The sequence below is a fragment of the Neltuma alba genome, unplaced genomic scaffold (assembly GCF_004799145.2).
Source record: "Neltuma alba isolate B1F8T4 unplaced genomic scaffold, ASM479914v2 tig00012126_pilon, whole genome shotgun sequence".
Taxonomy (NCBI): domain Eukaryota; kingdom Viridiplantae; phylum Streptophyta; class Magnoliopsida; order Fabales; family Fabaceae; genus Neltuma; species Neltuma alba.
This window is the reverse complement of record NW_021636678.1, coordinates 163365-307543: the sequence shown is the minus strand read 5'-3', so window position 1 is coordinate 307543 and position 144179 is coordinate 163365. Positions and strand designations below refer to the sequence as shown.

The window sequence follows — 144179 nt, the reverse complement described above, 5'->3', positions numbered from 1 at the left end:
CCTAAAACCAATATTCTTGTTTGTTGTTGCTTGAGAAGGGACGCAACTTGCATCATAAAAGTGAAAAAGCCCAGTTCATCACGCTTTCACCCTGGGTAAAAACGGAACAGGGAAATAGAATAACAGCTGAAGGCTTCTTAACCTCTTTTCCCCTCAATTCCACGTGGCATGTTCTTAGTGTGGGATGACGTCATCGTCCGTAACGCTGTTCCGTTTCCGTCCCCACCTAACATCACTCACGCTACCAGCGTGATGGGTTATCCACGTACCACTACTCGTCTGGTCCCCTCAAATGTCCAAACTGATTCTACCGCCACGTGGCGGTTCGCTTTGTGCTTTACCCCGCCAACCAACAAGAATCATAGTGGTTCCGTTTTTCCAATTTATTATAATTAAATGAAAATAAACCATAATTAAATCCCGTTTCAAATCCGCAACCGACGTTTTCGTGCTGTTGGCGGGCAGGTGCGTGCAACGGAGCAGAGACAAGTGCAAGAAAAGTAGGGGATGACGTGGAAAGATATATTAAAATAGTGCACATTTGTAAAAAAAAAAAAAAAAAAACATAAAAGAAGGCATCGTGGGAACTGCCGAAGCGACGAGGGGCAGAATGAAGATGGGCCCACAAGTCCCATTAACAGGGGACATCTTATAGGGACCCACTGAAGCCTTCACCCCAGGACCTGTTAATTTAATCCCCTTTTCCTCTTCTACCTTTTGTTTTTTCTTTTTTCCTTGCCTCGCTTTTAATTTTTAATTTAACTAGTCTCGTATATTTGGACAAAAATTCAATTCCTTTTAATAATATGGTGGGATCCAAAAATTTGTGTGCATTTTAAAATCGTGGCAAAAAAAAGTATGTAATTTAAAATAAATCACTTTAGTTACGAAATTGAATTAGTCGTTTTACATACAGTATTTAAAAAATTACTTTCCTCTCTATTTAATTTTAAATTAAATGTTTTTAATTTACTTTTCAGAAATTTTATTGTCCTTTTCATTTTCTGCGAAACAACATATTTCATTTTAAATTTTTACTTGATTAAAAACAAAATGATCTTTTAATGCAGTTTCAGTGGATAATTTGTGAATATTATTAAGTTATGTGACCTTTAGATGTCTTCTCATAATTAACATAAGTGACATGGACTCAAATTATTTGAGCAAATATTTAGGATTCAAATTTTAATTTATAAAAAATAATTTTCTGTTTGTAGTAATTAATTGAAAGTGGCCTATCTTTTAATTTCTTCTTAAAAAATATACTTTTTTGTGACTAAAAAGAATGAAAAAAAAAAAACACTTGTCCCAACATCCTTTTCATACAAAAACAGACAAAATTTAATCCCTAAAAAAGCTACGTGTATCCTTTAAAAAAATAATTGATGATTAGGAAAACTGTTTGAAAATCGAATTGATAGAGTTTCTCGATTTATATTTTCTAAAACTTAAAGGTGAGCTTTATTTAAAAGCAATAAACTAACAACTTTTGAAATATCAAACTAAATTAATTATCCTTATTATTAATTAGTACGATAGAGGCTCCTATTTTATAGAGTTAGAAATAAGTCACATTACCTGTAATTTATAAAATATAATTTTCTTATAAAATTTATACACCAATATAAATATAAAGGTCTTATATTTAGAATTGGAAGAATATATATAGATTTAATGAACTATAATGATGATTTTTCAACCAACGAATTATACTCATGGCTTCGGTTTTCTTCAAAATATTTTTAGGTAAATTGAAATAAAATTCTTTTTATAATTTATTTTATATACTATAAAATTATTTTAAAAATTTAGGATTTATAAATTTTGTTTTTTCTTTTTGGGTGGAAAATCTTATCGCGTACGACCTGAAGACGGACTTGACTGAGGCTATTATTGGTGGTACCCCTTGCCGCCCCATGCTTATCACTTTGTATGGCTCCCACCCACCAACTTCTCCCCATTTTGTGCGTTCGAGTTTGAAACTCGCACTCACAATTACATTTTTTTTAATCCGAAAAAAAAAACACGAGTGTAGATTTTAAAATACACAATTTTTTTAACTAAATACATGTATTTTTTATTAGAGATCATCATATTTAAAGTATTATCAGATATTAGATATTAAGTGTGAGAATCTCTCCCAACCAATATTCAAATTTTAGTTCGTCATGCTGTAAACAACTAGTCTTTTCTATTAGACTTTTGTATACCATTCACACATTGCATGAATGCATTCACGAGGGGGCCTAAAAGTAAACTCACTGTTTCATTACATTATACTGTGATTTATTAGTCTTTGAACATTTACAGGTTTTATCATCAGTGATTGGGTTACGTATATACTACCTCCGGTCCTAATTATAAGACCCAGTTGACTAATTTGAGAAAATTAAAGAAGTAAGTTAAGTTAGTTATTTGTAATAAATAAGTATTGTCATTCCTAAAATATCCTTGTTAATTAAGTATATTAACTAGAACTATCATTATTAGAATGACTATATTGGAAAAAAATACATAAATATGAGAGAAAAATGGATTGGGGTCTTATAATTAGGACCAAACTAAAAGTCAAACGGAGTCTTATATTAAGGACCGGAGGTAGTATAAGAGAAGACCTTGTTTTCCTTAAATAAAGTTGATCGTTTTGAAAGGTTCAGAGGCACCAAATCACATCAAATTCAGCTGGTAGGTGCTTCCACTGGATCGTTTAAAAGGCTAAGAGGTGTTACATAAAATTAGCTCGGCTAATAAGAGGGAGGTAGGACGATATAGATGTAAGTCAATATATTATTATCCAAAGTTTCAAACCTTCGTAATGTATCAAAATTGGTTAACAAGTTTTTAACCAAACATAAAAGCAGTGAATGAAACTGTAAAAGAATTCAGGCCAACCAGAAATTAATTAAAAAATAGTTTTTTTTTCCAGTACAATTTAAATGGACATGCTCAGATACGTTAACATTGGAGTTGAGCTTAAAGCTCCATTCAAATATGATGGAAGGCACCGTTACAGGGACACAGCTTGCTGTTGAACTGACCATAAAAATAGTTTTAAAAAAACAAGAAGTGATAATATGATGTGATGATATATATTTTTATTATTTTATTAAATATAATTCTATTTAAAGTATTATCAAATATTAAATACGAGTATTTTTTAATAAAAATTTAAATCATAATTCATCACATTGGACGTGTTACTTACTGATTAGCCCTTGTACTAAATTTAAGGGTGATATGACTATATTTATTAGTAGGCATGCGCGACAGGCGAGAGAAGAGAAGGGTGTTGAGAATAAGGCACTTGATAATTGATATGCTGTTGGCCCTAAAATGGGTTAAATTGCGGGTCCTCGGATTCAAATCGCTTCTCGCTTCCAGTCATCCTCACGTCCCTTCAACGCATGTGCTCCTTCATGTCCTGTCCCCTGACCCTTCTTTTTTTTTTTTTTTTCCCCTTTCTTTTAGCAAAATTAAATATTAACGTTACTCCCATTTAATATTATTTTCAATATTTAATATAATAATTTATTTAATTTTTATTTTGATCATAAATACTATCTCTGTCTTTAATATAAAATCTAATTTTAGTTCTAATTATAAGATTTTAATCAATTTTATCTCTTATATTTATTCATTTTTTCCCACGTAGTCCCTCTAATAATAGTAATTCTAGTCAATAAATTTAATTAGCAAAGATATTTTAGGAAAGATAATATTTATTTATTGCAAATAATTAACTTAACTTATTTTCTTAATCTCCTCAAATTAGTCAACTAGCTCTTATAATTAGGACCAGAGGTAGTATATTACTTCAATTCATTTTGTCTCTCACATTTATCTATTTTTTTCTAAGGTAATCTTTTTATAACAGTAGTTCTAACCAACATAGAGTATTTAATTAGTAAAGATATTTTAAAAAAGACAACACATATTCATTACAAACAACTAACTTAATTAGTTTCTTTAATTAATCAACAAATTCTTATATTGAGAACTAAAAATAGTATTCCATATGATATTTTGTCGAATCGTTAAAAAAAATGAGCAAATAAATAAATAGCTCAATAAAAACCATCAAAATTTCATTTTAACGAGTAGCTCCCTCCCAGTGAGAAGGCAAACACTGACTTGCCGAGCTGAAACATATTCAAAACCGAAGACTGGACATGGGAAGAAAAAAAAGCTTGATTAGAAATTGTTTTCAACTGAGGCTTCTGAAATTTTCAACTTCCATAATGTGACTTGGGGCATTTTTTTAAATCGACGTTTTTGAGATCATAAAGTATTACTATCTCCTCCTGTACTTAATATAACATCTTATTTGATTTTTATGTTGATTTTAAATATAAAATCCTGATCTATTTTGTCTTTTATATTTACTCAAAATGTCATTTCCCCTTCTATGAATTTTATATGTAATTTATTCATGTGATCCATGACATTGAAAAGAAAAATATAGAGTGAGGCTATGGTATTTTGGAAGCGAAGGGGCCGAAGATTCCTGCAATTGATGTTTCATGAGACAATACACGTGGGTCCCATTTTCATACGCTCCAAATTTCTCCTCGTCTCATCTCGTTTTGCTCATTTTCTCTTTTATCATCTCCTCCTTTCATCATCCCACGCGCGGACACAAATCCCCCCCCCCACTTTTTAAATATGGTTTAATTTAATTATCCCCGTATCTTAAAAAGAAAATTACTTAATAATCTCCTGTTTGCGTAAAAAATACCTAAAATTTGTTTAAAAATTCACTTGCAACCTATTTTTCACGAGTGTAACTTTTCTTCAGTCATGTACTATTTATCTTAAACCATGTATAAAAACAGAAAAGATTTACGTATCAGTTAAAAAATTGGTGCATCCGCCGAAAATAAGTTGTGCTTGCTCAAAGATCTGAGTTTTTGAATACTTTTAGATAATAAATTTTGTAATGAATTTTTTTCCAGTGATTTTTCCTTACTTAAATCCTTGGTAAAAATGAAAAACAAAATTGAGGAAAAGTCAATTGTTGAAGATTTTATTGACTTAAATCATAGCACGGTATTCTGCGTATATAAAATTTACAGAGGATTACACGGATAAAACTTTATCAGGTTTTTTTATTAATTAATAAAATTTTAGTGGGGATTTTCCCCCAATTTTCTCAAAAAACAACCCAGAGAAATTCACATTATAAGCCTTTCTCTTTGAATCCTCACTAACCAACACGCAGAGGCAGAGGAAGTATTAATAATTTAATAGTATAACTAATAACATACAGTTCAATTTGACCGCATTTAGCTTCCATATATTCCGCAATTCCACCAAATTTACATAATTATTAATTACCTTTTATATATAAAATATTCTAATGGGGTAATTTCGAAAAGGAGTTACGTGCACGGCTATCTCTGCTTGAATGGATGAAATTAGAAGTTTTCAAGATTTGTCAAGTGTCATTTTAGCTATCTCCATGCTTTATTAAACCATGTTAATTAAATACAATTCCTTCGTTATTAATTATGATTAATTTATAATAAACAATAATGTGACCTGGCAACTGTTAGCTGGGTTAATTGCGCGTGGTTCAACCATAGCCTTTTATACTGACCTTCTCATTTCCAAAATAATGATCAAATTAAATGGTTTTAGAATAATTAACAACTCGTTGTATTAAATTTTTATTGTCAACTTTTTCTTGCCGGCTTATTGTCAAATTTTTATTTTTCATAGTTTTTATAGAAACGCACTTAAACAAATGAGATAAATGTGTAATATATGTATTTTTGATCTATGGTTCACTTAAGTTGCTCATGAAATACTCCTCCGGTCCTTAATATAAGATCCAATTGTTGAGTTAGTTTGGTCCTAAATAAGACCCATTTCTTATATTTATCAATTTTCTCTAAATTACCCCTATGGATACTCCCTCAACCATAATCAAATAGAAGAGGGAGATTGAGTATTAAGACAGATGATTATGGTGTTTTAGGAAAAATATGTCACTTTTCTTATGATTAACCAACTTACCTAACTTCCTTAATTTAATCAAATTAGTTAAATGGGTCTTATATTAAGGACCGGAGGAGTATATCTTTAGATGAAAATTAATTATTACGTAGGCTAATTAATTTTATTACAACAACAACAACAACAAGCCTTATCCCATTAGGTGAGGTTGGCTACATGAATCACACGATGCCATCGTACTCTGTGTCAACAACCTAGTCCTTAGATATGTTGTTGACTAAGAGGTCTCGTTCAATGATCTCATTAAGCGTTCTTCTCAGTCTTTCTCTGTCCTTTTTTATGGGACTTCCTCTTGTCTAATTAATTTTACTACATTTAACATTAAAATGCAAACCAAAATAATGTATTAATTAAAATATAAATTAAATGACCATCATATAGAACTATTCAATGCGCTCCTCTGACGTTTTTGTTTAAACCAGACATTGCACTGCGAGTAATTCTGCGTAATGAGCCTCGAATTAAGGTCTGACGTACTAAAAATGTCCTAGCTTGTTTTATTATAGATTTCTTCTAAATCAAAAGCCCTTACGGAAAAGTTAAAAGAAATTTAAAACACTGATAAGACATTACTTGAGATTATTTGAACATGCATGAAAAAATCGTTAATTAGAAGCAATGCGAATTATATAATATAGAGTTATTTAATTAAAACTGGATAGAGACAAACCCTTCAATACTCTCAAGCCTTGGCCAGATCACGAACAGAAAATTTGACCAAATAAACACATCATTTAGATATTGTATCAGATGTATATAAGTGGTTTTTAAAAAAATTGGATAGAGGAAAATCAAGAAAAATATATTTAAATATTTAGCTGTGTTTTTTTTATCAAATAAATATTTAGTGTTGTATAATTCATATTGTTGATTCCACCTAATAAAATATGAGAGTTGTTATTGTTGAATAAAACACGTTTTCTTGTGCATGACATAATAAGGGGTAATATTAAATGAGAAGACCAAAATATTCATATGGTTTGGATTCTCTTTTAAGCAAAAATGACTCTGCATGGAGAGGAATTCATCCAAGACTTGACAAGTCTTTGTTCACACAGAATTATATATGAGAAAATATATAATCTAACCCTATCAATATAGTGTCAATTAAGAGTTTGTTTAATTTAATTAGTATGATGCAATATTGCAAAAGTATTAATACCACTTCAACATTAATTATTTCTTATTTTATTTATTCAACTGATTGATCATCTTGAAAGTGGGTTACGTACATATTTAAAATTGAAATTACTTATGACAGAAGCCCTCTCAATATGTGCAAATAATTCGTGTATTTTGAGGAAACAATTAAAATGAACTGATGTATTGTATTTATAATTAAAATAAATTACTTATTTAATCCGCATAATCAGAACTAAAGAGAGTATTAATTTTTTCAGTGCTCTGCCCTTGTGATCCATTGGATTGAATATTCTCAATATTTTCGTAAGACTATAAATATACTGCACTCTTTTTATGCCATTAATTTTCTGACCCATTTGCAATTGATTGCGCAATGAATCTGTTTGGTGCAAATCTTTTATTTTGTCTTAACATCTTCCTACTTCATTTATCATTATTTTCTTCATCATTTACAATAATTAATGTTACAGTTTGGTGAATTGACTGTGTTATTTCCAACCTACGAACATTATTGACTGGGGCCAATTTATATTAAATTATGTTGCGATAATTATTAGTAACATATTAATTGTGATACTATATATTGCTCTGATGATCAAGGAAATGAAGCCTTAATCTTCATGCATTAATTAATTAATTACGAATTAGCTATATCATTTACAGACTTTTTTTTGTTGTTGGTGAAATTACAGACTGTGGTTTTTATTAGACATGTAATTAAGGGGTTTCGTATTAATAAAGCAACTAATGTATTTTAAGGCCTCAAGCTTTTGCTGACTATAATGAACAGCACACACACACCCCTTTCATAACAACTTCCTTGACTAGGTTATATGCATATTAGCCGGGTAGTTTCTTCATTTTTTTTAATAAAAATATCAATTATATTAAAACGATAAGGCTTGTACAACTAAAGATGAAGTAATGAGATCCACATAGAGAGAGAGAGAGAGTAATTTCTTCATTCAAACAAGGCAGGTTTATTAACAAGTTTTTGGTTGAAATGGTCAGTGGTCTTATTATTATAAGGAGAAGAATACAAGTTCGAATCACAATAAGCGTACTTGTTAGGAGGACGTTACTCGACAAAAATTAATTTCAAATCTAAAATAATTTTGGGAGACTCTGGGTTTGTACTAAAAAAAAACACGACAGGTTTTGTGAAGGAGGGTTTTGGTACACCTTGGTTTTTTTTTTTTTTTTTGCCAGTAATATTTACACACCTTGTTGAGAATAGCTTAGAGCAAAATTCAAAATTTAATATGAGAGTAACTTTTTCTCAAAAATTTTAAGAACGCATATCCATCTGGGAATCAAATACACATTAGTGTAGTCACCGATGGTTGGATGAGTAGAAATGATTTATAATGTCTTTTAAATTAGATCGTTGGCTTAAACGTTATAATAAATGAACAAAATCATGACTCTCGATTTACCCTAACAATACTCAACTTTAATTTATACGGTGACCACACACACACACACACACACTGATTCCAGACCAACTCGCGTTTAACTAATTTCATGGAGAAGCAAATATGGTTGGCATTAAATATAACCATAGTATCAAGTAATTTTAAATCATATGAACTCATGGAACGTGGATAAATATTTATTTACGTGACATCAACTAGCACCAATTTTAATGTTCTACCATGTGTTTTAAATTCTGATTGACCAGACATCTATCGAAACTAAATATTTATTTAACTATGTAGGCATAAGCTTATTTATCACATTACATAAATTATTTTATTTTTTATGTCTTATTTATAGTTCTGTGTTATAGAACATTATTCAGTTTATCGAAACAGTAACAATTTCAAAATAAAATGTATTATATAAATTATACTCCTTCGGTCTTTAATATAGGACCCAGTTCTTGAGTCGGTCTTTGTCCTAAATATAAGACCCATTTATCATATTTATCAATTTTTTTTAAATTACCCCTATAGATATTCTCTCACCCATAATCAAGTAGAAGAGGGAGAGGGGGTATTAAGAAAGATGATTATGGTATTTTGGGAAAAATGTGTCACTTTTCTTATAATTAACTAACTTACCTAACTTCTTTAATCTAATTAAATTAGTTAAATGGATCTTATATTAAGAACCGGAGGAGTAACATTTTTCTTTCCATGGGACACACGCACACGCACAGAGAATATAACTAGACTGGGCTAAGCGGTAAAAAACTTCCTAATTAAAAAATTAATTATACACGGATACTCAAGGGCTCAAGTCTGTGAGCGGGTGCACATTTATGGTCTAATTATTGAGTTTTGTGCAGATGTCTTTTATTTTACAAATAAATGAAAATAACTGAAGAAAACTTACACGGTTGACACCCATTGAATATATGTTCCGCTTGACTTCTTAAACAAATTTTAAGGATCTCTAAGGAATTAATTTCTTGATTAGAGATTTGACCAATTTTTTAAACCTGCAATGAGTGTACAACATACTGCCCTGGTTTTTAATATATAACTGATTTTAGTTCTATATGTAAGATTTATTTCTTATATTTATTATTTTTTAAAATTATTTTTATTAGTACTCCTCAACCATAATCAAATAAGAGAGGGAGTTAGAATATTAAGAAAAATACTTATAATATTTTAAAAAAATGTGTCAGATTTTTATAATTAACTAATTTATTTAGTTTTTAAAAATTTAATTAAATTAATTAAACGAGTCTATAGGAGCAGAAGACAAAAAATACAAAGGACAGAGCGATACAGCGGAGGGGGAAAATATCGTGATGGCGATACGATAGGAGGAAGAGAGAGAAGAAAAGGCAAATGGGGGTATGTATGGAGGGGACAAGTGCTGCTCACGCTTTGAGAGTGTGTGGTACTCTTGCGCCCAGGTGCACCAAAGTTCTTATCGTAACTCCATAAAAAGTAAAGCATTGCCAAAGTTTTATTTAACTCTCCATGTTCTGAAAAAAAAAAAAAAAAAAACTCTCCATGCGCCCTTTATTATCAAGAAAAGAAACCCTTTGCTAATTTGCGCCGCGGGGGTGTTCCCTACGCCCCCTCCCCTCGCCCCCCCATCAACCCTGCCCGTCAGTACCACGACAAGCCCACTTCCCAATAAAAACACAGCAACTTTCCACCACCGTCAAGACCCACGCCGTCACTTGCTCCCCCGGTCCAATGCCTCCTCGACAACACTCCCCGGGCTTTAACGCCGTTTGTACCTTCTCCGTTAGAGCCGCCTTTATTTGTGATCTCATTCCTCATCGTCTGCTTTTTTTTCTTTTCAAAAAATATTTTCTCACTGAAAGAGAGGTTTTCTGTGCTATTACCGGCTGTGGCCGGTCATTCTTACTGGTTAATGCCGGTGGCTGAGCACGGTTAAGGATTGACCACGGTTGAATTGTTTGTACACAGTTTTGACCACTCTGGTTAAGTCTCCCTTCGGCCTACACAGGGACAGATACTGTAAGTTGTTTCTGGTGCAGATAGCGTTTATCTTCTGAGAGAGGAAGAGCGACAGAGTCCGTAAAATATTGTGTTCCTGTAATCGCGTGTGGTCAATTTAGTGGTCGATTGGAGCAATAGGTTGAGAATTGTGAAGCGGCGTTCGGAATTGTGTGGTGTTTCTGCTGAAGAAGCCCTCTTCTGAGCGTCGAGGCTCGGTTTTTGATTGAAGGTGGTGTATCTGCGTGTAGCTTGCGGAGAAGGACGGGAGACGAGGAAGCAAGAAAACTAAGGCCTTGCCGATTTTGAGAGTTTTGGTATTTTGGTTTGGTCATCTGGTCACTGGTCCCCGTATTTCTTGCCGGCTTGTTTAGCTGTGGGTTTTGGACGGGGGGGAATTCGTGAAGGTATCGGTCTTGGTCTTGGGATGTGATATCACCTCGGAATTGTCTAGAAAGTGTCTCAGATGACAGATCTGTGCTGAGATATCAGAAAAATGGCATCACCAGAGGTATCGATAAAGGGAAATGGCGTGAACGGGATGGGGGAAGGCTTTTCTTCTGGTTATAGCAACCATGACGATGCTAGGAACGGTACAGAGGGTCAAAATGCTCATTCATTAACCGGGAAAGGTAATTCTAGCGAATTAGTATTATTTCCCCTCAGAAATTTGAGGTTCTTCAAATATTTGGAATGGATGACTGCCTGTTAACATTTTCCCTCTGCCTCACAGAAGCAGAAGCTGCGCTTTACAGAGAGCTATGGCATGCATGTGCTGGTCCTCTTGTTACAGTCCCCCGGGAAGGAGAGAGAGTCTTTTACTTTCCCCAAGGACATATCGAGCAGGTGATTCCCTAACGATTTCCGAGCCTCGGATTTTTCGTCTCCTGTTAGTCGTTCTTATTATCCAAATTTCTAGTTGCCTTGATATGATTTTCGCAATGTTTATTATTATCAGAGTTCAGACGGGTCACGACTTCTAGAGTCTGACTTCTGGCCCTGATTTTTTTATCATCCCCTTGCTACTTAGCGATGTATTTGCGCCGACATATAGCTTCAAGGCCTTTTTTTTAAATCAGCTAATTTACAAGAATTTTATTGAGGTTGCTGAGCATCTGTGTTTGTTTTCCTGCCACATTAGGTTGAGGCGTCCACTAATCAGGTGGCGGACCAGCATATGCCCTTGTACGATCTCCCTTCCCAAATCCCGTGTCGGGTGATCAACGTGCTGCTGAAGGTAACGATACTTGATCTATGCCGAATTATCTATTCCGAAGCTTTTAAAGCAAGTGACCTTTATAAAGTTGTGACTGTTGAATGTTCCACATGGCGACTAATTTTATTTTAATTTCTTTCGTGGAAATTTCAGGCCGAGCCAGACACTGACGAGGTGTTCGCCCAGATCACCTTGGTTCCTGAGACCAGTGTAAGTTCTAGACTTGTCCAAGCCCCTAGGATCTGGAGAAATTATCACAAATATGGTTCTCATATATTTTTACTTTTTAAATTTGATTTAAATGCCAGGAAGGTGAAAAGACCGTGCAGGAGGAACTTTCACCGCCGCGATTTCACGTGCATTCTTTCTGTAAAACCCTGACTGCCTCTGATACCAGTACTCATGGCGGCTTTTCGGTACTGAGACGACATGCTGACGAATGCCTACCTCCTTTGGTGCGTATCACTTTTCCCGCGCTCTACAGTAAAATATATCTGGTCAAAACTGATTGGGATTCTCTGCTTCTCTGTTGACAGGATATGTCTAAGCAGCCACCTACCCAGGAGTTAGTGGCAAAGGATCTGCATGGCAATGAGTGGCGATTCAGACATATCTTTCGTGGTAATTACTCGTAATTGACAATTCATCTGGTAATTGTGGGATATGCTTGGTGGTGAATATTGAGTCAATGCCTACTCTGGAATACATGCTGCTGAGAATTAACTTGGTGTCCAGAGGATTGAGACCCAATCTGCACTTCAATTAATATTTTTTGCTGTTTAATTTGCTAGATAGCTCGGCATCGTATTTGCTGTTATCTTTTCTGATGATTGTGACTGGTGACAAAATCTTCAGGTCAACCACGTAGGCACTTACTGCAGAGTGGTTGGAGTGTTTTTGTCAGCTCCAAGAGGCTCGTTGCAGGGGACGCCTTCATATCCTTAGGTTTGTATGCTTGGAATGGGGTTTTAGACTGCGCTAGTTTACTTTGCTTTTCTTTTTTGAGATGGGACTAATTAGGAACGTCCAGGGGCGAGAATGGGGAGCTTCGTGTTGGTGTCAGGCGGGCAATGAGGCAGCAGGGTAATGTTCCATCCTCAGTGATCTCCTGTCATAGCATGCATCTCGGTGTCCTTGCGACTGCTTGGCATGCTATCTCAACTGGCACCATGTTCACTGTTTATTACAAGCCTAGGTTTGTAGCTCACTGTTGAAACTATGATTATATTAAATCTTTTTAGCAGTTTCAGCTTGAATGCATCATTTTCTGGTGTTATGAATGTTACTGTTCATGATTATGTGATTGGTATTAGGGCGTATATTTCAATTTTCCATAGTAACATTCATTGTACTTCATATAATTTGCTGTAGGACAAGTCCAGCTGAGTTTATTGTTCCATACGATCAATATATGGAGTCTCTAAAAAATAACTACACAATAGGGATGCGATTCAAAATGAGGTTTGAAGGTGAGGAGGCTCCAGAGCAAAGGTATGAACATTTAACGTTGTCTTTTTACTTTTGTAGTGCCTGATTCTAAGTGAAGAAAATTCCTCTCTTGTAGCATCTTCTCTTCTGCTTAAAATGTAATCGGTGAGAGTTCAATTACTAGAATACGAGTTAAAAGTGGAAGAACTTTTTTGACATAACCTCTTCAATTGTAGGTTTACTGGTACCATTGTTGGAATTGAAGATGCTGATCCCAACAGGTGGCCGAATTCCAAATGGAGATGCCTCAAGGTTGTACTTGCAGTTTTTATCTTGCAATTATGTATGACTTTCAAAATGTCACAAGGCATAATAGAGTTCCATTGTATCTTCCAGGTGAGATGGTATCTTCCTGAAAGTGAGATGGGATGAAACTGAGAATATCCCCCTTTGACTCGAGAAGGTATGAATGACTTACTATTAGTGTACAGTCTTTTAAAAAATATTATGCATTTGCAGTCTCATGAAGTCTGACGTTTTTGTTTGGTGGTGGTTGGGATGGGGGGTTTAAACATGCAGCCTCATCTAAAGTAAGTAAAGACCCTTCACTGGCAAGTGGGTTTCCAAGGGTCTTGCAAGGTCAAGAATACCCGACCTTGGGAGGCAGTTTTGCAGAAAGCAACGAGTCTGTTACTGCAGATGATGAAAAGATTGATATGGTTTCCACCTCAAGAAGATACGAGTCAGAGAGCTGGATGTCAATGGGGAGGCATGAGCCAACGTACTCAGATCTATTGTCACAATTTGGAGCCAGTGGAGATTCTTTTCGGCCACCCGTGGCTGGTCAGACTGGGCCTCTGGCTAGTCCTGCTAAAAAGCATTTGAGGGAACAGGATGGGAGGTTTAAGGCAATGACCAATCCATGGCCTCTAGGGCCCTCTGGTCTATCACTAAACCTCCTCGACTCAAATATCAAGGGTTCTGTGAATGGTGGTGATGTAACATATCATACCCCAGGGAATGTGAGGTATGGTGCGTTTAGTGACTACCCTGTTCTCCATAGTCATAAAATCCAGCAGTTACATGGGAATTCGTTGATGCCGCCACCAACTTCAACACCATATGAGAGTTCTCGTCCAAGAGAGTTGATGTCAAAACCAGTCTCAACACGTACAAGTGAGTCTGTCAAGCCAAAAGATGGGGATTATAAGCTCTTTGGCTTCTCACTTATCAGTGGCCCTGTTACACAAGAGCCATCTGTATCCCAAAGAAATGTGACTCGCGAGTCACCAGGTCACATGCATCCTGCATCTTCCAAACTTCATGAAAGTGATGATAAATCAGATCAATCAATCGAGGGGCTCAAAACCAGCTGATGTGGCTGCTGACGAAGACCCAGAGAAGTCATTGCAAGCTTCTCGTGCACATCTGAAAGAAGTTCAAGCCAAACTGCCTAGTGGTTCTGCTAGGAGTTGCACTAAAGTAAAATATTCTCTCTTTTTTCTGTATTTGATAATTTTTCCCCCCCATAAAAACAGAAGGTGGGATTTAGAAAACTAATCATCAATTCTCAATTCTAGGTACACAAGAAGGGAATTGCACTTGGTAGGTCAGTGGACCTCACAAAGTTCAACAACTATGAAGAATTAGTTGTTGAGCTAGACCAGCTGTTTGAATTTGCTGGTGAATTGATGTCTCCTAAAAAGGATTGGCTTATTGTCTATACTGATGATGAGGATGACATGATGCTTGTTGGGGATGATCCATGGCAGTAAGTACCATTAAATTATACATCCACTGAACGTTTAACTGAATTTTATGGTTTATCTATACGGGGCCTCATTTGCATGAATTTACTAAATGCAGGGAATTCTGTGCCATGGTTCGCAAAATTTATATCTATCCCAAGGAGGAGATTCAAAAAATGAACCCAGGTACACTAAGTTTAAGGAATGAAGAGAATCAGTTGGCTAGCGAAGGTGCAGAGGCCAAATTGGAAGTCAGTTGCATCATTTAGCTTTGGTGCCTGATAATTCGTAGGTTTGTTTTCTGTAGTTTCCAGGTAACTCTGCTCCTCTGTTTCGTTTGGATTTGATGTCGTGGTCTCTCTAGATGACCTTCATTTTTCATTTGCAACTAGTCCATTTTATTTTGTTGACAATTGGAGATTTCGAATGTATCCTAATTTGTGATTTAATTTATTTTGATTCTCCTATTTAGGGCTGGAAAGTGGGATCTACTGAAAAGCCATCCAGTCGGAGATAGGATCTGAAGACGGAAGCCGTGCTGTGAACTGACGAGGGACTAGTTGAATCAGAATATGGATAGCATGAATTTATATATCCATCCGATTTTTGGACCCATCTTGGAATTAGTTTAGTACATCTTGTGCGTCGAGCGACGTGAAATATGGCCTTGAATTTTTCAACCCCCCTGCCTTGTAAATAGCTGTTCCGCTACCCCCTCCCCTCCCCGACCCCACCCCAGCCCGCCCCATATGTAAGTAAGTTCATTTATGTGGTAGGTGCCTCATTGGTAACATCCAGTTTATCTGATTTTGATGTCTTTGATTGAGGATTGAGATAGAGTAGTAGTATTTATGGATTACCGTTTACAAGGTGTATATTTTTATGCTGCCTATACAATTTTGAAAGGCTTAATGACATTTCTTGTTTTATGACCTTGCTCTGTTGGATGGAGGATTGGACTATTGTGTGGGGAAGGTGCAATGAAGGAAAGACATGTCCGTGCCAGATGCGGAGAATACTTGGCCATTGCGTCTCTGCCTTCATTTGCCATGATTTGGGTCTTCAACTTCACTGGCCCAAATGAAACGTATTTTCTTGACTAAAAACAAAGCTCCTTTATTGAAAAGAGAGGTTTCCGTTGAATTTGACGGGGACATTTGTGTTGATGGTTAGTAGTTGAAGATTCATGGTTTTTTTAACGCCTTTGACGAAGAAAATGTATTTTTTCAAGAACTTAATTTAGTGGCAGCAACGAAACAGTTTGAATACTTTATTCAAAGTCGTACATATTCCTTGGTGCGATGTCCCCGCGGTTTTGCCCGATTCTTCAAATTATGAATGTCTTATTTTGTTGTGAATTATAATTTTAAAAAGGTAAATATGGTGTAGAAGTGTTTTTTATTTGGTTGGTTTTTTTTTTTAAAAAAAAGAAGTGATATCTAATTTGGTATTTTGTAAATTAAGTCAATAATAACAATGTTGTATGGTATTTTTTTTTAAAAAAAAAGCCGTTAAACTTGTTTAATACATTTTTGTTATTGGTTGCTCAATATTATTATTGTCAGTTTATAATTTATTAATAAAAACTTATTATTAGTATATTTCTTGTTTTGCTGCTCAATTCTTGTTATTTTCGATCCACAACTTGTTAATAAATTTTGGTTTTTTTGTCATTTAACTATATTTGTAAAATACTACCTCCGGTCTTAATTATAAGAGTCAGTTGACTAATTTGAGGAGATTAAGAAAGTAAGTTGAGTTAGTTATTTGTCCTAAATTGGTGTTGTCTTTCCTAAAATATCTTTGCTAATCAAGTGTATTGACTAGAACTATCATTGTTAAAAGGGTTATTTTAGAAAAAAAAATATATAAATATGAGAAATAAAGTGGATTGGGGTATTATATTTAGGACCGAACTAAAAGTCAAATAGAGTCTTATATTAAGGACCGGAGGTAGTACTAGATTAAATATCACTTCCTCTCTTCTCAATTGAAATTTACATTTCTAGCTTTTTTTAAAATGTGATTTTTTTTCTTTTTATTGTAAATTTTGAGTCTTATTTTATTGTGAATTATAAATATGATAATTGGATTAAGAAAATAAACATTTTGAATTATATGCATCAAATCTAAATGTTTTTAATTATTTAAAGAAAAATATCAAAAAAATAATTTTTTCAAATAAAAAATTATTATAAAATATATTGTCATTTTTTTTACGATATAGTAATCAATACTGATTTAAAATTTTAAAATTTAATAGTCATTTTTTTTAGATTTTCTTATTATTTAACTACATGAGAATCCTTATCTTACAAAGAATTTTAAAAAAAATTGTTACATTATCCATAACAATGCAACTAGCTAAAAATTTTAAAATTGATTTTTACAGTGATACTAGTGATGAGATTTCGAATTGAGATGATTCGGGCTCCTTATACGCTCCTTACATGGGCAAGCTTGGGTCCATTAAAGAGGGAACCCACTAAGGATTGAGTTGGCCCAATAATTCAACAACAAGTTGGCCCAAAAAATTAACAACACAAACTACTTTTAAAAGCAATCAAAATCAATCAAAGTTGATGTAATGGAAGGAATTAGTCCCTCAAAGCATCTCCATTCTCTTGCACTAATGGAAGATCATCTTCACATGTAGCGTGGGGGAAGGGGCAAGGTCTGCAACTGCTTTGTGCTCAATTGGTTCCATAACATGAAAATCTTTCTTCAATTAAAACACATGCGACTACATACCATTCATAGTTTATTTGTATTCGAAGAAAAGAAACAAAAACTAGTCGAAATTGCAACTTGATGCCCAGGGAAAAAAAACCTAACTCGGGGAGGGGGTGTTAATCTAAAAAAAAAAAGAAAGAAAAGGAGAAAGGAGAAAAGGAAAGGAAATTTTCAACTAAAAGTTTGTATCTTTGCCCAGATGACCTAGATCCCGCCATGGTAGCCAGCTGACTCCAACAGTACTGCTTTGATTTGCTCCGGATGAAGAAGGTCTTCAGCTTCCTTCCATTGCTGAAACAAAGTGAAGGTTAGTTTTTATGGCCATCACAGCAAGCTTAAACACAACCACGTTTTCTGGTTCAAGATTGTCTTTAGAAGCTACATAAAATGGCATCTTACGCGTCGCTAGAAATATCAGGGACAAGTTACATGATGATGAGGATACCAGGTTGATACGTACGCAAACAATTATGATAGTATCTCTTCTCGTACAAGGTATATGAAGCTCCAGATAGACAGGATACAAAATTCACTAGTGATCAAACAGGTTGAAACTGATTTGTAGGTATTGGTAATAATAGGAGTCATACCTCAGCTCGAAAGATATCCATGGCAAATCCATTAAAACAGCTAATAACAGCTTGATGGATGTCTAACCCAATGCTGTCCAAAGCCTTCATGGTTGAAAGCAAGAGGCCAGGCTTGCGACCACAAAACATGTGAATATTTACAGCTTTTCCTTCGCGCATCCGAACCTCAATCTATGTACGACGTGAAAAAATATAAGTTACATGACAACATTAAGAAACAGTTATACTAGTCTGTGCTGGTTAAAATAAAGTCGTGAGATGTGACCCTGCTAGTCAACAAATTAAAAATTCTAAATTTGGTGGCAGGATAGCAAGATCTTCTCATGAACACACACAAAGAAGGCCTTTGGGAAACCACATATCGCATGTCCCTTAAAATATATCATTATGGGAAATGTAAGATGGGTAAAAAACCTATTTATGACATTCATCAGTTATTACTTCATTTTTCAGATATAACCTGATGCTAAAGATGCTCACTGTAGCACATAAGAGAATGAGACAAGGTGTTATTCATAAGTAGTGCCTCTTGAAATGAGAGGCGTAGCATTCAATGAAATTAGATGAGGGTTTTTCGATGCGTCTTAGGTGCCTTTGTTTTTGAAAACAATAAGAAAAGCTTATTAACCCAACCCAAAAATGTAAAAATACTACAAGCATAAAATAGGAAACTATAAAACCCAATCTCAAAAGCCCAACCCAATCTTTTAGATTTAAGGAATCGAGTATAATAGTAATTCTTATCTAAGACACTACCTAGATTATTAGGCTTTCAGGATTTTGTAAGCGAACACGAAAACGCATAGCCATAGTGGACTTCAGCCACACTAAAACACATGGTCAACAAAACAGAGAATGAAGCAAGATTCTAATATATTATGGTTGCAGTCCACTGTAATCATCAATATTTTCTGTTTTCTGGAACTTCTTGCCTAAGTTGTTTAAAGAGTCAGAAGGTTAAGGGTTAAAGGTGCCTTTGGACTTTGACTGCTTTAAAGGGAAGGGCAAAAATGGTCATTTGTAGCAAAGGTTTATATCACCTTTAGGTGTTGAATATCGACTTTTATTCAGATATTATACCATGGTGGCATCTAGGTATCGCCATATAGTCACGTAACAACTGACCCAACATAGGCATCAAATTAGGGTATCCAAGACAAGAGAAGCAAGATGTCAAGACCAAGAACCATTTCATTCAACATCCAAAATTACATCTATAATCTATTATCTCATTGTAAAATCTACGATATTAGTCCCCACCATTTACTTGAATTTTCATAATAACCCAATGCAAAAGGTGCATGTCCTAGCACTTAGACAAGGCGTTATTCCTGGCTAGCATCACTCACATTATGATTGGTGGTGCATTCAACCTAGTGTCATAAAATTTTTCTATTGTTATTGGGCTGTGTCTTCGCTGCGTAAGTATTTGAAAACAATAAAAAGAGTAAGTTTATTAGCCCAACCAAAAATATAAAAATAGTATTAAAATAACATAGAAACTCAAACCCATCCTCAAGTAAGTCATATAGGTTTAAGAATTTTTTATTTGAAAAAATTATTTTAAAAGATTATTTAGGTTATTAGATTTTTTTTAAGGTTTTGTAAATAAACACAAAACAATGAAGACATCATGGACTTCAGCCCCACAATAATGCAAATGATCCACAAAACAAAGAAGATAATTGATGATTATAGTGGACCATAACCACACCATATTCATCATTAGCTTTAGCGCGCTGCTTTACTTGCATGTGCGCCTTTCTAGCACATCTTGCCTAAGCTGCATTTGAGATTCAATGCATTAAGGATGCCTTTTGCCCTTGACTACCTTTAAGGCAAGGGTAAAGTCGGTAATTTGTAGCAAAGGATTATATATCACCTTTTAGATATCATCAAATATCAACTTTTGTTCGGATATGATGCCAAGATGGTATCTAAAAATCACCGTATAATCATATGACAAATCTAGGCATCGAAGACGACAAGGAAGCAAGATGTCGCGATCGATACATCCAACACATCCATGATTACACCTAAAATAATCTATTATCTGAAAGTAATGGACAGGGAAAAAAAAACATGCATGCCATTGATACGTCCACGATAATATCAGAATAGACAATACTTTACCCTTGCAGGTTGGCCATTAGGGCTTGGCAATGAGCTAGGGCAAAGTTCATCCTTTATACGGCTGGGTAATGCAGGCGGAGTAGGTGTCAGAGGATGAAAGCTGGGGGCAGGAGTACTTAGCGAAGAGCCAGAGGGAGTTGACTCCAATTCGTTATTGATGGCACTGATCTTTTGTATAAGTTCTTTCAGGTACTCAATCGCATCCCCAAGGATTGAAGCCCTGTCCATCTATTCAAACAAAAGCATGTCAAAATATTCAAAATTTTGAAGGCATGTTACAGAGGATAGATCGTAGGATGTCATGTTAATATATATTGGGCAAAAGATATTTCACAAAAGAAACAACAAAGAGGAAAAACTTAGATCAGATCCAGTGTGAACAAGGTGAAGTTAGATAAATAGAACTACAAAATATAACATCGCTCAACCCTCTCCAGCTACTATGTTACAATTATCTTGGACTAAATCAGCAGCTTCATTAGCAGTCCTGCAAACCAAGATCAAAGAGAAGTACAAAATATATTGACAGATAGCTATGCCGATCTGCAATAGAACAAGGACAATTAAATAAATTGCACCCAGATCAAGTTGGGCGGTATCATATTCAACTCATTTGAAAATAACCTGTATGTGTAAGTGAGAACTTGAGGAAAAAGGAGTCAAGTAAGCAGATTATCGACTTCAAATTGTCTTGATGAATTAAAAATTAAAAACAACCAAAAATATGAAAGGCAGATCAAAGAGCACACAGTAAAAATAGATACTCTCTAACAGCATCGGATGGGATCACAGTTGGCTCATCAATTAAGAGGAAGAAGTGGGGTAAAATTCTTACTTTGCTAATCTTTGGAACCACGGACCTCAACATATACAGCCTGTCATTGAGCTTCTTCCGACGACGTCGTTCAGCCATCAAATTCTTCGCAGGCATTCCCTTCTTCTTCCCCTTCTTATCGCCACCATCACCACCAGTCACCGCACTGTTCACATTCGAACTGCTTCCTCCGTTCTTGCCGTTCTCCTCCGTCCTCGTATTCTCAGTCAACTCATCGGAGTCGTAATTCAACCCAGACCCATCAAGGCTAGCGTCTTCCATTTCTTCCCAACTACCCATCTTCCTCTTCTTCTCATTCCCCTCTCCAATTTCACTCTTTCCTCCGTCTCTCTCTGAATCGTTATTCGCTAGCTTCTTTCGAAAAGCCACTCTCTTCTGAAACAGAGTGGGTTGTGCTCCGGAAGGAGGTAATGATTCAAGGGGTCTCAAAATCTTGGGTCTATTTAGGAAGAGCGGTTTTCCATGACCTTCCTCGAAACCCCGAAAACCCGAAAAACCGATTTCGGTTATCTGCGATATATCTGACATTGGGACTTGTGGATCTGAGCATAAATTAGGAAGGCTTATCTGGTTGTTATTTGAGCCGAAATCGGTGAAGCCTCGCAGAAGGCTAGAGCTGGAAGCTTGAGGCTCAAGAAACCCGACATCGCAACCCGCATCAAAACCATGGTCTAAAGGGTTGTTACTAGGGATGACATTGAGAAGAGATGATAAGGTGGGTTTCGGAGGAAGAAAGTACGGAACCTGAGATGGGTCGAGATTGTTGAAGACGGTAGTAGATGGGGAACACGAAGATGAGGAATCTACTGGGTTCAGCAATAAACTATCTTGGTCAGCGAAGTTGGGAGAGAAAGTGATGTCTCTGATAATTTCTGGTTGATTTTGGATACCATTGTTCGCGATGTACCAATCGTCATCGATTTCAAGCATGGGTTGAGAGCACATAGAGAACCCATCTCGTCCTTGTTCTGGACAAAACCAGAATGGCTCTGGTTTTGGTTCTTGTCGATGCTGATGTTGGCGTTCACGTTAGCCCATGAAGATGGAGCAGTAGAGTCGCCTCCTTCTCTGTTTTCGTCCATCCAAGCGACGCCGCTTACTCCAGAAATCATTGTGAAATTCTCCAGTGACTGAAGCTTCTGGCTTTTCGTTCGGGCAGAAGATGAAGAAGAAGAAAAATTGGCTGAGTAGCTGAAGAGGGGATGGAGAAAGAGAGAGCTTTTTTTTTTTTGGGTGACAGAGAAAGAGAGTTTAATGGAAGCGGACGTTGCAGAAGGAAAAGGGCATTGGCTTTTTGTAACTTAATTATCAAAGGATTGCGACAAGCAAAGCATTGTCTGCGAACGTTGCCAGAGCACACAGCTTCTCACATCCAGCGAGAAATTTCCGTGCAAAAAGTGTTTTCTTTTGCCGATAGAATTCTTGTGAAAAAACACACACTTGATATTTAATCCGATACTTTGGTTAAAAATATAAGATACTCTTCTGGTTATTAATATAAGACCTATTTAATTAATTTAATTAGATTAAAAAAATTAGATAATTTAGTTAATTATAAGAAATATGATACGTTTTTTCTTAAAACACTCTAATCATCTTTTTTAATACCCCTCTCCCTCATCTACTTGATTATGGTTAAGGGAGTATCCATAGGGATAATTTAGAAAAAATTGATAAATATGAGAAATGGATCTTATATTTAAGGTCAAAACTAACTCAACAATTAGATCCTATATTAAAGACCAGAAGAGTATTAATTTATTTTATTCTTAAATAATTGTATATATTAGAAAAATCACTTTGAATGATAGTTCAAATGTATATGATTAATAAGAGTGTTTTAGACAAAACATTATCTATTTATTACAAATAATTAACTTAACTAATTCTTTTAATATTTGACAAATTAGTTGTGCAGTTCTTATACCAAGCATACCATGTATTATTATATTTATAAAATTTTAATTAATCACATTGTTTATAGCTTAGAATAATATGCTAATTTTTAAACTCTGGGTAATACACAGACATTATCTTCTGTTGGAAAGTAATATCAGCGAAGCCATTTAGAATTATAATATTTAGTACTTGATAGTAGTAATAATCTATAAAAAAAAGCAATAATATTTTTTAATGTTAACTGTAATTTTCGAGATCTCTTAATATATGCTTTTTTTTAATCAATATTAATATACTTCTTTTTTAATCAAGAACCTATTTAGAATCATCATAGTTTGTTTATTAAATTATATTAAGTGATTTTAAGAACTTAAAGTTTTTTAATATTTTCACTTAGCAATTCCACAAAATTTGTGAGCCTATTAAGTTTTAAATATTTTATGTTTATTTAATTTATTTATCTATTTCTTCCAAATTTAAGTACCAAGATAAAAAGCAAATTTTCTGGAAAATCTACTTATATTTATTCTATTTAGAAGAAAATGCAGAGTAAAAGAAAATAGGGAATGGATATGATGGATGGGGTTGTTAACTGTAGTTTGCTCCACAATTCAAAAGGCAGGGGCGAAGGGTGATGAAATTGGGTACTTCGTTGTAATTTTTCCGAAAATGAAAATGGAGACAGTTAACGATGGCCTGAACGAGTTTCATTTTTTCACTTAAAAAAAATAGCTGTAAGGGTGAAAGTTCAACGGGGTGTGAATGAGTTTTAAAAAGATGCAGTGTATAGGTAAATAGTTTCTATAGTATAGCATTTGAGTAATTATTTTTACTGTTTATAGCATTTTGATAAAATTACCAATCTTTAGATGTCATTCTTCTTGGTCAATAATATACTACCTCCAATCATAACTATAAAAAAGAGGTTTTATAATTAAGATCGGAAGCAATACTTACCATGAAGTTATGTACAACTCAAGATTGGTTTGCCCATTGCTTATTATAAGATAATACTTATATCAAATTTCTTATATTTATTATGTCAAGTTCTTCAATTATATATGATCATGTGTCCTATTTTTTAAAATATTAGTATTTAATAACATTTAATCATAAAGTCACATAAAAAGGAAAAAAAAAGATGTATAGCAGTATATAATTGGAGAACTTGACAAAATGAATATACTCTCTCAGGTCCTATATATAAGTTTCGAATAATCGAATTACGTTTAATGAACTAGCAGTTAAAATTAGTTAAAAATAATAAATAGGTCAGAAATATATTTCCCTTCAAATTTGCCCTTATTTATTAAGAAAGTAAATGAGGCAGACAATAAATAAAAAAATAATGAAAGAGAATAAATGAGGATAATATTAATAAAAGACAGGGAATACTAAATACAATCAACTAAGGGCAAAATAGAAAAAAATTAAAGTGGTAAATGCTCAAACAAACTAAATAATAAAGCTTATATTTTAAACTAGACCTTTCTCTAAAAGTGAGGCTTATATATAATACTGAAAGGAGTAATAAATTACTTTGTTATAGTTTTATCGAATGTAACAATAAACTGTAACAAAGTATTCTTCTGGTTCTATTTATAAAGTACTTTCAACATATTTCATACAGCAAAAAAAAACTTAAAATGTATTAACTCTCAATTAAAATATAATAACTTTCTAATTTTACTCCTATTTAGTATACATGCCTTTTAAAAAAGATAATAGTCTACACTATAATAAATAAAGGATAAAATAGTATATTTATGTTAAAAATTTAATAAAGTGACTTATAAATAGAATTAAAAAAAAAGATATTTTTTCTATCTTATAAATAGGACTAAATGAGTAATTCATTAGCAACAAAATGGGGACTTGAACCGAGAGAAACATCGCATAAGGTAAACTTTGATTTATTTAAGTGCATGAGAAAAAGTTCTCTGAGGAAAAAAAAAGAAGAAGGGAAAATCAAGCTCGCATGTTTGCGTTTAATAATTTTACTAAAGTAGCAATCTTAAGCTATTAAAAAAAAAGGAGCAATTTTGATTGGAGAATTAACATTACATACGTAAAGAGATGTTTTTTTGGTTGTTGTTGTAATTCTTGCGCGACTCTCAAATGATTGAACTCATGACTTTTGGGTTAAAATAAAACAAACTCTGAGTCTAAAAAAAAAAAAAAACAAACTCTTACCAACTGATTTAAGAGTTAAATGTTATAAAGAAATGGCTTTTATTAAAATGCTTCTTTAAAAAAGGCGGCGCCTTAAAAATAGCACAAGATATAATTATAATACAAAGTAATATTACTTTTTCCCCCCTAAAACGTAAACTCAAACCATTTCAACGTGATTTCAAATATCATGTTAGTTATAGATAACGCTAGGTCATAAAATTATAATATTATAAAGTGAAGATGGGAAGATAAACATGAAGAAATGGAAATGAAGCCAGCAATGGCGGCTTGTAATGATGAATTGGACACGTTGATGAAATAGAAACTGATGTGACGAGATCATAGAAAGAGGTTACCATTTGTGTTTTTGGCTTCAAACTGAATTTGCAGTTTCTCTGCAAAAAGCTAAAGAAACTTCCGTGAAACGAACGCTCACCTTTGAAACAGCAATTTTGTTGTTTTAGGGCATACATAAATTAAAAGGCTTGTTTTCAGGGAGCTCTTTTTGGCTTTATTTCAGTTTTGGGAAAACCATTGGTCTTTTCTTTCCTTCGCTCCACTCTGCTTCTAACATTGGACATATTTGGACTCCCATTTTACATTATTGACACTTCCATTTCATGTCTCTCTCAGTGGCTAAGGAAATGGGCGCAATGGCTAACCAAAGTCAATTTGATCCCATCTTAGGAAAATTGATTGGAACTATGGCATTTAATTCTTCAGTATACACAAAAAAAAATATTTTTTTTACATAACGTTACAAATTAATTAAAATTTAAATCATTTATGCAGAATGATTACTGTTAGGTCTTTTTCTTCCAATCCACAAGACGAGCATTTATGGTGTATTAAAAAAAAATAGAGGCATTTATTGTGCTGCACAGTATACCCATCTCGTGGTCCAGCATGGTGGATCCATTTGTCTTCTTTTGACAAATACTATACCCTTTCCTGTGTTAACATTAATTAAACAACAAGGATTAAGGTAAAAATGCACATAAAATTGTTTTCATATGGATGCCCAGCATCATAAAGATTCATGAAGTTTATTGAAGGGGGAAATATACATGAAATTTCAAAGGGAGGTAAAAATACCCAAACTTTTTTTCTTTTGATGTCAATTTTATTCAAACCTAAATTAAAAAAATTATATAAAGAGACCGACCAATCATATTTAATTAATTTGAGCAAAGGAACCAAAAGAAAAGGCCAATAAAACACGCTAAAGATAACAAAAAACTATACCCAAACTTTAACGGATACCTAACATTCGATGAGGGCAGAATGTGAGTCCTACTCCTACATAATGCGTCGCACGTAAATGGGTTACGAGCTAAAATACCCATAATTTATTATGTGCAATTTTGCCCATCACCTCAAAAAAAGGGGGCAAAAATCCTTAATCTGTAATACATGTGTTTAGATTTGTACCAATTAGAAGAAATCTTAGGAACAACATTTTACTTTAAGGAATTGAACACATTATATGAGTCGATGTCGAAAGAGGGGCCAAAAGAGTTGGGAGTCAGATGGCTTTTGAATATATGGCAATGAATTGTGAAGTGTGAAAAAATAAAATGTTGTATCTAAGGTTTCTTCTAATTGGACAAATCTAAACACATATTTTCATGTTTATACTTTAGAGTTTAGATAAATAAATAATCAATATTTTTGTATATTCACACTCAGTTCTTACTAATCTGTGCTTATATTTTGGACTGAGGATTTTTGTGCCTGTTTTAAAATTAATGAGCAAAATTGCATCATAATATAATATTTCATGAGTATTTTGGCTCGTAAGCCATTTACATGTGGAATAATTCACATCACATACTTAACGAGCATGAAGCCCACTTAATGGTATGAGGGATTTCTCCCCACTTTTTGGGATTTTATGTATATTCTTGCCTCTCGAGAAACTCTATGATGCTAGATGCGAGTGGGAGAAAACTTAAGCGGGCAATTTTACCTCCAACCCTGGAAATAAACCATATTACTTTCTCCGATTCTAAATATAAAAACTAGTTATTGGTTCTAAATATAAAACTTTAATAAATTTTGTTTTTTAAATTTATAATGTGTTATCAAAACCATCCTTATTAATGGTAAGGTATTTTTACCTAAATGTAGTTCCAATATACATGATTGAATAAATGTGATTTATAAAAGTCAATACATATTTGTTATAAATAATTAACTTAATTAGTTTTCTTAATATCCTTTAATTAATAATCTAGCTCTCATATAACTTGTTATTTTGACTTTACAGGAGTATATTCTAATTTAGATTTTAAAGAATTTGACAAGTTTCTATCCTAGTGTTTTGTGGACAACGAAATATATATATATATTAAATCATAAAAGAGATAAATTGAATTTCAATTTTAATTACATAATGTAGAGGTAACGTTGATGCTCGTTGCTCAGGCATGATTGTTAAATTCTTAACCATACTTATATCTTTTTGGCAAAAAAAAAAGGATACTCATACCTTACCATGTTTTTACAATGCAAGTTAGCCTTAAGTGGTGCCCTATATCATATTTAGAATAATATTTGGACTCATCAAGATTATTATTAGCACCTCAAAATGTGATTTCAATTTTCAAACACATTTTTAGCAAAATATATATATTTGGGTATAATGAAAGGGAATAGTTTCTTACAATATGATGAACTAAAATTTAAGTTACTGTTGGAAGAGATACTCACATTTAGTGTCCGACAATACTTCAAGCATAATTACTTCTAATAAGAAAATATTTGCCCTTGAAAAAGAAAAAAAACGATGGAATTTTCCTCCAGTATGTCCCGGTAAACACTTTTGAATCCAAATTTACAGTATTGACAATTCCATTCCATCTGTCTCTTTCAATGGCTATGCGAACATGATCTTATCATTTTGTAAACCGTTGTTTTATTAGTTCTTTCTGTAATGAGTGCCTATTATTTTTCTTTACAAAAAAATTAAAGTTTAAAAATAAAACATTTTTTTAAAAAGAAAGTTGAATGTAAATGTAATAGTAATAGAATCAGAAGGATCTCGTGAATGCTTGTGCTTTTGGGTCACCGCAGTTACTGCACCACGTATCCCTGAGTTGTTTTCCAATGTGTTATCGGATCCTCCATTTCTATCCATATATTAACTCCTTCATTTAGGAGAAGAGATAAAATATAAGCTTACTACCAACAAGAATTAAGTCTAGTAAAAGGAGTTAGTCTTTCATAACATAGTAAACTAATATTCAAATTCCCACTGAGAGAAATGTTTACATTAAGCGTCCAACAATGTCTCAAATATGATTATTTCTAATAAAAGGATACCTATGTCAAAAAAAAAAGAAGAAAGATATAAGCTCACTAAACTGCTATTAGTTGTAGTTGTATCATTGTGTTATAGGACAACCAACCGTCAACCTCAAAAGTAACTTTTAAATTACTAGTTGCAAATATCACTGCTACTTCAACTAAGGGAAAAATATAATGTACTACTATATTCTTAAAACAAACAACGTTATTGTATTTTACACAGTTAGAATAGAATTTCAAGTCAAGTATTAGAAGCTTATTCCTTCCGTCCACAATCTAATTTCTTCTCTTTCTACTTGGCTTCATCTGAAATATAAGTTGAGTTTAATAATATTTATTATAACATTTATTTTTCTATATTGTTCTTCCATAGAATTAAAACTGTATAAAGAATTAACTTATTATACTCATTTTAGAGTTTTTAACTGAATTTTTTTTTCTTATGAGAAAAAAGAAAGAAGGGGCCCCACTAAATCAGGTTTATGCAGGGCATCGTTCCGGGCCCCAATTGGATGCAATAAATGGATATATAGAAATGAATGGGTGGGCAACATGCCAACATATATTGTAGTAGGAGGGGCATTATTAGTTGGTCATAGGCAAAGCACAGTGAGGCTCAGTGGCCATTGGGAAGGACAGAAAGGAAGACGCTCCCTTTATTGCTTCTTCACTAACCTCGTGACCTTTGCTGCCTCCGCCTTAATTTTGTAGGACATACCCTCCACCCTCTTTAATTTCCCCATCAATCTTTCAAATGATTATTCATTACTCTCAAAGTTCCTAGGCATGCCCCACTTGTTCCCTTAAATTATTCAACTGCATTTAAGTTTCTCCGAAATTGCCCTATTATATATATATGCTTTAATTTCATGTCTACTTATTCATACTCATCTAGTCCTATTAGTAAATCAAGTCTAACAAGTTTTATTGAAATCAAGAAAAACCTTAAATTTAATGACTTTACCTTAAGATTTAATACTATCTCGTATTCTTATTATAAACTTTGAACAACTAATTGGTATATAATGAAAAATCAGTTAAAATTAATTAAAAATAACGAATAGGTAAGAAATATATTTGATTTTTGAATATGTCCTTGTAATGAATGAGAAAATAGATGAAAGGAAATGTATGACCATATATAATGAAGGAGAGTGTGGCAAAAGAAAGAGAATAAATTATTAAGAAAAAATTAAAAAATACATTAAATACTGAGACAAACACAATTTTTCTTTGCCTACAAAATCAAGCCTAAATTAAAATTTATAAAAGGAACCATATCCTATTTCAAATTTAAAGTTTATAAATGGTACCGGGGAGAGTAAATTTTTGGTTTTACACTTACTTAACATATATGCTATAAATACAAAATTTACACAATAATAAATAAAAGCTAACATGGTATATTTATATTAAAAAATATAATGATGTAACATATAAATAAGACTACGGAAAATCTTCAAAATTTGCCTCATAAATAAAACCAAAAGATACAAATTTATGTTTCATTATTGATCCCTTCATTTCGTTCGATACTGAGTTCTAAAGTTCTAGTATACCACTTCGATGCTTGTTATATAAGTCACTTAAATATAAATTATTTGTAAGATATTTGATGATTGTTTTTCAATTTTACCCAAATTTAATCCATTTCTTAATGATTAATGTGTAAGAATATGTTATAAGTGACTTATAATAAGAGCGAGAGTGATATAGATTAAGAAACATAATGAATAACACAAGGAATATGTAAAAATATAAGGCACGCTTCATTAAATACGTCTTTCGTTTAGTCACGTTTGGAATATAGGAATACAAGTGCTCAACTATATTAAGTTATAAGTTAGTTAAAATGTCAGATTAAAAGAGGGTAAAGAAAAAGTATTAAATATTACAATTTGAAATTCTAAAAGAACCGAAGGACGAGGAATCCTTAAATAACTCATACTCCAACATAAATGTTACCAAAAATATCAATGTAATGAAACGGAGAGGGTACGATATGTTTTAATTTAATGTTAAATTTTTTTGAGTGAAAGAATTTAATGTTAAATTTAGTGGAACAAATATAGTGTGTGTTTTCACACGCATAAATCAAGTGAACATGCTTGTGTACGTTTGCATGCATTTAGACGTGCACAAACTTGTAGTGGCATCTAATTAAGATATTACTTACGATTGTTAATATTAAAAACTAATTTAAATTAATTATTTGTAACAAATATATATTGATTTCTATAAACTACTCTATTTAATCATGTGCTTTACCTTTTAGTAAATTTTTTTTACAATTAACAAGGATATTTTAAGAAAAATTATAAATTTGAATGGTAAAATGTTTTTACCCTTATTTAAAATATAAGCCTTTGAACTCAATACTCAAGGCATTGAAGGTTTGATATAATTATAATGTTTATAACAAGGACCAGGTCCTATAGGTTTTTTGCTTTAATTTTCCCTTTATAAATGTTGTTACCTAATGGTAATCGCATTTAGTTTAGGGAAAATTTTTTATATAAGTAATTTTTGAAAAATAATCTGTTGACAAGATATTACAATATATATCTGACGAGAAGATATGTTTCTTTTATGTATATAGTTTTTTCTATTTTCGTTTTACTTCTGTGTGTATATTTATATTAATTCTTTCACTTTTTTTTAACGAGGGATTAATTCTTGGGAAAATCTTAAAAAAAAGACCTTTGAAATTTTAAAATCCCAAATCATAAATGACTACAAAAATGTGTTATCATTTACTTTTTAAATACTGTCAATTGTTATTAAAATGTAGTAAGTAAGATTAATTTAAAATTTTAAAATTCAAAGGTATTTTTTAAAAAATTTTCTCTTAATTCTTTCACTTGAATATTTGTCCATTATTATGATTTATGAGTCCGGAAACGTTTTTATGTAATACTCCGGCAGGAGCAAGTTTCTAACAAGTACGGGAGAAAGTATTTTATTTGTCTGAATTAGTCTCTTATTATAACATTGTAATTTCATTTAACACCTGAGCTTTAAGAGTAAAATTACTTTTTTGTTCAAACAAAAAACTGCAATTACTTATTCGGCTAACTCACGCAAATTAGAAAAAAAAGGAAGAAATCAAAAGGATGCCAACACCATTTAACAACTAATGAAAAGATTGTATTTTAAGCTTAAGAATTGGAGAGAATAATCTAAAATTCTAGAACTAAATGTAAATGAAAATTAATGAAAAAATAACAATCAAATAAAAATTTAAAACCAAATATTTCGAAATCTTCTTAAATATATGAAATATTCAAAAGTGCTAATGAATCATCATTTCATATCGATCCCATCATTCAACTATTTTCTCCTCTATCATCTCTCGTTCCCCTCCCCGTCCTCCATCACTAACACTTTACTCAATCCAGCTTATTCATCAGAAATCATGTCGAGGCTTTTGGCTCATCAGTCCATTAACGTCACTCCTTTAGTGGCCGGGCAAAGGAATGTTCGTCAGCATAAGGAATCTGAAAAATCACCAAGATCAGTGAAAACCATGTATCGTACTTTACGAGTGCCTGGTTTAAGAATGTCAGGTTTCTCATCAGGACTACTCCGAACTGTCAATCCTCTGGACACAAACACAATGCTGAGACCTGTACAAGTTTTTGGTCCTAATGTTCCAACCAGTTTCGGAGGAGCAAGAAGGCCTCGCAGATTTGTTCCTAAGGCCATGTACGAGCGTTTCACAGAGCAAGCAATCACAGCCATTTTGCTTTCACAGGAGGAAGCAAGACGTCTTTGTCATAATTTTGTTGGAACGGAGCAGATTCTATTGGGTGTCATTTGTGAGGGCACTGGGATTGCTGTTAAGGTTCTGAAATCTGTGGGGATCAAACTTCAAGATGCGCGTTTGGAAGTGGAGGAGATTATTGGAAAGGGTGATGGATTTGTTGCTGTTCAAATTCCATTCACAGCTCGAGCAAAGCGTGTATTGGAACTCTCACTTGAAGAAGCTCGCCGGCTTGGTAATTTCTTAATAATAATATATATATACCTTCATCTATTTTTTATGTGATCATATTACTCAGCTATCTTCTCCTGCTTGTCTTCCTATTGATCTGTACCTGTTTTTTAATGAAAGATCACTCAAATATTTTATGTTTACTTATTATTTTGCACAACTTTAGGAGGCCGCCAACTAATTAGTGCCTATTGGACTATATGAGATAATCTTGTTAGCGCATGCAAAACTGAAATGGAGAGAAATTAAACAATGGACTAAAGAACTATGATTAGCCAGCATAGGAAAGCTTCCAAACTAGCGAGAATTACAATGAGGTCTAAAAAAAAAATAGTTACTAAAAAATCCTGATAACAACATATGTAGTTTGTAATTACAAGTTATAGAGCAAAAAATGACAATTTTAAGTACTTGTTTTGTAATTTTTTTTTTTTGGACTTTACTGTAATTCTTCCTTCTAACTTCAAAGGTCAACCTTATGCAGACATACATTAGGGTCTTTATCCACTGGGCCCTAGTGAATGATTAACCTTTGGGGAAAAAATTTATTTTGGAGGCACCTATATTTAATTTGGTATCTAGTTATGTGTTTTCTAGTTCTGTGATCAAATCCTAGTACTATTATTTCCCGTAACTTTTATTTGGTTAGGATTGTTATCTCCTATATGTGTTAACAACGCTGATAGAGCACAGATAAGAGTTTAATTAAAAGGAAAAAAAACACAGATATAGCTAATTACCTCTGAAATGGTTCTTCCTTGACCTCTGCATACCCTTTTCATTCCAAAATCCTAAGTGATAACCATTCAAGTGAGTTGGATCTTTTGTGTTCCTATTTGAGAAACCATTTTAATATTTACTTGACGAGAATTTCATCAGGACACAACTATATTGGATCTGAGCATTTGCTTTTGGGTCTCCTTCGTGAGGGCGAAGGTGTCGCAGCGCGTGTTCTTCAAAACATGGGTGTTGATCCAGTTAATATTCGCGTAAAGGCTAGTTTCCTTCCCTCCTTTGTGTTTTCTGTTGATAATCTTAAGTTCTGAACTTCCATATGATAGTTATTAAATTTTAGCTTATGGTCACAAGTTATTTCATAATTGTTTGGGGAAAAATTATAAATTTATGAAAGAAAGTTGATCAAGATCTTATATTTAAAATCCAAATTAACAAAACCTTAACTAAGAGGGAGTTATAATTAAGGCTCTTCTATCATACATCTAATCTGCGTTACTCTTATCATCAATTTAATTGTTGGTGATAAATTGAATAAAAATCTTGCTAGAAAAGATTTAGGGAGGCCTTTTGTTTTATTGAGGTGTACGTATCATTGAAATTCACAAATTTTTTATTTATTTATGTGTAGGTGTATGAAGAATTACTTCAGAAGTGAGCGTTAAGATACCTTACACTGTTTTTGTTAAGATAAACTAATTAATTTTCTTCTTATTCCTTGTATAATTTTCATAATGATTAATACAGATGACCTTTTTTTGGCCATGCAATTAATATTGGTTTTTCATTTGATTTTTCTTTTTGGAGTAATATAGGTGCAAAGCAAAGGCACAAAGATTTGTGTACCAACAGTTATTTCTTTGGTCTAACTCTAAATATTATTGCTTTTATAGTTGTTGATCAACTTGTGACCTTTGATGACTATGGATTCAATGTTTTGTTGCAAAATTTAGGGAACAATTAATATTTTTCCAGTGCTTTTATAATCATATTATCGAGTAATTATAGTAAATAGAAGCATTTTGAGAACTGAATAAAATTCGGTTAGAATTTATCATATTTAATTAAGGGCATTTTTAATAAGATTAAAGAATTTTAAAATCATGAACTAATTTTAACTTTTTTTTTTTTGAATTGTATGAAATCATGAAAAGCGACTTATAAATAAAAAGGGGTGAAGCTTCTAAAAACTTGTTTACTATAACCCATATAGATCAAGTGAACATGCTTGTGTAGGATTGCATGCATTTAAACGCGTACAAAGTAAACTTATAATCGCAAACATATAAGTTGTGTTTCGCAACAATAGTCATCTCCCACTTTCTATCGACAAAATAAAAAAAAAATCTCCCACTTTTTTTTAGATTAAACAAGAAATTATGTTTTAAAACAGTTTTGGGAAGCATTTTTTTGTTGTGATGATTATTTCAAAAAATTACATTTGAAAAAAACATAAAATTGTTTGAAAGAATTACTTTTAAAATCAACTTAGAGAATAGAGAGAAGAGGAGAAATAGAGTGGGGGGTGTGGTGACAATAGATAGAGAGTTGGAGGACTAACAGGCAGGATAAATAAAGGACGCAACTAAAAAGATAAGTGTTAATAAACTTGAGTAGATGTGATCTGAGAAGTTTTAAGTTTAAGATTATGAGATATGATATAGAGGGTGTTTGGATTCCTGTAGAAGTATTTGTTAAAAATATTTTTTCATAAATCGAGATAAATTCTTTCACATATTTACTTCATATACCATAAAATTATTTTTAATATCATGGTTTGGTTTTCATCTATATATCCCTATAATAGAAATATCTAAAAATTTGAGCGATAAGATTTTGAGTCAAGGCGTCATATCATTGATTATTTTTAAGTTTTAACCCATTTGTGTGGTTTTTAAAAAACGAAGAAGTTTCTTGGCTAAAAAGCAAACTATAATCAATTTGGATTATGTTGAATTTAGGAAAAAGAGATTAATCACTCATAATATGATAAATCAAGTTAGAATATTAAAAGTTAGTTTGACATTCAATTTAGTTCTAAATATAAGACTTTAATTTATTTTGTCTTTTATATTTATTTATTTTTTTAAAATAATTCTTATAATAATTGTACATATTAAAAGTTCTATTAAATAGTAGTTCTAGCTAATACATAATTAATAAGGGTATTTTAGAAAAGATGATACCTATTTATTATAAATAACTAACTCAATAGATTTTTTTAATCTACTAGAATTAGTCAACTAGCTCATGTTCATTTTTTTTAGAACAAAAAATTAAAATCATCCACGTTAGATTTATAGACGTTTAAGTTACACTACTAACATAGAAAAAGAATAAATGTGTTTTCTCTTAATAAAAAGTTAAAAAAGTAATTTTTTTGCATGTCAGGTTTTAACCCAACTGACACCAAATGACATCAGATATCTCCTTTAGTATGAAGATTGTAAAACTCAAGAAGCACTAATTTGAGTCAATAAGTCCTTTAAAATGTTCAAATAAATTATAGAGGCATGATCGCTCACATTGTACTAAATATCAAGACTTAAAAATGCTTATATGAAGTGGAGCTTGACGTGAGAGGACGCCCACAAAGCCAACATGACATGTGAGTTATTAGTGTATTTACAATCAAAAGTTGAGAGAGAAAAGACCATGACCTAAGAACTTAAGAGATACATTAAACCTCAATACCTAAATTGTCGAAGGTCCAATACTATTATAAACACATGGACAAGTCTAATGGAGCTATAATTTTAAATTGGGCAGCAACCATATGCACTATATGCAGTGAGCCATGAGAGTTTCATAACATGATTCACCTATATTCAAACCCAAATGGATATATCTAGAAAAACCCTTATGTGTTTATTAAATTGAATTAAAAAGAGAAGACTAATTTGCAGATGCTTATACTTTTACCTCAATTTTGAATTAGTGTTTGAAGTTTGAACTTTTTTAATCAAATTCTTAGAATTTATTTATTGAAGGAATTAGTTCTCATCCCTTATATTTTTCATGACGTGGCTCCTACGTGGTTGCTGAGACTTCTAGTTCTTAATATAAACCCTAATTAATTAATTTTCATAGATTAAAAAAATTAGTTAAGTTAGTTATTTATAATAAATATGTGTTATCTTTTCCAGAATATTCTTGCTAATCATGTACATTAGTTAAAACTACTATTTGATAGAACTTTTAACATGTGCACTACTAAAAGGACTATTTTGAAAAAAAGAGAGAATAAATATGAGAGAGTAGATTATGATCTTATATTTATGATCAAATTAAAAGTCAAACTAGCGCTCATATTAAATATATAACAGTATTAAGATCATTTTGTTGCTAGGGAGATTATTATTACTCTTCCGTTTCTTAATATAAGATATATTTAACTAATTTAATCAGATTAAAAAAGTTAGGTGAGTTAGTTAATTATAAAAAATATGACATGTTTTTCCTAAAACACCATAATTATCTTCCTTAATATCATCCCTCCCTCTTCTACTTGATAATGGTAGAGACTTGAGAAAGTATCTATAGGGGTAATTTATGAAAAATTGATAAACATGAGAAATATATTTTATATTTAGAATCAAAATCAACTCAATAATTAGGTCCTATTTTAAGGATCAGAGTATTATTATTATTATTTACTACCTAAAAACATATAATACCATTGTCCCAAATAGGGGTGGAAACAGGTCAGGTCAGGCCTGTGGTGAGACTTGTTGGCCTGAACTTGGCCTGTGGCCTGTGAAAGGTCTTTTATTTGGCCTGGCTTGTGGCCTGTTAAGAAGTCTGTATTTTTAACAAATTGCAAACATATATAAGGCAATTCAAAATTATACTAACTTAATCCAAATTATCCAAAATGTAAACAAAAAAAAGAAATAATCAAATTAACACAATTATTTTTGTTACAGTTACAACAAATCATCAAACAGTAAAGTATTAGATCTTCAACACAATTTCTTCTTCTTGTTCAAACACTTGAGCGGAAGAAATCAAATATATATTAGATCATAACAAAATTTAATAACTAATAAATATAAGAAATGGTAATATTTTTATAATTCAAAATTTGTACCTTTGGTTTCTTTTTCAAACCATACTTATTGCGAAGCCAATCCCCACCACAAATTTCTAACACTTGTAAATTTACAATTTTAACCCTAAAAAAAAATAATAACAGACTCATGCCGCCTGATAGGCCTAACAGGCTTATTATCAGGCCTGAGCCTAGTCTGATAAGGTAAACAGACCTGATAACAGGCCTGAGCCTGTTCTGATAGTTAAATAGGTCAGGCCATTTATAGGCTAGGTTACAGGTTCCTAATAGGCCGTCCGACCTATTTCCACTCTTAGTCCCAAACATATTTCCATGACGTTGAATTGGGGCTTGTTGTAAAGATTGCAGAGGAAGAAGACGACCCTGCGATTGACATTTCCTCGCTTCAGCGATGTGTTTGCTCTTTCCTTCTATCCTGCCTGCATGCCTCTGAATTCCTTCAATTTCACCTACAATGCAATACGTTGATCCCGCCGGCGCAGAGCTCTGTCGAGATCCTGAAGAACAAGAAATGGGGCACGACAAGGATACGATTAAGGTGACCCTATTTCTTTAACTTTTACGCCGTTCATCTGGTTTTGACTTTGGAGTGATATCTCACATCCTCCCTTTTTTGAGAAGACGTTGATTTGAAACGGTGATGTTTATGCTTTTTTTAATTTTTTTTTTTACCAACGCGTTTATGCGTTTTTAGGAGAATAATAATTATCCACTAGGCAATTTTTAAAACGAAATATTTTGAACCATACACGTCAGCCAGAGCCATGTAGGAGCCACACCATCAAGAAAATATAAGGGGTTATTAATTAAGGACTAATTCCTTTAATAATGAAACTATAAACTTTAATAAAAAAAATTCAAACTAAGGGAACTAATTTAAATTTAAAATTGAGGTAAGGTATAGTGATGTGCCAATTATTTTTTCAATGATAAAATGGGGACCTGCATAGAAGGTTAAAAAGCTTTAAGAAGCATCAAGGATTATTTGATATGATATATTAGCTAGAACTATATTTGTCTGAATTAGTTTTTTTTAATTTTAAAGTTTTTTATTTTGTATTGATGATTTCTTGAATACAAAGATTTAATTGTTTTCTATTGTATTAATAATAGTCGAATAAAAATCTTCTCATTAATAATAAAAATTAGAATCCATCTAATGTGATCATAATCTAGATTATTTCATGTTGGTTAGAAAGTTAGGATATTTTAGAATATCTTTTGCTTTACATTTAGAATTTAGTCATTAATTTTTAAAGTTCTGGATTATTCTATTTTTACTTTTGGAGAGAAAATATTTGAATGAATAAGAATTTTTATGATTTCCTTTCTAGCATCAGCCTTATCCTTGCGTCCCACGGATCAATTTTAACTTTCCAAATTTTTGAATTAGCTATCGTAAATTGCCAAGGCTTCTATTGAGTTTAATTTGTAATTTCATTTTAATACTTGAATTTTAAGAATATAATTACTTTTGGCAAAAAAAGAAGAAGAGAGTATAGTTATTGATAGAAATTAAAAAAATCCCAATATAATAAGAGGGTTAAAGAAAAGATTTTTTTGGCGTCAAAATGTAGCTATCTTCTCCTAAGCAACTCTTTATTCTTAAATTTGAATCTTGATAATTTATCATTGTCTTGTGTTTCGTTTATCTATTTATAGAGTTACGGGGAAACCTATAAATAGTGCCTTAAATACACGTTTTAATGAATCGAAACCTTTCTCTTCCTCTCCTCTGACCGTCGCTTCTCGTTCCCCCTCCCATCAGGAATCATGTCCAGGCTTTTGGCTCAGCCAATTACCGTCGCTGGTTTAGTCTGTGGGCAAAGGAATGGCCATCAACGTAAGCAGTCTAAAAAATCACGAAGATCAGTTAAAATAATGTGCCACACTTTAGGAGCATCTGGTTTAAGAATGTCAGGTTTCTCATCAGGACTCCAAGCTGTTATTCCTTTGGAGCACACAAATACAATTCTGAGACCTCGACAAGATTTTCGTTCCATGGTGTCAATTGCAACTTCTTCTAGAGGAGGGAGGGCCAAACGATTTGTACCTAAAGCCATGTTTGATCGTTACACAGAGAGAGCAATCCGAGTAATCACGCTTTCACAGGAGGAGGCGAGACGTCTTGGTCATAATTTTGTTGGAACAGAGCAAATTCTACTGGGTCTCATTAGCGAAGGCACGGGTATTGCTGCTCATGCTTTAAAGTCAAACGGAATCAACCTTGAAGATGCACGTAAAGAGGTTGAGAAAATAATTGGAAAGGGCAGTGGATTTGCTGCTGTTGAAATTCCATTCACACGTCAAGCAAAGCATGTGTTGGAACTCTCAAATGAAGAAGCGAAAAACTTAGTAATTTGTTAATACCGTCATCTATTTTTCATGTGATCAAATTACTAACTTGGTAATTTGTCTTATATGTTTATAGTTATTTTGCACAACTTGAGGAGGCCAGTTAAGTGCCTATTATTGGAGGATGGGAAACCATGAACAGAAAAAACTAAGAGTAGTTAGACATCAGAAAGCTTCCAACTTCCAAGTTTAACCTTATGCATGCTTGAGGTGTTTCTATATATGGTTTTCAAGGGAACCATTTAAGAGAGTCGGAGCTTTTCTGTTCCCATAAGTGGCCATTTTGATAATGAAGATTGTATATTAGTTGTTTCTATATTTTGGCCTAGCTTGCCCCAACATTTTAATCTTGATGAGAATTTCAGGACACGACTATATTGGATCTGAGCATTTGCTTTTGGGTATCCTTGCTGAGGGCGAAGGTGTTGCAGCACGTGTTCTTCAAAACCTGGGTACTAAACCAACTACAATTCGCTCAGAGGCTAGTTTCCTTCCATCTTTTCTGTTTTTTATCTGCTGATAATCTTAACTTCAATGTTAGTTATTAAATTTTAGTTTACGGGCACAGGTTATTTGCATAATTGCTGCGAGTTCTATCGAGGCCCCTTATATTGTGGGCCCAAGTGGTAGTGGCAATCTAATGCCAATTTTTCGTCCGCAAAAGAAAATGCCCACTTTAGAGGGATATGGTACAAATTTGACCAAGCTAGCTGAAGAGGTAATTGAAAGTTTATATTTATTGATGACTGATAATTATGATGCGTCAATGTGTACGCAGGCTTATTATTTCTGTTCTTGCAGGGAAAATTGAATCCTGTTGTTGGAAGGCAGGAGCAAATTGAACGTGTCACTCTAATTTTAAGTCGTTGTACAAAAAATAATGCTTGTCTAATTGGAGAACCTGGTGTTGGGAAGACAGCTATTGCTGAGGGTCTTGCTCAGAGGATTGTAAATGGTGAAGTGCCTGCAACTCTAGAGGGGAAGAAGGTTAGAAATACTTCCATCGATATTAAAGGATTAATTATATAGTTCTTAAGTTCAGTGTAAATTTAAACACATTTTTGGGGAATTCGGAACTTTAATCATTTGAAAGATCTTGCATCTCAATTGTATTTGGCACATAGTGGCTACCTCCAGACGTCTCTGTCAAATTAACAGAAGTGCCAAGGCAGTTTCTCTGTCCTTGTTATTTTGTCAATCTTGCTGCTGTAATAGATGCATGGTTCAGAATTCTGTTTCCTAGATAATAAGTAGTTAGTTATATCTTGGTACCTTTCCCATTGTTTTCTAACAGATTGATTTCTTCTGAATAATTTAGGTTATCAGTCTTGATATGGGTCTACTTGTTGCTGGAACTAAATATCGTGGAGAGTTTGAGGAGAGATTAGAGAAATTAGTGGAGGAAATCAAACAAAATAATGATATAATACTTTTCATCGATGAAGTGCACACACTAATTGGAGCTGGATCAGCTGAAGGAACACTTGATGCTGCAAATATGCTAAAACCAGCTCTTGCAAGAGGTGAACTGCAGGTAATATTTGTTATTGAGTAATACAAATGGATCTAATAATAAGTAATAACCAACATTGAGGTTTGGAATGTGAATTTCCAAAACAGTTTTGACATTAAAATGCCAAATGATCAAGTTAGACCAACTGTTAGTGGAGTTCTTGGCAAGCCTTTACTGAATTGACCATTAATGAGTAGCCAAATATCGCTATTGCTGCTTGTATTGAAATTAAATTAAGTTTATGCTTAATGATCTATACAGTGTATAGGAGCCACAACTCTGGATGAATACAGGAAACACATTGAAAAAGATGCAGCATTGGAGAGGCGATTCCAGCCTGTTAAAATACCGGAGCCTACTGTGGATGAGACGATACAAATTTTGACAGGAGTGAGAGAACGTTTTGAGATTTACCACAAAGTCCGCTACACTAATGAGGCTCTTGCAGCTGCTGCTCAGTTGTCACACCAGTACATCAGGTTTGTTGCAATTTTATTTATTTCTTTTACTTAATCTTTTCTTTTTTCGATGTAGCATATATAAAAATATATTATATTTAAGGTTACATGTTAAAATGAAGCTCGTGGTACAATGTTAACAGCCCTTTTTAACTTTTTGAAATTTCATGTCTAATGTAATTGTGCAATATCATTAGATTAATTAGATGCTTTTTGAAGCTTGTTATTTTCTTCTTGAAGTGTTTTCTAACCAAGTGATTCGTGGTTTCTAAATAATCATGTTTTCTGCAGTGATCGATTTCTACCAGACAAAGCTATAGATTTGGTTGATGAGGCTGGATGCTGGGTTGGACTTCGACATGCACAGGTATCTTTTGTAATTTTACCTTACTTAGCTAGCAATTTTTCTATTGATTAGTTTTGTGATACTTGAGCTGGGTTTATGTTATTCCAGTTACCTGAGGAAGCTAAAGAGCTACAAAAGGAGGTCAGGCAGATTGTGAAGGAGAAAGAAGAAGCTTCACACGACCAAGACTTTAAAGTGGTAATGCTTTCATTCTAAAGAAGAGAATGGTGGTTTTCTTTAAAAATTGAAGCAACTTATCCAGTTTCACAATAACTTAGGGTTTAGTGTTAACATTTTCCTTATTTTAATCAAGTGAACTTATGTCCTAATAACTTGGAGGCTTGTTTAGTTAATAATTAATGGATTGCTGCTGGCACATGAATTTTTGAGCAGGCGGCAGAGCTGCGAGATAGAGAAATGGATCTTAAGACACAAATCTCAGCACTTGTAGAGCAACGCAAGGAGATGAACAAGGCTGAGAGTGAGGCAGGAGATGGAGTTCAAGTTGTTACTGAGGATGACATCCGACACATAGTCTCTTCTTGGACTGGTATTCCTGTTAAGAAGATCTCAGCGGATGAATCTGACCTTCTCCTTAAGATGGAAGAGACCCTACGCAAGAGGGTCATTGGTCAGGATGAAGCAGTGGAAGCCATTAGTCGAGCTATACGCCGAGCCCGGGTTGGGTTGAAGAACCCGAATCGTCCCATTGCCAGCTTCATATTTTCCGGTCCAACTGGTGTAGGGAAGTCTGAGTTGGCAAAAGCATTGGCTACATATTACTTTGGCTCTGAAGAAGACATGGTTCGGCTTGACATGAGTGAATATATGGAAATGCACACTGTCTCCAAGCTCATTGGTTCCCCTCCTGGATATGTCGGTTACACTGAAGGTGGCCAGTTGACCGAGGCGGTTCGGCGTCGGCCCTATACTGTAGTCCTCTTTGATGAAATCGAGAAAGCTCATCCTGATGTATTCAACATGATGCTTCAAATTCTTGAAGACGGAAGGCTAACAGACAGCAAGGGCAGAACTGTGGACTTCAAGAATACACTTCTGATAATGACTTCAAACGTAGGAAGCAGTGTGATTGAGAAAGGTGGCCGTCGAATAGGATTCGACCTTGACTATGATGAGAAGGACAGCAGCTATAACCGTATCAAGAGTTTGGTGACTGAGGAATTGAAACAATACTTTAGACCAGAGTTTTTGAATAGGTTAGATGAAATGATTGTTTTCAGGCAACTCACAAAGCTGGAAGTGAAGGAGATTGCTGATATAATGCTGAGGGAAGTCTTTGACAGATTAAAAGCCAAGGAAATTGAACTTCAAGTTACAGAAAAGTTTAGGGATAGAGTGGTCGAGGAAGGTTATGATCCCAGGTATGGTGCGAGGCCTTTAAGAAGAGCCATAATGGCACTTTTGGAGGACAGCATGGCGGAGAAGATGCTGGCCAGAGAGATCAAAGAGGGTGATTCTGTTATAGTGGATGTTGATTCTGATGGGAGTGTGATGGTGCTGAATGGAAGCATTGGTGCTTTAGAGACCTTGCCGGAGGCTATCCTAGCATAAAATGGCCATCTTCTGCTTATGTGGAGATGATGTTAGCGCTTATTTCTTATTTAAACCCTAGTCATAGTCGGTCTTTCTTTTTGGGCAAAGCCTTCATCGTTGTTTTTCTTTGTTGCCACCCCTTCCATGCCGTTTCTCATGCAGTCCCTGTAAGATCTTTGCGAAGCCATCTTTGATGTATATTAATAGTACAATTCTTTACTGTAAATATGATTACAAAGTTTTTTTTTTTTAAAAAAATATTTTGCTTCTTGAGCATCTACTTCTTCCTTCAAAAGGAATGAACTAAAATTGACTGGCCTTTCTGTTCAACATGATCCATAAAATCACAGGTTTCTTCAAATATCCTGCTGATATGTTAGAATCTACATCATCACAAATCCCCTTTGAATCTGACAGTAACAGCTTAGCTGTTATGCTATCTAACATTAGAGTTAGAGCGTATTATGCACGAGCACAAGAACAAGTGTATAGTATAATTAGATAAAGCAGCATACAGATCACAAGCCTAAAGAATAACATGTTGAAGGTCTTCCCTAGTAGATAACCTGACTTCTCATATCTGGTTCAGTATTGGACTCTAATATTATTATCAAAAAGAAGCTATAATGCCTTTCCCAATGGCATAAAGAGATAGGAATTGACAGACTCAAGATTTACAGAAGGTAAAGATAATGAAGAAAGAAACAAACAATCACCCTCTAGTTTTCAATGTCATCTGTATCCCTTATAAATGCTTATGAAAAGGTCAGAATTAGCATATTCAAAATAATGGATAATATTGATGGTGGATAAAACAGCAGAAAATTTGACTTACACGGTAATTTTTGCACTCAAATACGTCAGGAAACTGAAAATTTGACTGTCCAATTTCACTGGAGTACAAACACAGAATGTGCATGATTCCCAAATGTTGCAGTGTACACAGATCTTGAAGCCAGTGCTCCACCAACGAATAGACTATTTGCAACAGATGAGGGAGGAAAAAGGTATTTTATTATATACTCTTGTTCAAAATTTGATACTATTATATGTTCAAAGCATTGGCGGATACCTTTTTATTCGTGATGAAATAGCTCAATTTCACCACTCTGTAATCACTTTTATTGAAGTTAAGAATAACACTATGATAAAGATTGGATTTTGGTTTGGAAGGTTGTTCCTCTACATAATGGGGATATTCCACCAGTTGTTGATTGTTTTTGGTTGGTTTTCTTTGAAAAATTGGGTGATTTGAGCTGCGGTCTCCCAGATATTGGGATGAAGATTCATTGCCCATTCTGTAAATTTTTCTTCCATTGATTCAAGCGATTAAAATTTAATATCCCTCGCCAGGCTTGAAACTGGTGGAGGAGTTCGTGAATCTTGACAAAGCTTTTACCCTCTGTTGCTTTGAGGGGATGGATTCAAGGATGGTTGGGAATTAATGTCTTGAATTTCGTTTTGTTTTTGTGTTTTGTTTCTACTTTAGTTCTTTGGGTTTTGCTTTTGCATGTTTTGCTGGTTTTGGTTCTGCTGCATGTTTGTTACTGAACCATATATAGTTTTCCTTCTCTTATGGGAAATGAAGGTGTACATAAATTTTTAGCGAAAAAACAATAAAAATTAGATTTGATATTTAAAATTTAAAATTTTAACAATAAGCTCATCACATAAAAACATACTCCTCTGGTTCTTAATATAGGACCTAATTGTTGAGTTGATTTTGGTCCTAAATATAAGATCTATTTCTCATGTTTATCAGTTTTTTCTAAATTACCTTTATGTATACTTCCTCAACCATAATCAAGTAAAAGAGAGAGGGAGGATATTGAGGAAGATGATTATGAGGTTTTAGGAAAAATATGTCATATTTCATATAATTAACTAACTTATCTAACTTTCTTAATCTAATCAAATTAGTTAAATAGGTCTTATATTAAGAACAAGATGAGTATTTAAGTGGTTATTAAATAATTATGTACTACCTCCACTCCTAAATATAAGAACTAGTTGAATAATTTGAGTATATTAAGAAAATATATTAAGTTAGTTATTTGTAATAAATATATATTGTCTCTCCTAAAATATCTTTTCTAATCAAGTTTATTGGTTAGAACTACCATTATTAGAAGGACTATTATGGGAAAAATGAATAAATATGAGAGAAAAAGTGAATTGGGATTTTATATTTATGATCAAAATAAAAGCCAAATGAGATGTTATATTAAAGATTGGATGTAGTATTTTTCATGTTAAAAAGTTTTTTGAGAAAGCAATAACAGGGAATAAACATTTTATGAAAATTACAATTAATTATACCAATATTCTTATTTTTTGAAAATTTAAAATTATATTATGGGTTCTATTTTAGATTATCCCACTTAATTTTATTGATGTGATGCCAGAGTTAACAAATTTGTGTTCTATAAATATTCGTAGATGGAAAAAATATATTGAAGGAGAGATATGATATCTCATCTAAGATCCCCCTCTAGATCTAACAACCAAATAAATATATATATTTTGGCCAAACCAAATAAGTATATATTCTTCCGGTTCTAAATATAAAACCTTTTTTGTAGTGTAATTTACACTACGAGAGGAGTCTTATATTTAAGACCGGACGAGTATAAGAAAAAGATATATGTCTAGGTACGATCCCCTATCCTTGTTATGTATAAGCCCTTGACCGATAAATGAAAGAAGACAAGGCAAAATTTAACCTTTAACTTCATCTCTTTGTGGATTTTTTTCCCCTATACTCTGGCAATTCGTAACTTTCTGAATTTCGGAATTACTTATTGGAAACTGCCAAGTCTTGTGGTGAGTTTGTTTTAATTTTGTTTTTGGTTTCTTTTTAATGGAGTGCTTCGTGGTTTCCCCTCATTTTAATCTTTGAACTCGAAGAGTGTAATTCATTACTTGCGTGGCTAACACATCCCATCCCATTATTAACAAAAAAACCGTTGAGAAATCATGTCGAGGCTTTCGGCTCAATCAACCAATGTGCCTGGTTTAGTGGCCGGCCAAAGGAATGGTCATCATCATCATCATCATCAGCACAAGGGACATGGAATATCAACAACGTCGTCTGGTTTAAGAATGTCAGATTTCTCAGGACTCCGAACTGTTAATCCTTTTTTGAACGACACAAACACAGTATTAATGCTGAGACCTGTACGAGGTTTTAATTCCAAGGTTGCTAGTTTTGGACGAGGGAGAAGACCTAACAGTAGCAGATGGGCAGCTCAAGCCATGTGGTGTGAGAATTTTACAGATGAAGCATTCAAAGTACTGATGCTTGCACAGGAAGAAGCGAGACGTCTTGGCCACACTTATATTGGAACGGGGCAGATTCTATTGGGTCTCATGGGCAAGGACGCTGGAATTGCTTCTAAGGTTCTCAGGTCTGTTATGGGGATCAAGCTTCAAGAGGTGGAATCCTGAAATTAAATTGTTTATACTGGAACTCACTTTTATATGGAACACACTTCATAAAAAAAAAAATGATGAAAGTGGGTATTTTTGGGGTAGATCCATGGAACACACTTCCCATAGTTCCTTTCTTTATCCATTGACTCAACATGGCCACATATAATAATTTTTGATGATGGGTTAGTATGACCATTCATGAAAGTTATTCCATAATTCCATCAACATACCGAACATGTTTTTAAATCCACCCTCGTTTCATAAGAAACTTTTCCTCGTATTACTAAATGGGGCATCGTTGGTTATACCATATATGCTGTCAAATTACACTAAGCTAACAAGCTTTTCTGGGGACACTGCGTGTGAATAACCTGTATATGTTTCCACTTCATTCCAAAATTTTAAGTGAATCATTTGAAATGAGCTTATATATATATATATATATATATTGTTAGCTTGCTGAACATTTTATCTTGAAATAATTGTTGAGGATTAATTGATTTCAGGACACGACTATATTGGATCTGAACATTTGCTTTTTAAGTCTGCTTCATGAGGGTGACGGTGTTGCAGCACGTGTTCTTCAAAACCTTGCTGCTGATCTAGCTGATATTCACACGTGGGCTAGTTCTTTTATTGTTTCTAATACTTAAGATAAGATCTAATTTATAGTACAAATTGCTCAATAAACTAGATTTCATGTTGATAATAAGCGGTAGTAGTATATTAAAATGTGGTACGCCTCACTATAAATAATAAAAGTTCCATTCAAAGAATGAATTGCAGAGCTCACTTTATCGATATTCACTATATATCGAATAAATGAATTTTAAATTTTGCTCCAATTACCCTCAAAAGAGAGGGGGATTAGAATGTATAATAGGATAAAGTAGCATCTAGTTCTCTAATGCTTTTTTTTTTCCTACTAACATTCAGTATTTTAATCTTATTTATGATGTCATTAGCACTTTGATATTATTTTCCATATGCATCTAACAGCTTAATTTTGTTTACGATTTAGAATGTTGGATGCATTGAAAATAAGATAAAGACGTTGGAAGCCTAAAAGAATAACATTAGAGCTTCAAATGGTCTATAAATAATATTCCTCCAGTTTTAAATATAATATCTATTTTGTAGTGTAAATTACACTAAAAAGTGAGTCTTATATTTAGAATTGGAGGAGTATTAGGAAGTTGGATACTTGGATGTAATTGAGAAATTTATCCTGTATAATAATTGAGAAATGTATGCTTGAGTGTGAGAATATTAATCAGATACTTTTTTATGTTGTTTTTTTATACATGAGAGAAAAAAATTAATAATTAAGTCTCTTCTATTACATATGTAACTAAGATGTGTTGCTCATATATCAATTTAATTAATTGTGGTTGACGAATTGAAAAGAAAATTTTGAAATCTTGGGTAAATTTAGGGAGGCTCTTTGTTTTATTGATATGTACGTGTCATTAAAATTGTTTTGGGTTATGTGTATGTATAGGTGTATAAAGAATTATCTCAGAATTAAGCGTTCATGTACCTTAAACTGTTGTTGTTAAGGTAAACTAATTTTCTTCCTCTTCCGTGTCTAATTTTCATTATGATTAATACTGGTTATTTATCTGCCTTTTCTTTTATGTAAATATAGGTTGCAAAACAAAAATTTGTGTGCCAACAATTATTTCTTTGGCGTTTCTATGCTTGGTTGTAGTTTTATTATTCTTCTAAGTACTTGTGAACTTGTGACGCATGTTAATATATACTTTAAGATGCTGTATCAATTTTAACTCTATTTTATATGTCATTTTTATTCCCGGGACATTTTTATTCCCATTCTTATGGGTATTTCTCCTTCTAATTAAGCTGTTCACAAGTTCGTGTAATAACTAATAAGGATACAAATTAATCAAAAGGCATTACAGTAATTTAATAAAAGTTTAAAACTCTTATTGGGTCATACAACCTGATTAGAGATTTGACCAAAATTTTTTTTGGTGAACGGGATTTGACAAATTTAATTACCCAAATAAGAATTTGGGTTATTTAACCATCTTTTTTAATAAATTTTTTCTTGTTTTTTTAAATAAAACTCATTTAATTAAATCATACAAATTAATATGGTTAAAATTATCTAAAAATTTTTTTTTTTTTCTTTTTAAAAAAATTAACATTCCAAAATCATCTTTAATTAAAGCCATTAATACTTTGATTTTCTCATAATTCATGTACTTACTGGGAATTTGATAAATTATATACTGCCTCTAGTTTTAAATAAGTCTAGTTTGTAGTTCAAATTTAATTACAAGCATCCGGTCCTTAATATAAGATCTTGTTGGACTTTTATTTTGGTCTTCAATATCAAACCCCAATCCACTTTGTCTCTCATATTTATTCATTTTTTTCAAGATAGCCCTTCTAATAATGATGGTTTTAGCCAATAAATTTAATTAGTAAGGATATTTTAGGAAAGACAATACCTATTTATTACAAATAACTAATTTAACTTATTTTTTTGATTTATTTAAATTAGTTAACTAACTGTTATACTACCTCCGGTCCTAATTATAAGAGCTAGTTAATTAATGTAAAGAGATTAAGAAGTAAGTTGAGTTAGTTATTTGTCCTAAATAGGTGTTGTCTTTCCTAAAATATCTTTATTAATTAAGTGTATTGACTAAATTATCATTGTTAGAAGGGCTACTTTGAAAAAAAAAAGAAGTAGAAATATAAGAGATAAAGTGAATTGATCTTATATTTAAAACTAAAATAAAAGTCAAATAAATTTTATATTAACGAGCGGAAGTAGTATTTAGTTATATTTAGGACCAGAAGCACTATTATGGAATGTCGAGACAATCTAAAGTCCGTCTTTATAAAGCCTGCCTTTGCTCTATACGGACTCTGGGCTTGGCGTTGATAGAAAATGTGAACTTCTATCCAAAACTTTAAGAGTAAAAATTACGGCAACGTTGAAAAAAAGAATACAAATTATTCGGAAGCAAAATAAGAATAAAGAAGCCCTAGACCAACATTAAATAAGGATACGAAGACATAGACTATTTGAAAATATATTAATTAATTTTTTTAAAAAAACCAACTGGAAAATTTGACTTATTTAATAGTTTAAAGAAACGATTGAGGTAGTCTTCTAAAAAAAGGCTGGTAAAAAAAAAAAGTCTTCTAAAAAAATAATAGTATTATTTCCTCTTGTTTTTAATATAAGATCTTATTTAATTTTTATTTTGGTTCTAAATATAACACTCTAATTTATTTTGTCTCTCATATTTATTTTTTTTAAGATAGTCTTTCTAATAATAGTAGTTCTAACTAATAAACTTAATTAGTAAAAATATTTTTAAAAAATATTTATTTATTATAAATAACTAATTTAATTGATTTTTTTAATCTATTTAAATTAGCCTATTACTATTTCTACGAGTGGGGACGGTATAAAAAGGCCTTGAGGGTCGAACTTAGTAACATGAGCTTTTCTCTCGACTCATTCGGTTAACTCGAATTCCGGCCAGTCCCACAGGAATTACCGTTTTAATCTAAATGATCGGGTACGGGACGGTGCATCAAGGATAATGCAGTACCGCGCGCTAATCGACGACGAAGAGAATAGGGATAGATATCTTGCAGTGTCCACGGGGGACCATATGTACCTCGCATGCCGTTCTTTTTTGTCGACCATATAAACTCCTCTCCTTTTTTCCTTTGGACGAAAAAAGACCGGTCTTTCTTCCGCCTCCGTTTTATACTCATCATTTCTTGAAAATTTTCTGTGAATTAGTTATCAGAGACTGCTAAGGCTTCGGGTAAGTTTGTTTCTTTTGAATTCACGGTTGTTGTTTTTTTTTTGGTGGTCTGTTCTGTGGATTGTTAGTACAAGCTGCTTCTATTAGGAATTAGGATTCGGGGTTTGGCTCAGGTGATGAACCGCCCGTCGTTTCTTGAAATTTGGGGTTGGTGTTCGGAGGCACGGAGTGCTTCTTATGAAGTCCCTTTGAAGAGTTTGAGTTTTACTAAAGATGTTAATATTATTATTCAATTGTTTATTTTCCGTGGAAATTTGTCAATGCTATAAATTTTCTATCCATGCTCAATCCACTTATTGGAGCTCATCTTCAATGCTTCGAAATTAGAACTGTTGGTAGAAAGCAGGTACAGTTGTGTGCCTCTTTTATATTTAATTCCTTTAAGGCAAGAATCTTTCGTCAAGATAGTTATTTATGTACTTTGATATGATTAGGGAATGATGGAGATTATGCCATTATTGATCACTACACACTACTGTTAAAGAATGAATAGTGGTGGTCTTACTATATCTAATATGTCGCTTATTTTAATGTTTCCTTTTTCCTTATTACTCTTGTTGATATGAATTTGATTTCCTTAATTGAACATCTGCAGGTTATTAAAGTTTCGATTTCTTTATAAGCTGTAATTAGGAGGAATATACGTCTATAAGTATCGGAAGAAAGTATTTTATTTGTTTTAGTCTCCTAGTATGACATTCTAATTTCAATTTTGTATTTGCTACGGCTCTTTCTCCCTAAGTATTTCAATTCAATGCATTATGATATTGGAACTCTAGAGTGTTGCTGGCTAACACATCCTCTTAACAGATCACTGCAGCCAACTATTCAGAAATCATGTCTAGGCTTTTGGCTCAATCAATTGATGTCCCACGTTTAGTGGCTGGGCAAAGGAATGTTCAGCATAAGGGGTCTAAAAAATCAAGAAGATCAGTGAAAATGATGTGTACTTTACGGGCATCTGGAGTAGGAATGATTGGTTTCTCAGGATTACGAACCATTAATCCCTTGGACACAATGTTAAGATCTGAACAAGATTTTTATTCTAAGGTGTCAATTGCAACATCTTTTAGACGAGGAAGGGCCAGCAGATGTGTACCTAAAGCCATGTTTGAGCGTTTCACAGAGAAGGCAATCAAAGTGATTATGCTTGCACAGGAGGAAGCTAGACGTCTTGGTCACAATTTTGTTGGAACAGAGCAGATTCTATTGGGTCTCATTGGCGAAGGCACTGGTATTGCTGCTAAGGTTCTGAAGTCTATGGGGATCAACCTTAAAGATGCACGTGTGGAAGTGGAGAAGATAATTGGAAGGGGTAGTGGATTTGTTGCTGTTGAAATTCCATTCACACCTCGAGCAAAGCGGGTATTGGAACTCTCACTTGAAGAAGCCCGCCAACTTGGTAATTTGTTAGTACATTCATCTATTTCTTATGTGATCAAATTAGTAAGCTCATAAAATCTTCACCATTTTTTTTTCCTTCTGCTTGTCTTCCTGTTCTGTACCAATTTTTTTGAAAACTCGCTTGCATAGGGTACTTGCATTTGGATTTTTTTTTTTTTTTGACCGGAAGCATTTGGATTATATTAGATCTTGTATTTTAGTTATTTTGCACAACTCGAGGAGGTCCGCTAAGTGCCCATTATTAGAGGATGAGATATCTTATTAGTGCTTGCAAGACTGAAATGGAGAGAAATGATGAACAAAAACTGAGTAGTTAGCATTAGAAAGCTTCCAACTTCCAAGTTTAAACTTATACATGCAATAGGAACCCTTCCATTGGGCCCTAGTGGATGATTAACCCCTGCATACACGGTAAATCACCTTCATCTGATTCCCTTTTCCTTCCAAAATTTTAAGCGAAACATTTAAGTGAGTTGGAGCTTTTGTGTTCCCATGAGCGATGAAGATCCTCTTTGGTGTTTCTATATTTTGTCGTAGCTTGCTGTGACATTTAATCCTTACTTGATGAGAATTTCAGGACACAACTATATTGGATCTGAGCATTTGCTTCTGGGTCTCCTTCGTGAGGGCGAAGGTGTTGCAGCACGTGTTCTTGAAAACCTGGGTGCTGATCCAACTAATATTCGCACACAGGCTAGTTTCCTTTCATCCTTTTTGTTTTTGATCTGTTGATAATCTTAACTTCCATGTTAGTTAATATATTTTTTTATGGGCACAGGTTATTCGCATGATTGGTGAGAGTGCTGACAGTGTCACTGCTACTGTGGGCGCAGGAAGCAGTGGCAATAAAATGCCAACTTTGGAGGAATATGGTACCAATTTGACCAAGCTAGCTGAAGAGGTAATTGAAAGTCTGTATTTATTGATGATTGATGATATGATGCATCAATGTATACATAGACTTATTATATCTATTCTTCCCTCCTTTGCAGGGAAAATTGGACCCTGTTGTTGGAAGGCAGCCGCAAATTGAACGTGTCACTCAAATTTTAGGGCGCCGCACTAAAAATAATCCTTGTTTAATTGGAGAACCTGGTGTTGGGAAGACAGCAATTGCTGAGGGTCTTGCTCAGAGAATTGCAAATGGTGATGTACCTGAAACCATAGAGGGAAAGAAGGTCAGATAATAGTTTCATCTGTGTCAACGATTAATTATAGTTCTTAGGTTCACTGTAAATTTAAGGTAGTGTTCCCTTCTCCCTTTTTTGGTACCGCTAAATACAATCAACTTACTGATTGACTGCCAACTTGTTTTGAAATATTGTCTCATTTCCTGTATTTTTCTGCTTGAGAGTTTTCATGTTGGGAAACAAGGAATGTATTGCACCAAAACACCAAGGTTTTTGGGTGTGTATTTGGGTCCAATGTCTTTATAGTTTTTAACAGTCAGCTGATTCTGACATAAGTTTTACATTCATAAAACACGTTAAACATATTTTTCTGGAGTTTGGAACCTGACTCATGTGAAAGATTTTGCTTCTTAATCTCATTTGACATATGACTGTCTGATTCAAACATGCCACCTCTAGTCGCCTCTGTTAAATCAACAGAAGTGCTAAGGCAGTTTCTCTGTCCTTGTTATTTAATCAATGATGCTGCTGTAAAACAGGCATGGTTGAGATCTATCCTAGTTTCTAGATAAAAGTGATTATGTCTGTTCCTTTAATAAGCAGTTGGTTATATTTTGGTGCCTCTCCTATTGTTTTCTAATAGATTACTTTCTTTTGAATGATTTAGGTTATAACCCTTGATATGGGTCTACTTGTTGCTGGAACTAAATATCGTGGAGAGTTTGAGGAGAGATTAAAGAAGCTAATGGAGGAAATCAAACAAAGTGATGAGATAATACTTTTCATTGATGAAGTGCACACTCTAATTGGAGCTGGAGCTGCTGAAGGAGCAATTGACGCTGCAAATATATTAAAACCAGCTCTTGCAAGAGGTGAACTGCAGGTAATATTCGCTCTTGGGTAGTACCAAATGGGTATAATGTTAAATTTATGGGAATGAAGTCATGAACAGTTATTTTTGCTTCTTTTTGGCTTTTGGCTTTTCATTTTTGGATGACTTTTACCCAAACCTGTCTAAACCTGAAAATATGGGTAGTGTTGCCTATGCATCGTTGGTTATATGTTTTCACTGCCCCAGTGAGTTCATGATTTAAGAAAGGAATGCTTAATCTTTTTTTGTGGTTGCACCATATTAATGTGCTTTGAAGTGAAACCATTATTGAACATCAGAAAAGGCTGCTTTAGGTCAGCTATCAATTGCCAATATAGTTACAATTATTGCTGGCATGTAGCCACCCAAATTAATACTAGTAAGTAATAACCAACATTGAGGTTTGGAATATGAAATTCCAAAACAGTTCTAATCTTAGAATGCCAAATGATGAAGTTAGACTAACTGTTTACGGAGTTCTTGGCAAGCTGTTACTTTGTTGACCACTGATAAGTTGTTAAATATAGCTATTGCTGCTTATATTGAAATTAGATTTAGTAACTATATGCTTAATGATTTGTACAGTGTATAGGAGCCACAACTCTGGATGAATATAGGAAACACATTGAAAAAGATCCAGCATTGGAGAGGCGGTTCCAACCAGTTAAAGTACCGGAACCTACTGTGGATGAGACAATACAAATTCTGAGAGGGCTTAGAGAACGTTATGAGATTCACCACAAACTCCGGTACACTGATGAAGCTCTTGTAGTTGCTGCTCAGCTCTCTCACCAGTATATCAGGTTTGTTGCCATTTATTTTTTTTCTTTCTTTCTTTTTTTTTTTGTTGATGTAGTATATAAGGTTCCGTGTTGAAGCTGGAATGAAGCTGGCGGTGCAATGTGAATTGTCCTCTTTCCTTTGTTAAAATTTTATTTCTAATGTAATTGTGCAATATCTTTTGATTAATTAGATGCTCCATTGTATTTTAACCAAGTGATTCCTGGTTTTTAAATGATTATGTTCCCTGCAGTGATCGATTTTTGCCCGACAAAGCTATAGATTTGGTTGATGAGGCTGGATCCCGAGTTCGACTCCAACACGCACAGGTAGCTTGTGTATTTTTACCCTAGCTGATCTTTTATTGATTAGTTTTGTGCTACTTGAGCTGGGTTTATGTCATTCTAGTTACCTGAAGAAGCTAAAGAGCTGGACAAAGAGGTGAGGCAGATCGTGAAGGAGAAAGAAGAAGCTGTCCGCAACCAAGACTTTGAAAAAGTAATGCCTTTTATTTCAAGACTACTTGTATGTTTTTGGTGAAACTGATGTTTTTAGAGACAGTCTATGGCTTTATTACAAAAGAGAATGATGGGTTTCTTTAAAATTTTGAAGCAACTTGTTTCATTATAACTTAAGAGGATATTATTGACATTTTCATTGTTTTAATGAAGTTATTTTGTCTCCTGTTAATTTGAAATCTTGTTTAGTCAATAATTAATGGATTGCTGACACTTGAAATTCTGAGCAGGCAGGAGAGCTACGAGATAGAGAAATGGATCTTAAGGCACAAATCTCAGCACTTGTAGAGAAAGGCAAGGAGATGAGCAAGGCTGAGAGTGAGGCAGGAGATGTAGGTCCAGTTGTTACTGAAGTTGACATCCAACACATCGTCTCTTCTTGGACTGGTATCCCAGTTGAGAAAGTCTCAACAGATGAATCTGATCGCCTCCTTAAGATGGAGGAGACCCTACACAAAAGGGTTGTTGGTCAGGATGAAGCAGTGAAAGCCATTAGTCGGGCTATACGCCGAGCCCGGGTTGGGTTAAAGAACCCGAATCGTCCCATTGCCAGCTTCATATTTTCTGGTCCAACTGGTGTAGGGAAGTCTGAGTTGGCAAAAGCATTGGCTGCATACTACTTTGGCTCTGAAGAAGCCATGATTCGGCTTGACATGAGTGAATTTATGGAAAGGCACACTGTCTCTAAGCTCATTGGTTCCCCTCCTGGATATGTCGGTTACACTGAAGGTGGCCAGTTGACTGAGGCAGTTCGGCGTCGGCCCTATACTGTAGTCCTCTTTGATGAAATCGAGAAAGCTCATCCTGATGTATTCAACATGATGCTTCAAATTCTTGAAGACGGAAGGCTAACAGACAGCAAGGGCAGAACTGTGGACTTCAAGAATACACTTCTGATAATGACTTCAAACGTAGGAAGCAGTGTGATTGAGAAAGGTGGCCGTCGAATAGGATTCGACCTTGACTATGATGAGAAGGACAGCAGCTATAACCGTATCAAGAGTCTGGTGACTGAGGAATTGAAACAATACTTTAGACCAGAGTTTTTGAATAGGTTAGATGAAATGATTGTTTTCAGGCAACTCACAAAGCTGGAAGTGAAGGAGATTGCTGATATAATGCTGAAGGAAGTCTTTGACAGATTAAAGCCAAAGAAATTGAACTTCAAGTTACCGAAAGGTTTAGGGATAGAGTGGTCGAGGAAGGTTATAATCCCAGTTATGGAGCCAGGCCTTTAAGAAGAGCCATAATGCGACTTTTGGAGGACAGCATGGCTGAGAAGATGCTTGCTAGAGAGATCAAGGAGGGTGATTCTGTTATAGTGGATGTCGATTCTGATGGGAATGTGATTGTGCTGAATGGAAGCAGTGGTGCTCCAGAGACCTTGCCGGAGGCTATCCCTGTATAAAATGGCCATCTTAACAGGTTGCCCTTGTAGAGATGATGCTCGTATTCATGTCTTACTGAAACATTTCTCATGTTTGGTCTTTTTTGAAAGTGAACCAAATCTTTTTACTATTACTGATGGACAGGAAAAAGCCTGTGTTTGTTCTAGCTGGGATAACTTGAACTTGTAGATATGCGTTTGCGATTGTGTAATATTATGAATTATCCCAGCTTTACAGTATGAATGCGGGGTGGTGTCATGACTCATGAGTTGAGATGGCAAGAATACTTGTTAACCCGAACATGCTTGTATGACAAGGAAAAATTCTCTTGACGGGGATACTAAAGTGGTAACATCGCACTATTGTTACTTGGCTATGATTTGTTGTTTTCTTTCAGAGGTTCCTATTTAGCTTTGAAATTTGAGATGAATTCGTGTCTGTAAGGGATAACTTTAAGAATAGATGAGCTTTTATATTCTCCGATCCTTATGATTAAACGCTTCCTCATAATCTTTATATTAAGGTCTTTTTTCTAAAGCATTGGATTTGTTTTGCCTTTTTTTAGGTTTTTGGCCTAAGCTTCTTTGTTTTGATATTTGGTAACTCATTGAACAAAAGAAAAATGACATAAAAAAAAGTTAGATTCAGGCACCTAAAAGTTCAAAATCCTTAAAAAAAAAAAAAGTGTCTGATTTGATATTTTATAAATATAGTTAAATGATTAAAATGTTATTATATTATATTTAAAGTAAAAGCTATTAAATTTGTTATTATTAGTACATTTCTTGTTATTAACTGTTTAATGCTTGTTATTGTCAGTTTACAACTTATTGATAAATAACTTCTCATTGTCAGTACATTTCTTGTTATTTGTTGTTCAACATTTATCATTATCAGTTCACAACTTGTTAATAAACTTTTTTATATAAAGATATTTTTGTCATTTAACTACATTTGTAAAATACTCAATCAGACATCACTTCTTTCCCTGAGATTTTGAAGTCTTGAGTGTCTGAATTGAAATATTACAATTTTAAACTTTTTTTATGTCAATTTCCCTTGAACAAAACATTTCTTTGCCAACAACGCATCAAACAAACCAAACCATATGGACAAGCTAAGCAATCTTTTTTTAAAAAAATAAAATTTCATTACGGATAATTTGAAGTGCCAATTATTTTTAGGAAAAATTGCAAATAAAGACCTTCCAATATATAAAATAGCTATTAGGGACCTTGAATTTGGAAAATAGTTTCAAAGGACCCGGTCCCAAATTGCAAATATGAAATGATGGTGGAATGTCCAAAATACCCTCTGTTTTTTTTCTCTTTCTTCCTCTTCAGATCATCTTCTTCCCGACCTTTCCTCCTCATTTTTCTCTCTCTCTTCGTTCTCTCTTTCCTCTCCAAGTTTCCTTCCCTCTCCTCACTCCTTCCCAAAGTATATGGAACTCAAAATATCCTTCGGTAGTCCTATCTTCATTGTCATCCCCCGTCACTTTCTTCTTATCTTGCTTAGCTGCTCTTTCGTCGACAATGAAGCCTCTTCCATCATTCTCTCTGTTGCTGTAGAAGGAGAGGAGAGTCAGGGAGCTTGAGGGAGAGTGATAGTCATTTGCAATGTTTGTAATGTTTGCTTGCAATGTGTATGATAATTGCTTAGTGCTGAGACATCACCCAACAAATCTGGATTTTTATTCTTCATTTCTATTTTGATTTTCAGCTTGTGTTCATAATTGAAAATAACAAGTTTGATAAGTTGTTGAAAATAAGAAGTTGACAAGTTCTGATACCCACTTCACAACAAGTTCAATAATGCGAATAACAAGTTTAGCAAGGAAAATAACAACTTCTGATAAGCAATTCATAGAAATTCGAGTTTCTGTGTTAAAATGACAGCATTTTCATATTTTTTTAACAGATGACAAGTTCTGATACAAAATTTATGACAAGTTCAATAAGTCAAATAACAAGTTTAATAAGGCGAATGACAACTTCTGATAAGCAATTCATAAAAATTTGAGTTTCTGTGTTAAAATGACAGGTTCCCATTAGGTTTTCATACTTTTTCTGTTAAAATGACTAGATTTCGACATTGATTTATCAAATGACAAGTTCACAATAGAAAATGACAAGTTTCCATAAGATTTTCATACTTTTTTTGCTGGAATTACAGTTTGCACATTTCTGACAGCAACAACTTCTGATAAATACGAAATGACAAGTTCATAATGAAAAATGGCAAGTTAAGTATGGCAAATGACAAGTTCCCATAATGTTTATACATTTTCATACTTTTTCTGGTAGAATTATAATTTGCACATTTCTGACAGCACCCATTTTTTATAAACACGAAATAACAAGTTCATAATGGAAAATGACAAGTTAAGTATGGCAAATGACAAGTTCCCATAATGGTTTCATACTTTTTCTGCTTGGATTACAATTTGCACATTGCTGACAGCAACCATTTTTTTATAAATAGTAAATGACAAGTCCACAATAGCGAATGACAAGTTAAGTATGTAAAATAATAAGTTCCCATAACGTTTCCATACAATTGTAAATTTCTCTGTTAAAATAACAATGTGCAGATTTCTGACAGCAAACACTTTTGATAAACAGTAAATTACAAGTCCATAATAGCGAATGACAAGTTAAGTATGTAAAATGACAAGTTCCCATCACGTTTTCATACAAATGTAAATTTCTCTGCTAAAATAACAATGTGCAGATTTCTGACAGCAACCACTTCTAATTAACATCTTTCATCATCAATTTCACCTCTCATTTCCTCTTAATGTATAAAACTATAGCACCAGAACTCTCATAAGCCCCTCAAGAAGCATGCTCATATCAACACCAGCGGCAAATGCACTACGATGATCATATCCACTCACAAGTGCATCCTCAACCATGAAATCCCAAATGTAAATTGTCATATCATATAAACAAGAAACCATCAAATTCTACATATAAGGCGAGAACTTTATTCATTTAGCACTGTATTTAGGACTCGTTTGTTCCTCACATCCCACACCTTGGTCGATTTATCTACCGAAATACAATCATCATATTTGATTTTCACAATTTAGAGCTTGTTTGCAATTATCAGAAGTGGGTGCTGTCAGAAATGTGCAAATTGTAATTCTAGCAGAAAAAGTATGAAAATATATGAAAACGTTATGGGAACTTGTCATTTCCCATACTTAACTTGTCATTTTTCATTGTGAACTTGTCATTTCATGTTTATCAGAAGTGGTTGCTGTCAAAAATGTATAAACTGTAATTCCAGCAAAAAAAGTATGAAAATCTTATGAAAACTTGTCATTTTCTATTGTGAACCTATCATTTGATAAATCAATGTGGAAATCCAGTCATTTTAACAGAAAAAGTATGAAAACCTAATGGGAACCTGTCATTTTAACATAGAAACTCAAATTTCTATGAATTGCTTATCAGAAGTTGTCATTCATCTTACTGAACTTGTTATGAATTGTGTATCAGAACTTGTCATCTGCTAAAGAAATATGAAAATGCTGTCATTTTAACACAGAAACTCGAATTTCTATGAATTGCTTATCAGAAGTTGTTATTTACCTTGCTAAACTTGTTATTCGCATTACTGAACTTGTCGTGAAGTGGGTATTAGAACTTGTCAACTTCTTATTTTCAACAACTTATCAAACTTGTTATTTTCAATTATGAACACAAGCTGAAAATCAAAATAGAAATGAAGAATAAAAATTCAGATTTGTTGGGCGTTGTCTTAGCACCAAGCAATCATCACACATATTGCAAGCAAACATTACAAGCATTGCAAATGACTATCACTCTCCCTCAAACTCCCCGACTCTCCTCTCCTTCCACAGCAATAGAGAGAATGATGGAAGAGGTTTCATTGTCGACGAAAGAGCAGTTAAGCAAGATAAGAAGAAAGTGACGGGGGATGACAATGAAGATAGGACTACCGAAGGACATTTTGAGTTCCATATACTTTGGGAAGGAAACTTGGAGAGGAAAGAGGGAATGAAGAGAGAGAGGAAAATGAGGAGGAAAGGTCGGGAAGAAGATGATCTGGAGAGGAAGAAAGAGAAAAAAACAGAGGGCATTTTGGACATTCCACCATCATTTCATATTTGTAATTTGGGACCGGGTCCTTTGAAGCTATTTTTCAAATTCAGGGTCCCTAATAGCTATTTTATATATTGGAGGGTTTTTATTTGTAATTTTCCCTTATTTTTAACTAGATTGTTAATTATTCTTCATGGGGATGGTTAACCTTGAGTGCAGGATCACCTTCTAAATGTATTAATGGAACTCATTTACCCTCTAGAATTTATATTTTCAAAGTTTAGCGTATCTATGGAGTATTCTAATAAAATATTCTAATATTAATTTCTTATACAATTGTTATAGACTTGTAGATTTCTTATAGAAATGTATATACTATCTCTCGTCCTTGAAATCAGAAGCTTTTAATTTGTTCCTAAATATAAAATCTCAATTCACTTTGTTTTTCATATTTATCCATTTTTTTTAAAATAATCCTTACAATAGTTGCATATATTAAAAGTTTTATCAAATTAGAAGCTCTACCCAATATACATATTAGCAATGATATTTTAAGAGAGATAATACCTACTTATTATAAATAACTAACTTAACTAATTTTTTTAATTTACTTAAACTAATCAATTAGCTCTTATATAAAAGATTGAAAGTAGTACTTTTTTAATTATTTATTGTTTAGGTTTTTTTCTTTTTAGTTTGACAGTATAAGGTACAAGATTTTTCCAGAAATTTGTTAGAGCTCCATACTAAATTGTAAATAATGTTTTTTTCCCTAGCGTAATATAAAATAATGTGCAATTCAATTATAAATCATTTACTACGATGAAATAATATTTGAAGATTATTTAATAGTAAAATAAGTAGTTCAACAATTAAAAAAAAGATACTTATACAAATAAAATTATATAATAAAAAATTATAAATACTTTTTCAACCATCGTGATAAAACTATAACTTATATAAGCATTTTTAGTTTAAAAAAAACACAAACTAAAGAACTACTAAGAAAAAATAATAATAATTAAATTTGCAAACATTAAACAAAAGTTTCCTACGTATATTACTATATAATAGCATAGTTTTAATATGATTATTCAGGGTAGAAATATTAAAAAAAAAAAAAAAACAGAATCCAAAACAAGCGCAAACCAGGACACATGCATGGCTTCATTATACAATATAAACTGTGTTACATCTGTTCTATAAACATGCACATACTTTCAGTGATGTATGTATAAAATCATATTTGAAGCTGCCTCAACTACTTTCCATGTCCTATCTACTTGCGTCCAGAAGAAGAGAGGGTGGAAAAGGAAACAGATCAAATTTGTAAGACATGAATAAACCTCGTTGACATTTATGCATCAAAATGAATTTGCAATTTGCATTCACTCATCCACTATTGAACTAGGCTGCCTTTGCGTGGGGCTGACACTCCCGCCACGACTAATTTTCAAAGCTGTTAAAGCCTTCTGGATCTCCATCGTCATAGCACTATCCACGCTCCCTGATGATAGTTTTTTATGGGATTTCTGCAGATGCAACTTAAGCGAGCTGCTACTTAGTCCTGCATTTTTTCCACAAATTGGACAAACCTTCATCATCGGTTTCCTTTGCTGCCACTCCATGGAGACCCTTCCATGCAGTTTCTTATCCAATTCCTGTAAGATCTTTGCGAAGCCATCATTGGGTTGTGCTCGACGATGAACTCGTTTCAGAATATTCCATGCTTCTAGTAAAGTGAACTTCCTGCGCCACAATTCACAAAAGCTTATGGTTGCCAATGTTCAAGATACTTTGTAGTGACTCTCAACTATGGAAGAAGAATTTCGCGTTTGCCACATGCTCAATTACAACAAGATAGTTTTCTGGCATCTAAGTCAATTAATTTTAAATTTCCATCTACCAGATGAAATAAAATAAGATAAAAGAAAAAGAGGTAGATTGGTTGTTGATGTATATTAGTAGTATCATTCTCTAATGTACACATGAATATGATTACACGGTTTCCCCCTTTTATATTTTACTTACTTCCTGAGCATTAAGTAAGCAAGGACCAACGTGACGCTTCTGCTTTTCCCTTCGAAGCAATGAACTAAAATTCTCTGGCCTTTCTGTTCAACATGATCAATAAAGTCACAGGCTTCTTCAAATATGCTGCTGATGTTAGAATCTATATCGTCACAAACCTGTTCCAATAATGAAAACAGAGAATAAGATTAACATGAATACCCCCTTGGATCTGACAGCAAGAGTATAGCTGGTATCCTATCCAACACTAAAGTATATTATGCACGAGCACAAGAACGAGTGTATAGCGTAAGATAAAGGAGCACACAGATCACAAGCATAACAAATAACATGTTGAAGCTCGCCCCTAGTAGATAATCTGACTTCTCATAGTTAGCTCATTGGACTCTAATCACTATCATAACTGTAATGCCTTTCACAATAGAACAAAGAGATAGGAATTGGCAACGAAAAGAAAATGCAGAAAGAAATAAAGCTTTCAATGTCACCTGGATCCCATATTTGTCTAAGAAAAGGTTATAGAGTAAGAATATCACATAATGATTGAAAAACTCCAAGAAGTAGTTACACAAGTGGTGAATAAAAATTCCAAGGCTACTATGCAAAATTAATTTGATTCATGCCATGAGGGTGCATGTACGAGCAAACCTTGTTCTCAACACCAGCCAGGAGCAAGGACAAGACAATAACTAAGCTTCTGCAGATAATTGACTAAAATAGTTGAATAAAACAAAAGAAAATTTGACTTACATAGAAATTTTTGTACTTAAATAGATCAGGAAACTGAGAATCAGACTGCCCAATTTCATTGGTGCACAAACACAGAATATGAGTGATTCCCAAGTGTTGCAGTGTGTATACAGATCTTGCAGCCAGTGCCCCACCAATGAATAGACTATTTGTAACAGCAGATGGCTTCTCTGTATTTGCAGCCTCAGAGATTAATGCAATCCTTTCAAGAATGTGCTCAAGTCTGACCTGAAATTTAAACGTATATCCTATGTGAATATGCACGTTCCTCACAACTAGACAAAGTCTTCGGTGTTTTAATTCTGCAAAAGACTATAGTCCAAGATACCTTCAGTTCATATGCATCAACAACACTGTTATTATCGCTGCACTCAAAAAATCCAGTGTTGAAATTGTTGTCCTGGCATAGCTTGATGGCATCACTTTTAAGTGTTTCGTTCCACTGTTCTAATTCTTTATTAGACTCTGCATCAACCTGGATTCATGGTAAGAGAGGAATACAAAAAAGTGTTGCTACATGGCAAAGGCAAAGCTAAGTTTAAAATGTTTCACAATTCTCCTTTGCCAACCACATTGTTGGGGTTTTTCTTAAAACAAAAAATAAGCAGCTTATTTTTCAGAAAAGTATTCATTTTCAGCTTTGGAGGAGAATGATAAATTAATAAACCTACTCTAAAGTAATAGCAGAAGTTTTCTTTTCTTTTCTTTTCTTTTTTTTTTTCGTTTTTCGTTCTGCAGAGGTGCTTCTCCTTTTTAGAATAAGTCAGAAGCAGAAAATTATTGAGATAAATATGCTCACTCAAAATCACTGTTAACATATTTAGCCCCTGCTATTTTTCAGTTGCAGTATCATCTTTTTTCTATTGTGATTAAAATGTTTCATATATTTATTGATGATTTTTTTAAAATTTTAATCAAATTAAAACTTGTTTAGAATTAAACCTAATGAAACAATAGAGCAATATGCCACAGATTGTTTCCTATGAGGCTAACAATTTAGATGATTCTACCAGTGGGACCAAAATCACCAAACGGGTAAACAAAGTTATGTTTCCAGTGAGACTAACCTTTTTTGGCCAAAAAAAAAAAAAAAAGAGACTGACCTTTGCATATTTATGGAAGTCGCGTAGCTTTGCTGTTAAGCGAAGACTACTACGAAGTGGATCCCCACTTCCTTTGTAGAACTTTCCATGCCAACCTTCCCTTGACATAGGAGAAGCAGTATCAGAGTTTTCTTTATTCCCTGACCATGATACCCTTGGAGCGGTTCTCTGTGATTCTGAATCACTATAATCTGGATGGTTTTCGATAACAGATCTGTCCTTGGTTGCTGGAGATGGACAGCTACCGTCTCCAGTATTTAGTGAAGGTGAATCAGGAACCATTGAATCCTCTTTGTCAGACTCCCCTGGTGATGTTTTGCTTATAATGTTCATAAATGACCTTAATAAGCTATCAAGCTTTTGGTGTAGAGTAAGTAGGAATATATGAAATCCCTGAAGATCTCTAAGAGCAGCACGGAAACCGCTACGGAACTCATGAACTACTGATGCTGTCTCACTTGCATATACATCAGTAGTTTTATTAATTTCTTCTAGTGAAGGAGATCCTAATTTTCCTCCAGTGATATCATGTAACAGGTTCGAGCAAAACCCAGAACTATTGATAAGTAACTCAACCAACTTAGGATAATTAGCCTGATCATCTGCACGTTTTCCAGCAGGGGGTCGCCGAGGAACACCAGAATCAATAGCCACAATGTCAGTACATTGTGATTCACCGGAAGTTGGACTTTCAAGGCTAATGTCACTACAACTTGGTGATTCTGAGATATCTGAGGTATCAGAGGCCTGTGAAAGCAATCCAGGATTATTAGGACTCAATCTGATACCTACAGAAGTTGATCTTCTTTCTTTTTGAAGTGCCCTTATCACCCTTGGTCTATATTGATTCATGGCAGAATCAAAGGCCTTTTCAAGAGAGTTAGCGGTTGCAGACATCATCTTTTCAGCCAACAGCAAATTTGCAGAATTCCCACGCCATCTAAGCTGACGGCATGGGAGCCTATCTTCATTTCTGATGACTAGGTCTAGCATCAATACCCTGCCAAGAGCTGCTGCCGTTCTTTCAGCAGATTCCTGAGACTCAAATGCAGTTGAGCTTTCTAACAAAGGTGACCCATGTATATAACTGCAAAAAGATGTTGAATATTTACTTTAACCAATCAAAAGTAATGTCATAAAAAACATAAAAAAGGGAAAAAGAAAGAAGCAGCCATGTACTTGTGAAACAAGGTGTACAGTGTTAATTGCTGTTGTCTTTCCTAGGAAATGGCCACAATGGAATCTGTCTAATTTACTAGCACTCAATGTCAGCACAAAAATGCCCTGGCGAGGATATAGTCTCATTTCTTACTATGTCAACTTTCATTTACACCTTCCCACTAGCAAAAGGACACACGAGTCTTCCATTTAAACATGCACATCCCTTCCATGCCAACAACACCTGGCAAGACATAGTATTTGCGACCATTTTCATGATTTCAAACTGAGAGAGTGGGGAAATTCATCCTGCTTATATGGAACTCGTGCATTATATAACTGACAGAACTAATAACTCGGGTAAAACTTCATAAAAACCTTCCTTGTCCACAGATGAGAGCTAATGATTCAATTCAAATAAAACACAATCATAATTCTCCAAGAATCATTCTTTGGATTTTCGTAAAAATGCTAGAAACCTAAAAGAAATAATTTATCATCCTGAAGAAGCAGACACTGTTATATAGATTATTCAAGCAATATCTAAATTAAAAGGAAAAAAGAATAAACATGAGTTCCGTGAGACACTTTCTTGGCAGAGACAAGGCAGTGGAACTTTATAAGAAGAATACAACAATCAACTCTGAAGAGTTATAGAAGGCATGCTGATTGTCAATAGACAATCTTGTACATGAGCATATCAGCCATATCTGTACCAATTACACCAGAAAAAGGGAAGTGACAAAGCAAGAAAAGATATCCCTTACAACCATCTTATGACACTTTATCACATTAAACCAATATTAGGATCATACCTCATAAAAAAGAGGCACCTACTAAGCTCGAGTGCTTCCAAAAGTTCTAAACAAGTCATTTCACCAATTTCATCTCCTTCAGAAAATGCTCTATTTCTAGCTTTTTCTGCAGCTTCCTTTATTTGAAGCCACTCTGGACTGGTATTGTGAATAACTCTAGCCTGCATTTTCCCAGTAATACAAGAAAATGAATTTGGCAGAACTATAGCCTACTAACCCAAGCTTGCAGATGTAACAGTTATCGTAAATCAAAGTAAAGGCAACACCTGAGGAGTTTGGACTCCCAACCACTTGGCAAATTCATATCCAAGGCGTTCAGATTGTGTCGCCATTCTAGACGATGATATTTTTATTACAGCAGCTTCCTCCTTTGAAGAAGTATCATCACTCCCAAGGCGATTAAAGAAGGCAAAGAAGACAACTCCACCAGAATTTACAGTTACCTATGTGCACACAACTGAGCGGAAATTGAGGCAAGATAATAAAATAAATAAAGTGTACCAAATATTTCTGTTTTTCAAAAATAAAAACTTTATTATAAACAGAAAATACAATAAATGATTAATGATTCATATAATGTGTATAGAATGGACAAGTACCCATTCTGTCAACAAGCTGATAGAAATTAACGAGTCAAGTGCAGACGCCTTAGTGTGTTTGTGGGCATGGTAATCGACAGAATGGAAAGGAAACTTCCTTGTTTGGAAATTTTGAAAATAATGAACCGAAACGGAAAATGAGAAAACAGTTTCCATCCCTTTTCCATCCACAAACTCATTCTTATTCCCTACCAGATTAAGGGGTAAAGGGAGGGAATATGAATTTGAATTATTGATAAACATTATTATCCTTTAAGTTATATATCTATCCCAAGTTCAAATTTTCACTCCAACTATGTTGCATTCTAGAAGTCATTTGCTCTTTGAGTAGGTAACTTCCACCCCATTTCTTCCGACAAATTTGATTATGAATATAGAATAATTATCTACAGGTTTAAAATTTCACTGCCTGGTTTATTACTTATCAGAAAAAGTGATGATTGAAGAAAGCCTCAGAAAAGGAAACACAACGTTAAATTGTATGGACCTGTAACTCAAATAGGTTCATGCATCTTCTTCCGCTAGTAATACAATTACGCCCATAGTAGTACATTAGAGTAAAAGAACTATATTGTAATTGGACATCTATGATCCTTATTCTTGCCTTCACATTTAGTAAATGTGAATCTTCATCTGCTTCTTTATCAAACTTCCAAACAGAGACGATGTAAATTCCTTCCGCTTTGTTTCTTTCAATTCCGTTCTGTTATTTATGAATCTTCCATAAGGATATCAAAGTGCCAAGGCAACATGTAAGGGATGGAAGCTAAACTAGAAACAAAATTCCAAAAGTTCACAGAACTATCAATCCTAAGTTACCTACGTGTATTGCCGTGCTTCAAATCATATATGTGTCACCCTATAACAGTCTCTCAGGGTAAGGTGAAAATAAAACGATCGAAGCAAGTTACAAAGCCAGTGTACATATTCACTCCTCAACCTGGAGAGACTTTACATAAAACATAAGTGTTATATAAATCTATTTTTGCTTGTACACAAGCATAGAAGATACAAACCTCAAGAGCTTTGTTCATTTCATCCTCAGAATGTTCAGTGCTGCTGTTGTGTTCAGTGTGATGCAGTGAAGAGAGCCTCTCCCAAGAAAAAGAACTAGATTCGATGTCCAAGATAGCAGCATTACCAAGTCTTTCCCACAAACTAAGTTCTGTTGTTTGCACAGGAGGTGAAATACTTTTTGGATCGTCCATTGATCCTTCTGAACTGGAAACCAAGAGGAAAAAAAAAAAATCACTATTTTTAGAAGAGGCATGTCACTTCTGATTTTTGAAAAACCAATTGTTAACTAAGGCTTTGATGCTTAAAACCCACCTACACAAGAACAATATAGCATATAGAATATTAGTTGGTTCGTTTGTTTTAAAAAAGACAATATTAAAATTATTAACAGATTCTGAGTCATTGATTAGACATATCTGATTACGGGTTTCAGACGAGATGAAAGAAGAAAGAGAACTTTTAATGCACGAGCTGCTCACGGTATGCCCCTTTAACATCCGCTTTATAAGGCATATCCTTAAGCATCCAATAATTGCATTGTACATAAGTGTGACAGGTTAACTCGACGACAGTAATTGAAGATAAGCAAAAACCTGGCAGAACGTGGGCATGAAATGACTCAAATGGAAAAGAATGAATGGGAAGAGTAACCTAGGCATAGCATCGGGAAGCCTCGTAAGGCGGTGGGGGAAGCCAGAGGGGCGATTTCTGGCAGTGCGTTTACGAACCGATTCGAGCCATTGCGTAAACCTAAACGCAGGCCCTGCCGCGATATCTCCCAACATATACAAGACCTGCGTGCATTGCAGATTTCCCAAAGAAAAAGTAAATCTTCAAGTTTCCAACAGCGTAAACATCTATCGATCTTTGCAATTGCAGTATAGCACAGTGAAAAAAACCTGAATAACCAGTGAAATCGGAAAATCACAAAGTCAGTGAAGTCAGGGGGAAAGAAACAAACCCGGGAAGTAGCAGTGAGAGGCAATGGAGCCTCAGGCTCGTCGGATCCAAATTCCAATTCCCTATCTTCGTCTTTGCTCTGCAATCCCCACATGTAATTATAAACTCAACGTATGATAACACAGCGGATTAGTCCAGGGCGATCAAAATATTATATCAACTCCGAGATCACACTCGGTACAGAAAAAGATCTAAAATAATGGCATGTAAAAGACAGCATGATGGGTGTGATCATTCATTTTTTTGTAATCAGATTGAGGGAAAGAGGAAGAGAAGGATAGAACAGAATAAAATGCAAACCTGGCGTCGAAGAGGGTTGATGATGGCAGCGTCGTGGTTTTGCTCTTTTGCCATATGGAAATAAGAAAAGAAAAACGGAAAAAGAGCGGGCTTTTGTGAGAATTTGAAGTCAAAATCGCACGGAATGGCGGCCAAAGAAGTTTGCTTTTTTCAGGGGATTTGAGAGGAATTTCAGGAGTTTGGAGCCCCGGGGGGGGGGGGAAGAGAAGCCCAGCCTAACTGCCACTGTCCACTTGAGCAGTGTAGGGGAGTATGGTTTACAAAGAAAGAAATGACGTGCTTTTCCAAAAGGTGGCGGAGGCCATGGTGGTGGGTCAGTCTCAGTCAGGGCTTCGGAAAACGAAGCTTTGCTTTCAGCAAATGACGGCTGTCACGATCACGAAATCATATGCACGCGCAGTCTTCAGTCTTGACTGTATTGTATATCTTTGCTCATTAAATATTTAAATGTGTCTGTGTGAAGTACTGCTATTAGTTGGCCTAAATCATTAAAAATTTGTGAGATAAATAAATAATTGTCCTTAGATTGAGATCTCGCAACAGTCTTTCTGGAAATGGACATGTGGGGGGAGCATCTGAGTTCAATATTTCGATGGGGTTTAACGAGCTTTCAGTTTAAAAAAAAAAACAAAAGAAAAACTTGTCTTGGAAAGAAATAAAGCAGGATGATAGGTAGACAATTGTGGATGTCTCTTTCTAACTTAAACAATGGGGATGGACTGCTCTTAGTCCCTGCATTGAATGTGATGAATGCGGCTCATCCTCTTTCTAAGTTATGCTTTGTTCAGTCGAGCTCGCAGTTGGTACAGTTCAATCTATGTTTCTTTTAGCTTGGTTGTTCAGTAAGGTTACAGTGGCGGTGCAGCATGACACGACTGAGTTCATGTCTTTGTTTTTCAAAGGCTTCACCAGGGCTTCACTGGGCTGAAGTCTTTTTCATTTGTTTTTTGATACAAGTTTGATTTGATATCGTTACCGTTTATTTGTTGTGGACAGTTGTCTGTTTGAGACCGAAGCTATCTATAATGGGAGGGATTAGTCTCTCATAAAATATAAAATTAAAATTTGAATTCTTAATAAAAGATGTGCTCATATTTAATCTTTAACAAAAATTGTTTTGGAATAAAACAAGGCAGTTGGACCAAATATTAAAACTCGTTAAAAGTATAAAAAACTATTGTTAAACGCGGACTGAATTTTTATGTTATGGTAACAAAATTAATATCATATTTTGATCAAACTATGATAATGACTAACAATTATATTAATCATAAAAAAATTGCAAGGCCTTCATCGTTATCTTCTCGCTTACTGCGTCACAATGCTGCGCGTCGATGTGTTTCAGGGTCGACCCGACAAGACATGCATGTTGAACAGAAAACGTTAGTAAGGCCCAACATAATGAAAGAACCAGCGAGGACAGAATTTGAGAGGCAAACAATAGAGTGAAAGAAACCACCGTGGCCTGCAACATCAAAATAACATGCAGAACTGAGCCCACTATATTCAAAAGCCCTGGCGGGCAATATCAAAATACCATGCAGTGTGATCGTTATATAAAACTTCATTTAATTTTTATTTTAGTCTTAAATATAAGACTCTAATCTATTTTGTCTATCATATTTATCAATTTTTTTTCAAGGTAACCCTTCTAATAATTGTAGTTCTGACCAATACACTTGATTAGCAAGGATACTTTAGGAAAAACAACATCTTTTTATTACAATTAACCAACTTAACTTATTTTCTTAATCTCCTCAAATTAGTCAACTAGCTCTTATATTTAGGACTGGAGGTAAATATAAGACCTCATTTAATTTTTATTTTAATTTTAATTATAAGACCCCAATCCACTTTGTCTCCTATATTTGTGTATTTTTTTCTAAGATAATCCCTCCAATAATAGCATTTCTAGCCAATAAACTTGATTAATAAGGATATTTTAGGAAAAACAACACTTATTTATTACAAATAACTAACTTAATTGATTTCCTCAATCTTCTCAAATTAGTCAACTAGCTCTTATAATTAGGACTGGAAGTAGTATCATAATTGGCAAAATTGTTAGTTGTGAGGATCTTATTAGAAAACAATATGTAGGTATCTCTATAAGTATTCTTTAAGTCTAGAAGCATGCCCTAACTCTAATAAGCTTTTGGAACTCAACTCACCTAAACATTTTCATTATAGTGAAAAAAAAACTCCTAATTAACTTACATCTAATTAGTCAAGAATTATTTTAGTTGGCAAAACAAAAAAAATAATGAAGAGTAATTTTAGAATAAGGTTATCAATGAATTATGATTTTCTTCAAAATATTTTACGCCATAAAACATGAAATCACTCCCAAAAAAAAAATCATATAAATCAAAACTGAAAAGAGTATTAAACTATTGATTTCCCATATTAAATAATCCGTTTTACATCGTACAAGGCATAAACGAGAAATGCTCTGGATTAAACCTTCTGATATAGCCCAAAGCAAATCAGAGAAAAAAAGGGTTTTCTCTTCAACAAATCACAGGCAATGCCTTTACAATTTCGGATTCCATATTCAAGGATTAAAGCAAACTTGTTTTGTAAGTGTCAGATATCAATCGATTGGCTTCAATTATCTATTGAACGATGAGTTCATCTATCGACTGATTGATCACTGATCCCAAGCGACAGTTTCCTTCTAAAAGGAATCTTTTTAGTTTCTCTGTTAGACTGGTTTAACTGGTAACTGATGTCTGGTTCAAGTCAATTGGTCTTTTCCATAAAAGTCAATCACTTTTTAGGCGGGGAGAAATCCACTTTGGTTTTGATGTGCCTAGTCACTTAATCTTCGGACCTTTATGTTAATGTCGGGAGAAGTTGATCCCCGGGTCCTGTCAAGGAAATGATGTATTGAGGTGACTATGATAATGTGTAGCAGGATTTTATTGTTTGAGCAGTAGTGAATAGTAAAGAAACACACACATCCATGGAAGGTAAAAGTCAAGTCAGATTGATCTTAGATAAGAAAAGAAGAAAAACCCACCTTACTTTCACAACATTTATACAATAGCTTCTCTAACCCTTGAATCAATTACATTTGAAGGCACACAACACGCATAGAGGGGAAAAGAAGGAGAAAAAAGGGGGGAAAAAAAGAAAAAAAACCTCACTATGACATCCTGCACAATTAGTTAATAATACACTCATTTCGTAATTATAGCGCATTAATTAATAGCATGGTTACTTACAATTTCAACTAAATCAAAAAGACTCTCTAACTTTGTGTCAAGATTCTGTCAGGTAGAGGCCTGCCTTGCAAAAATGACTTGAAGAGCACAAGGGATCTCTCAGGTTGTGAGAAAGGAACTTCATGGGATGCTCCTCTCACGGTGGCAAATGAGAGGATATTACCATAAACTTGAGTCCACCCACCAACCTATATGCAGATTTGAATAAATAAATTAGTTTCTGATTACAAGAGAGTGAAGTCTGAAGGCTCTTTTACTCTTAATGGAGCCAAGATCTATATATTTCTGAAAATTGAGGAAAATTAATCTTGGGTCAAGCACTAGACCTGTCCTGCTGTCATGGTGTAGAGAAGATTTTAAGCATCTAGGTTTAGAATTAACCTTTTAGCAAAGATAATGAGATCTGGTTTCTCACTAAATCAAACTAACGAGATATTTAGTTTATACCTGCTGGCCCGCAAACCATACTCTGTAAGGAACTGTTGTGTTCAGTTCTAATTTCCTGGCCAGCTTTTGAACCAAGGTGCGGCTACCAGTCAGAGGAAGAACAGAATCTTGATCTCCACTGTATCGAGAAAAATATGAGATTCCATTTAGCAAGTCAGAGGTATGAGCTTTGAGCTAAGCAATCAAATATCACCAAGGAGCTTTTTCTTTTCTTTTCTTTCTTTTTTTTTTTTGTGGGGTTTCCTACCTACCTGTAAATTAAGACCTGAACTCGGGCTTTTATTAGTGATCCAACAAGAGGAAGTGTAGGAACTTCCAGGTTGAGCATATCGTAGTCCAGAATACTGTTACCAACAAAACGCAGATTAATTATTACTGGGTTTCCTGAAATTATATTCATCTTAAGCAAGCTACGCTTATTCTGATTACTGTTTTCTTCAAAGTTTAATCATGCAGTGCTCTTAGGATAGCAGGTCCCTTGCATGAAAAAATTTAGGTTGACCATGTGTTTTCAATAAAACAATTAGACACAGCCAATCATAAAGAGGTGTGTCAATTATCAAGCATAATTTTTTTAAGTAAAATCCACCTGTAACATGCTTGCTTATGTCTTTGTAATTGAATCAGTCTATGCATCTTTCCTAGAAAATGTCTAACTAAGAATCTTAAAGCCAGTTAGAACTTAGAATTTATAGTTAAGTAAGGAAGATATTACTTGCTGCAGACATCCCACTTGCGAACTCCAACAAGCCTGGCATGGAGAGCCCCACGTACATCTTTTTGGTTTAAATAATTTGTAACTTTGTCATCTACGCATACATCTACCATCTCGTTTGCTTGCTGCAAGATAACAGAAAAAAGTTGCATGTTTGATCAATAATTAACAGAAACAGAACTGAACCCACAATACATTTATGTCTAGACAGATGGAACTTACTTCAGTTTGAGGACAAATAACTTTGGACTGTGAAAGCACTGATGAAATGCAAACATCAAGGGTAACATCGTACTTGTCCACAAATTTACTGGTTTCTCTGGCTACTTGGTGCATAACCTTTGAACAAAGAGGCGAAACTGAGTCTCTATAGTATTCACTAACGTACCGAGAATAATTACACACTTTAGTGAACATTTTGTACGTTGAATCTGATATCAATCCATGAGACCAGAAGAACCCAGCCCTTGAATTGAAGTCCGTGGCATATTCTAGAAGTGGATTACCCAACTGCAATAAATACAAGACACCATTAAGGTCTTGGGTAATATCCAAGAGAGTACCAATTTGCTTCACTTCACCCAAAAATAGCTATGACTACTCACAGCTATGCCTTTAAGATTGAATATCTTCTCCTTTTTGTTCATCTCAATCATGAGCTTTGCAAGTTGAGGAGCATAATGCCCTGGTATGAATGAGGAGAAAAATGTAAGGAAAAAAAAAACAATAATGATCACAGTACCCTGCTTTCAGAGTTTGAATCCAAGAAAAATGAAGAAATGATCGGTAGGGGTGACTCAACTCAACAGGTACCTGCATAGCTTTCCCCAGTCAGAAACAAGTCTCTGTGCCTATACTGGGGGAATTTGGAGAACCAGCGTATCAGGAACATAAGGTTATCCCTGGCTTAAGAAATACAAGGATACGAGTACTTCAGAAGACAAGATAATGACTATTTGAGTATCCAAGGACAGCCATATTAGCCATAACATGCCAAAATCAAAAGCATAATAGCGCACGAACCCCCTGATTCTAATGCCTACCATGGTGGGGGGAGTGAAAGATGAAAATTAATCACGAAAAGGAACCATACAAGGGAGGGGGGGGGGGGAAGTTGAGTGTGGCATTTCAGCAATATCACTGCTTTGTCTCAACTTTTTTTTCCGAAAGCCTAAGAAGCAGACATATTGTACGTGACTTTACCCACAGTACATAGGGTCTAAAGGAGCTTTCTAAAGTCATTGATGCCAGTTGAAGATACCTGTTGCCTCGTCGTTTACTGTCAAATGGGAGGAACTTCCTTTCGCATAAGAAAACCCCACCCCAACGGGTGTCTCCAAATACAGCACGTTTGCTTCTGCAAAATCAGTAAACTCAATTGCTATCTGCTAACGAAGTAATTCATTCTGGCCAGACTTGTCGATTGGAATAAGTGTGGATTTATCAAATTACCTTTGTTCCAACTATACTTGTTTTCAATTAGAACTTTCCCATTTGGTCTGAAAGGCCCATTTTCAGAGAACGCACCTACTCCCAAGGAAGAACAACCAGGCCCTGCATAAAAACCAGGGACAAGCTAATACGTTTGCAGAATCTCCAAATAAAAATGATGAACATAAAATTTTCAAGCATTGCAGAAAGACCATCGAAGAGAGAAAGAGATTTCTGACCTCCATTGAGCCAGAGAACCAAAGGCTTCGAAGCAGGATCAGTGTCCGATTCAACAAAATAGTAGAACAGAGCCTTCTCATTCTTATCGTCAACTTCAACGTATCCTGAGAACTGCTGAAAGCGAACTTGGGGCTGGCCAGGAAGCCTGAGAATTACATCCCCAAGCGAAGAAAGAGAATGAGCGTCCAGGCAAACACCCATCTGAAAAGACACCGCTATAGCCATGGCCAAGGCCAAGGCCCTCCATTTCCACCATGTCGCCCAGTTCATGAGTTCACAAATGCAGAAGAGGGCAAAGAAGCGTTATTGAGTAGGAAACAGGAGAAGTGTGGATGGTGAATTTAAAAACGGTCTGAAATAAGGGGGGGGGGGGGGAGAGAGAAAGAATAGTTACAGAGCCGAAGTGTTGAAGGTGGGGGCCACATGGTGGGCCAGAGCCTCGCTCTATTCTGAATCTGATGATCATTGCTGTTTTAGCTTTTTCGTTGCAGAAGAAAATGGTGATGAAAGAGATGCGAGAGAGGTCATCAGTCATCACCACCACACTGAGCTGGTTTCTGCATCAAAAAGGAAATTCATATAAAGATTTGGGTCTATGAATACATGAAGCTGATTCAGCAGCATATAAGCTTCTCTTTAAAGGTCTACCAGAAAAGATAGGGTATATTAAGTAAAACTTTTTATTATTCATTTTAATATTAATTTCAAACTGAGTTTAATTATAGATAGGAACGTGTGATGCATATTGCGTTTTAAATCACTATAATGAAGCCATGGAAATATGGAATAAAGTTATGTAGAAATAAAGCAGACACTATCAACAGAATTTAATAATTCAAAATACTAATCAGGCTTGATTAAAGGAATAAACCAAATGGTTAATAATGAACGTAAAAATTATATGCTTTGAAATCAATGTCATATGGAATGAAAAATACACACACACACAAAGTGATGAGTTGATTTTACGTACGTATTGAAAGAAGAAGGCATGCAAAGTCATTTCTGCTACGCGTACCCTTACGTTGATTTAAATCACGGTAAGTTACAAAACACAATCAGAAGATTCGCAAAAGGACGCAATTATTTTTAGCTGGGGACAATTTTGTATGATAATATTCTCCATTTCTCCTCCGTTGTTCTTTCTGTGTCTACGAAATTCCTTGAATCTTTTTGACCATGCTTCATCAGGGGACAGTCTCTCTTTTTCCGTGGAAGCTGGCTTTCCAGAGAGATAACCGGAAAATGTGTTAACATTAACATGATATATGTATATTCTCTGGATGTACTATTCCTATGGCTGAGATCTATGGTTTTCATGATCCATGGAGATTCGAAGGAAGATGGAGCAAGCCTACCTCTCTGTGAACTCCATTTGTAACATTTAAATTAAACAAACAGGTTCGAACCTTTTTTCAGATCACACCGATCATGATCTGTATTAGAAAATTGTGGGGAGAATATTTGGGTGGATTCTCCTTTCATGATTTTCTTTTTTCTGCTTGTCCTTTGCGTGAAGAATCTTATTTGTTTAACAAACAAGACTATGATCTGAGATAACTAAGTCTTTTTTTCCCCCTCCGGAGAGCTGCTGAGTTGATACATAAAAGCCAAAGATTCGGACCTTTTATATGCTTTTTCTCTTTAAGCTGTTGGTGGTTGAGATTTGAGTTCTCAACTTCTTGTCTTTGACGACTTGTGCGTTTCAAATGTATGACTTTACTCTTTCAGTGAAATTGCCACACATTTATTCTGTTTTTTTTTTTTTGTGATATATTTGAAGCATTTAACTTTGTTTCCTCAAATTTGAATCTGGATGCCTGCGCTCTGGACACTTTTAGAAGTGATTTGTTGAGATTCACGCAGAAAATCTTCGTACTACTTCTAAAGTAGTACTAAAAACATTAAACTCATTAAAAGGTTTCTTTGTTTTTCACCTTTCTTTGTGTGGCTATTCAATTACTCATGTTCTCAAATTGATTCTTTTGTTTTGATCCAAATTGATATTCATAACTGATATATATATACTCTTCTGGTCCTAAATATAATACCCTTATGCACATTAGTATAAGGGTTTATGACCGGAAGAAATATATATATAGAAAAAGTGATATTGCCCTGTGTGAGAGAGAAAACATATATTATATTTAGCTTTTCTTTTATAGGCTTAAGTACCCTTCTATTCAAGATAATTATATATGTTCGGACATTATTGGATACTAAATAATCAAATATTTAGTTTGTCTCATGATGCTACGTGCATATGTGGAATAGTGAGAGTAATCATCATGAAATATTGCTGTTACTATTACTATATGTAACTTGCTGATTAATTAATACGAAAAAGAGCTATAGATGGATGAGATTGAGAACATAAAATTGAGTCAAAAGTAGTGGAAGCAGCTGGCCTTGTCTCCATGATGGTCATAGATTAAAGTGAATAGAGAAGAGGGGTTAATTAATAAAGCTATTGTCACGAGAGGGTAATGCCTTGATAATTAAATTGTTCTTGTAAAGCTAAGCCCTTTAAGCAGCGATGATTATGAATGATGATCATAGGAAAAATGTGGCCCCGCCTTTAATAATGAGTTATAAAGATGAAGGTGAAGAAAATTACTTGTAATTCCAAACCCACCTTAATAATGAGTTATAAAAGATGAAGGGAGAAGAATTACTTGTAAGTTCCAAACAAAAAGTTAACTTGTATCATTATATTAAAAGTTAAATTTAATAATGCCTTTTTAACAAGTCGAATTTTTGAATTTTTCAAGTTGATTTGCATCATTTTACAATTCAAAACTCCAAAAAAACTGATTTTTTTTATATCGTTTTTTGTATTTTATTTTTGCTTATTTCCGATGAAATATATGGGAGCTGTAAAATATTTAAAAATTAATAAATTTATTTAATTAGTTATTTGTAAAGAATATGTTTGATTTCCTTCAAGACACTTCTTTTCCTCCACATTGAAACTACTCATTAATGAAAATCTTCTAAATAAGTTTAATTAATAGGGAGAGTTTGAGAAAAGAATTAATTAAATTCAAATACCAGTAAATTGAAATCTTATATTTATCAGTTAGCTCAACTCATATGCTCATCTACTAATTCTTATATTTAGAATGGAAGGATACTTTCTATTAAGGAGATTGTATAATACTTTTCATTCTTTAATATATGACCTGATTAACTAACTTAAATAGATTAAAGATGTTACTTGAATTAGTTATATGATATATTTTTTCTAAAACACCCTAATTATTTTTTTAATTTCTTCCATCCATCATCTCTTACTTGTTTTTTTAATTCTTCCATCCATCCATCTCTTACTTGATTATTATTGAAAGAGTATTAATAGGGTCAATTTGAAAAAAAAAAAGAAACATATGAAATAAATATTATATAAGGATACTATTAATTTCAAATTAAGTTCTACGATAAGGATCACGGAGAAATATAATATTGTTTTTATTTTGGCAAGAGAAAGGTCACGTGGTAGGATGGCGGGGGAGGCACTTGTGCCCCATGAGGCCCTCAAAAACCCCATGCGCTGTCTTTACATGGGGCCTCTCCATTACCCACATATATAAACTTTTGTTTTAATTCTGTCTTTTGCCTTATGGCTATTTGAAAAAAAGAAAAAGAAAAAAAAAAAAGCTCAATGTTAATTATTTAGTGAGGCCTTTGCGGAATTTGTGGATGTTTGTGGTTTGGTTTACACGTATGTTGAAGTGATTCCTATATATCTTTACCATTATCAAAACCCTCTGGACCACTCTATCTTTCTTAGCTATGGAGCTTTTATATGTTAAATAAAATAAAAGGTGAAAAAAGGCGGTAAAAATAAAATAATGGAGGGCGTAGTCCTAATAATAATCCTCCCATGCAGCGACACATTTAATGGCATGCATGTTTGGGAGATCAAGAATAAAGAAGGCCCACCAATTGAGAGGATTAATTGTTAACCTCAGTATTTTGGCTTTAAGCAAATTTAATTTACTCATATCAGAACTATTAAAATAATCTCTCATGTGAAAAGATATCCACTAAACGAAACTTCCAATAATTTCAAACAGATATAGGTTTGTTCTTACCAAAAGAAAAAAAGATATAGTTTTTGTTTGTTTATCACTTTATGATGTTAGCCTCCTTTACAATTATAATTAAATAATACTCCATTTAGTTCTTAATATAAGACCTAATTATTGAGTTGATTTTGATCCTAAATATAAGACATGTCTCTCATATTTATCAATTTTTTCTAAATTATCCTATGGACACTCCCTCAACCATGATCAAATAGAAGAGGGAGGGAGGATATTAAAAAAGATTATTATAGTGTTTTAGGAAAAAAATGTCATATTTTTATAATTAACTAACTTACCTAACTTTCTTAATCTAATCAAATTAGTTAAATAGGTCTTATATTAATGATCGAAGTAGTATTACCTCTAGTACTTATTTTTACTTAATTAATTTGGATAAATTAAAGTGGGGATAAATTAATTAGGCTAGCTCATTTACAATTACAGTTAGACTATATGGTTTCTAACTTGGGATAAATTAATTAGGCTAGCTCATTTACAATTACAGTTAGACTATATGGTTTCTAACTTCAACAAATTTTCCTTTTAAACTCTCTCATCACAAGCCGAAAAATGATTATTATTTATTGTCAACTCTCAGCTATTTAATTCATTCCTGTTGTTCTTCGATATATAGGCCTCTTTCTGTCTCCAGGGAAGCTATTGGCGTGCGTTGTGTATTAAAAATTTCAAAAATGTTTATATACATGGCCTGAATGAAGTCATAAGATATATGTGTATTCACAAGAAAATTTATTCATTCATGTTTTAAAAATAATTCATTTATCTTTCTGTCCAAAATATTTGAGTTTCACAACGGAATATATTAAAAATTTCTGTGCCTCCGAATAAAACAATGTTAATAAAGACCATAGCTATTATTAAATAACAAAAACAGAAAATATAATAACCTTGTACATATTATTTTGTTTAACAATGAAAAAAAAAGTGAAAACACTTTGCAAAGATACTACAACAGGAGCACAGGAGGAGGAAGAAGTAAGTAAAGTAAACGACAAATTTAGAGGGAATATTATTATTATTATTAATATATATATATAATATATATATATAGTAGAGTTAGTTAAAAAAAAGAAAAAGAAAAAAGGAAGGCAACAGAGAAAAGGGTCCCTACATAAAATAACTTTTGGAAAAGGCATGAGATAGAGCATGATGAGGAGCACTAGGCTCACTGATTTTTGGCATGAATCCTTTTTCACTTTATTGTCCAAAAAATTTTCCAAAGTTACTGTATGCATCAAATTTTACTCCCACTCGACAACCACCATCACCAAAAACAAAACAGCCAAAAAGTGAGAAAAAGAAAGAAAGTAGTTGGCTCATACTTGTGGGGGAAAATGATGAATCACACAGACAGACAGACAAGAGAATATAAGACTCTGTTTGTGTTTGTGTTTGTGGGAATATTTTATAAGAATGTTACTTGTGGGAAGAGAAGATGTCACAGGTTTGGAACATGAGATCGATAGGGTTGGGAAATGTGTGTGTGGGTAAGAGTGATGTCTGCTTTTTACACAAGGAGGAATGTTGTTATTGGCTTCTTCTTCTTTTTTTTTTTAATTCTTGATGGGGTCTTTCTTTTCTTATTCTAACTCCCAACTCTTCTTTATTGTAGACATGGAAAAGATAAATTCACTAGTAGTGGAGAAAAGCTCATCCGCTTTTTTACTATTGTAATGCGTAAGTTTTTGCTGCTTCCTTTTTTTTTTAAAAAAAGGATTCCCACTGCTATGTCACTTGCCATTGTTGGGCTTGGAGTCCAACATGCTTCTTCAAAACTTGCTTCAAATTTCTGCCATATGTTTGTCATTCTTCCCTGCTTCATCAGTCACACTTCTTACCGTTATTCAGCTTTTTTTTTTCCTTTTTTAAAAATAATATAGCTATTTATATTACACTCCCTTCTGTTGTAAATATAAGAATTAAAGCAAAACTTCAATTCACTCTAACTTCTAAATTATAATTGGCACTAACGTGGGCATTCCTCCCTACATGAATTCGAACATTAGTTTGTCACGTTATAAGAAATTAGTTTATTCTGCTAGACCTAATCCTGTTGTTGATTTCCTGAAAAATTAATAAAGCAGAACAACCACATAGACCATTGTTGTAACTATCTAAACTGATGACCAAATTAAAACTTCCAACAAGTTAACGGATGAAAGATAATAATTGTTATTCAGGTCAACTTCCTAGTTTTTTCTTTCTTTTTTGAGTTTTGGGATCGAGAAGGACGCTTCATTATTCAGACTGTCCACTCTTCATGTGGAGGGTTCACATGGTGCTTCTGCTTCATTTGTTGGCTTTGTACTATTCATGGGTTTGCGGAAATTGTGGATGCTTGCAGTTTGGCATACATATTAAAGAGATTCCTACATAGAGTTATAGACTCCAACAATATGATTTCCACAGCCTTTAGCTCCAGGACCACCCCATTTGGAAATCGAGCCACAATGTTTTTTTCTGGCTCTTGCTTTGTTCCTTGATTGATTTCCAGACGCGTCATCCTACAGTTCTAGTTCATATGCATGTAAATACAGTACTTCTTTCATTTCTAAATTAGTTGGGGGTTTATTTTTATTTTAAATATAAGACCATTTGCATAATTCTTCTTTCTGGTATTGTTTCTGAAACCACATATTTCTTGGTAACAATTCGGAATACAGCGGAGTGCTTTCTGCAGAAAGAATATTTGTGAAGGTTAAAACAAACGTAATTCACTGAATCATTTTCGTATATTTCATTCCCTTACAGAATCATTTATTACAATTGGGTTGACACTTCAAGGAATGTTTAATTACTCCACCTGTGCCAACGTGAAGAGGAAGACAATGGTGTTTTTAAATTGAAAACCATGAATATAGCTGGGTTGACTCTTTTAAAACGACTTTGTTTTGATTAAAAACCGTGAATCTTAAGAGTTTATCCTCCGTTTAAATTGGTTCTTTTGCAGTCGATGAAGTCAATTATTTAGCAAATTTATATACAAAAATAAAATACTCTCCAAGGACAACATTACTCATTCACACATGCAAATGAAACTAATTTTATTGGTTAATTTTTTCTTATAGTTGCCTCAATTTTTTGAGCCATGCCCCTAATCAATGCTCTGCTTTCTTTCTGTCATAATCTTGGATATTTTACGCTTTAATTTGGGCCAGTTTTTTTTTTTATGGATCTTATATTGAGAACAAAAGTGTATTATTAGGAACATTTGAAAAATATTACTCCTATAGTTCTAAAGACAAGAATTAGTTGGAAAGTTAGTTTTGTATCTAAATGGAAGACCTCCCTCTATTTTATCTTTCAAATTTATCATTTTCACAAATTAATTTATCTAACTGATAAACTGGTATAATGTACTTACACAGATATTTTAAGAAAATTACGTCAAATTTGTTTAAAATTAACTAATTTATTTAGCTTTTTTAATCACGAAACTAGATCTTGCAGTAAGAATTAAAGAAGTAATTACTTCTTAAAATTTAAAATTATAATTTTATGTATAAAAACACTTTATTTTTTCAGATTTCATTATATTCTATCTCCACTCTTTAATATAAAAGCGAGTTACGGGGGTCGGATGGATTTTATCGTTTAAGCCATTCATCTGCAATATCTAAACCCAATTCCATTTCTTATCCACAAACCTTCAGATTTTCTCGCAATTGAATTCAGCCTCTGAAGAACTCACCAAACGGCTCCTTTCAACGAGCCTCGCCACACTCTCGTCCCTCAATTTCTCCACTCATCACCATCTCATCGAAGAAGAAGCTTCCACTTAGACACGTTCATGAACAAGATTCACGGGTTGTAGTATTGCAATCTACGACACTGCCTTTAGCCTATTCTCTCTCTTCCCCCGCCACTTCTAATTTGGTGCACATTTCTTATTTGGGTGGTTCATATGAAATTTGATTAGTTTACATTTTAGTCTTATATTTGTACTTTTCATATTAAAATATTGTTTATTTAGTAAGTTGATGTTTTAAAACCTAAATAAAAACTATAACGGTTTATACGAGATATGATTCACATGGCGCTTCATTTGTTAGCTTCCTTAACTGCTGAAAATACTAGTTGAGACAATAATTTAAGAGTCCATAATCCAACTGTGGTTCTAAGCTTTCAATCATGATTAGGGGTGTTTCGGTTCCAACCCAAACCATAGTTTGGGAAAAAATCTCCCAAACACTTATAAAAAACCAAAACCATGGTTTTGGGAAAAGTAAAAAAATTTTTGCTTTTGGAAAAAAAAGGGAGAGTATGAGAGCCTATAGGATATGTATCTTGTTGTTTTTTTATAAACATATTTTTTATAATATATTTAATCTTATATCTTATAAATATATATACATATAATTAATTATTAATTATATTATCTTATGTATTATTAATTATGTTAATAAAAAAATATATTAACAATTTTATTCCTTCAAATTAAAATATATCATAAATATATTTTTCTATAAGTATCATATTAACTTATGCCTTTTTTAGTAATTTGTACATGTAAAAAGTGCTTCTGGTAACAACTATCCAAACACTCTCACTTCTCAGAATCACTTTTTTACAAAATCTATTCTCAAAAAATCTATTCTCCCCAGAATCTATTCTCTAGAAGCTATTCTTCAAACCATAATTTGGTTACATCCAAACACCCTAAAAGGGCTAGCAAATGTCATTTTTAGTTTTGAAATTTGGATCTTTTCGATTTGGGTTTCTGAAATTGAGATTGGGTTTCTGAATATATAAGTAATATTTAAATAAAAGATATTGATTCAAGAAATAAAACTCATGTACAAATCACACACAAACCGTGCTTAACAATGGTTTTTTTTTTGGGGGGGGGGTAAAAGCAATCCGAAAAATGGGTCCAGATTCCTCCACCGTACCAATTTGGGTAGTCCACGTGGAGGTTTTAGATGATTCTATTCACGCCTTTGCAGATATTTTGGATGCTTGCCGTTTGCTATACGTAATTAAAACCTGTTTATGTTAATTAAGGGATTAGTACGACAAGTTAAATTAATTATTTGTAATAAATAGGTATTGTTTTTTCTAAAATATCCTTACTAATCAAGTTTATTGGCTAGGACTACCATTATTAGAGGGACTATCTTAGAAAAAATACATAAATAAAAAGATAAGTGAATTGGGTTCTTATAATTAGGACTAAAAAAAATTAAACAAGGTCGTATATTAAGGATCGGAAGTATTAATTCTTCAAATTTCAAATCATAAGTTTTAGTCCTTTAAAGGGCAAAATGATTTAAAATTTTATTGAGTTATAAAGATTAATATTTTAAATAAAAAGAAACTTAAACAACCAAAATTATAATTTAAATTTGAGGGATCAACAAATTATACTTAATTTTAATTATAAGATTTTATTTATAAATTATAAATAAGATCTTACAATTAATATTAAAAATAGAATGGAATTATGCACTCGTACAGTTACCACAGTCTTTAGCACTAGGACCACTTTGTCTTTACCTTTACTTTTTATTCGGTATTCAGTAATAGGAACCTGAAATTACGGCGTCATTCGCTTCCAACAGCTGGAAAATTGAGCCACAATGTTTTTTCGTGCTGTTACTTTTACTTCCAAAGGTTATATATAATTTTTTTAATACTTTGTCTCAACTGATTTGCTATAACCAGTTTTGTTTTGATGTCAGAAGCTGATATTAGGTTAAATGTAACTGATAATTTTAAATATAGATATAAATATATTTGAATGAATTATTTCAGGGAACATAATCTTGTAGTGAAATATTTTATTTAAAAACACCCCCTCCTAGATCTACGGTTCATAAATATTATCAGAATATTGCCCAACACCGCCAGGTGGCTTCTTTAATACGCCTGAGTGATCGGCTGGTGAAATATAGAGTTGATGATCATTTTGACCTCTTCCGCCCCTCCTACGCTATAAATACCCCGTTTAGCCTTTCTCATTCTCAAATTCAATACTACTTGAGTTCTTCCTGTGAGCTCTCAGGATATATATACACATATCTTGTCCTGATAGTTTTCTGTTAGCTTCCTTACAGGTAGGTCTTCGCAAGTCGGGTTCTTCCGGCGCTTTAGGGTTCCGTCTGTATCGAAGATGGGTTGATCACCGAGACCATCTCTATGGTAATGAGCAGAGAATATGAGACAACCCCTTATCAATAGTCCCTCCACGGCAGAGAGAGAAGGTGGTGGTGCTCATGGGAGCCGCCGGAGCCGGAAAGTCGAGGCTCTCCATCGATCTCCCCACCCATTTTCCTGCACAAATCATGAACTCCGACAAAATGCAAGGCTTTGACGGAGTCACCGACAAGATCTCACCAAGCAAGACCGACGAGGGTTTCCTCACCATGAGTTGGATCAGTACTTTCGAAACGCAATTGGGATTATCGTAAGACACCTCTATCTCTCTGAAATGCCTCGCTCCCCTTTTTGCTTGCTCACTTACATGTAACCCTTTTGTGATTTTCAGTAGTCGCTGCGGCTGCTAAAACTGAAACAGTGATGGTCCATGAAATCTAGCTATTATCCTTCCGAGATCACCACTGCTAGGCTTCTTTCGATCTCTTCTCGGTCAGGGTCAGTTTCACTTTTAGTTTTAATCCTCGAATTCTTTTTCTTCCTCGGATTTGGATCACTGTTCTCGCAAGTCACTGTTTCCAATTCCAACCCTAGCTGGATTTCTGTGCTTTGATCAGGGATTGCGGACATGGAGCTTCACTTCCTGCAACTCAAGTTCTACTCTGTCGGGGTTTATTTCGATCCGTGACAAGGCTTTACCCAGCCATCGAGACAATTATGTCTCGCCGACACCTTCCGATCATCGTACGTCGGAGGGATCCAACTCGTATTTTGAGATCTAGGTAATATTCTGAATCTTCCTGGCCCGATTGCTTTCTTGCCAGTTTTTACATGTTTTATTTTCTTCATTTCATTCACCGATTCTTCCCTTAGCCTCGGCTTGATTCCTTCATCCCTAATAAATGATTCGATTTGAAAATGGATCATACTGATCCAACTCATCAGGAACTCCGGTAGCTTTTCTAATCCCTCGGGAATAGTCTCCCTTTGGACTGAAAAATGGTCTCACTTCATCTACCATTCCACTCTTCAACATTTGATCGACCCGTTTGGCCAAGAAGTGATCGAGCACGGGCATTAACGCGTCTACGGAAAGGGCAGACTGTGAAATGAGATGGGGCCGGGCTCTCTGTTCAATTCCTAACAAATGGTGAGGAGCCACTCGTCGGTCCTCCTTGGTGATCTTATCGGTGACTATGTCAAAGCCTTCGTATACTTGCATTTTGTCGGAGTTGATGGTTTGTGCAAGAAAAAGGGTGGCGAGGTCGATGGATAGCCTGGACTTTCCGGCCCCGGCGGCTCCCATGACCACACCACCACGTTCTCTTCTGCTGCCGTGGAAGGACTATTGATCAGGGGCTGTCTCAAGATCTCTGCTCATTACCATAGAGATGGTCACGGTGATCAACCTATCTTCGACGGAGATGGAACTCTAAAGCGCCAGGCAAAACCCGACTACCGAAGACCTAAAGCGCCAGGCAAACCCGACTACCGAAGACCTGTAAGGAAGCTAATACAAAACTATCATGACAAAATATGTGTATACATATACATATATATATAATATATCCTAAGACTTCACACGAAGAACTGAAGTAGTATTGAATTTGAGAACGAGAAGAGGCTAGATGATGGAGGGTTTTTAGCCGTAGGAAGGACGGAAGAGATCAAAATAATCAGCCGGCGGTGCTGTATCCAAGGTCAATCCCACTCTCTTCTGGAATGAAAACACTGAGATATGTACTTGAATCAGAAACCAGAAGCACAAAATTTGTTTCAATGCAGATCAATCACCAAATTGAAAACCCCACAGCTTGTATTTTCTTACGAGACGAATGAATAGAAACATGAGCGTTTTTGAGACTGAGTAATATGCAATCTTCACGATCTCGAAACCTTACATTTCTTTCTGCAGATGCATATCACACGACAACAGAAGAATAGCAATGCACCCAGATGAATGGAAAACCCTAAAGTAACAATACTTTCACCTCCCACGAGATGTTCCCCGCCTTTGCTCAAACTCGATCCCCTGTGCGAACGCGGCTTTAAATTAAAAATCACTAGTGGCTAGGATTAAGTATAAGAATTAGCTGCCAGTATTTAATTAGTTTGCTCTTTCAAAATGCAATCTTCACGATCTCGAAACCTTACATTTCTTTCTGCAGATGCATATCACACGACAACAGAAGAATAGCAATGCACCCAGATGAATGGAAAACCCTAAAGTAACAATACTTTCACCTCCCACGAGATGTTCCCCGCCTTTGCTCAAACTCGATCCCCTGTGCGAACGCGGCTTTAAATTAAAAATCACTAGTGGCTAGGATTAAGTATAAGAATTAGCTGCCAGTATTTAATTAGTTTGCTCTTTCAAAACGATGAATTCATTTTAAATTTTTAATTATCTAAATGTCGTGTCGGTGACAATTGAATAAATTGAACAGCTGGGATGAGAACTTTATTTGTTTGGGTGCCAAGGGTATGGCATGTCTAATATATTGGCACATCAAGATGCAATATCAAATATAAATAATTTGATGACCACTATTTAAAAGAAATTAAAAGCAACCAATGCTAACCAACAGGCTATATTATAGTTAAATTTCAGGATAATTCATTATTATTGTGCCTAATTAAACACGGACATAAATTGAAATGCAACCTCCTCACCTCAATATTCAAACACACCACTTTTCAAAACTGTTTATGATTAAGAACGGAGGATCGGGGGAGGATATATCTATCCAATGACCAAGAACTCAAACGCTGAATCCAATGGCCTTTTTTAATAGGGCAGGCGTCCTAGTTAACTTTGTGGTCAACTTTGATATGCTTGGTTACGTATTTAATCATAATGAGATATTACTATATTAGCCTTCAACTCCATGCAAAGCGGCATGTGCATGTGCATCGTATCCAAAGAGATTAGGAATAAGACGAATCGTTATTAACTAATAATCTCTATGGGAAAAGATATCCACCAAACGAACCTTCGAATAATTTAGAACGGGTGAGAGTTCTCCCATTCGAATACTTTACAATTCATACCCATCCACAGGTGCATAGGTTTTGTTCGTTTATAACTTGTCAGATTATAGCCTCATTTGTAATTTCAATTAAATTATAATTTCTAAATTTATAACATGCATGCATGGTGGTGTCAAAGCAGCATGTCCCACATTGCTTGGAAGCAAGAATCAAAGTGCTTATATGATAACATGCAAATGCAACGAGATAAGCGAATCAAGATGAAGGGTGGCCTTGTGCCCGAGTAACGTGTGAGTTTTACAGCAAGGAAAGTGAAAGCAACAAAAGAAGTGGGTCGGCTCACGGTTGGGCCGCAGGATGGCACCGCCCGACAGACAAGAGAATATAAGAAGACCGTGTGTGCATGTGGGGTTGAGAGAGAATATTGAGAGAATGCTTTGTGCGAACAGGTGGCACATTTGGACATGAGTTGGCAAGCGCGTAGTGTGGGCAAGGGGGGAAAAAATCTTTATGCAGAAAATGGCACAGCCCACGAGGACGAAAGCTTGATTTACTTCTGGAAAAAAATCTTTATGGGTTCTTTTCCTGTTCTAACCGTAGACATGGAAAAATAAATGCACTTAAGGTTACCAATAGGGACTGTGTATAACAGAAAAGTTCAGTCACCCGTAATACGGTGAACCAAGTTTGTTATAGGAGGATGCCTAATGCACAAGTTTTTTTTTTTTTTTTCCCAATAAGCATTCCAACTGTTGTGTCACTTCCCATTGTTGGGCTCCTTCAAACTTGCTTCAAATTTCTGCTGTATCCTATATGCTTCCCAATCTTGCTTGCCTCAGTCGCGCTTCTTACTGTTATTCCGCTTTTTCTTCTTCGATAATATACCCAATTATATTATTGAGAAATGACAAATAAAAACCCCTCAAATATATAAAATTAAGATTTGAAACTCTTAATTTAAAAAATAACAAATAAAGACCCAGTCTCATATTGTAAATATAAAATCTTGATGAATGTCTAAAATACCCTTCAGCCAATGACAAGTTAACTATGGAAATGACAAGTTCACTTTAGTGAATCACAATTTTAATGAATCAAATCACAACTTAGCTGAGGGACATTTCAGGTATTTCACACCAAAATTTCATATTTATAATATGAGATTGAGTCTTTATTTGCTATTTTTCAAATTAAGGGTTTCAAATTATAATTTCACATATTGAGAGGTCTTTATTTGCTATTTTTCCTATATTATATTCTCTTATAAAAATAGGAGCTACACGCGTGATTTAGTTTCCTGCTCTTTAATATGAAATCTACTTAACTAATTAACTAATAGTTTGGCTAGATTAAATAAACAAGTTAAATTAGTTATTTGTTTGCATTTTGTATTTTTCTAAAATACCCTTTTAAATTATTTACATTTGAACTGCTACTTGATATAAACTTTTTTAACATGTATAATTAATAGGAATAGTTTGAAACAAAAATGATAATATGAAAGATAAAATAGATTAAAATTTTATATTTGAAACCAAACCCAACCTCTAATTAGCTCTGTTATATTAGAGATAGGAGGTAGTATTTTGGTCATAAATATAAACATGAATCAACTTTATTTTTTGAATTTATAATTTTTTTTCCAAAGCATTCTTAGTGATTTCACACGTTAAAAGTTTTTTTTAATAATAATTTTTTAATACACATGATTGAAAAAGATATTTTAAACCAACATATATTTACAGATAATTAACTAATTAATTTTTTTAATATCTAAAATTCATTTATCCATATTTTATGTTAAGGATTAGGAGTAATATATGACAAAAGAAAAATATATATGTTTAAGCACGCATAAAACATTAAAACATACTAGACACCAATTTACAAGAAAGTTAACAAAGAGGAGCACAACAATCACATAGATCACTGTTGTCTCTCCCTAAACTATACTAATGACCAAATTAAAACCTCCAACAAGCTAAGCGATAAAAACATACTACCTCTATTTTTTAATGCAAGAACTAGTTAGGGACTAATTGGCAGTAAACAAAAGTAACTTATTTTTAATCTGACTTTTAACAAAGTTAAATTAGGTAAAGTTAAATTAGAAAATGTGATTTATGTTTGAATTGTCTTTTATAAAAGTTAGCTTGTAAAATAAAAAAGTTGTTTAGAATATAGTTGGATAAGTAAATTTAGTTTGTAGAATGATCAAAGTAAGTATGATTTTTATTAAATAATGAAAAACAATTAAAAAATGAATTTAAAAATATGATAATTTTAAATAATTACAATTGGAAGAAGTTATATTTAATGAATAAAATATATTTAAATTAGAAATTATAGTAATGTAAAATTTTTGGACTAAATAATACTACATCTGGTCCTTAATATAATACCTCTCATTTGACTTTAGTGTATTTTTTGTCCTAATTATAAGATCCCATCTACTTTGTCTCTTATATTATACAATTTTTTCCAATATAGTCCTTTTAATAATGGTAGTTCTATCCAATACACTTTATTAGCAAGGATATTTTCACATATTTATTACAAATAACCAACTTAACTTATTTTCTTAATCTCCTCAAACTAGTCAACTAGTTCTTATAATTAGGACCGGACGTAGTATTACATAATTAATTAGATGATAATATTAAAAATTAAAAAAATTATAAAATGAAAATATAAATAACTACACAATTTATGCAAATATAAAATGAAAGATAATTATAAAAATTATGTTAAAAATTATTTGCATTTAAAAAAAATTAAAAATAAATAACTAAAAAGTGATAGGAAAGTACAAGGAATATACAGATAAAAGTATGAGAACAATATAAATATAAAGGAAAAAATATCTTTTAATTTCAAAAAATTATTTGCGTATAAATGATAAGTAAGTTTTAAATGCTTTTGCAATCATGTTTAAAAAAGTAGCTTTTAGTCTATAAAAGTTACTCTAAACAGCTCTCAAATTTGTAAATTGACTTATCAAACATATACGTTACTTTCTGGCTCTTAAACACCCTGCAAATAGACAATTAATTAGTTCAAAAAAAATTAAGTAACTTACTAAATTTCTTTAAACTATTTATATTTATCATTCTTTTCAAATTAATTTTTCTTATTTATAAATTGATATATAGTCTAATGATCTATGTAAGTATTTTAAAAAGATCATGTAATAAATACTATAGTTAAGGTAATTTAATTTTCATTAATCTTCTCAAATTATTCAAATGAATCTTATATGAAGAACTAAAGGTGATATTATTGTTATTCAGCTTAAAGGTAAAGTCCCTAGCTCTTTAATTTCTGGGATCGAGAAGGAAGCTTCGTTCATCAGACTGCCCACTCTTGATGTGGAGGGTTTATATAAGATAATCACATGGTGCTTCTGCTTCATTTTGTTGGCTTTGTGCTATTCATGGCTTTGCGGAAATTGTGGATGCTTGTGGTTTGGCATACATATTGAAGAGATATTCCTATCTAGAATCGTAGACTCCAACAACTTCCATAGCCTCCAGCATCAGGACCACTCTATTTGGAAATCGAGCCATATAATTAGGGCCTATTTTAATTCTAAATATAAGATTATTTGCATAATTTCTTCGGTATTGTTTCTCAAACCATACATTTCTTCGTAACAACTCAGAATAGCAGAGTGCTTTCTGCAGAATGAATATTTGTGAAGGTTAAAACAAAAGTAATCACTGAATCATTTTCCAATCTCACAAAAGAGGTTTGAAATTATTAAATCACAGACTTTAATAAGAAATTTAATAATTTCAAATTTATTTTTATGATATTCTCCCTCTTTCATTTCCTCAATCATCTACAACCTTCTCAGAACAGGTACGTGGTCAGAGAATAAAATGGGAAAAAAAATAATACTACCTTTGGTTTAATTATAAGAGTTAGTTGACTAATTCGAGAAGATTAAGAAAATAAGTTAATGTTGTCTTTCCTAAAATATCCTTAGTAATCAAGTGTGTTGGTTAAAACTATAACCATTAGAATGACTATCTTAAAAAATATATATAAATATGAGAGATAAAATAAATTAGAATCTTATATTTAAAATTAAAATAAAATTAAATAAGATATTATATTAATCAAGTATTAACATAAGAGGTGAACAATTATTTTACAGGATAATGATCACATGATGGAGTGCAGACTAGTCCTTTAACCTTTTTGACCAGCAGACCACTCCTTTAACCTGAAGTTGCAGGGAACTCTGGTTTTGATGCTTCATCAAATACTGCCACATCAACATTTTTCACCTCGAATGTTGACACATCAACATGAACAATAGGATGCACCCAAATCAATGAAAAATCATTTTTTCCCGTCATGTCCTGTAACTGACTCAAGAGAATGGGGCCAGGCAACACACAGGGACAGAGGCCCAATTCTACATTTTTCTAAGTTTTATGGAATCAGAGTCATGTTGTTTCTGTGCCAGAAAAAAAAAAAAAAAGGAAAAGAGCTATGCTAGTTCAAAAAAGTTGACTCTATTGAATGTATTGAGTTTGGAACTTTCAATATAAAGGGTCCAATATTATCGATTTGAGTTATACTACCTCCATACCTTAATATAATACCTAGTTAATTAATTTGAACACATTAAAAAAACCAGTTAGTTATTATCTGTAATAAATATGTGTTATCTTTTCTAAAATATCTTGCTAATTAAGTGCATTGGTTAGAACTACCATTATTATAAGGACTACCTTGAAAAAAAATAAGAGAGATAAATAGATTAGAGTCTTATATTTAGAATCAAAATAAAAGTCAAACAAACTTTTATATTAAGAACCGGAGATATTACCTAGTGATCATTTATGCCATTGCTACATGCCCCTAATCAATGCTCTGTTTTTTTTAACACTAATATCAAATGTTTTACACTTTAATGTGGGCTAACTTTTTCATATATTTATTAGGAACATTGGAAAAAAAAATACTCCACCGATTGCAAATGTTGGATTAATTAGGGAGTTAGTTTTGTTCTTAAGTATAAGAATTTAATTAATTTTATCTCTCATATTTATTATTTTTTACAAATTAATTCATATAACTCAATAAATAGATATACTACCTCCAATCCTTAATATAAAAATTTATTTGACTTTCAATTTGATTTTAAATATAAAACTCCAGTCCACTTTATCTTTTATATTTATGTATTTTTTTAAAGTGTTCCTTGAAGTAGTTGTATATGTTAAATGTTCTATCAAATAGTAATTCTGACTAATATATATGATTAGCAAGGATATTTTAGGAAAGAAATACCTATTTATTATAATAATTTATTAATCTCTTCAAATTACTCAATTAAATCTTATATTAAGGACTAAAAGTAATATAATCCAATATTGTATGGACGTATTTTATGAAAATCATGTCAAATTTGTATCCAACTTTGTTTTATACTATCTTTAATATAAAAACTAATTTTGGGGGTTGAATTTGATTACAAATATAAAACTTCAATTCATTGTCTCCCGAATTTATAATATTTTTTCTCAAAATATCTTCTTTTATTGTAAGGAGTTCTCACTAAGGAATAATAATTCCAAAATACACGGTTGAATATGATAATTTAAGAAAGTTATCACATATTTGGCATAGATAAATAATTTAACTAATTTTCTTGATATTTTTAAATTAGTTATCTTAGTCTTATATTAAATATAGAAAGTAATAATTAAGAAGGGAGGATAATATCAAATGATATATGAAGAACGGAAATTGATAGCCTAGTTTTACAAGGGAAGCGTGTTGACGTAGCCTTTTTCTTTTTCTTTTTTTTCCTGTTTTAACCAGCATGTGTTTACGTAGCTAATTTGGGGTGAACTTTGACATCCTCACTTACGTATGTAATGTGATATTAGCCTTTAACTCCACGCAAAGCCGCCTCAAGCGTGCACCAAACCCAGCCCCTTCAATTTGACCCCAAAAAAAAAAAAAAAGCCACCCCTTCAGCGTTTCATCAGTCAAACGGTTTTACGCATATGCTGTAATTATCTCTCTTTTTTGTTGCCAACACTTTGAACTTTGAATTGACCATTAATATATTTATATACACTCTATCTTTTTTTCTTTTTGGCCAACCAATATATACACATTCACCGCATCTTTATTTTTCTCCCAACACTTTGGATGGACGGCTTTTCTATATATTATTATTATGTGTTTACTATGCAAATTATAATTAAGTATAGAATCATCAGCAACTTGAGCTATAAATTGAATTATTATTACATATAAATGCACGCAAGTTTTCAATAACTATTAAGTTAATATCGATCTCTTTCTTTCCCTGTTTACCGAACCCTTTACAATGGAAGGGATTCATTAAGTTAGATAAACAGAAATTATGATATGCTCTGTCCTGTATATACTTTTTTTTTTTTTTTGCTAAATCATAGGTATTCTCCTTTGAAGGTAATCTTATTCGAGATATTATCAGGCATTAAATGTGATCACCTTTCTAGTAGGGATTCGAGCTTTGATTCGTCATGTTGTGAAGAACTAGTCCCTTCCGCTAGACCCAATTCCGTTAGTTGTCCTATATATATACTTGTATTGTTCTTGTGATTGTATAGAAAATCGTAGCTTTTCTATCTACCCCAAAAGAAAACAAACCAAGAAAGCTAACATTAATTAATAACGAGCAACGAAAAGTATATAGATTCATTTTGCCAATAATAAATTGTTTTTAAAAAACCTATCTGGAAAGAATAGGAATGAGACGAATCTACGGAATGGTCAACGGTCAACTACGTCTCCCAGCAGTAACCGTTATAAGAGGGCGCCAATTCAAAGCGGCCCTTCTTTGAGAGAGCCATTCGTCTTCAATATCTAAACCCATCAACTTCATTTCTTAACCACAAGCCTTCAGATTTTCTCCCAGTTCAATTCAGCCTCTGAAGAACCCGTCAATGGCTCCTTCCAACGAGTCTCGCCACTCTCTCGTCCCTCAATTTCTCTACTCATCACCGTCATCATCGAAGAGGCTCTTCCACTTGGATAGTTTCATGAACAAGAATCACGGTTGTCACCGACGACGTCGTCCTGTGTAGCTCGAATTCATCATCATCCGTCCCGCCGCCGCCGGGAAGGAGTTTTGTGATCCCGTCGCCCAACGAGAAGATCGAGTTGTTTTCTCCCGGCTTACTTCGCCGCATGTGGAGTCGGAGGGTTGCTGTGTACTGGTCCTACCCACATGGCCGTCACTCCTCTCGATGTTGTGAAGTGTAACATGCAGGCATGCTCTGATTCCTCTGTTTCTATCTTGTGTCCAATTTATGCAATGCCCGTACGTATCATACTAGATACGGTTTAAGAAGCATAACACCTTGAATCTAAACATTATTATATGTAGTACACAATCTTGTGGCGTCTGTTACACGTTGTGTCAATATCAACTATTTTGGTTTTGATTCAAATGGTTTTTGGTTAAGAGTTTGAATTGAATCCTGAAATTCCATTTGATACTTGATTTTACATTTTAAGGAATTATGATTGTGGTTCTTGTTAACGAGCATCCATCCTCCACCAACCATCTATATTTTACCAATTTTAGGATCATTCTCATAGTGCAAAGCTGTGTATGTGTGTGTGTATGTATATGTATGTATAGTACACTTCTTGTTTCTAAATATAAGTCACTTGTAGGGGTAATTAATTATCTTTTTTCAACATAATGGGAGCAAGTGTGAAAAAATTTATCATTTTAATGCATTTTTTGGTATGCAAGAATGGAATCCAAGTGACTTGTATATAGGAACAGAAGGGCATGTGCATATAAGATCTCTGGTTTTCTACCCAAAACCTTTATTGTGTGGTAGATAGGCCTATATTCATGCCGGGAAATATGTCTGCATCTTCTGATAACTTTCTCTAGTCATTAAGCAAAACATTATATATATATATATATATATTGATAAACCTTGTTATTTTTAGATCGATCCAGGAAAGTATAAAAGCATCATGTCAGGATTCGGTGTTGTTACGCGGGAGCAGGGTATCAAGGGTCTTTTAAGGGTTGGGCGCCAACTTTGGTGGGTTACAGTGCTCAGGGAGCTTGCAAGTATGGATTTTATGAGTTCTTCAAGAAGTACTACTCAGACATTGCTGGCCCTGAGTATGCAGCCAAGTACAAAACATTGATATACCTTGCGGGTTCAGCTTCAGCAGAGGTCATTGCCGATGTTGCCCTTTGTCCCATGGAAGCTGTCAAAGTTCGCGTACAGACTCAGCCTAGCTTTGCTCGTGGCTTAGCAGATGGTCTCCCCAAGATTGTCAGAGCTGAAGGTGCTCTTGGGTATGGTGATATTTCATCTCATTTGCCTCTATCACTTTACATTGAGTAGGATGAGGAACAAAAGTTAGTTGTTGAGATGTGAGAACTAAATACTATCAATGTGGAACCTAGTATTCCATTCTATCAGGTCTTTATATTTGAATCTCAGTTTGATCCAATTTTCAATGTGTAGGTTGTACAAGGGACTTGTTCCTTTATGGGGGCGTCAGATTCCATGTAAGTTGGGTTTCTTCCGTCTTTGTTAGACTGTATGGCTCTCATCTTCTTGCTTCCCTAGTGTTTGTACTTAGGCTTTTCATTGATTATTGCTTTCAGATACGATGATGAAATTTTCTACTTTTGAGAATATTGTGGAGATGACGTACAAACATATCATCCCTACCCCTAAAGAGCAGTGCAGCACTGCTGTGCAACTTGGAGTGAGTTATGCAGGAGGGTATTTGGCCGGCATTTTTTCAAGAAGTACTACTCAGACATTGCTGGCCCTGAGTATGCAGCCAAGTACAAAACATTGATATACCTTGCTGGTTCAGCTTCAGCAGAGGTCATTGCCGATGTTGCCCTTTGTCCCATGGAAGCTGTCAAAGTTCGCGTACAGACTCAGCCTAGCTTTGCTCGTGGCTTAGCAGATGGTCTCCCCAAGATTGTCAGAGCTGAAGGTGCTCTTGGGTATGGTGATATTTCATCTCATTTGCCTCTATCACTTTACATTGAGTAGGATGAGGAACAAAAGTTAGTTGTTGAGATGTGAGAACTAAATACTATCAATGTGGAACCTAGTATTCCATTCTATCAGGTCTTTATATTTGAATCTCAGTTTGATCCAATTTTCAATGTGTAGGTTGTACAAGGGACTTGTTCCTTTATGGGGGCGTCAGATTCCATGTAAGTTGGGTTTCTTCCGTCTTTGTTAGACTGTATGGCTCTCATCTTCTTGCTTCCCTAGTGTTTGTACTTAGGCTTTTCATTGATTATTGCTTTCAGATACGATGATGAAATTTTCTACTTTTGAGAATATTGTGGAGATGACGTACAAACATATCATCCCTACCCCTAAGAGCAGTGCAGCACTGCTGTGCAACTTGGAGTGAGTTATGCAGGAGGGTATTTGGGCGGCATTTTCTGTGCACTCGTCTCTCACCCTGCTGATAACCTCGTTTCTTCTCCTCAACAATGCCAAAGGAGCCACTGTTGGTGATGTAAGTCCAAAATTACTCTATAGCGAAAGTTGTTATGTAGATTAGATTTGATTGGTTGGAGAGTTTGTAGATAAAAACAGAGCAGGACTGAGTTACATTGTTGATAATGATGATTGCTGTGACTGAGAATTTTAATTGGTGGATTTTGCAGGCTGTGAAGAACATGGGGCTGTGGGGTCTCTTCACTCGAGGCCTTCCTCTTCGTATAGTTATGATTGGAACGCTAACAGGAGCACAATGGGGAATCTATGATTCTTTCAAAGTGTTTGTGGGACTGTAAGTAGCTTCTCCTCTGCCTTCCTTGTTTTGCCCAGTGGAATGGAGACTCTCTCAATTCCCCCCCCCCCCAATAGCTTCTCGTTAAAAATTTATTAGTCAGAATAACTTTCCGCTATGTTTTTTTTTTCTTTTCTTTTCTTTTTTCCTTAAAATATCTGTTTTATATGCTTATAAATATTATTTAGTACTTGTTTTATCTTTTTTTTAAAATGAAAATCATTAAAATTAATGTTATTTATATTTTATTTTATTAATTCCGTGAAGTCAATAATTATGCTGCAGAGTTTCTATAGCATTTTATCCGTCTCATAATATGACTTGGCTGTTTGTTCTTTCAGGCCTACTACTGGCGGAGCTCCCCCTCCGGCTGCCACAGGGGTTGCTAATGCATGAAAATCTGAAGCAGAGACTGCAAACTTCCTCTGCATTCACAAAACATAATATTAGTTATTACAGATATAGGGAACCTTTTGAGTGGCCAGTGAACTGATTTAGCTTGTCATTCCTTTGAATGAAAATAATAATTATCAATTTTTTGTATTGCTTTTTTGCCAATTCATTGTATATTTTATCTCAAGATAATAAATATTATTTTTGCATACAATACAATAATAACCACCTTTTCTCATTGAATGGAATTGGCCATGTCTATACGCGCACACAGAGTACCAAGGCAAACAAAATGTAAATCTATTTCCACATTTTTTTGGCCAAAATCATCGATCATTCACTAAATTAAAGTAATTCAGGAATTTTTTTTAACACTTTTTCTGGTAATAAGATGACTAGACCCATTTGGACGTCTGCTATTTAATTTACAATTTGATTTAGCAAAGTACAAGTCGGAAAAGCAGTCTCTTAAAGCATTTATTTTAGGCCTTAACACCAGCCTAACTTCAGTGAGCCCACAGATCCAACTAATAAATTTTTATTATTTTTTGAAAGTAAAATTTACAATAACATGCATGAATACATTGTAGTTGTAGGACATAAAATAGAAATTAAATTGATGTTAACAAGAGTATACCACAAAACATATTAATGAATGCGTTACTTTTTAAAGTTTAACCTCCCCCCCAAAAGAAAAACAACACCGAAAGAAAATGACCTTTTAGCCTACGTTGACTCCGTGGTATTGCATATGGCAGGGCAGTGAAGTGCCCTTGCTTCATCACTGGTTGCGTGATTAAACGTAAAAATTACTTGAAACGCCGGAATTAGACCATGAGATGGTAATTTCTTCAGGAATCCAATAGCTCTTAAATGGTAAAATCAAACCTTTCACCATAATTCCATTCCAAATTGATCTGATTTGCTTGATAGAATGGCATCCTGCATCATTCTTCTCACAAAATTTCTAAAGGAAACTTCAAATTAGCCTTGACGTACTCATTTATGACTGTTGATCAATTAGGCGTAAAGGGTATACAGTATCAAATACAATCCTCGCAAAAACATGCCGTATTTCCCGCAGGTCGCCAGAAGCTAAGGACTCGTAATTAATTTTTCTGCCACGCTTTGACACAAATCTCTTTGCAGCATCAACTATTGTCACACAGTCAAAGATGCTGCGAGCTTTGAGGTAGACTCCTAACGGGATGAACACCTGAGAAATTTACACAGATAAGAGTACGAACCAAGTGTCATTCAAAAGGCATATATCGATAATATTAACAGGGAAAACCCTGACTAATTAGTTTGTTATAATTAAATATCCAGTTGATTTGGAAATTTGTGGCACTTGTCAAAATCATCAAACCAAAAAATACAACATGAATTGATACTCAAAGCATTAACCACAAAATTCCTACCAGCCAATCGCTTTGGTTTATCACTCAGTGCTTTATGTAAAGCTAGGATACAGACCCTGAAAGCAAAGATCCATGATATATCTTGCTCAATGGACCCAACTTACATATCAATCCCATGGGACCCAGAGAACCAGAATAGAAGCAAAATAATGTTCAGAAACTATTTCCTATGACTGACCCAGGGAGAATCATAAATTTAATTTATGCCTTCAAACATATGCTGTCCTATAGAATAATTATATTTGGCTGCACTTATGATGCAAACAAATGATTTGTCTCAATTTCTCCTGGAAAATCAGAGACTTTCCAAAACATATGGCTAACTAGGTAAACAAGAAAAGGCAATGGCATTGTGTAGGATATATCTTACCATAAGCTACTATGACATGGACGATCAGGCGCCAAGAGTGTATCCAAATTGGACAGGAATGACTGCAGATAAAATTCCAAAAGACACGATTAAATTACACCCAACCACTTAAAAAATATTTTCATACTAAAATACCTGATGAGCCATAACCAAATTAGGAAAAAAGAAAAAAATCCTCAGGCATCCCACCCAAGGCTGACAAATATGTGTGTATATATGATGGAGTGTGTGTGTGTGTGTGGGTGGGTGGGTGGGTGGGTGTGAGCGTGTTTATGGAGAGGAGGGCAGATCGGCTAATTTGGAGAAAAGTGTACTGTGAGGAGCGTTCTGGCCTCTTGAACACTAGAGTCACTGCCTTGATTATGCTTTGTACTATTTCAGTGTAAACAGTACGTGACTGATTGCTGCATGTAATCGGGACTTGGGTTTTGGTTGGAATCAGTACCTGACCTGTGAAACTGATTTAGTGCATTTTGGTCTTTATCAATATCAAACCGACTATTTTCCCTGTGTCTGTTGTTGTTGTTGTTAGTTTACACTCTAGGAAAGATTTGCAGTTTCATATCAAAATCAGAAAGAAAAGTAGGAAAGATCTCATTACACTGATGCTTCTCAGTCTGGGATTCTTAAATTGTTGATTAGTAAATACAGCACAACACTTACTAAACATTGCATATTGCAGTTTTAGTCATAATAGCAGCATATTCAAGAATGCAAAAGCGGAAGAAATGCATTTTATGGATTTGCGACTTAAAATTTATACTCAATGCACAAATTGGGAGGAAATGATATCAACAAATACACACGTTTTCCTTTGGAGTTCTCCTTTTTTTTTGGGGGGGGTGTTGTGGGGGAGATGGGTTTGATGATTCTTTTATGCCCTTTCACCTAAGAAAACATGTCAGTCTATAAAGTCTAAACTTCAGAAAGGTATACCAAAAGCATATTCGTTCCTGCCTTCCCGTCTACGAAATCGATGGCGAACAAAATAAGCAGCCTGCAAGGGAAACCTAAATTAATCAAACAGACTAGACTGACAGATAAAATTAAAAATGAAGCATATCTAGAAGTGCATCATGTACCTGAAAGGGAAAGGAGATATCAAGAAGTCCAAATTTCCATAGTAACCTTAAAGAAGCTTCAGCAGAACCCATAAGCTAACATATAATTTATTTCCATCACAAGCCTACCCTAAACAATGTAAAATATGAAACAGCTCAGGCAAAATATTCACATGCATGGTAATAATAAGGGAGAAAAGTACTTTATATACCTTATCAAGTCTTAAAACTGAGTAAGAAAGATTTTTTACAAAATGAGCTGTTCCTTGGAAAGGCCAAAGCCTAAGCGGCCTGCAATTCTAATTCCTCGTAGAATACGAGCTGCAAAAAATGCAGTAAAATTTCCTTGTAGCTAAGGCAATTCTTATGCAAAAAGGTGATAGTGAAGTGAATTATAATTTTTAATGCAACATCAATTAATCAATGAAAACTCACCACAATCCTCCTGAAAAGAGGCATTTGCAGGGAATTACAGTTCGCACCTATTCATGCAGAAAGTTAGTTTAGGAAGTTCCTGATAGACAGTAACAAAAAAAAATATAAGAAAACGCAGCTGATAAGAGATACATATGCACACTTAGCTTTTTAATATCTTCCATTCCTCCCAGGTAATCATATACAATTTTTTGTAAGGATCAAACATCAACCTGGAAGAGCATAAAGTTAATTAGCAGTATAGCAGCACAACTATAAATAGTAAATTCTAGATATAGATCACAAAGTAGACAATTGCAGTGCTAAAGAAACTAGATTTTCCATTTTAAATTGCAAGCACCCAACGAACCCATTAATCGTAAAATCTCGCTGTAAACAATTCCTCCATCGAAGGTAATCCTTCTTATCACAGCCAGAGGGGTCCTTTAATGTCATGGTAAGCATCCACACCAACTTGCGTCTAGCAGTATTAAAACTTGAAACCTAATAAAAAGGGATGAAGAAATTATCATACCTACTCAAAAAACAGAGATGGAATCATGCTTGATACAATTGCTACAAAAGCCCTCAATGGGATAAATTCAAGCAATCACACAATCATTCTGTCCAAAGTTAAAAATTTAGAAACAATACCAACCTCAACAATGGTACCATCCACATGAACATGACATATAGGGAACCGTTTGCCAATCATCTCACACCATGAAAATGTTCTCATCACCTACACATTGAATCAAGATTCACCAAGCAATATCAAGACTTTAAAACATCAAGCAGTTTAGACTTTGTATAAACGAACTTTTATGCATGTTCCATGTTAAAAAAAACACATAAGCCGAAATAAACACTTGTGCTTGTACTTTTGACTGCTCTTAATTCAACTTAGCTATTTGTCCAAAGAGCCTCCCAATAAACTTTGATATCGATAATGAATTTGAAGACAACAAGAAAATATGAGATGAAGGCAACCTCTCTGAGCTCAGCTGAAGTTATAATATCAAAGTCCTTTGGTGTACGCTTTAGAACAAGATCCCGCACACAGCCTCCTACTAGGTATACATCATATCCTACACACAGAAGAAAAAAGGGTTTCTAGATTTTGCAGTAGCAGAACATTCACAATAAAAAAAGCAAATAAAACATAATCAACCAAAATAAAAGTGAAATTTTAATCACGTAACTATGCAAACATAAGTGTTGGCACTTAATTCTTTTATCTCAATAAAATCAAAACGTTGTCCATAATTTAATACAGTTTAATACTTTAATTAACATTTGAAGATCACTGCTAAGGATTGCTGATCTACACCAAAAAGCCCATCCCTCGAAAGCATAGAACCAGTAAGACTTATATCACAATGTACGAGATGAATTTGACCAGGGCAGTTATCAGTTACAATGGCCATTAGTTTATGGCGGTGGCCAGACTGAAACAACAATTCAGGCAAGAAGGTAGTTAGACGTCTAGTTCTTATTCTTCATACATTGATGTCAGTTTTGGTGAGACATTAGAAAATATATTCCGCAGAATCAGCTGTAATTTCAACTACTGCAATTAGGGATTTTCTGACTATGCGGCAATCTATGTGCAATGCAAATACCAGGCAAAGGTTTGGAAGAAATATTTGAAACCAATTCTTCATTTAAATCGCTCACTGCCGCAATTGGAAATGAAAAGTAATAAAAGAGTGTTACTTCATTCAAGTTCAAAAACAACTCTATCGATGATAGAAGTACCAACCCTTCTTAATATCTACAACAATGAGAAAGAGATTTAATAAAATTAGCCAAACTGAACCATTCATCAATTTTTCCCATTTTCTTATACAAACGGAGCTAAAGAAAAATGAACCAGTGACAGGCAGTATGTACCTTTTTTCTTCAGCCTATTAAGAACCTTTTTCGTGGGGCTTGTGATCATTGAAGTCTTTATTCCAAGCTCTTTGGAATCCAGTTTCTTCCACGTTGGGCCCTTCTTATTTCCTTCATCGATTTAATTCGACCAAGAGAAATGATTTAGCACTCAATATTATCAAAGTCGACAAACTGCATAAAATTCCAATACGCCATTTGGGTAAAAATAAAAGAAAATCATTCACCAACAATTCAGTCCATCACTTGCCTTCTTCAAGAACCGAAACCTTTGTTTCTTCTTTTACCCTTCCTCTGCCTCGACGGAAGGGGCATATCTCGGCACAACCTTGAAAACAAAGGAATAAACAAGTGGAAGAGCGAAATAGAGAAGGAAGAAGTATTCAGAGGACACAAAAGCGCGCGCATTTACCTTGCGAATGCATTGAAATGGAGGCGGACGTAGTTGTATATTGGGTTTGCACACAAATTTTAAGCTCGCAATCGCCATGGACGCGACCCAGGTCGCACATGCGCGGATAAGCTTCGCTACCAAACAGGACTTCCACACATCGTAGCTAGGCTAGCAGAGGAGGGTTTAGGGTTTAAGCATAAATAAGATTTTGCCGAAAACTTTAGCAACAAAATGTGTGTGTAAATATTCATCAACGAGAGGCACAAAAGAAGTGCTCCATGGGGTGTGGATACAAGTTCTGCGTTTCCTGACTGTCGTGGATTTTGCATTTAGATTATTATTTTTCACTGAAAAAATTATAAAGGGAAAAACTAACAACCCCCTAGTTTCTCCCAATTTTCAAAACAGTCCCTTTATACACAATTTGTTGTCCGTAAAAGTTAAAACCCCATAAAACGAATTTGCTTTCTTCCTAGCAGTTTTCATCCACATCAACTCAGACAGTGGAACCAGTGGAATTGATCTAATAAAAAGAGTTGGTCTCTAGCAGCACAACGAACAAGGCTAGAATTTCTCTTAGAATGGGTAATAATATTTATACTTAATAATATCGTAAATGGAATTGTCTCTAATAAGATACTCCTCCGGTCCTTAATATAAGACCCAATTCTTGAGTTGGTTTTGGTCCTAAATATAAGACCCATTTTTTTTAATTTATCAATTTTCTCTAAATTGCCTTTTAGATACTCTCTCACCCATAATCAGTAGAAGAGAAGAGATGGGGTATTAAGAAAGATGATTATGGTATTTTGGGAAAAATGTGTCACTTTTCTTATAATTAACTAACTTACCTAACTTCCTTAATCTAATCAAATTAGTTAAATGGGTCTTATATAAAGGACCGGAGGAGTAATATTATACATAACAAAAAAAAACTAGGAGAATGGGGGAGGTGTCTTGAAAAACACTTGACATCTATATGCAACACAAGTGGCCTTAACATCAAGGTGTTTGGTTTGACTTATTTTAAGTAATTTTACCACCAAATATCGGTTGGCAAAAAATTACACTATAAAAAGCAAGATATGCAATTAAAAATTGGTAGGATAAACTTAATTCATTACTTGTTCTCCATAATTCTACACATTTTTTTTTAATGTATATAAAAGAGGGCAAAGCCCAACTAGATACTAAATAGAAAGGAAATTAGATCACAAGCACTCTTTCTGCACAAAGTTCCCTAGTTTAACAGAGCACATATCAACATTGAAGAACAAGTTCCTCTCTTCGCCAGCACATCAGCCGCACCATTAGTGTCTCTTCCAATATACTTGATCCTAATATCCCAGTTGGATTTCAAAAAGTCAAGTATTCTCGTCATCAAAAGGCTGCCGTCATTATTATTAGCACCAGGCTTGCAAAGTTGATCAACCACAAACTGAGCATCAGACTCAACAATGACTTTCTTGAATCCAAGGTCCCAAGCTATATTTAGACCTTTAAAAATCGCCCACTGTTCAGCTTCTTGTGCGCTACAAATACCTATTTCAGTCCTTAATATAAGAGTTATTTGACTAATTTAAGTAAATTAAGAAAATAAGTTAAGTTACTTCTTTAGTTATTTTGTTTTGTCATATTTATAAGTCACTTCATTAAATTTTTACCATGAACATACCATATTGTCTTTCATTTATTATAGTCTAAATAGTTTTTTTTTTTTTTTTAAAAAGAGCATATATTAAGTACGGGTAAAGTTTGGAAAGTTGCTATATTTTAACAAAAAGTTAATTCAGTTTAAAGTTTTCATTGGTCTGTCTGAAACATGTTGGAAGTATCTTATAAATAGAACCAGAGGAATAATTATTTATAATAAATAGGTGTTATCCTAAAATATTCTTGTCAATCAAGTTTATTAGCTAAAACTACCATTATTAAAATAACTATTTTAGAAAAAAAACGAATAAATATGAGAGATAAAATGAATTGGATCTTATATTTAAGATCAAAATAAAAATAAAACAGGATTTTATACTAAGGATGGAGGTGGTATTCGGCAGGTGAAATCCACAGTTGATCCCCCCCAAAAAAAAATTCCAACGGAAGAAACTGTACATTTTAATCCAATAACAATACGAGGCCCTCGATGGGATGGAGCGCAACTCTGAGTATTCTCGTCATCAAAAGGCTGCCGTCATTATTATTAGCATCTGGCTTGCAAAGTTGACCACCTACAAACTTAGCATCAGACTCAACAATGACTTTTCTTGAATCCAAAGTCCCAAGCTATATTTAGACCTTTAAAATCGCCCACTGTTCAGCTTCTTGTGCGCTACAAATACCTACTCCGATCCTTAATATATGAGCTAATTGACTAATTTAAGTAAATTAAGAAAATAAGTTAAATTACTCCTTTAGTTCTATTTATAGGGCAGAGAGAAAAGTTTTTTTTTGTCATATTTATAAGTCATTTCATTAAATTTTTACCATGAATATACCATATTGTCTTTCATTTATTATATTCTAGATAGTTTTTTTTTAAAAGAGCATATATTAAATACGGGTAAAGTTTGGAAAATTGCTATATTCTAAACAAAAAATTAATTCAGTTTAAAGTTTTCATTGGTCTGTCTGAAACATATGGAAGTTTCTTATAAATAGAACCAGAGGAATAATTATTTGTAATAAATAGGTGTTGTCCTAAAATATTCTTGTTAATCAAGTTTATTGGCTAGAATTACCATTATTAGAATAACTATTTTAGAAATAAATAAATAATATGATAGATAAAATAAATCAAATCTTATATTTAAGATCAAATAAAAATAAAACAGGATTTTATACTAAGAATGGAGGTGGTATTTGGCAGGTGAATCCACAGTTGATCCCCCCCAAAAAAAAAATCCAACGGAAGAAACTGTACATTTTTAATCCAATAACAATACGAGGCCCTCGATGGGATGGAGCGCAACTCTGGGATAGTATGCTTGAACCCACCACCATCCCATGCTTCTATTAAGCCGAGATAAAGACCCACAATACGGTCAGTTGGGCCCCCTTGTTATTCATTTGGCCCATTCCTGTGAAACGTTCAATAGCCCAAGCCCAACCAGCAGGAACCTGGGTTCAAGAGGCAATGTACTGGTCATCGTCTCATTCCAGCAAGCGATGTAGTGGGCCCATTACGTTCCATCTGTTTTAATGTTTCTTTCTTTCTTCTCCTTTTCTTTTTTTTCCTTCTTCTTTATTTTTTTTCCTGATTTGAAATCCTAAAGATTAATCAATATTTTTCTGATTGCATTAACATCTATTAAACTCTAGCCATCATTATTTTATCACTTGAGTTTGCATATAAGGAGAAATCTCATCTAAAATTATATATCGTATAAAAGAATTTACTAATTTATTGAGCACAAATACCTTCACAAGAGGTGAGAAACATCAGTCAAATATGATGAAAGGATTAGTTTGCTCCGTTAAATGGGATTGGAAGATATTCTTAATCTTCATATACTAAAAAAATCCTATGATTTGAGCCGCTCTTAATTAAACACCAATTTTCAAGCAATATAGATATATATTGAACCATCATTCCTTACGTTTAGATTCGTAAGTCTGATATATAATGTTTCAATCTATACCAGACCCAAGCATGCTACAGTTACCATTATGACTAGTGTATACATAGCTCTATACAATCAGTACGTCTAAGTATTTAATTTGTCAAACTATCATGAAAAACTGCATGCAATCTTATTTTAATAAAAAAAATTTCTAAATACATTAAAAAAATTATAATAAGTCTGAATACATTTTTCAATTTTGAATATAAAAAAAATTCTATTTTTTCCGGTAAAATGCCGAGTTATATTAAAATGTCAAGGGCTACACAACAAATTCCGAATAAGGACAAAAAGAAGAAGTAACTTAGCATCAGAAACATTAGTTTTTTGGGACGCGCTCTTTCTTAGAAGAATCGTACCTTTTATTTTCCTTCATGATGGGGGATTTCAAAATATCCCACCAAATGGGGTTTATCTTTGGTAACAAGACAACCCTGTCTTATTCATAAAAAACACGACATTATTATTGGACCCTGAATGGATGCTAGCTGTAGTAGAACACAACACACACACACCACACACACACACCACACACACCACACAAACACAAAAACACAGTAACACTTTGAAGGCTGGGGGACCAAATTAAAAGCATTGGCTGGTTTTGCATGAGACGAAGCAGAAATATTCCATGATCTAGGTTGTACGTACGGACAAGAACAGTTATCTGTTTTTTGTTTAATTGGCTCATAAGCATTGTTATTTTGTGGTTCCCTGTACCAACTTGTTGAGGTTAACACGACAAAAAAAGGACGTAGCTTCTTACATGCGTGAAGAAATTTTCATGTTGCGGTGCAACACAGATAACAAACAGTGACTTGAATGGTAATCTATGGTGGCCAGAAGCCCTAACTTAGCCAGCCTTAGCGTTTCAGAAAAGAAGTTTGAGACACCCACAAGATCTATATATGTAGTTACGTTCTTTTTGTTTTTAGCAGTGATTAGTGATGTTGTTTGGGTTTATCTCTAATTATATATATCTTTTCATTTGGATATGGATGGCCATACATGTGGACATGTTGTTCGTCAGTTGTTGTCTTTTCGTCCATTTGTGTTGGATTTGGTTGATATACTGATAGATTTTACGAAGCAAATTGTGTGGATCATTGTCAATCATATCAGGGGAAATCATGAGAATTTTTGTGTTTGCCCCCAAGAAATATGAGATTTTACGTTCTCTGTGAGTCGAACGAAAAAAGTGTCGCACTCTTTGTATCTCTAACTAGTTGGTAATGATGATTTGTTTGGTTTGGATAAAAGTTCTTATAGGTTTATTGCAATTGGCTGCCGTTTTTTTTTTTTTCAAAAAAAATTTGTCTGCTACCGGACAGGTACTGAATTAATGGCTCATGTTTTTATGTGATTAGACAGAATTGAAGGAAGCTGGCTCCTTGGATAGAGTATGGTTTTGTTACGCAAATTAGCATTCAACTTAATAATATCCAGCTGTTAATAATTATTCCTCCTGTTTTTAACGTAAGACCTAATTAGTTAATTTGATTTTTTTCCTTAAAATATTCTAAGAATTTTTCTTAATTTTCTCCCTCCTTCTCCTACTTAATTATTGTTATGGAATATAAATAAAGTTAATTTAAAAAAAATTGATTAAAATGTAAAATAGATTTTACATAGGACTAATATCAACTTTCCAATCAGATCTTACATTAATGATCGGAGGAGTATTGTTTTTTTCTGGATACTATATATCATGACTATAATATAATGTAAATGCTAGTGGTAGGTAACCAATCACGTTTGATGTAATCATCAGCTGATAGTGTTACTGATGGTATGACTTGGACACTCAAGTTCATTAATGCCGCAGGATTCATATGAGATTGATCTACTTAAATATATAGTTTCGGTGCTAAACAGCCTAATGAGTACAAAGAACTCATCACCACTATTACGTACCATCTAAATCTAATTTGGACGTCTCATATAGTTTTATTTTCTTACTTTTATTCTTTTAATAAAATTATTTTAATGATATAGAGTCCAAAAGGAATCTAATCTCTTAACTATCAATTTTTTAAAAAAAAATGATTTTTTATTTAAAGATTTTTACATGAAAATTTTATATCTAGACCATTGAAATTATATTTAAAATGTGCAGATTTCACCACACTGATAGATATTATGGTACTCATTATTGTAATGAGTACTGAAATTAATCTATATACACACATTCTTTTAATTTTAACCAAACATGAATTATATTTGTGACATAATGGATATATATTTAATTATTAATGGTGGTTCAATCAAGTGGAACCGGTGATTGGATGGGGGAAAAGTTACAATGGGAAAGCTAACTAATTAAACTTGACCACGCTTAAGTTTAGAGGGTATTTAGGTGAAAACCAAACTATGGTTTTAAAAGTAATTTTACGGTATACAAAGTAAATATGTAAAAGAATTTGTCTCGATTTACAGAAAAGTACTTTTTAAAAAACACTTTATAGTTTGTCAAACACCACCTTAGACTCTCTGATAATACTCTATAATTAATATATGAGCATGCAAGCTTGCATGGGGTAATATAGTGTTGGGAACGTAGGTTCGTGTTTATATTGAACTTTGACACAGTATGTCATGTCCAGATCTTACCTGAGATGATGGCATGCCTGTGGCTAAAATTCATCAGGTGAAAAACCGCATCCTTTCTCTGCCAAGGCGCGCACATGACACACACAAATTAAGACACTGACTCAACAACAGCGAACGATTTTTGAAAAAACGATTTTAGTTATATACACAGCAAAAAAATTGACTTTCAGCGGCGACAAAAGTCGCCGCTGAAAGTACAAAAGTCGCCGCCGAAAGTTTTTTGCGGCGACAACTCGCCGCTGAAAAGTCGTTGCGTGTAGCAGCCGTGGCTGAAAACTTTCAGTGGCGACTAAAAAGGTCGCCGTTAAAAGATACTTTCAGCGGCGACTTTTAGAAGTTTCAGCAGCGACAAATGTCGCCGCCGAAAACACTTTCGGCGGCGACATTTGTCGCCGCTGAAAAGCATTTCAGCGGCAACAAAAAAGTCGCCGCAGAAAACACTTTCGGCGGCGACACTCTTGTCGCCGCTGAAATGCTTTTCAGCGGCGACAAATGTCGCCGCCGAAAGTGTTTTCTGCGGCGACAAATGTCGCCGCCGAAAGTGTTTTCTGCGGCGACTTTTTGGTCGCCGCTGAAAGTAATGCCTAAGAAGAATTGGCTTTACCAATGCCACGTCATCACCGCCGGTGCCACGTCATCGTCTCCGACCGCCACGTCAGCACCGTCGACCTCCACGTCATCGCCATCGGCGGCCACGTCATCACCGCCGACCGCCACATCATCACTAGCTACCTCCACGTCATTGCCACGTCACTCCTCCTCGCCACGTCATCGTCTAATATTTTCACCTTAAATGTGTCTTCTTCCAGGTTCGAACTCGTGACCGCCTCCCTTCGTGTCCAACCTTCTTGCCGCTGAGCCAGATTGAATTTGTTTATTAATATTGTAAAATAAAATATATATTATTATATTATACTTTCAGCGGCGACAAAAAAAGTCGCCGCTGAAGGTCCACTTTCGGCGGCGACAAAAAAAGTCGCCGCTGAAGGTCCATTTTCGGCAATTTGTTTATTAATATTGTAAAATAAAATATATATTATTATATTATACTTTCAGCGGCGACAAAAAAAGTCGCCGCTGAAGGTCCACTTTCGGCGGCGACAGAAAAAGTCGCCGCTGAAGGTCCATTTTTGGCAATTTGTTTATTAATATTGTAAAATAAAATATATATTATTATATTATACTTTCAGCGGCGACAAAAAAAGTCGCCGCTGAAGGTCCACTATTGGCGGCGACAAAAAAAGTCGCCGCTGAAGGTCCACTTTCGGCGGCGACAAAAAAAGTCGCCGCTGAAGGTCCACTTTCGGCGGCGACAAAAAAAGTCGCCGCTGAAGGTCCATTTTCGGCAATTTGTTTATTAATATTGTAAAATAAAATATATATTATTATATTATACTTTCAGCGGCGACAAAAAAAGTCGCCGCTGAAAGTCCACTTTTGGCGGCGACAAAAAAAGTCGCCGCTGAAGGTCCACTTTTAACGGCGACACTGTGGTCGCGCTGCTGAAAGTCTTGGTTTCAATGGCGAACTTTCAGCGGCGACTAGAAAAGTCGCCGCTGAAAGTCCACTTTCGGCGGCGACACTTTTGTCGCCGCTGAAAGTCTTGGTTTTAGCGGCGACTTTTTGGTGTCGCCGCCGAAAGTGGATTTTCAGCGGCGACTTTTTTTGTCGCCGCCGAAAGTCGTCGCCTAAAGTCTATTTTTTTGTAGTGATACTACTCACTTAACTAATTTTGGAAGAGAGATTAAGTTAAATAAATTATATATTATAACATATGTTATATGATGATTTCTCTAAAATATTTATACGTACATATCGTTATATTATATATCAGCTTGATTATAAGTCAACACATTAGTTTAGATAAAAACAATAAGTAAGAATAGTTTAAAATAATTTATTTAGCTTTGTTAATCTCTATAGATTAGTTAACTAAGTCCTATATTATAGAAAAGAGGCAGCATACTCTTTTAGTCTTTATTTTTTTTTATAATATATACTTCAGAGTTCTAACGATATGTTGAAATATCTTTTCAAAACTGCCCATATTTAATGGATTTATCTCATCTTTTAATAAACGATCATTTCAAAAAATGCCTTTATTTCATCAGGGCCAAATTTCAAATGAACAAAAAATGTTTTAGACAGAGACAAAGTCATTAATCTGTATATTGTTGCCTACTTTTTACTATAATTTGGTACGAAAATATATATATTTTAATTTATTAGGTCAAATTTTTAATGCCGTATTTAATCTTAGAGTATAAGATGAAGATGTGATAGTTGATTTTTTCCCCCTCAATATTGTCACTTTTTAATTGTACAAAACTGTGGTCATGCTTTTAACTCAAACACATTTATTGCATGTAGTCATAATTTCAGTGAAAGAGGCAATCTTTTTCTAAATTTAAAAATATTACTATCTTAATTTCTTAATATAAAAACTCATTTAACTTTTATTTTGATCCTAAATATAAAATCTCAATTCACTTTATTTTTTATATTTATCTTTTTTTTTAATATAGTACTTGTAATAATAGTAGGTCTAGCCAATATACTTGATTAGCAAGGATATTTTAAGAAAAATAACACCTATTTATTACAAATAACTATTTGAATAATTTTCTTAATTTACTCAAATTAATAAATTAATTTTTATATTAAAAACTGAAGGCAGTAATATTATCACCGGTTATTCGAGAGCCGTGAAGTTTATCCTATGAACCATGCTAAGTCTGTGAACAGATGGACTGTGTTGACTTAGCTAATAAGGCTATAGCCTATGTGAGACATGAAAGGGGAGGGGTTGTTGATGATCGGGCTAGTGTACTTGAAAGCTGAAAACACGAACCACACTGTATCTTCACCGCTACCTATTTTATATATAACATCTCAATTTATTTTTATACTATTTTTTAAAAGCATCCTTATTAATTATAAGAGATTACACTTTTAATAAAAGATAACTCTAATACACATAATTAAAAATAATAATTTAAAAAAATCAATATATATTTATTATAAATGAAAATTTTAATTAATTTAATTAATCTTTTTAAATTAGTTATCCAACTCAAGCAGTATATGATAGTTATCCAACATTTAAAATGTGCACTGGGAGACAGGCTCCATTTATCTACCTATATTTTATCTCTACCTCACCAGGTTTCAATTCAATGTCACATCCATGTGTAAATAATTGTGTGTCCCCTCGCACACGCGATTTTCGTGGAAGCCAACTAATTAACCCTGGCGATAAGGATGAGTCCACAGGTACCATCTTCTTAAGGAATTTCTAATCACTGTGGTTAATTGCAATATTCCTTAATTATCTCTATTTCTTAATGCTTTATAGACAATATTGAATTACAAGAAAAATCACAAAAAAAAACCCTGAAAATTAAAAAATTTGTATATAAGGACTCGTTTATAGAAATTGTTGTCAAAACCAATATTAATATTACAAGTCTCTGTTTGCAATTTCTCTATTTTCAAGATGTTTTTGTGATTTTTCCTAAATTTTAAATACAACCCCATAATTCAGAATATTTTTTTTCCTATTTAAACAAACAGGGCCTTAAGTCACTATTTTATTATTATTCAAAGACATTTTTTTATTCTTAGCCATCTATTTGATATCTAATATAATCAAAAAAAAAATTTAATTCATAAAATACATTCGACATAATTAGGAGATATAGCTAAGTTTCTTAAACATGTTCTTGGTGGCTTGATTCCTAACAATGTGTATGTAAACTAAAGACCTCGACTATAGCAGCAAAACTCACTTGCCACTCCAATCACTATTATAAATTCCTTTTGAATAATTTTCACATATCAAGAAATCACATTTAAATTGATAAATGACATTTACAAATCAATTATTCTTAACCCTCTCTTCTCATTTTTCTTTTTCTAATAAAAATTAAATAAGGGTAAAATTGAAAATAGTCATTAATAACTCTTTAATTGGATTTATATTTAGGGGAAAAAATTTCTTCTAAAAAAATTATAACAGAGACCGGAGTGTGCATGATTTTTACGCTTCTAAAGAGATTCGTCTTTGAATTCTTCTGCAAAATGATTTAAAACAAGACATGCAGCTGGACACTAATTGGCCGTTAGAAGAATATTACTCACTCATTTTACAGTTGGAAATCTTGACTTGACCCCTACAGAAGTCGGCTGACAATATGAAATTATTTATTGCAGTATTATGTACAGTCTTCACAAGTATCACGTGTTAATCGCTGTTATGAATTTAAACTATCTAAAATATAATATGAAATAGTTTAAATTTAAAACTTCTAATATACAGTTTTTTTCATGACAAAGTTATTTTTTTTTAAAAATATCAATTATAAGAGTATCTTTATTTTGAATTTTGTATCTACTAAAAAATAATTAAAAATATATATAATTAAATTCAATTTGAACCATCCAAAACTAATCTGAATAGTTTAAATTAAGTTAAACATGGTATGATGAGTGAGGAATGTGCTTCTTTTTTTGAGGAGCACGTTTCATGCTTATCGTAATAATGAGTATAGAGTACTTATTATAATTTAAACTATTTAGATTGATTTTTTTTTTGTTACTAGGGGGCGGGATCGAACCCGCAACATGTGCACACCCCACACACACGCCACTTGGCCAAACAACCAGTGGTATCTAGATTGATTTTAAACGGTCCAGATTGAATTTAAATATTTTATATTTTTTAATTAATTTTTTGTTTTCTTATATACATAATTTAAAATAAAATAGTCCTATAATTAACATTTTTTGAAAAATAAATTTATTATTAAAAATATATATATTAATTAAAAATTTAAATTTAAATGTTAAATTACAGTAACAAGCAGTGCACTGAAGCCAACGAGAAGCCCTCCGAGACTGGGAATTTAGGGGGTGTTTGGCAAAACCAAACCTAGGTTTCAGAATCACTTTTCCGCAAAACGAGGTAACCTCCTCCACATATTTACTTCGTAATCCGTAAAAGCACTTCTGAAACCATGGTTTGGTTTCTATCCAAACACCCCCTTAATTTCACACAAAGACAGTCTAAGGAATCATTAAACCAAGGAATCTCATACAGAAAGTCAAATACCAAACTGTAAAGTATTGGGAAACGGAAAGTCAATTCACTCATTTTTATCACTTGGAATTAAGGATGGACGTCGATCCATTTTCGGTGCTAATTACAGCTCTGATTATTACTTTATTAGTCCTTTTTAAAACGGTTTTTCTATAGCTCCTTATTTAAATGTGAGGGGGGGGGGCCCACGCATTTGTCACTTCTGAGAAAGATGGGGTGTCTTTTTGTCAAGCGTGCTCCTCTTTTTTTTGGCTCAAATTATGAATATGAATTTATTTGTTTAAATTATTAAATATAAATAATGCTCCACTTGGTCTATGTACGAGTTAGCTAAGGAGCTTATTTTAACTCCAAATATATGTAGACATCAATTTATGTTGTTTTTTAAAGTTATAATTTTCTTAAAAAATTATTTTTATTAATTTTATATGTATGCTAGAGGAGTTCCATCAATGATGGGGTAATTGACATGATAATTAAAAGAAATAACTCAAGTAAATAAAATATTTTTTTTAAAAAATTAGATAATTAATTTAAAATTTTTAAAATTTTAAATTAATTATCTAATTTTTATACTTGAAATCAAAGAAGGGTAATATATATAAGAAAAGGAAAGAAAAGAGTTGTGGAACCTAGATTCTCCCGAAAATCTGTCATGTCAATCGTGCACGTTTGCGCCCTTTATGTTGAGCGTAATTAGTGGCTTTTGCCATTCAAGGAAGATTAAGTTGCGCCTTCATACCCATGCCAGCCTCATCACAGTTGGGAACATGAATTTCTAATGCCTTTAGACTATTCCTTTTTTTGTTTTTGGATGAAATAGACTATTCCTTTTATGTGGAATAAGTTTTTTTTGGTTGTTAAGAGTTTCCTCCTACCTAAATGGTAATAGACTAATCTCTTAGACTACTATCAGGTATCGTAACGGGAACTCCTTCTAACAATATTTTTTTCATACACTGCCCCAAAAATCAAACCTAAAACATGATATTTAAGGTACTCAGATTCCTTCTATTTGGATAAACTTGTTGGCATGTAGAATAAGTTTTGAAAAAAAACGTGAGAGGTGATGTTTTTATAAATATTGGTAGGCTTTATAGACCAGTTTTACTGACAATCCGTATACCCACTTTTATTTTTATAAATGTTCCCTTTTAACTATGGTTTAGTTACTCACCCCACGTTCCCCACCCACACAGCCTGCTCCCGTTAGCCGCTCCTGCCTTTGTCAACCTCATCTTTTCATTTGAGGAAATTTAATACCCTTCCGATTATTAATATAAAATCTATTTAATTAATTTAATTAGATTAAAAAAGTTAGATAAGTTATGTAATCATAAAAAATATGATATATTTTTTTAAAATATCATAATCGTCTTTCTTAATAACTTCCCTCCATGTCCTACTTGATTATGGTGAAGAGTATCAATAGAGATAATTTAAAAAAAAATTGATAAATATAATAAATAAATTTTATATTAGGATAAATATTAACTCAATAATTAGGTCTTATATTAAGGACTGAAGGAGTATCATTTTCTCTCTATAATTTTTTTTCCCAATTATAACTTGATTTTTAAATTTTAACTCAATTCAACTTAATTTTTTGGGTCTTAATTCAACTATAACACTGTTTTTTCACTCATCAATGCAGCTTAACTCGTTTAATCTAGTTGCTTAAAATATTAAGTAGCTCATTTAAAAACTAATTTCAGTTAGTATAATTTGAGTTGCATCAAGTGAAAGATTAGTGGTTGAGCTGTGCTCAAGTCAAAACTATAAAGGATTCGTTTGGATTAGTGGTAAAAAAATAATTTATTTTCAATTTAACTTTTGTAAAAGTGAGATTGAATAATGTGATTTACGTAACATCCCTGGCTCCTGGAGTACAGTCGTAGTCACTCAGATGTCACTCGTAGATATTGTCTGCTTTGGTGCAACCGCAGCCACCTCACGGTTTTTTTTCCCTGGGTGCAACCATATTCACCCAGAAAACACGTCTATGAGGGAGAAGTATCCGCACCCTTATAAGACATGCTTCGTCCCCTCTCCAGCCAATGTGAGACTTCATCTGTGAGCGACACCTGGAATGGTTATGGCTGTACTTCGGGACCTGGGGATGTTACAATTTATGTTTGGATTAACTTTTTATAAAAGTTAGTTTATAAAGTAAAAAAGTTGTTTGGATTATAATTAGATAAGTAAATTTAGTTTGTAGAATGATCAAAATGGGTATGACTTTTATTAAATAATGAAAAACTATTAAAAATGTGAATTTACAAAATACAATAATTTTAAATTATTATAATTGAAAAAAGTTATATTTAATGAATAAAAATATATTTAAATTAGAAATTATAGTAATGTGAAAATTTGAACCAAATAATATTATATAATTAATTAGATGATATACTCTACACATTTTATGTAAATATAAAATGAAAGATAATATTAAAAATAAAAAATATTATAAAATTTATGTCAAAAATTATTTTCACTTAAAAAAGTATTAAAAATATAAAATGTTAGCTTCAAAAAGATTATCCTATTTGCGCGCGTGTTTTGAGATTATGCGCATTTCCAAAATATTTTTGGGAAATATATTTCCTATATTATTTTTATTTTATTTTTTATTTTTAAGTTTAATATATGATTAGTTTTACATTGTTTACTAGCTGTGAAAAGTGATAACCATCATGGGAAAAAAAATCCAACGCATGCCTTTTTTTTTTTTTTTTTACAGGTATGGATACATAGCAGGAGCGATGCAGGGAGAAGAGAAAGGAAGGGGGGAGGCGTGAGGGCGAAGCATTTACCATTTTTATTTTAAAAAAAAGATGATGATCTCTGCACAGAAAAAAAAAAAAAGCATTATTACATTTTCCATCCCCACCTTTTCACTTATCCTTTATATTAAATTAAATTTTACACATACATAAAATTGGGGAATTGGACTTCACCTCATGTTATCATACACCATTTTTTGATTGCTAAACTCCAAACTTATCCTCTAAAATTCACATTTTAATTAATTATTTAGAATTCATAACTAATTTTAAAAATTTATTAGTGTGCTACTTCATCTGATTCTAAGTATGAGATCTGGTTCACCAATTTCATAAAAATTAAAAAATTGATTAAATTGGGTATTTGATATTATTGTGCAAAAAACGTGTCGTTTTGTTAAAATATTCTGGGAAAAAAATTAAATATCTGAGACAGGAATTAAGAAGTATGAATCAATAAGGATAAATTTTTTTTAAAAATTAAATAAAATAGACGAAAGCTTTAAATTCGATATTTTACAATGGAAATAAATCCCCAACTGGATGGATACTAAGCTTTGCAATGCTAATCAATCCCCAAGCCAACATGAATGAAAATGAACCGCCCGTGAATTCTGAGCATCCTGTTGCCACGGTTCAGCGGTGAAACACGATCAGAAGGAAGCAGAGCATCTGTATAAATAATAGGTAGTCATATGTAGATATGATAAAATTAAGAAAGAGTAAAGGTCCATTCAGAATTTATGTTCACATTAATATTTGGTACCCTTTCGGTTACATAATCAGTGAGTTGATGTTGATTATATATATATATATATAAACTATTTAATATATTTATTAATTTTTTTAAATTAACTATATTGATATTCTCCCAACAATAATCAAGTAGGAGGGGAAAGAAATGAATTAAAAAATATGCTTAAGGTATTTAAAAAATATATATCATATTAAGTAATTTAACTAACATTTTTAATCTACTCAAATTAACTAATTAACTCTCATATTAAAGATTAGAAGAGTATTATTTATAGAGCATCAACATTCTAATCTTATTTTTTTTATACATTTAGATTCTCCATATTATTTATTAAAGTGCTAAATATAGTTAAAAAATAATATCAAAATTGTAAATTGTACAGTAAAAATAAAATCAGGGTGTTAAATTTATTATAAATAAAATCAGGTGCTTGTCCATCAAAAAATGTAAATGTCAATCCGAGCCACACAAATATATTCGTGTATAAGCATTTTGCCAAAGAAAAAAGAAAAGAAAAGAAAAATGGGGTGTCATATATTTTGGTTCAAAATACAGTATATTTAATACTGATTTTTAATTTTACTCTCATTTAATTCTCATCGGGAAGAGAGAAAAAAAGAGATAGGAATATAGTTTGTAAATATAAATAAAAAAATTTAATAATAATAAAATTAAAAAATGTTACTACCTCTGGTTCTAATTATAAGAGCTAGTTGACTAATTTGAAGAGATTAAGAAAGTAAATTGAGTTAGTTATTTGTCCTAAATAGGTGTTGTTTTTCCTAAAATATCCTTACTAATCAAGTGCATTGACTAAAACTATCATTGTTAGAAGGGCTACTTTAGAAAAAAAATGTATAAATATGAGAGACAAAGTGGATTGGAGTCTTATATTTAGGATCAAAATAAAAGTTAAACAGGATTTTATATTAAGGGGCGGAGGTAGTATTAATTTAATGCATTTGTTAAGGATACCATAATATGTTACAAATAATTCAAATTCAGTACGGGAGTGTGGTAACTTTAACTCTCAATTTAAGGACATGATTCTCTTGAAGACTTTAACCTTCAACTCCTTGTTGGCCGTTTTGCTCAAAAAAAAAAAAAAAAAAACTCCTTGTTGGCCCAAAAAAGACAGCGATAAGGGCAAAAATGAGAAACCACCCCCCTCCAAATGACGTCCCGGCTCGGCGTTGAATGGGCAAAGTGGGAACACGAGCAAATTCATGCTTCCGCAGAGAAGTTTTGTTTTCTACAGAAAAAAAAGTTCATTTTTTGGCCAGCTTTCAGAAAGTTGATTGAGATGATGATTACCAAAATTAATTCCAGTGCAAATTACTAACATGACAAGGGAAAACGAATGATTGTTAGTTTCAAAACAAGCGAGGCGCTATTTAATTATCAATAATTTTAATTAAGTCAAAAATTAAGTGGGGTTATTGTAATTTGCAAATTTGTAATTCATCTTGCTTTTACACACACACTAATGCTATCTTATTCAAAACAAAGTAAAAAGATAGAATTGAAAAATTAAGCTCGGCTATAACAAATTATGATATAATGCATATATGAGAATTCAATTTACGAAATACAGAAACATAAAGCGAACAGACCCAACATATATATGAGCTAGAAACAAAGCAACTAGGAACTAATTATTAAGTTAATTTTTGTCCTAAATATAAGATTTATTTTTCATATTTATTAATTTTTTCTAAATTATCCCTATAAATATTCCTTCAATCATAATCAAGTAAGGGAGGGAGGGAGGATATTAAAAAAAAATAATTATGGTGTTTTGGAAAAAACATGTTATATTTCTTATAACTAACTTACTTAATTTTTTTAATCTAATTAAATTAATTAAATAAGTCTTATATTAAAGGTCAGAATAATATATAAAAGATCATAGGCTTAAAAAATTGAAAAAACACTTCCTTTAGACTTAAGTAGCGCCAAACACAAATCACCTAAGATTGTCATCAAGGACAACTGTATCCTATGTGATATTGAAAGAGCTGCTGAAATAAAATTGAAGAGTTATAAACCAAGATGTATAACACTGCTTTGGATTCTAAATATAAGAGTTGATTAAGAAATTAAATTTAATCATAAATATAAGATCTTAATTCATCCAATCTTTCAAATTTATAATTTTTCTCCAAACTATAAGAGATTTCTGGTAGTTCTAATTTACATCATTAAACAAGATAATTTAAAAAAAAATCAATATATCTGTTATAAGGGGAAAAAAGAAGGAAGAGAGAGGTAGATTTGTCCTGCGCATAATCTCTATATATGCAAGTAGAATATGATTTGTATGTGATAAAAGATACTAGCGATGATCGTACATCGTACAAAAGAGTCACCGTCCAAAAGCAATCCAAAATCAGACTCCCCACCGTCTACATACATTTTTGCTGCTCGTATTTGATTTCGTCTTTATTGCCTGAGACTTAGGTGTTTGACAACTATGAAAATGTTTTTTAAAAGTATTTTTTTAAAATTGAGATAATTTTTTTATACATTTATTTTTTATACCATAAAAAATATTTTTAAAATTATCGTTTTTGGTTCCATCCAAACACCTTTTAGTTTTACTTTTTTTATCATATTTTTAAAGAATATATTTTACAAGTTATTTATTTTCTAAAAAACATTTAATTTAATAAACAGGAGTAAGGATCCAAAAAAATTGAAAATTACTGTCAATTATCTTATTGGAATAAAAAAATAGTTAACTCGTTAAATCTGTCTCAAATTTAAAAAAAAAATCAAGTTAGCCCTCCTTTAAAGTTTTCTAACATCTGTTTTAATTTTTTATCCATTATGACATTATCTACCACTAATAAATAAGGATAAAATTAACTAAATAATAATTAATAATTCTCTAATTAAGCCATTTGTATATATTCTAAACCAAATTTTTCTAAAAGATACCATACATTTTAGGCTGGAGGGAGTACTTCTTTTAGTCATAAAGTTTACATATGAGATGTTTTAAACTAAAATACATGAAGCGACAAAAATAGTTAGCTACAGTCAAGATTTGATATTTTTTCCCTCAATTTTACTGTTTTCAATTACTTATTATGTATGGGAAAAGTAATTTTGATAATGTACTTGTGAGAGCATCTTAAATAAAAATTACTCTTGTGGTTCTTAATATAGACATAATTTGAGAGTTGATATTGGTACCTATTAACATGGTTATCAATTTTTCTTAAATTAATTCTATCGGTATTTTGCTCAATAATAATCAAGTAGGACAGGATAAGAGGGATGAAATTAAAAAACATGATTATGCTATTTAAAAAAATCATATTAACTAATATTTTTAATCTATTTAAATTAGTTAATTAGATTTTATAACAAAAATGTCATGCTAGTAAATTACTCGGCATCATTCCTCAGTCCAAAATGGAAAAAAAAAAAAGAAATACTCCGCATCATTCATTCGTATTTCTTTGAACGGGGGACATCTTCATTTATAACTGGGGTTGAGGGGAATAAAGAGAGAGAGAAAGATGAGAGTTGATGTGATTAGACCAGTCAAATATGTATATTCACACTGCATGGCAATTAATGAGTCTCTCTGTGAGCCCCTCGTCTTTAATCTTCATATATTAGAGTGTGTGTGTGTATATATAGGTACTTCTCTCTTAGCTCCATCTTGTGTTGTAAACTGTGATAGACCCACTTTTCTGCTGAGTCTTCGTCTCCCTCTTTTGTCACCTCACTGCACCTTCCCCTTCCTTCTCTTTCCTTCCATCACTTTCTTGATCGCTTCCTCAACCATCTCTCTCATGGCAGCTTTTTCCCATTGCCCCGACCACTTTCCTTTTCTCCTTGACACTAGCTCCTCCCTCTCTTCAGCCTTCGGAGACCAAGAACCTGCTATAAATTCCACTCCCCACCGCCACCTACCTCCCACTCACCAGACTATCTCTACTGATACTACTCAAAGCTCCGGGATGACTGTTAACGATTGTAACGAGTCTTCCGTCACCAGAACTCATGATCACTCTCCTGATACCTCCATGGCTCGAGTTAAGCTTGAAAATCCTGGCGGCGACGTGGTTCAGAAGAAGAAGAAGAAGAAGAGGCCAAACTACAGTAATGGTTCCTCCAAGGTAGAGCATTAATCAGAGGGTTTCTGCATAATTCTGCAGATTTTGACCCAAGAATAATTAATGAACTGTTTTGAATTTTGATTATTGCTTATTATCGTAGGAGGGAGCAGAAGCAAGAAACAAGAGACAGAAGAAGAGCAGCAGTAATGGTGTGGTGAAAGAAGAGGAAAAGCCAAAATCAGAAGAGAAGAAGGAACAGAAGAAGAAAATTCCACCACAGCCCCCAACAGGCTATATACATGTCAGAGCTAGGAGGGGCGAAGCAACGGATAGCCACAGCCTCGCCGAAAGGGTAAAAATATCATAAATGACACACTTTTGTATTAATTAACGTTGTCAATTAAAGGGGGGTTAGTATGATACTTTTGGAAATTCCTTAAACGCCCACGTGCTTATCGATTGTAGGTGAGAAGAGAGAAAATAAGTGAGAGGATGAGGATGTTGCAGCGACTCGTGCCAGGTTGTGATAAGGTAAAAGTTTATCTCTTTGTCCAAGTTTTTACAATAAATTCGAAGCGTTTAGGCCTAGGCGCCTCTCTCTTCTCTCTCTGCTTAGTGCTTATGCTAAATACTCTATGGTTTATTAATTTGGTTATTAATCAATATAGATAACGGGAAAAGCGCTCATGTTAGACGAAATCATCAATTATGTTCAGTCCCTTCAGAATCAAGTGGAGGTAAATACATAAACACATTGTTTTAATCAACGTTCTGGTTTTACTTTCCCCTTTTTCTTCATATATATTGTCTACAATTTCTGAGTTGACAGAGGAAATTCTGGCTTCTCTCGTGTGCAGTTTCTGTCGATGAAGCTTGCTTCTGTGAATCCCATGTTCGGAGATTTCACAATGGGCCAAGATACCCTCATGGGCACACCAGATGTAAGGAATCAATCCAGCTGCGAAATTTACATATGAGCACCTGAAGATGCCTGATTAATTAATAAAACTTTTCTGTGTCTGAATATTCAGAGGTTGAACAGTGTAGCTTCGCCTCTACCATTATCTGTTCCGCAATGCAGTACCAATCAGGCCACAAATTTTGCTGATGACTACCTTTTGAATGATTCAGCCACGGTTCTTCTTCAGGGAGAAAGACCAAATGCCTTCTCTTCCATGGTATATATAACCAGAAATTGCAGAACAATCACAGATTTTTACTGAATAGTATATAAAAAGCTTTGCCTCTCCTTTTGTTTTCTGATTCTGACATGACATCATTTTCAGGATGTTCTTGGTGAGTTGTGGGATGAAGAAGACCAACGACAAAACTTTCCTAATCCCTGTGGCTTCTTCAGCACCAACTTATGGTCCTTTCAGTGTTAGAATTCAGATAACACTGTCCTACGACGCTACAAACATGTTGTGTGAGTTAAATCAGATCCTGTGTTAAAAAACAGAGAAAAAAAGCATACAGCTTGACGATTTAGTCGTTGTAGTGTAGTTTTTATCAATGATTAAACTACGTATTCAGTATTGTGACCACTTTAATGTTGTCTCTTTTTGAAGGGTTTTTGTCTTTCCAAAAGAGAGACTCTGATGAAGGAAAAACCAAAGCCACGCATGGCATGAGTTTATTGAAAAGGAAATAGGGGGATTGTTCGGTTACAGTATAACAATCTGGTTTGGTAGCTGGTCCATCAGATGTGAAAAGTTAGATTTTTGGAACATGAATAAAGGAGGGGCAGAGAAATTAATGGAAGCAGAACCCGAAAGGACAGAGATATTTCGGACCAAATTTTAAAAAAAAAAAACACATCTTTTGTTAGATTCCTTGTTCTGTTCTGGTTCCTGCAATTTCTTGTTATGACTCTCCCGAGTCTTCCGATGCACAGATTCCTAGAGAGGCTTTGTATCAATCCTAGAGAGATGGACATTATTGATCAGAGACATTGGATATAGATTTATTATTATGATAAAAGGTTGATTGATTGATTGTTTAGGTGGGTCGTTTACTGTTGGTACGGTTAATGTAGCCGTTATTTCAGAAATGAGAGGTTCATGTTTTCATGACCAGTCACTCTTGCATTTGTTGTTGGTTCAGTTATGTTTATGAATGATGTATCTGCAGAATCTTCAGAACTTTGGCGTTATTTATGATTCTCTTTTTCATTATGAGCTCCACGTTCCAATGACTCTGTTCTGTAACCCCAACTTCTCAATTGGCAGGCAGAGCATTTCGTCAATGCCATAAACGCATGCACAGATATATGTGTACACATTCCGGCAAAAGATACGCTCTTCAGATTCTTAGATAAGATTCAATTTTTAAATAAGTTTTGATTTTAAATATAAGACTTGTTTTTTAAATTTATCAATTTTTTCTAAATTATCTTTATAGATACTCATTCAAGTCATAATCAAGTAGAAGAGAGAGATAATGTATTAAGAAAGATAATTATGATATTTTAGAAAAATGTGTCACTTTTCTTATAATTAACTAACTTATCTAACTTCTTTAATCTAATTAAATTAGTTAAATGAGTCTTATATTAATGACTGAAGGAGTAATATAAACATATTTATATACGCATATGTGTTATTTTTCCACAGCCGAATGCTTCTGCAACAAAGAATGCTTGGTAATATTATTACCTCTTTACTATTCTCAAGATATAGAAATGTTGAAAAGGCCTTATAACAAGAGTTAACCCCTCTGATGCCTTTTTTTTTTTGGGGGCCAGAACCCTCCGATGCTAATGTACTCTCTCCAATCCTATATAAAATATCAAACAACTAATAAAAAGATAATTAGTAAGGTAGACATGGACATTAATCTCTAATACATATTTTCATTCAAAAAAAAATCTCTTATTTATATTTAGGACTAAGAAACGGGTCACTAAAATTTCTTATATACAGGTTTGAGAGTTTTTGTTTTGTCTTAAACGAAAGGTCTTGTTTCGTTTTTTCCCCCCTGTGTTTAATATTCCTTTGGTCCTATTTATAAAATAGATAGAGAATTTTTTTGTCTTATTTATAAGTCACTTCATTAAATTTTTAACATGAATGTAATATTTTGTCATTTATTTATTTTAGTGTGGATAATATTTTTTTGAAATATTTATATATATTAAATAGAGGCAAAGTTAAAAAATTGTCATATTTTAATAGAGAGTTAAAGCAGTTTAAAATTTATTTTAATTTGTATGAAATATGCTGAAAGTATCTTATAAATAAGACTATAAAAAAATTTCTTTCCCATAATGCTTAAATTTGGTTGGTCCTATTTATTGGGAGTTAGGTCCTTGCGTTGACGAAATGGTGGGTGTTTTTTGAAAAAAAATGTTACAAAGACCAATAAAACTAGACAAATGCCTTCAATTAGAAGTAAATTCATAATTCTCTTTCTAACATAATTACTCACACGATAGTAAGAAAAATACTAATTTTTTTTAAAAAATATTTTTTAAAATATTCATCCAATCTTTAATGCAAGAACTACCTAACTAATTTAAGTAAATTAATAAAGTTAAATAAATTAATTAATTTTAATAAATGTGACATAATAATCTGGCTAACTAGATGAAATGAATTAAGGTTTTTATTTAGAATTAAAATAAGCTCTTTAACTAATTTTTGCATTTAGTACCACAAAAGATGTAAAAATAAGGGTGGAGGGGGTATTTGCTTCATAGATTTTATAAGACGATGAATAAACAAGAACACAACACACTTATATGGAATATGACTAATAACTAAAAAATGAGCGAGTACATAGATATATAAATATACTCTTTCGGTATATTATAAACTACACTACAAAATGAGTACTACGTTAGAACGGGAGGAAATCAGTAACACCGAATGAGTCAGCAAAGAATGAAACTAAACGAGGGGAATTTATGCAAGCCTACCGTCATAATCATACTACTGTAACTAAATTAATAATTTCAACGCACGCCTTCTCGTGTTCACATGAACAAGCCATATGAAAAATCATGTTTTAAGAATAGGAGCCAGAGGACGTGATGACTCCATTAGGTCCCACCCCCCATTGGGTTGATCGTCCTTTTTGCTGAGCTGACTGTGACTAAAGTTTCCGGCTAATAGGAGATTAAGGAATTTAAGCTAAGCTGTTGATATCATATTGAAAAAAAAACAAAAGAAATTGATTTTGTTTTTATTAAATTGTTACTGAATCCATGGCAGCTCCAATCATCACACCGCTCAGCATTATCCTGTTGAAAGCAGCAATTTCGTCATCCAAGTCAGCAACAACGCATGGTATAATCAGATAATGCTAAAATTCCGAGCAATTTAATATACGTAATGTTAAACACAACTTCCCCATATATGCTGCAATATTTTCAAACATCATCAAAAGAGAGAGACTTACTACTTTTTTGGTCCTTAATATAAAACCTGTTTAACTAATTTGATTAGATTAAAGAAATTAGGTTAGTTAGTTAATTATAAGAAATTTGATACATTTTTTCTAAAACACCATAATCATATTTCTTAATACCTCCTCTCCATCTTTTATTTGATTATGGTTGAGGGAGTATTTATATGGGTAATTTAGAGAAAACTGATAAATATGAGAAATGAATCTTATATTTAGGATCAAAACTAACTCAACAATTAGGTCCTATATTAAAGACCGGGGGAGTAATTTAAAGGGAAATTTAGCATAGAGTCACATCATATGCTGAGATTACAGTTAGAAGGAAAGGAGGTTGTGGCATCTAATCTTTCGAGCACTTTTTAATAAAAACTGTACAAGCACAAAATAATGCAGCTACATTACGTCTTCTTAGAATTGATTCAAAGCAAAAAGAGCCAAAAGTTTTGCCAAGATTCTCTCATTTTTCCACTAAATTCAAGCTGTCTGTGGTGAGCATAAGTCTAAAAAGATCATAATTTCAAAAGACTAGTATAATAAGAAGAAGGAGAGTTCATGACCTTATAAACCACATAATACTTATAAAATTCTCCAGCACGTGGTTCACAGCACTCTCCCAGCAGTTAGGACAAACAGTCTCTAGTTTTCACTACCTAGCTAAATCGTACCATTCGATCACAAATTAAAACCAGCCTCGTGATCAGTACGCCATGTCAAGGCTAACGCGTGGTGGTGCAAATTTCAAGTGATTTTCTTCATAGTTATCTTTGCATTATTAAACTCTTGCTCTGCCAATTTTGTGATTTTAATCTAAATCTTCTTGAATCTTGACATTCTAAATTCCAAGCAGTTCATATTAATGAAACAAGTGAAATATTATCATCATATCATTATTGATTCCATCCATTTATAAACTGAAAAAGAAAATATCAATTCTTCCTCAAGCTTATTATTCCTTCTGGATTTTGAGTTGCCCCAGCTGTCATCTTTGCTGACCAATCACATAAATACATGCACCAGGCCATCTCCCTTCTCCTGTACACGTCTTTTCAATTATAAATAACTATACATGTGCGTTCAACTCGACAGTCTAAATACACATTTGGTACGTACATGAAAAACAACGAAGAAAACATATTTCCTTAAGCTTTTGTCTCGATTGTCACCTGGTCCATGTGGATTTTGCGTAGGTGAAGCACCGATTTGGTCGAGGTCAAGAAAAAAGAAGCACCGATTGGCATGCGTCTTTTCAATCACAAATTGGGAAGAATATATTTAAGTCCATACCGGTTTTTGATATTTTCTCACACTAGTAAACAAAACGTTTTTAAATTCCACGTCAATTAGAAAAACAGTGCTATATATATATATATTAAATATTCGCGGTGATATATCTGTAAATAAGCTGTCATTATGCTAACTTTTCTCATGGTTGACTCCACACCTAATATCAATGAATAATTAATTTTTTTTAAAGTTTTAAACTATCTGCCTCTTGTTTAGACCATCGATGTGGAAAAAATAAAAAAATTTGAAAAGAATAATTATTTTACCGTCGGCGCCCAAAGGCCTTAGAAATCCAAAATTTGTTTTACTTTCTTTCATGTTTCACTCAAACTTTCCAACGCCGAAAGCTTGTGTCTTCGTTCCAATCCCAGTGTTCAAGTTTTAGAAAGTGTTTGATTAAAAATCAAACTATGATTTTAAAAGTAATTTTATAGTATATAAAATAAGCATTTAAGATGAGTTTTGTCTTGACTTGTATGAAAATACTTTTTAAAAGTTGTTCTATTATTCCAAAGGTTTCTTTAAAAATCACTTTTTAAATTAAAACAAAATTCTTCTTACATACTTATTTCGTATATTCTAAAATTACTTTTAAAATTATTGTTTGATTTCTATTCAAACACCTCCTTTGTCTCTTGTAATAACCATGGTGGGTTTTTTCGCTTCAGCAGAAGATCACGCTTATGGAGAGAGGGAGGACACGTTGAGGCCAAAGAGAGAATCGCATGCAATAGCAGAGAGTGCACAGAAAAATAAAAGTGATTTTGATTTACCTGGGTTATTCGTGTTACGTCGGGTCAACTCTACCTTGTTTCTATGTTCAGCCAGACCGATTATCAAGCCGGTTGGTTGGTTTCTAGGCTGAACCAGCTGGTCCAGGTTTCAATGCCATGATGTTGAGAATAGATTTTGTATATAATATTAAATTATAAAAAGATTTGGATAGTTGGTAAATTATTAAAAATGATATAGATTAATATGATGATTAAAAGGGGAAAAAATAAGGTTTTCGGGTGAATGGAGAGTGGTTACGGTTGGATGGAAAGTATTTTTGATATATTACCTGATACGGTCATTATTTTTCTCAGAAGCCTATCATCTAACTTTGCGGAAGACCAATTGCCTGGCTTTGAAAACATAGTTTTGGCATGATTAATCAATTCTTGAATTTTATGAGGTGTTTAGATGTTCTTCTTCAAAACCATGGTTTTGAGGGAAAAAAGTCTTTCTCCCACCTCCGCCCTTTTATATGCAAACGCCTACTTGATTCATGCTGGGAAAAAGCTTCTCTTGCTCTTCCCATGATTTCGTGACGGTTTGAAGGAAAAGAAACTGAGTTTGTTAGCAGATAACAATTGTCGTAGGATCAGAATAGCTGGTCCAGTCATTTAAAACACTAGAGAAAAAGGCACTCAGTATCTTTGGTCTGCCACGTACAGAACCTAGCTAGTCCCATCTTTTCCCTCTGAGTCAGTCACATTAATTCATATAGTAGTCTGCTCTTTATTATTATTCACTCCTAGCTTCTGCAATAACATGTGAATTTTATGAATTCCCACAAGCTTTAAAGGAATCAACAGTATATGCTAATAAATCCCCATACAAATATTCTGATTCTGGATGCCTTTGATGGCTTCATGTTTATTTGCTACCTGCAGGGTCAAAACCTAAAAACTTAAGAAATGCTTCCGGCCAAAATGCTCAAGTTTTCAAACAACTTATTATGAATGTTTCTTCTTCTTCTTCTTGTTTTTTTTTTTAATGATCAAGCTACGGGAAAAAAAAAACACAACTAATTTTGATTCAATCAGAATATCCGTACATCTAAAAGGAGGGCTTTGATAAATACAATGAGGAGAATGGGGAAGTTGCGGATGACGTGCTTGCTAGTTGATGTAAATCGTCTCCAGCATAAACGTGGGCGAAAAGTCTTCTCCAGAGAATTCTTCTTTGCTTGAGAATCTCCAACCTCATTTTTGGCATTATATTCCACATAATGTTACTAGACATGTTTTGTAGGAGAAAGATATAAGCGAACAATAATTGGGATAATAAACATCGACCTAGAATGCTATTTTTTGGTCACCGGCCGACACATCACCTGCAAAATCCAAGGGCCCCCCTTGTTTTGATTACCGTATTCTTCTAATGTATCGTAGGTGTCCGATGGAGACACTGAACCAACCAGCTAGTAATGTTGTACTAACATTAATGTCTTTGGTACATAGATATAGCAATTATCGCCCATTCAAATGGTTGAGTTTTCATCAATTTGATAGTTGCTATAGTTGATACCTGCTTGTCTTGTAGCTCTTTGCATTGTATATTCTTGTTATGAGCATTAGCTCAAAGGAAGAGCCCTTGAGCTTATAAGCTTTTTAATGTGAAACTCATAACAATGCACATTGTGATACTTTACTTGGCCTCTTGTTGGTTAGAACCCTCTGTGATTGCCTTAATGTTATAAACACGAAACTTGAAGGAAGAGCCTAATCTTGTAGTTGATACCTACTTGTTTTGTAGCTCTTTACATTGTATATTCTTGTTATGAGCATTAGCTCAAAGGAAGAGCCCTTGAGCTTATAGGCTTTCCAATGTGAAACTTATAACAATGCACATCATGATACTTCACTTGGCCTCCGGCCGGTTAGAGCCCTCTGTGATTAGCCTTAAAGTTATAAACACAAACTTAAAGGAAGAGTTCAATCCCAACAGATTGGCTTATTAGGAAAAAGAGCTCTTTGAACTTGTAAATTATACCACACTTATGAAGCTCCTTAATGTGAGACTCATAACAATCCTCCCTTGCACAAGCCCTTTCAAATTACATTAATTATAGATCTTTCTGCATGTGAGAAACAATTAATTAGTACAATTTCGAGGCTTTTGGCCAAAAAAGAAGTACAATTTTGAGGCCAATAAAAGCTGGAAGTATCTCCCCACCCAAGCATTCAAACTAGTAAATTATTGGTGCAGATCTACATTGCACACATAAGTACCGTAAAGCAAAATGCATGAACTAGCACCGCCAGTCAAATAAAGAGCCTTCCTCCTATGGTGTTCTGGAAAAAGAGAAGTACATAAAAAGTCATAACTTTTGCCAAGCTTATGTTGGAAAACAAACAAAAGGAAAAGTAAGATGCATGCCCTCAGTATAATTGAAATAAGATAAATCTTTTATGGAGGGCACCAGCAAGAAATTACAGTCCTAACTGTGAGATTTGCTTGTATTCTTGACATGGCCTGCGTTTTTATTTCTTCTTTCTCTAACCCTGCTTTTATAATTAACTTGTAATTTGACATCTTCCCTTTTACAATGGTACGTATGACACATCAAAATCTTGAATCCCCATGACTACTGCTTTATGTAAATTCAAGCTTTCTGACGTTAATTTAAAGAAACTCACTGGCATCGTTGTTTGTTTATGTTTGGTAACTTCTACTTCTAGCTGGCTCTTTCTAGTTTCTTTAAATTGAAAAGGGACAAACCGGACTAATCAGCTACGTACTGTGACTAAGTGGTTATCACAATGATTTTAAAGAAGATATATATATGGGGATAAATAATTGTCATCGCTTATTTTCACTTAATTTGCTGTATAACAAAAGTATAATAATGTGTCAGATCCAACCTAGCTTATCCTTTTCATATAAAATAATGACAACTGATTGAGCATTGGATGGATTTAATGTGTGATAATTTTCAAAGAGTAATGAAGCGTACGTAACGTTTGATACCTTCATTTGCTTAAAAAAAAAAACTTGAAGCTTAATTACTTATCGTTGATGCAATTGAGAGGTGATTGAAGATATATATGGTAGTGTGATATGTCAAATTTACGGGACTTAACGCAGTGTTAGACGGCCATACGTAGATGATAAATTAAAAAAAAAAGACAAATATATTAGTTAATTATGATAAATGTGACATGATCTCACTAAAATACTTGTGCATAATATAACTACATTAGGCATATCAGTTTATAAGTTTTTTCTTGCCAATAATATATCAATTATAAATTAAATACATTAGGTTATGAAAAAAAATGATAAATAAAACAGATAAAGTGAATTACCATTTTATATATTAAGGACTAGCTGTAACTCTCAACTCACTCTTGTATTAGAGACGAGGTGTGATAATATATGAACATGAGATTACATATATATGGATTATATATACAAGAAAATTACAAATTTAAATTATAATGTGTGTGTAGGTTAATTATATTTAATACTCATTTGATCTTAAATGTAAAACACATTTTAAATGTGTTTTATATTTAGAATTGGAGGAGTATTAAAATTAAAATTGCATAGGAACCGTGTAGTTGGGAAGGACGGTCCCAGTGACAGTGGAGAAGGTCATGCGCGCATGGCATGCATTGAATCTGCCATTAATGCCCCTTTTTCTCTCCACGAGCAACATGCTGACCCCTCGCGCATCCTTTTTAGTTTTTTCTTTGAGACAAAACCTACCTACTTTCACGTTTTAAATTTCCCACCTATCATATTTTTACTCCCTTCTCAATTTTGTGATTATCATTGCTATCAACTGAATTACTGGAAGCTTTATCTCCGTAATTGAGTTGCCAACTACAAGCCCCAATGACAGTGCCGCCCACTCGCTATACTTAAGTGAGTCCTGTGTATTTGAGCTTGACATTAACATGTTTATATGCATGCGTGTTGAAATTGTATTAAAAAAACAGTATAGAAAATGTTATTGGCTCCTTACAGTTCAAGACTTTTTACATTTTACCTATTTAAAATTAAAAACTAATTGAAATGCTTCGATAACCTCTTTATCTATTTGTAAATTATAAATATAACAAGAAGTAATTATTATTCAACTTTTCTCACGTGTAAACTGTGAATGGACTGCTACTACATTAAGGGAGGTGATGGATAAGCTAATTAGCCACGAACAATGAAGCTTCATAGCTAACCGGTCTAGCTGTGACAATATTATTGTGGCTCAAGAAATTATCCACTCTATGAGAATGAGTGGCAAAAGAAAAGGTTATATGACAGTTAAAGTTGACATGGAGAAAGCATATGACAGACTAGATTGAAATTTTATTCAAGACACTCTTCAATGCTTGCGATTGGATTCATGCCTAATCAATCTCATTATGAAGTGTATGTCAACAGCTTCTATGTCTGTGTTATGAAATGGTGAGGAAGGGCCCATGTTCACACCTTCCAGAGGTGTCCACCAAGGGGAGCCACTCAGCCCTTATATTTTTGTCCTTTGCATGAAACGATTGGGTTAGCTTATTAAAGAGGAATGCCAGAGGAAGAGATGGAAACCTTTTAGATTTAAGCCTAATGGGCTAGCTATCTCTCATCTCTTCTTTGCGGATGATCTCATCCTCTTCTCTGAAGCAACCATGGGGCAAGTGGAAGAACTTAAGTCAGTAATGCAGAACTTCTGTACAATCTCGGGCCACAGAATTAATCCAGCTAAGTCCAAAATGTTCACTTCAACAGAGCCTTAGAGCTTAGTCATACTCTCGACATAGGCCTCACGGCTGACTTGGGCTTTGGGTGTGCCACTCTTTCACTCAAGAATTACAAAAAATACTTACTTTCCCATAGTTCTAAAAGCCTGTAGGAGAAAAACTCTCCCTTTGGAAGAGCAGATTCCTCAATATAGCGGGTAGATCGGTGCTAATTAAATAAGTCCTTTCAGCTATGCCTGGTTACCAAATGCAGTCTACTCTCTTACCACTAGGTACTTTGAGGGAGATTGAGAAATTAAGTAGGAGGTTCATGTGGTCACAAGACATTGAAGCAAGAAAGATGAATCTTATTGCTTGGGACAAGATTATTCTACAGAAGGAACTTGGAGGATTGAGAATAAAAAATTTGTGCCAACACAACAAAGCGTTTATCTTAAAGCTTTGTTGGGAATTGATTACAAAGAAAGAAGCGTTATGGATCAAATGCTTGTGGGCCAAATATAATTGTGGACCTGGATGTAGTCTAGTGGTGACGAAAAAACAAAACTCCTCCTTGACTTGGAAGGCCATCTTTGAAGTTTGAGAGATTTTTCTGGCCAGAATTGGAAAGAAAGTAAATAATGGAGAGACTACAAGTTTTGGGGAGGATATGTGGCTACCCATCAATAAACCACTAATCTCTTTTGTCCCAAATATATCAAGTATTAACACAATAGAAGAGTTTGTGGCCATGTTTCAGCAACAGGACAGTGGGATGTTGGTAGATGGAGAGGAATTCTCCCTCATTGGGTAACTAAAATACTCATAAAGAAGAACCCACCATCAAACAACACTCCTGACAGATTTACGTGGCGACCAGCAAAAGATGGTAATTTCTCTGTCAAAGTGGCATACAAGTTCCTCACAAACTGTGAGGGGAATAGACAAAGTGGTCTTTGGACTCAACTATGGAAATGGCAACTCCCAGAGAAGGTCAAGTTTTGAATGTGGCAAGTGGTCCATAAGAGACTGATTATAAACTCACTCAGAGCAAAAAAAGGTATTTTAAACACATCCGAATGCCCATATCAGTGTGCAAGAGAGGAGAGTGTCCTTCATATTCTTGGAGACTGTGAGAGAGCTAGGGAAGTATGGCACAAAATTTTAAAACCTAACGCTTTTTGTAGATTTTTTGCTAAAAATTTGCTAGTATGGCTAAACTGGAATACAAAGCATCATCCAGGTAGTGGACGTTTCAACCAATTTGCATGGAATCGAGTCTTTAGTTCAATCTATTGGTTGCTATGGACTACTCATTGCAAATTCATTTTTTGAAGGAGGCAGTACAAGTACCAGAGAAATATTGCAGAGGTGTCTACATAACCTGGTGGAGTATATTGTTAACCAGAACCTTAAACATCAGATCTTCAAGCATAAAAAGGCTGAGGAACGCTGCTGGACACCACTGCCACAGGATGCTGTACATATTGATGTTCATAGGTCGGTCTGGTCTTTCATCCAAGCAGCATGCGGAGGAGTCATCCGAGACACTCATGGAGACTAGGTCATGGGATTCCACCAAACTCTTCGTTTATGCTCAATAATGGAAGCAGAAATCAATGCCATATGCACTGATATGGCCATTGGGAAACACTTGGGCTTTCAAAAAGTGCTGATTTACACGGACTCCATTGATGCTTTCAATTGTTTGATAAGGGGTGGTCCTATTGATAATCCTTTGAGGGATGTGATAGCTGAAACTAGATAATTACTCTTTAGTGACTGGGAAGTTCCAAATTGAATTCAGTTTATGGTCACTCTTTCCATTACTCTTTATTTGTATGATTTATGAATTTTCGGACACATTTCTTGGGCTATCAAAATATTGGACTTAGGTCACTCATCTTGGTCTTAAAGTTATTGGCCCAAACAAAAATGTTCATAAGGTTTTTGATTGCGAGGCCCACGTTTAAAACGAAAGAGACTAGTGATGCCTGCTTGACAGAATACTTATTTTGAGACGAGGACTTCTTTGCCAGATTTGGGCCAAGGACCTTTTTCTTTTGCCTGGACTTGGCCGATGGAATTTAGTTTTAGTTATTTTCCTTTATAATGAAAAAAAAAGGGAAAAAAATTAAGTATAATATGTACGTATGTTAGTAAAAAATTAAATTAAATAAAAGCTGGCAGAGTCTAGAATTCTGGGAATCCTCTTGCCTCAACTTTTAACCCCTTGTTCAAGTAAATCGAATCACTTCGACTCGAATCCTGAATAATAAGTTTCCTGTTTAATTAATTGATTAACGATGAACATTCGATCTGCTTTCTGAACCCTTCTATGCAGAGGAAACCAAGCATTTCACTTCAAGGAGAGGAGCAATACACCTATCCGGTATCCCCTCGATCGCCTTTTCTTCCCAGATTCAAAGTCTAGAATTCTGGGAACCCTCTTACCTTACAGATATAAAGTAGCTTCGCTGGGCAGCTCTATTTGTCGTTTCCGATTCTGATATTTAACAATCGATGAGGCTTCTGCAATTGGGCTTGTTGCTTTCTTTGGCATCTGGATTTGCCGCCATTATCATTTACATTACTGGAGTCTCTAATCCCTCTGTATGTATGTATATCTTATTTGACTCACTTGGCATTTACCTTGCCCCTCAACCATCCGTATCTTATTTGAGTAACTTGGTGCTTCTTCATGTGTATAAATCAAATAAGGTTTTAGTTTTATTCTTGAGAGAAAATGAATGCAAGAACCGTGAAGTAACAGGTTTAGTTGCATGAGATCTAATTACGGCATAATGATGGACAGTTGGGAGCTATCAGCTTACAGACAATGAGATAGAAGCGTTGCTATCTTTGCAGAGCAGTTTCCAGCAGTGCGTGGTGAGTTCTGCTGTTCTTATCGTTGAAATAAATTCTTCGTTTTTTAACTTACTGCTCTACTTGTGCTGGCGTTTATTTAAAAGGCGCTGCTTTGTTAGTTGTATATGGTTAGTTTTTTGTGCATTTTTTCTTGATGATTCGTTTGAGCATTTGAGAATTGCTGTCTGCTGCAAATGTAATAGGGCTGTGATTGAGGTTATGCAACCCTTAAGAAATTAGGTCGTCTGCTGTGCTTATATGATTACGATTGAGTTCACTACGGGTTTAAATCCTTACAAAATTTGGACAATGTTTACGTTTTGTTAAGTTGCCTAGCGAATGCCAGGAACATTCAATATAACAGGGTAGCCAAGGATTGGTAAAAAATGGAATTGTTATTTTTGCGTGGACAAATATATTACCTTTTGTTTTCAGGTTTTGCTAAATTTATGATCTTTAATTGTGGAAAATCAATCTTACTGACGTAATACTTCATGAGAATTATTCTCAATCATCTTTTCACATTGGGTTGGTGGTTTTTTTTGTGTTTGATGCAGAGTGCAAATGGTCTAGGGCTCAAAGCTGTTCGGGGCAGAGATTATTGCCAAACCACAATAAACTTCCCTAGTGATACCATCCCAAAATGGGTACATTTTCCAGATCACTCAGTCACCAAATTATTTTTCATGAAAATAACTTGTATCCAAGTTATCTACATGGTTGTGCAAAATTGTTAATTATGACATCCTACTACTCAAGAAGTATGTTTTGCTCCCTTTCGGAGGAATGAAATGTGGTATTTTATATATCATATGGCTTACAAATAGATTAGAATTTGTAACTCTGTCATGCAGTATGTTGTTCCTTTTTGTCAATTGCTTGTCCATTGGTATCTTTGTTGCCTCATGGAGATTTATGTATAAACAGAGAGATCCCAAAACGGGTGAACTGGAAGCTTTGTCCTTTGATTTCAATCTATGTGAAGCTGTGGCAACGTGGGAACAGGTGAGCACCTTCATCTTTGTGTCTCATCATTTCGATTACCTTCATCTATTGGTCTGCAAGTTAAGAGGTGTTTTATGAATTTATTTCCTGATTTGGTTTTATGGTGCACCCTAAAGACTAAAGAGCAAGGACAAACCTATTTACAAGTGTGTCAATACTGAAATGGCATGCTAGCAACGTGTGTATGACTGTTTTAGATTTATTTCCTCTTTTTTTTCCCTCCAAAAAACACTTTCCAAATGCGTGCTGGTGCCTGACTTGGCTGACCCCCAGTGAAAGGATTACTACCAAAAAGAAGATAGTGAGGTAGTTGAAACACCATCTTGATGTTATAATGAAGGCTCTTTCCCTCCTTTTTTTCTGTTTGTAAGCTAATTATGTGAACAAAATAGTTTAACATCATTTTATTTAGTTGAATTTTTTGGAGTATGACAGTCTGAGCTTATGCATCAATATGTCCAAAACCATTAGGAATTATTTTCATTCTTGTTATCCTCTTTCCGTTAATTAACATAATATTCCTTTAGTTGAATAATAGAGTAATTTTGTGGCATTTGCTTCGCATTTAGTTATAGCGTATCCTTAAATCATGGATTGATTTCTCAGGTTAGGAATAGCACTACAATACTCACCAAGGAATTCATTGATTCTTTGCCAAATGGATGGAAGGAATATGCATGGCAGAGGATCAACAAAGGAGTAATTCTGTAAGTCTGACTTTAAACCATGAGGATGGCAACTGAACGAAATTAAATAGGGGTTGTTTGTTTCAATTTTTCTAAATTTTGCGGAAATTTACCTTTCCAGAAAGTATACTTCTCAGGAAGTTAGATTCTCGTTAGCTAATTATTTGTTTCATTCTTTTAAATACCTGGGAACTCTAAATTATTTTAAAATAAATGTAGTGTTTTTTAATGTTAAAGACGAAAAAACCTTTTAATTAAATTTTATTTCATAATTTTAAGGGAAAGTTTGGGGATATCAGGGCGGTAGAACTTAAATTCTATTCGGTAAGTTACTGCCTTAGCTGTGATGCAAGTTGGAGGCCCAACTTCGCAAGAAGTTGAGCCTTCTAGTGAACAAGCAACTGGAATTTATTCACTTCTCAAAAAATGTAACTTACCTTCCTTGCTCATTTCTAACCAAGCGAACCCCTGATATTTGACCTGCTATTTTCTATACTGCATATTTAAAAATTATCTATATTCCTATAGTGGTTGATTTGGTGGATCTTGCTCTAAGAGAAAGTAAGATTAGCCTTATCTTTGCTACAGCAACCGCTGTGAGAACAAGACCTTATGCATGGAGAAACTTTCACTGGTGCTCCCTGAGACACCACCATATTTCCCAAGGCAGTTTGGACGCTGTGCTGTCATTGGTAATTCAGGAGATCTCTTGAAGACAAAATTTGGGAAGGAGATAGATGGCTATGATGCTGTAATCAGAGAAAATGGTGCTCCAACACAGGTTACTCGATCAACAGGATGTTGCTGGTATTCTGCATTCTCTTCTAGTTCTGACCTGTTCCCTTAAAATTCATGTATAACTGCAGAACTATACCGAATATGTGGGTAAAAAGAACACATTTCGTCTTCTTAACCGGGGGTCTGCCAAAGCTCTTGACAAAGTTGCAGAGTTAGATGGTAAAGTCACGAATATGAAATCCCCTTGGTATAGTTCCTTCTGATTGACTAGAACTCTAATCGAAGTGCTGGTTTTGCAGATCAAAGGAAGGAGGTTTTGATAGTAAAAACTACAATTCATGACATCATGAGCAAAATGATTCGGGTTTGTTTCCTCAGTTACATTTGTGTTAAATAATTGCCCATAAATTTACTAGTGTATATGCGCGCACACAAAAACATTTCACGCCATTGGAATCAGTTGTCTAACTGATTTTTTTTTTTTTTTGCTTCCGTCTTCTGCAGGAAGTGCCCATAACAAATCCAGTATATCTCATGCTAGGTGCATCCTTTGGTTCAGCAGCAAAAGGAACAGGGCTTAAGGCTCTTGAATTTGCTCTCTCTATATGTGAATCGGTTGATATGTACGGCTTCACTGTAGATCCTGGATATAAAGAATGGTATATAATTTTCTATTTGCACTCAGGACTTCTAGTGAATCCGCCTATTGGTTTGAGTATGGTTGTCTGACTAAAAACCTGAAATTTTCCTGGTAGGACTAGATATTTCTCTGAATCTCGTAAAGGTCATACCCCATTGCATGGGAGAGCTTATTACCAGATGATGGAGTGCTTAGGAGTAAGTCAACTGCCCTTTTGTTAATTTTAGATGCACGATATATTACATGAGCAGGATTTTTCCTCCTGTTAATTGATGAGAATCATGATGGATCGAGAAAAGAATTAAAAAAATGATGAGAATCAAGCTTAATTTTTGGAGCTTCATATGCGGATTGTATCAGTCATAAGCAAAAAGGATGTCTATTCTCCATTGAATTTGTAGTATGAGTATAATCTTGTTGGCCTCTCTTTTTTGGGTGCATTATCTGATAATTTGTGTTTATATTGTCAAGCTCATCAGAATTCATTCTCCCATGCGTGCCGATCCAAATCGTGTTGTAAAATGGGTTCCAGATCATCAGACTATTAGAGCAGCCAGGCTTGCATCAGAGAAATTCCTGGGGTAAACAGCTAGTTTTCGTTATGGCCATATTGTATCTAATTTGTTTTCGTTTTTGAAGGGATGTTGCCAGAGAGCTTGAAGTGTTAATTACGCCTCCGGTTCAAAATATAAGTATTAAAGAATTAAACCACGCAACTTAAAAAGTTAGGTAAAATTGGTTATAGATGATAAACATGTAAAAAAAAATGCAGCTTATTTTCCCAAAATACCCTCATTTATGGAGAGGTTAAGTGGGGGAGAAAATGAGTGGAAAAAGAGATGAGAGAGACATATAATTAATTAGGGTTAAAGATGAAAAAAAAAGCATTAAATAATCAAAGTAATCCAACTTGTAGCTTATAAAAAAAAAGCCCCTCCAAAGATTTGATGCTTATATTTTGAATCAGAGGGAATACAATAGTAAGTAGAATTTTATCTTGTGACTTTTTCTCCATATTCACAACTGCTAAGACGGTTAAAATTGTGATAAATGAAGCAGCTCTTTGTGGTCAATTAATATAATAACTTAGGTCTCTTGCTTGTTCCCGGTAAGTTTTGGCCATTCCCAGAACATGAATTTGACAAGTCATTTGGTCCTGCTAGTTTACTATTGTATAGAACTTCAATAATCTGGCTAACTGTAAGAGTGAGACACGTTACTTACAAATTTGGAAAATGCATTTTACGTGGGTAGTTAACTCTAATGCAAGGCTGCACTTGCTGGCGCGCATGTGCTCCACAAGGACTATTTCGTTGTACTTTTGATGGAGCAAATATTGATTAAACTCCTCAATAGAAAGGGAATTTAAATTCATGTTCATTCTCGAATTTATCATGATCACAGGAGAGTTGGAGCAGGATCAGGAGATCCGCTGCGTGCATGTTCCCTTATTAAGAAGCAAGTTAAAAGAAATCCAAGCGCAGTTTCAAAGCTCAGAAAAGCTGCACTCGACCATCTGAAGTATGTGAAGGGCACAACAATGTATCCTCTGGAGCATAGTCCCGGACATGGGTTGCTTTGCACTATCCCAAATGAGTGGGCTGTAAAGAAATTTGATTAGTTTCACTCGTGCTAGTTAGAAGCATCTAACCACTGGTTTTCCTTACAAATTTTCTGTTTCATTCATCTTTTGCCAAAATTTATGTCGATCCACTTGAAAAATAGTGAAGCTTCTCATCTTCCACCTACTGGCAAGGCCTCCAATTTTTTAGTTTGCTCATTATTAATTTCGTTCAAGACTTCTTAAAGGACAGCAGGTGATCAATGGAGTGATTACACTTGTGCTAGGAGAAAAGTTGGCGGTATGTTTAATGCGGAATTTGAGTTTTAATTATTTGAACTTTTTTAATTTGTGTATAATTGTATTAGAGGATGCAAAGTTTGACCCCTTATTTATCATTAACATTTTTGACAATGTTCTGAAAATCAAAACAGTTACCAAATTTATGGAATTATCAATTTACAGTTTTAGTCTGATTGTGATTGAAGTGATTGAATCACACAGACTCTCTATAAACTTTATTTGTATGTTAAGTATATTTATCTTCGAACTTGGCAATTGTTTCGTATGGATTTGGATCTTTTGCGCATTTTTTTTCCCATAACTGGAATACATAGGGTGAACTTTTGTGGAACATTCGGATTATTTGGAATTTTTTTTACGGGTTATGCATAATAAAAAATAATAAAACATGGACTGTTTAAATTTAATTTAAACAATTCAAATGAGATATGTGCATCAGGAGAAGATTATATTTACACAAGCTTTACTCCCATTAGTGTTATTTCTTCCATGATGCTTGGCATCGGCCTAAATCTCTTGAGCTATAAGAAGTTTATATAATAAGTCCGTTGCATGATAGCCTTAAGTAATACTCCTCCGATCCTTAATATATGACCCAATTGTTGAGTTGGTTTTTGTCCTAAATATAAGACTCATTTCTCATATTTATCAATTTTCTCTAAATTACCCTTATGGATACTCCCTCAACTATAATCAAGTAGAAGAGGAAGAGGGGATATTAAGAAAGATGATTATGATGTTTTAGGAAAAATGTGTCATATTTCTTATAATTAATTAATTTACCTAACTTCTTTAATCTAACCAAATTAGTTAAATGGGTCTTATATTAAAGACCAGAGGAGTATTTAAGAATAGGCAGAGATGGTTGAGGTTGAGGCCGTTTAGGATTTGTAATTTGGTCTTCTTGCGGTGATATGAATTTGTATTTGAAGAATTGAAGTAGACTAAGTGCTGGTCGCAGGTTATATTACTTGAATGAATGATCTTCCTTTATTAGTGTATGCTTGGATGGATTTATTTTAAGTGATTTTGTATTGTACTGAATAAATCTATGACAAAAGTTTTATTCCATAACTATAATTGTAAAAATGATTTAGAAAAGCGCTCTCAAACTCTCAATCAATGTCTTGCTCTAATCTCTTTCTTTTCTCCACAACTATAATTGTAAAGATGATTTAAAGCGTATAATGCAACTTGTCACACCCACATCTATGCCTCAAAATGATTCACTCTCTCACTTTGCTATTGCCCAAAATAATAGACTGAGTCTCTCTGTTGCCATTTTTTTTTATTAAAGTATATATTTGATATATTTTAATTAAAAAATGAGATGTTTTAATATTTTAACTTGAATCAAAAATACCAAAAATGACATTTAATGATCTACAATTCGTGATATTAATAATAAATATTCTGAAACTTAAAATTCTGTTTAAAAATAATTAAAAAGTAACTACT

The 144179-nt window shown here is 33.8% G+C and overlaps 7 protein-coding genes, 1 long non-coding RNA gene and 4 pseudogenes across 12 annotated transcripts; 7 read left to right on the top strand and 5 right to left on the bottom strand.

Annotated features, from left to right (window-relative positions):
* Nucleotides 1-10594: 10594 nt before the first annotated feature.
* LOC114723238 (auxin response factor 2A-like) lies at nucleotides 10595-15907 on the top strand (annotated as a pseudogene).
* Nucleotides 15908-17786: 1879 nt separating this feature from the next.
* Nucleotides 17787-22391, bottom strand: LOC114723232 (transcription factor ICE1-like; annotated as a pseudogene).
* A 16827-nt stretch (nucleotides 22392-39218) lies between these two features.
* On the top strand, nucleotides 39219-43732 carry LOC114723234 (chaperone protein ClpC, chloroplastic-like). The gene is made up of 9 exons (XM_028909401.1): nucleotides 39219-39804; nucleotides 40169-40286; nucleotides 40374-40523; nucleotides 40607-40792; nucleotides 41124-41339; nucleotides 41580-41797; nucleotides 42068-42143; nucleotides 42231-42317; nucleotides 42513-43732. Exons 1-9 carry the CDS (start codon nucleotides 39224-39226, stop codon nucleotides 43692-43694), a joined length of 2814 nt encoding a protein of 937 aa, XP_028765234.1. The 5' UTR covers nucleotides 39219-39223; the 3' UTR covers nucleotides 43695-43732.
* Nucleotides 43733-51191: 7459 nt separating this feature from the next.
* On the top strand, nucleotides 51192-57393 carry LOC114723233 (chaperone protein ClpC, chloroplastic-like). The gene is given in 11 exon segments (XM_028909400.1): nucleotides 51192-51272; nucleotides 51737-52328; nucleotides 52908-53023; nucleotides 53109-53231; nucleotides 53323-53508; nucleotides 54128-54343; nucleotides 54917-55134; nucleotides 55365-55440; nucleotides 55520-55609; nucleotides 55860-56775; nucleotides 56778-57393. Coding segments are annotated over 11 exon segments (2859 nt in total). The 5' UTR covers nucleotides 51192-51206; the 3' UTR covers nucleotides 57038-57393.
* A 4837-nt stretch (nucleotides 57394-62230) lies between these two features.
* LOC114723235 (dual specificity protein phosphatase PHS1) lies at nucleotides 62231-70006 on the bottom strand. The gene is made up of 11 exons (XM_028909402.1): nucleotides 69824-70006; nucleotides 69525-69602; nucleotides 69215-69357; nucleotides 68563-68767; nucleotides 67214-67390; nucleotides 66948-67108; nucleotides 64975-66061; nucleotides 64200-64346; nucleotides 63872-64099; nucleotides 63122-63279; nucleotides 62231-62839 (listed from the first exon to the last, which is right to left on the bottom strand). Exons 1-11 carry the CDS (start codon nucleotides 69875-69877, stop codon nucleotides 62479-62481), a joined length of 2799 nt encoding a protein of 932 aa, XP_028765235.1. The 5' UTR covers nucleotides 69878-70006; the 3' UTR covers nucleotides 62231-62478.
* A 2276-nt stretch (nucleotides 70007-72282) lies between these two features.
* LOC114723236 (serine carboxypeptidase-like 45) lies at nucleotides 72283-76171 on the bottom strand. 3 transcript variants are annotated; one of them, XM_028909404.1, is made up of 11 exons: nucleotides 75883-76168; nucleotides 75665-75766; nucleotides 75474-75569; nucleotides 75026-75118; nucleotides 74818-74897; nucleotides 74435-74722; nucleotides 74213-74337; nucleotides 73749-73841; nucleotides 73498-73615; nucleotides 73051-73238; nucleotides 72283-72693 (listed from the first exon to the last, which is right to left on the bottom strand). In XM_028909404.1, the coding sequence occupies exons 1-10, from the start codon at nucleotides 76151-76153 to the stop codon at nucleotides 73077-73079; spliced, it is 1428 nt and encodes a 475-aa protein (XP_028765237.1). In that variant the 5' UTR covers nucleotides 76154-76168; the 3' UTR covers nucleotides 72283-72693; nucleotides 73051-73076. The 3 variants fall into 3 exon arrangements, with proteins under 3 accessions (XP_028765237.1, XP_028765239.1, XP_028765236.1); XM_028909406.1 differs by lacking the exon at nucleotides 72283-72693 and having other exon boundaries at nucleotides 72831-73238; nucleotides 74213-74334; nucleotides 75883-76171; XM_028909403.1 differs by lacking the exon at nucleotides 72283-72693 and having other exon boundaries at nucleotides 72831-73238; nucleotides 75883-76167.
* Nucleotides 76172-86983: 10812 nt separating this feature from the next.
* Nucleotides 86984-93443, bottom strand: LOC114723225 (adenylate isopentenyltransferase 7, mitochondrial-like). Its single transcript, XM_028909391.1, has 3 exons — nucleotides 93308-93443; nucleotides 87936-87997; nucleotides 86984-87433 (listed from the first exon to the last, which is right to left on the bottom strand). The coding sequence occupies exons 1-3, from the start codon at nucleotides 93441-93443 to the stop codon at nucleotides 86984-86986; spliced, it is 648 nt and encodes a 215-aa protein (XP_028765224.1).
* A 2592-nt stretch (nucleotides 93444-96035) lies between these two features.
* Nucleotides 96036-99438, top strand: LOC114723223 (mitochondrial phosphate carrier protein 3, mitochondrial-like; annotated as a pseudogene).
* Nucleotides 97883-98475, top strand: LOC114723237 (uncharacterized). Its single transcript, XR_003738217.1, has 3 exons — nucleotides 97883-98089; nucleotides 98262-98305; nucleotides 98405-98475. It is a non-coding gene; the product is annotated as an uncharacterized LOC114723237 (long non-coding RNA).
* A 703-nt stretch (nucleotides 99439-100141) lies between the features above and the next one.
* LOC114723222 (poly(A) polymerase I-like) lies at nucleotides 100142-104959 on the bottom strand (annotated as a pseudogene).
* An 18322-nt stretch (nucleotides 104960-123281) lies between these two features.
* Nucleotides 123282-125962, top strand: LOC114723230 (transcription factor bHLH137-like). 2 transcript variants are annotated; one of them, XM_028909397.1, is made up of 8 exons: nucleotides 123282-123845; nucleotides 123949-124137; nucleotides 124251-124316; nucleotides 124454-124522; nucleotides 124643-124726; nucleotides 124817-124963; nucleotides 125072-125211; nucleotides 125354-125962. In XM_028909397.1, the coding sequence occupies exons 1-7, from the start codon at nucleotides 123288-123290 to the stop codon at nucleotides 125168-125170; spliced, it is 1212 nt and encodes a 403-aa protein (XP_028765230.1). In that variant the 5' UTR covers nucleotides 123282-123287; the 3' UTR covers nucleotides 125171-125211; nucleotides 125354-125962. The 2 variants fall into 2 exon arrangements, with proteins under 2 accessions (XP_028765230.1, XP_028765229.1); XM_028909396.1 differs by having other exon boundaries at nucleotides 123284-123845; nucleotides 123946-124137.
* Nucleotides 125963-137186: 11224 nt separating this feature from the next.
* LOC114723229 (sialyltransferase-like protein 2) lies at nucleotides 137187-142888 on the top strand. Of its 2 annotated transcripts, none has more exons than XM_028909395.1 (12): nucleotides 137187-137537; nucleotides 137736-137809; nucleotides 138346-138435; nucleotides 138716-138793; nucleotides 139400-139500; nucleotides 140068-140260; nucleotides 140346-140436; nucleotides 140517-140581; nucleotides 140722-140876; nucleotides 140973-141054; nucleotides 141337-141438; nucleotides 142262-142343. In XM_028909395.1, the coding sequence occupies exons 1-11, from the start codon at nucleotides 137444-137446 to the stop codon at nucleotides 141403-141405; spliced, it is 1092 nt and encodes a 363-aa protein (XP_028765228.1). In that variant the 5' UTR covers nucleotides 137187-137443; the 3' UTR covers nucleotides 141406-141438; nucleotides 142262-142343. The 2 variants fall into 2 exon arrangements, with proteins under 2 accessions (XP_028765228.1, XP_028765227.1); XM_028909394.1 differs by having other exon boundaries at nucleotides 137189-137537; nucleotides 141329-141438; nucleotides 142262-142888.
* The last annotated feature ends 1291 nt before the right edge of the window (nucleotides 142889-144179 follow it).

Excerpts from the sequence above, each read along its gene's own strand:
- LOC114723234 (XM_028909401.1), top strand. The coding sequence starts at position 39,224 with ATGTCCAGGCTTTTGGCTCAGCCAATTACCGTCGCTGGTTTAGTCTGT. Across the intron at positions 39,805-40,168 it reads AATGAAGAAGCGAAAAACTT|AGGACACGACTATATTGGAT; the intron begins AGTAATTTGTTA and ends GATGAGAATTTC. Across the intron at positions 40,793-41,123 it reads CAACTCTAGAGGGGAAGAAG|GTTATCAGTCTTGATATGGG; the intron begins GTTAGAAATACT and ends TGAATAATTTAG.
- LOC114723229 (XM_028909394.1), top strand. The coding sequence starts at position 137,444 with ATGAGGCTTCTGCAATTGGGCTTGTTGCTTTCTTTGGCATCTGGATTT. Across the intron at positions 140,261-140,345 it reads AAAATGGTGCTCCAACACAG|AACTATACCGAATATGTGGG; the intron begins GTTACTCGATCA and ends GTATAACTGCAG. Across the intron at positions 140,877-140,972 it reads GATCCTGGATATAAAGAATG|GACTAGATATTTCTCTGAAT; the intron begins GTATATAATTTT and ends TTTTCCTGGTAG.
- LOC114723235 (XM_028909402.1), bottom strand. The coding sequence starts at position 69,877 with ATGGCAAAAGAGCAAAACCACGACGCTGCCATCATCAACCCTCTTCGA. Across the intron at positions 69,603-69,823 it reads TCAACCCTCTTCGACGCCAG|AGCAAAGACGAAGATAGGGA; the intron begins GTTTGCATTTTA and ends TGGGGATTGCAG. Across the intron at positions 69,358-69,524 it reads CTCTCACTGCTACTTCCCGG|GTCTTGTATATGTTGGGAGA; the intron begins GTTTGTTTCTTT and ends CAATGCACGCAG.
- LOC114723225 (XM_028909391.1), bottom strand. The coding sequence starts at position 93,443 with ATGACGGGAAAAAATGATTTTTCATTGATTTGGGTGCATCCTATTGTT. Across the intron at positions 87,998-93,307 it reads AGAGTTCCCTGCAACTTCAG|AAAGAAATGTAAGGTTTCGA; the intron begins GTTAAAGGAGTG and ends ATGCATCTGCAG. Across the intron at positions 87,434-87,935 it reads TCAGTCTCAAAAACGCTCAT|TCCTTCCACGGCAGCAGAAG; the intron begins GTTTCTATTCAT and ends CCTGATCAATAG.
- LOC114723230 (XM_028909396.1), top strand. The coding sequence starts at position 123,288 with ATGGCAATTAATGAGTCTCTCTGTGAGCCCCTCGTCTTTAATCTTCAT. Across the intron at positions 124,317-124,453 it reads TCGTGCCAGGTTGTGATAAG|ATAACGGGAAAAGCGCTCAT; the intron begins GTAAAAGTTTAT and ends TAATCAATATAG. Across the intron at positions 124,964-125,071 it reads CAAATGCCTTCTCTTCCATG|GATGTTCTTGGTGAGTTGTG; the intron begins GTATATATAACC and ends CATCATTTTCAG.
- LOC114723236 (XM_028909404.1), bottom strand. The coding sequence starts at position 76,153 with ATGAACTGGGCGACATGGTGGAAATGGAGGGCCTTGGCCTTGGCCATG. Across the intron at positions 75,570-75,664 it reads CAAGTATAGTTGGAACAAAG|AAGCAAACGTGCTGTATTTG; the intron begins GTAATTTGATAA and ends CTGATTTTGCAG. Across the intron at positions 73,239-73,497 it reads TATGGTTTGCGGGCCAGCAG|GTTGGTGGGTGGACTCAAGT; the intron begins GTATAAACTAAA and ends ATCTGCATATAG.